Source organism: Neofelis nebulosa, chromosome X, assembly GCF_028018385.1.
Source record: "Neofelis nebulosa isolate mNeoNeb1 chromosome X, mNeoNeb1.pri, whole genome shotgun sequence".
NCBI lineage: Eukaryota > Metazoa > Chordata > Mammalia > Carnivora > Felidae > Neofelis > Neofelis nebulosa.
In genome coordinates this window covers 51,405,034-51,549,212 of record NC_080800.1, presented here as the reverse complement: position 1 = coordinate 51,549,212, position 144,179 = coordinate 51,405,034, and the positions used below count along the sequence as shown (strand labels likewise).

Sequence of the window (144,179 nt, the reverse complement as noted above, 5' to 3'; positions counted from 1 at the left end):
TATGCAAGATTATGCCCTCACTTTACAAAAGGGGAAATAGAGCTCTCTCCATGAGTGGAAAAATGAAGACTAGTTTGTCCTTCCTAATACGGTCGATTTCAATGTCTGTGTGGTTGGTCAAAATTTTCAGGAAGGGAAGGAGTTGGATTTCTTAACTGTTGGCAAAACCTTTTCTGTGGCTAGGGGAGCCTCCACAATCAGTATACCATTGACAATTATTATTTGTTTTAGCTGCGTTGGTAGAAGCAAATATAAGGCTTTCAGGCCCCTCTAAAGTGTCATGAATACTTCAGGGTCAGTAACTGTTTTAATTGATTTACATGTATTAATTGATTTAATTCTCGAAGGAACCACATGTGCTTATGCAAATAAGGAAACTGAGGTGTACTCCAAGCAGTGACACCCAGATATGAATCCATACAATCTGGCTCTAGGATAGATATTCTTTTTTTTATTATTTTTTTAACGTTTATTCATTTTTGAGAGTGAGAGAGACAGAGCATGAGCGGGGGAGGGGCAGAGAGAGGGAGACACAGAATCCGAAGCAGGCTCCAGGCTCCGAGCTGCCCGCATAGAGCCCGACGTGGGGCTCAAACTCACAAGCCATGAGATCATGACCTGAGCTGAAGTCAGATGCTCAACCGACTGAGCCCCCCAGGCGCCCCTCTAGGATAGATATTCTTAACCATTATAGTGTACTCCCTCTACGAAATGCAACAACAAATTCTGGAACCTTCAAAAGAAAGCAGCTGGAACTATGGGAAAATTGGGAAATACATTTCATTAGTTTCCTATCGCTGCTATAACAAATTAACACATATTTGGTGGCTTAAAAAAACATACATTTATTCTTTTACAGCTCTGTAATTCAGACGTCCAAAATCAATTTCACTGGGCCAAAATAAATCCAACAGTTTCACTCTGACACTGGGTAGAACCATTTTCCTTGACTTTTCCAGCTTCTAGAACTGCATTTCTTGTATTGCTTGACTTCTGGTCCCTTCCTCCACCTCCAAAACCAGCAGTGTAGCACCTTGCTTCATCATCACGTTGCCTTGTGCCTCTGCAGTCATATCTTCTGCCTCCCTCTTATAAGGACACTTGTGATCATATTTAGGATCTACATGGATAATCCAGTATAATCTTCTTAAGACAATAAATTACGTATAGTACCTTTTCTCATGTAAAGTAGCATTCACAAGTCTCAGTGATAAGGGTCCAGATATCTTTGGAGGCCATTATTTAGCCTAGCACATATGCTGCATGAAGGATACATGGTATGGTATCCTACATGGTACTATAGGATACATGGTATAGTTTGTGTGAGCTAGTAAGATGAACACTGGCAGATGAATTAGTGTGCTGTGAGCTATTTATTCCCGTGACCCTTAATGGTCAATGTTCTGCAATGAAGTCTCAATAGGTAATATACAAAAGGACATTTTGGGGTGCCTGGGTGGCTCAGTCAGTTAAGCATCTGACTTCAGCTCAGGTCATGATCTCACGGCTTGTGAGTTTGAGCCCTGTGTCAGGCTCTGATTTTCTAAGGACATTTTATTTTTATGTTTGTTTGTTTGGTTGGTTCAAGTTTTCATTGACATTGTAGTTGGTTAAGATATGGTGAAAAATTGGTTTCAGGAGTGGAATTTAGTCCTTAATCACTTACATATAACACCAGTGCCCAACACAAGAATTTCCTTCCTTAATACCCATTACCCTTTTAGCCGATCCCATGTCCACGAGCCATTCAGCAATCCTCAGTTTGTTCTCTATAGTAAAAGAATTTCTTATGGTTTGCCTTTTTCCCTTCCTTGATGTTCATGTCTTTTGTTTCTTAAATTCCACCTATGAGTGAAATCATATGGTATTTGTCTTTCTCTGACTTATTTCGCTTAGCATAATACACTCCAGCTCCATCCACGTCATTGCAAATAGCAAGATTTCATTCTTTGTTGTGGCTGAACAATACTCCATTGTAAATATATACCTCAAACTCTTTATCCATTCATCAGCTGATGGACATTTGGGCTATTTCCATAATTTGGCTATTGTTAATAATACTTCTATAAACATTGGGGTGCATGTGCCACACTCAAATCAGTATTTTTGTATCCCTTGGGTAAATACATGGTAGTGCAACTGCTGGGCCACAGTGTAGTTCTTTTTTTTAACTTTTTGAAGGATCTTCATACTGCTTTCCACAGTGATTCTACCAGTTTGCATTCCTCTCAATAGTGTAAGAGGGTTCCCCTTTCTCCCCATCCTTGCCAAAAACTGTTGTTTCCTGTGTTGTTAATTTTAGCCATTCTGACAGGTGTGAGGTGGTATCTCATCATGGTTTTGATTTGCATTTCCCTGATGATGGGTGTTGTTGAGCAACTTTTCTTTTTTTTAATTTTTTTAATGTTTATTTATTTTTGAGAGATTAGAGAGACAGAGCGCGAGTGAGGGAGGGCCAGAGAGAGAGGGAGACACAGAATTCAAAGCAGGCTCCAGGCTCTGAGCTGTCAGCACAGAGCCTGACGTGGGCTCGAACTCACGAACCGTGAGATGGTGCCAAACCATGCATGAGATCATGAGCTGAGCCTAAGTTGGATGCTTAACCGACTGAGCCACCCAGGCATCCTAGTTAAGCAACTTTTCATGTGTCTGTTAGCCATCTGGATTTCTTCTTTGGAAAAATGTCTATTCATGTTTTCTGCCCAGTTTTAAGATTGTATTATTTGTTTTTTTGGGGGGAGTTGAGTTCGTTAACTTCTTTACAGATTTTGGACACTAACCTTCTTTCAGAAATGTCATTTGCAAAATTCATCTTCCATTCTGTAGGTTCATTTTAGTTTCGTTGATTGTTTCCTTCACTGTGCAGAAGCTTTTAATCTTGATGAAGTCCCAATAGAACATTTTTACTTTTGTTTCCCTTGTCTCTGGAGGCGTGTCTAGCAAAAAGTTGCTGCAGCCGATGTCGAAGTGGTTGCTGCCTGTGTTCCCTACGATCTTGATGTTTTCCTGTCTCACATTTAGGTCTTTCATCCATTTTATTCATTTATTTTTAAATTTTTTTTAATATTGGGCGCCTGGGTGGCTCAGTTGGTTAAGCATCCAACTTTGGCTCAGGTCGTGATCTCATGGTTTATGAGTACGAGCTCTGCGTTGACAGTGTGGAGTCTGCCTACGATTCTCTCTCCCTCTCTCTGCCCCTCCCCTACTTGCTCGCTCTCTCTGTCTCTCTCTCTCTCTCACTCTCAAAATAAATAAACTTAAAAAATATATATAATTTGTTTAATATTTATTTATTTTTGAGAGAGAGAGCAGGGAAGTAGCAGAGAGAGAGGGAGACACAGAATCCGAAGCAAGCTCCAGGCTCTGAGCTGTTCAGCACAGAGCAGGAGGCAAGGCTCGAACCCACAAACTGTGAGATCATGATCTGAGCCAAAGTGGGCCGCTTAACCTACGGAGCCACCCGGGGGCCCCTAGGTCTTTCATCCACTTTAAATTCATTTTGTTTATGGTGTAAGAAAGTGGTTCAGTATCATTCTTCTGCATGTGGCTGTCCAGGTTTTGCCACATCATTTGTTGAAGAGATTGTTTTCCACCGGATATATTTTCCAGCTTTGTGGGAGACTAGTTGACCATATAGTTGTGGGTCCATTTCTGGGTTTTCTAGTCTGTTCTTTTTTTTTTCTAGTTTATTATCTATATCTAGGGAAAGAGAGAGGGAGAGAAAGGGACAGAGAGAGAATTCCAAGCAGGCTCCATGTTGTCAGCACAGAGCCAGATGCAGGGCTTGATTCCACAAACCATGAGATCATGACCTGAGCAAAACTCAAAACCAGCCACTCAACTGACTGAGCCACTGCGGTGCCCCCCTCCCCTTTCATTGGTCTATGTGTCTGGTTTTGTGCCAATACCATACTGTCTTGATGACTACGGCTTTGCAATATAGCTTGAAGTCTGGAATTGTGATGCTTTCAGCTTTCCTTTTTCAAAATTTCTTTGTCTACTCAGGGTCTTTCATGGCTTTATATATATTTTAGGATTGTTTATTATAGCTCTGTGAAAAATTTTCTGGTGGTATTGTGGCGTGGATTTTATTAAATGTGTAGATTGCTTTGGACAATATAGACATTTTAACAATATTTGTTCTTCTAATGCATGAGCATGAATGATTTACCATTTCTTTGTGTCATCTTCAATTTTGTGCATAAGTGTTTTATAGCTCTCACAGTACAGATCTTTTACCTCGTTGGTTAGGTTTATTCCTAGGTATCTTATTGTTTTTAGTGCAGTTGTAAATCGGATCGAATCATTGATTTTTCTTTCTGCTGCTTCATTATCGGTGTACAGAATTGCAACAGCTTTCTGCACTCTGATTTTATATCCTGCCACTTTTCTGAATTCATGTATTAGGTCAAAAATTAGCAAAATTTTGGTGGAGTCTTTTGTACATGTCATCTGTGAATACTGAAAGTGACTTTTTCTTTGCTGTCTTGGATGGCTTTTATTTGTTTCTGTTGTCTGGTTGCTGGGGCTAGGACTTCCAGTATTATATTAAATCACAGCGGTGAGTGTGGACATTCCTGTCTTGTTCCCTATCATAGAGGAAAGCTCTCAGTGTTTCCCCATTGAGGATGATACTACCTGTGGGTCTTTCATATATGGCCTTTATGATGTTGAGGTATGTTCCATCTATCTCTACTTGGGAGGCTGGGAGATTTTTTCAAGAATGGATTGCTGTACTTTGTCAAATGCTTTTTCTGCGTCTATTGAAATGGTCATATGGTTCTTATCCTTTCTATTGTTAATGTAGTGTATCACATTGATTGATTTGTGAATATTGAACCACCCTTGCAGTCGAGGAATAAATCCAATGTGATTGTGGTGAACGATTCTTTTAATGTACTGTTGGATTCAATTTGCTAGTATCTTAACGAGAAATTTTACATCCATGTTCATCAGGGATATTGGCCGATAATGCTCCTTTTTAGAGGGAGCATTTTTGCTCCAGTTTTGAATCAAGGTAATGCTGGTCTCATAGAATGAGTTTGGAAGATTTCCTTCCATATCCACTTTTAAAAAATAATTTGAAAAGAATATGTATGAACTCTTCTTCAAATGTTTGGTAGAGGGGCGCCTGGGTGGCTTGGTCAGTTAAGCGTCCGACTTCGGCTCAGGTCATGATCTCACGGTCCGTGAGTTCGAGCCCCGCGTCAGGCTCTGTGCTGACAGCTCAGAGCCTGGAGCCTGTTTCAGATTCTGTGTCTCCCTCTCACTCTGCCCCTCCCCTGTTCATGCTCTGTCTCTCTCTGTCTCAAAAATAAATAAACGTTAAAAAAAATTAAAAAAAATAATAAATGTTTGGTAGAATTTCCCTGGGAAGCCATCTAGTCCTGGAATTTTATTTTTTGGGAGATTTTTTTTATTATTACTGATTCTGTTTCTTTGTTGATTATTAGTCTGGGCAAGTTTTCTATTTCTTCCTATATCAGTTTTGGTACTTTATATGTTTATAGGAATTTACTCATTTCTTCCAGATTGCCCAAATTGTTTGCATTTAACTGTTCATAACATTCGCTTGTAATAGTATTACTGTGGTACTGGTTGTTATTTCTCCTCTTTCTTTCATGACTTTATTATTTATTTGGTTACCTACCATTTTCTTTTTGATAAGTCTGGCTAAGGCTTTATCAATTTTATTAATTTTTTCAAAGAATTAGCTCCTAGTTTTATCGATCTGTTCTACTGTTTGTTTGTTTGTTTGTTTGTTTCCATATCATTTATTTCTGCTCTAATCTTTATTATTTCCCTTCTGCTGGCTTCAGGTTTATGTCCTGTTCTTTTTCGAGCTCATTTAGGCATAAGGCTAGGTTCTGTATTTGAGACTTTTCTTGCTTCCTGAGGTAGGCCTGGCGTGCTATATACTTCCATCTTGCGACCATTTTTGCTGCATGCCAAAGATTTTGGACTGTCGTGTTTTCATTTTCATTTGCTTTTATGTATTTCTTTATTTCTTCCTTAATTTGATGGTTAACCCATTCATTCTATAGTAGGATGTTCTTTAACCTCCATATATTTGTGGTCTTTCCAATTTTTTTTTTCTTGTGGTTGATTTCAAGTTTCATGGCTTTGTGGTCTGAAAATATGCAAGGTATGACCTCAATCTATTTGTACTTCTTGAGGCCCGGTTTGTGATCTCTTCTGGAGAATGTTCTATGTGCATTTATTTTTTTTCTATTTTTTTTTTTTTAATATGGAATGCTTCACGAATTTGCGTGTCATCCTTGCACAGGGGCCATGCTAATCTTCTCTGTATCGTTCCAATTTTAGTATATGTGCTGCCGAAGCGAGCACTTTATGTGCATTTAAAAAGAATGTGTTGGGGCGCCTGGGTGGCGCAGTCGGTTAAGCGTCCGACTTCAGCCAGGTCACGATCTCGCGGTCCGTGAGTTCGAGCCCCACGTCAGGCTCTGGGCTGATGGCTCGGAGCCTGGAGCCTGTTTCCGATTCTGTGTCTCCCTCTCTCTCTGCCCCTCCCCCGTTCATGCTCTGTCTCTGTCCCAAAAATAAATAAAAAACGTTGAAAAAAAAAATTAAAAAAGAATGTGTATTGTGCTGCCTTCAGATGAAATGTTCTGCATATGTCTGTTAAGTGCATCCAGTCCAGTGTGTCATTCAAAACCATTGTTTCCTTGTTGATTTTCTGCTTAGATGATCTCTCCATTGCTGTCAGTGGGTGTTAAAGTCCCCTACTATTATTGTATTATTATCAATGAGGTTTTTTTTTTTTATGTTTGTTAGTAATTAATTTTTATATTTTGGAACTTCCAAGTTGGAGGCATAAATATTTATAATTGTTGGATCTTCTTTCTGGATAGACCCCGTAATTATGATATAATGCCCTTCTTGATCTCTTGTTACAGTCTTTAAAATTTAGCTTGTCTGATATAAGTATTGCTACTCTGTCCTTTCTTTTGAAGTCCATTAGCACGATAAATGGTTCTCCATCCCCTCACTTTCAATCTGTGTGTTTCTTTTTGTCTAAAATTATCCTCTTTCCGGCAGCATGTAGATTGGTCTTTTTTTTTTTTTTTAATCCATTCTGATACCCTATGTCCTTTGATTGGAGCATTTAGTCCACTTACATTCAGAGTGATTATTGATACATATGAATTTAGTGCTATTGGATTACATGTAAAGTTGGTGTTTCTCAAGATTTTCTCTGTTCCTTTCTGGTCTTTGTTGCTTTTGGTCTTTCTTTCCCACTCAAAGAGCCCCCTTTAATATTTCTTGCAGGGCAGGTTTAGTGGCCACAAGCTACTTTATTTTTTGTTTGTCTGGGAAACTCCTTATCTCTCCTTGTATTCGTAATGACAGCCTTGCTTGATAGAGTATTCTTGGCTGGATATTTTTCCCAATCTGCACGTTGTATGTATCATGCCACTCCCTTCTGGCTCGCCAAGTTTGTCTGGAGAGATGCACTGCCAAACTTATTTGTCTTCCTTTGTAAGTTAGGGATTTCTTTTCCACTGCTGCTTTCAGGATTCTTTCTTTATGTCGGTATTTTGCAAATTTTACTATGGTATGTCTTGGTGTTGGCATGCTTTTGTTGATTTTGATGGGAGTTCTTTGTGCCTCCTGGATTTGGATATCTGTTCCCTTCCCCCAGATTAGGGAAGTGCTCAGCTATAATTTTCTCAAATAAATCTGCTTCCCCTTTTTCCCTGTCTTATTCTTGGACTCTTATGATATGAAAGTTATTATGCTTTATTGAGTCACTGATTTCCAAAGGTCTGCATTCATGATCCAATATTTTTCTTTCCCTCTTCTTTTCAGCTTCATTTTTATTTATAATTGTATTTTCTACTTCAAATATTCTTTCATCTATACCTTCCAACCATGTGGTCATTACATCCAGTCAGTTTTGCATCTCAGTTATAGCATTAAAAAAAAATTGACATGACTAGTTTTTAGGTCTTTTGTCTCTGTGGTAAGAGACTCGCTGTTGTCTTCTATGCTTTTTTTTCCAACCCAGCTAGTGTCCTTATGATTGTTGTTTTAAATTCACGTTCTGGCATAAAGCTTATCTGTTTTTATTAGGTCCCTGGCCATGACCTCTTCTTGTTCTTTGTTTTGGGATGAACTCCTCCACCTTGGCATTTTGTCTATGTCGCTGTCTCCTGTATTAGGAAAACCTGTTATGTTTCCACTCCTGAGAGTAATGGCTATATTAAGAAGATGTCATATACTTACCAGGACCTAGTGCTTCAAGAAGTTTTTCTGTCATGGGCTGTCTGCACTCTGCTCCTGTGTTTTGGCTGCTCTTTCCCTCAGCCTAGTCCCTTGCAGAGTTTCTCCTTGCCTGCAGTAGGGAGTGCTCGGACCTTGTCCAGTATTTGGTGAGTTTTTACTGCATGTGTTTTGGTGTGCTTCATAAAAGAGGCTAGATACTATTTCCCCTAGATCTGAAGCTTTGCAGCACTCTATGGCCAGTAGATTTGGTGCGTGCAGGGGGTTTGTTTTTGGTCTTCTCGGGGAGGAGCCCACTGCTCTGGCTTTCAGGCACACTTGCCCTGGTAAAAAAGCATGTGCAGAGCACAGGGTTCAGGGTTTGGTGTAAGCAACTCAAGCCTCTACTGTAGACAATGTGCTGGTCACTGAGGTGCATCTGTACTGATGGACATGGGTAAAAATGGATTCAGCCAGCTCTCTCATCCCCAGTGAGGGGATTCCATGCCCACTGCTATTCAGGAAGCCCTCACAGAACAGCAAGCAATCTCTCTTCATTTGTCCCGGGCATCCCTCAGATGCCTGCCTTCACCCTGTCTGTGTCTGAGATGTGTGCTAACCCAGCAGTGTCATCCTTCTGTGTTTTACCTCGGGTATGCCAGCTGGGTTTCAAAACTCCAAATTTTAGGGACTCGGCACAGTGTGCACCCATGCTGATCTTCTGGGGGAGGGTTTCTGCATGCTGTGGCTGGTGCTGGTTTATCCCAGAAGGTCAGTTGCATGAACACACAGGAGCTTGGAGCCTATGGTAAAGGGCATAAAAAGAGCCAATGTCCAGGTTAGCTACCCTCAGCAGGTGCCTCTGTCCCTATGCTAATGAATGAGGCAGCTCAGTGGCGCCCCTTAATGGCTCAATGGCTCATTTGTCCCTGTAGAAACAGTGACCTTTTGTGACAAACAAAAGCAATGTAGAAGCATCTCTCCCAAATGCACTCCAAGGAGGGGAACTGTTTCTCCCAGTGTGACTCAGGGGATCCTCAGACCAAGCTGTCCACTACTGGGCTTCCCCTCCTTCTGCCCAGGAGCACTGCCACCTGCCCACTATACTCCAGAAAATGGTGCAGACTTACAAAAACTCAGAATTTCGGCTCCACTGTTCGCAAAAACTTGCAATATTTACCTCCTCACAATTCCCAAGTCAGTGGTTTTGAGGGAGTGCTTTTCTTGCACAATCTTGACTGCTGCTCTCTCTTCCCCCTCTCTTTCTCCTCTCTGTGAAAAGGGCTCCCACCTCTCTGTGGCACCATGGTTTTTCTCTCTTCCACGTCCCCACTCTGCACTGCATACCTGCCACATTATCTCCTTCAAATTATGCAAATCATTCTGTTAGTCTTCAGATCGAGTTCCTAGTTGTTTAAAAAATGATTAGATGTTGATATAGCTTGTTTGAGGGACAAGACTAGCCCAGGGACTCCCACTACACTGCCATCTTAACTCCTCCTGTCCATCATACATTTAATTTCCATGAGAAGGGCAATGCTGGCCACTCTTTCATTTCTGGTATTAGTAATTTGTGTCTTCTCCCTCTTTCTCTCCCTCTCTCCCTCTGTCTCTCTGTCTCTCTCTCTCTCTCTCTCTCTCTCCATACATATATCGATATAGATATTAGTTACCTGGTTAGAGGCTTATGAATTTTATTGATGTTTTTAAGAACGATTTGATTTCATTGATTTTCTCTAGTTATTTCCTGCTTTAAATTTCACTGATTTCTGCTATAATTATTATTATGTAAATTCTTCTGCTTACTTTGTATTTAGGTTGCCCTTTCTTCCCTAATTTGTTAAGGTGTAAATAACACCAGTACACATAGGTTAAATAATTAGCTATTAAATAGTGAATGGGTAAACCAAAAATATCAAAGAGGAAATCAGAAAATACATGAAGGCAAATGAAACTGAAAACATAATGGTCCAAAATTTGGGGGATGCAGCCAAAAAGGTTCCAAGATAGATACAGCAATACAGGCCTACATGAATAAGAATGAAAAAGTCAAATAAACAACCTAACCTTACACCTAAAGAAGCTAGAAAATGAACAAACAAAACTCAAAAGCAGTAGGAGGAAAGAAATAATAAAGACTAGAGGGGATGTAAACAAAATAAAAACTGAGAAACCAATAGAACAGATCAATGAAAGCAGGAGCTGGTTCTTTGAGAAGATCAAGAAAATGGAAAAAAATTATAGTCAGACTCATCGAAAGAGAGAGAGAGAGAGAGAGAGAGAGGACTCAAGTAACAAAACCATAAATGAAAAAGGAAAAAATAACAATGAACACCACAGAAATACAAAGGATTGTAAGAGAAAGGTATGAAAAACAATATGCCAGCAAACTGGAAACACAGAAGAAATGGATCAATTCCTAGAAACATATAAATGACTAAAATGGAACCAGTAAGAAATAGACAATTTGAACAGATGAATCATTAGCAATGTAACTGAATCAGCAATTAAAAGAATTCCAACAAACAAAAGTCTAAGAAAATGGCTTCACACATGGATTCTACCAAACACTTAAAGAAGAGTTAATAAACATTCTTCTCAAACTATTCCAAAAAATTGAAGTGGCAAGAACATTTTTGAATTCATTCTATCAGCATTACCCTGATACCAAAACCAGATTAAGACACCACTGAAAAAGACATCATCAGGTTAACATCTCTGATGAATCTAAATGCAAATATTCTTAACAAAATACTAGCAAACCGAATCCAACAATACATTTAAAAAAACCATTCACCATGATCAAGTATGGTTTATTCTGGGATTGAAAGGGTGGTTCAATATTCTCAAATCAATCAACGTGATACATCACATTTAAAAAGATAGAATAAATTCCAAAAAATCATTTTGATAGATTTGGAAAGAAGCGTTTGACAAAGTATAACATCAATTCATGATTAAAAACCCTCTACAATGTAGGTTTAGAGGGAACATACCTCATAATAATAAGAGCCGTCTATAAAAAACCCACAGCTAACATCATCCTCAATGGGGAAAACTGAGAGCTTTTCCTCTATGATCATGAACAAGACAGGGATGTCCACTCTCACCACTGTTCTTTAATATAGTACTGGAAGTCCAAGCCTCAGCAGAAAACAGACGGAAATAAAAGGGACCGAGATCAACAAGGAAGAAGTCAAATTTTCACTACTTGCAGATGACATGATACTCCACATAGAAAAACCAAAAGACTCCACCAAAAACTTGCTAAAATTGATACTCAGATTCAGTAAAGCCTCAGGATACAAAATCGATGCACAGAAATCTGTGGCATTTATATACACCAATTACAAAGCTGCAGAAAGAGAAATCCAGGAATCAATACTACTTATAGTTACACCAAAAATCATGAGAAACCTAGGAATAAACCTAACCAAACAGGTAAAACATTTGTACTCCGTGAACAATTGAAGATGACAGAAAAAAATGGAAATACATTTCATCCTCCTGGATTGGAAGAAAAAAATATTGCCCAAATGTCTATATTAGCCAAAGCAATCTATACATTTAATGAAATCCCTAAGGAAACACCACCAGCATTTTTCACAGAGCTAAAATAAACAATCCTAAAATTTGTCTGGAACCACAAAACACTCCGTGTAGCCAAAACAATCTTGAACAAGAAAAAGCAATGCTGGAAGCATCCCAATTCTGGACTTCATCTTATTTTATAAAGCTGTAGTAATAAAAAACTGTATGGTACTGGCACAAAAAGAGACACATAGATCAATGGAACAGAATAAGAAATCTAGAAACAAACCCACAAATATATGGTTAATTAATCTTTGACTGAGCAAGAAGGAATATCCAATGGGAAAAAGACAGTCTCTTCCACAAATGGTGCTGAGAAAACTGGACATCAACATGCAGAAGAATGCAGCTGGACCACTTTCTTACACCATACACACGAAAAAACTCAAAATTGAATAAAAACCTAAATGTGAGTCCTGAAATCATAAAAATCTAAAATGAGAACTGAGGAGGCAACCTCTTTGATATTGGCCATAGCAACTTCTTACCAGATGTGTTTCCTGAGGCAAGGGAAACAAAAGCAAATACAAACTATTGGGACTACATCAAAATAAAAACCTTCTGCACAGTGAAGAAAATCAACAAAACTGAAAGGCAACCTTCAGAATGTGAGGAGATATTTAAAAAGGACATATCTGATAAAAGGTTAGTATCCAAAGTATATAAAGAACTTATACAACTCAACACCCAAAAAGTGAACAACCCAATTAAAAACAGGACAGAAGATATGAACAGACATTTCTCCAAAGAATAAAGATTGCCAACAGACACGTGAACAGATGCTCAACAACACTGATCATCAGGGAAGTGCAAATTGAAAGTACAAGGAGAAATCGTCTTTCACCTGCCAAATAGCTAAAATCAACAACGGAAGAAACAGGTGTTTATGAGGGTTTGGATGAAGGGGAACCCTCTTGTAGGGACCCTTTTGGAGGTTCTTCAAAAAGTTAAAAAATAGAACTACTCTACAATCCAGTAATCATATTACAAGGTAATTGCCCCAAACATACAAAAATACTAATTCTGAGGGATACATGCACCCCAATGTTTATAGCAGCATTATCTACAATAGCCAAACTACAGAATGAGCCCAAAATTTCCATCAACTGATAAATGGATAAATGGAATATATATATACATATATATATATATGTATATATATATGCATATATATACATATGTATATATTTATGTATATGTATATATTATATATATTTACAAATGTATATAATATATTATCTATATCTATATCTATATCTATATCTATATCTATATATATATCTTGCTACCACCAAGAGAGTATTTCAAGCCAAAAGGTTATGTGTGTGTGTGTGTGTGTGTGTGTGTGTATTCATATATATGAATAATGCTCAGCTGACTAATGGAATATTACTCATATATTTAATGGAATATTACTCAGATATAAAAAAGAATGAGATCTTGAGGAGAGGAGCCAAGATGGCAGAACAGCATGGAAGTTTTTTGTGTGTCTCGCATCCATGAAATACAGCGAGACCAACAGTAAACCATCCTACACACCTAGAAAACTGATTGGAGGATTAACACAACAAACTGCACAACCTGAACCACAGAATTCAGTAGGTATGCAGAGCACAGAGGTGAATTTGGGCAGTGTGAAGCTGCAGAGGGTAGGGAACCACTTTGGCAGGCAGAGAGAGGACAGAGACTGGGGGGGGGAGAATAAGGGAAAAGCACCCCTCCCCAAAAGCAGATGGAGAGAAAGTGGAAAACTGGAAACAGCTACAGGGACTAAAGTAAAAAGGGAGAAAGGAGAAAGGAGAAAGGAGAGGGTTTAAATTTCATTCAGACTGTAAACAAGGGGAGCGCAAAGGCTGCAACTCCACAGCTCGATACCTGGCGGTGCTCTGGTGGGAAGGGCAAATCCCCAGGAACAGAGTGGGGTCTGGGAGGTTCTCGGGCCACACGGGAAAAAGCGAATCGACTCCTGGAAGGACATTTGGTAGAGACTGTTGAAGCCAGCTGTTCCCAGCAGACCCCGGAAGGCGGCCCCATTCACTGGTGCTGGGGCAAGATCGTTAAGGGTGAAGCCTGGTGCCAGATGTGTGTTGTGATTTTCCATAATCCCTGACACGCTGCTGCTACACTATCTCACGAACTTTTTCTTGGGTGGGCTGGCACCTGGCCGCAGTCTCAGGGCACTGGCAGCAGCAGGGTCCAGCAAGCGTTTCTGGGGGAGGCTGACATTCAGCCATTGCTCATTCGGCCATTGCTTGGTGAGACCCGCCCGCAGAGGGGAGGAACGGGTCAAAGCTGCAGTCCTTCAGAAGTAAGGGGCTGGGGAAAACAGTTGCATCTTAGACAAAACTCGGGAGAGAGGCACTGCCTGGGGCCTGGTCACGGAGAGTGAAAAAGCGGGGAGTGGACGAAAGCTGAAGACAGAGGATGGGTGCGTGATTGCTGATCCAGGAGAACAGACTGGGTAGCTGGGTGGTGCCATTTTCACCGCTCCCGTGCATGCGCATACGTACCTACCAGCACCTCAACAATCCACCCCAATAGGATAGCAGCGCCATCTAGTGGAGAGCAGAGCTGTTACACTTAGCCCCGCCCAATGGGGCTAACTTCGCTCTTCAAGAACACAAGTCTCACCGCCGGCTTAGTTTATGGACATAAAGGGCTACATAGACTGACTACTAGGGGAAAATGAAGTAATTTCAGTCCTACTTCAATCTGTTAGCAGGTTCATCTATTCAATTTTTTTTTCTTTTTCTCTTTTACACTTCTTTATTTTTTCTTGAATACAGAGAGAGAAAAATTCATTTTTATTTTCAATATTCGTGAAAAATATTTTTCTTTAATTTTTATTACTATATTTTTTACTTTTGTGAAATTTTTTTCAAATTCTATTTTACTTCCATCATTTTATTTTATCTACTTCACTGTATTCACCTTTTCAAATTTTCAGACAATTTCCTTTTTTTCTTTCCTTTTCTTTTTTCTCTTTTTCATTTCTTGTCTTTCTCTAGAATGAAGAAAGAGAAAAATTGCATTTAACATTAAGTTTCTATTAAAAATTTTTTTAACATTTTACTATATTTTTTGCTTTTATGTAAATTTTTTCAAATTCTATTTTACTTCCATCATTATATTTTAGTCTACTACAGTGTATTCACTTTTTCAAATTTTCAATTTCCTTTTTTCTTTTTTTTTTCTATTTTATTTATTTATTTATTTATTTTTTAATATATGAAATTTACTGTCAAATTGGTTTCCATACAACACCCAGTGCTCATCCCAAAAGGTGCCCTCCTCAATACCCATCACCCACCCCCCATCAACCCTCAGTTTGTTCTCAGTTTTTAACAGTCTCTTATGCTTTGGCTCTCTCCCACTCTAACCTCTTTTTTTTTTTTCCCTTCCCCTCCCTCATGGGTTTCTGTTACGTTTCTCAGGATCCACATAAGAGTGAAACCATATGGTATCTGTCTTTCTCTGTATGGCTTATTTCACTTAGCATCACACTCTCCAGTTCCATCCACGTTGCTACAAAAGGCCATATTTCATTCTTTCTCATTGCCATGTAGTATTCCATTGTGTATATAAACCACAATTTCTTTATCCATTCATCAGTTGATGGACATTTAGGCTCTTTCCATAATTTGGCTATTGTTGAGAGTGCTGCTATAAACATTGGGGTACAAGTGCCCCTATGCATCAGTACTCCTGTATCCCTTGGATAAATTCCTAGCAGTGCTATTGCTGGGTCATAGGGTAGGTCTATTTTTAATTTTCTGAGGAACCTCCACACTGCTTTCCAGAGCGGCTGCACCAATTTGCATTCCCACCAACAGTGCAAGAGGGTTCCCGTCTCTCCACATCCTCTCCAGCATCTATAGTCTCCTGATTTCTTCATTTTGGCCACTCTGACTGGCGTGAGGTGGTATCTGAGTGTGGTTTTGATTTGTATTTCCCTGATGAGGAGCGACGTTGAACATCTTTTCATGTGCCTGTTGGCCATCCGGATGTCTTCTTTAGAGAAGTGTCTATTCATGTTTTCTGCCCATTTCTTCACTGGGTTATTGGTTTTTCGGGTGTGGAGTTTGATGAGCTCTTTATAGATTTTGGATACTAGCCCTTTGTCCGATGTGTCATTTGCAAATATCTTTTCCCATTCCGTGGGTTGCCTTTTAGTTTTGTTGGTTGTTTCCTTTGCTGTGCAGAAGCTTTTTATCTTCATAAGGTCCCAGTAATTCACTTTTGCTTTTAATTCCCTTGCCTTTGGCGATGTGCCGAGTAAGAGATTGCTACGGCTGAGGTCAGAGAGGTCTTTTCCTGCTTTCTCCTCTAAGGTTTTGATGGTTTCCTGTCTCACATTCAGGTCCTTTATCCATTTTGAGTTTATTTTTGTGAATGGTGTGAGAAAGTGGTCTAGTTTCAACCTTCTGCATGTTGCTGTCCAGTTCTCCCAGCACCATTTGTTAAAGAGACTGTCTTTGTTCCATTGGATGTTCTTTCCTGCTTTGTCAAAAATGAGTTGGCCATACGTTTGTGGGTCTAGTTCTGGGGTTTCTATTCGATTCCATTGGTCTATGTGTCTGTTTTTATGCCAATACCATGCTGTCTTGATGATGACAGCTTTGTAGTAGAGGCTAAAGTCTGGGATTGTGATGCCTCCTGCTTTGGTCTTCTTCTTCAAAATTACTTTGGCTATTCGGGGCCTTTTGTGGTTCCATATGAATTTTAGGATTGCTTGTTCTAGTTTTAAGAAGAATGCTGGTGCAATTTTGATTGGGATTGCATTGAATGTGTAGATAGCTTTGGGTAGTATTGACATTTTGACAATATTTATTCTTCCAATCCATGAGCAGGGAATGTCTTTCCATTTCTTTATATCTTCTTCAATTACCTGCATAAGCTTTCTATATTTTTCAGCATACAGATCTTTTACATCTTTGGTTAGATTTATTCCTAGGTATTTTATGCTTCTTGGTGCAATTGTGAATGGGATCAGTTTCTTTATTTGTCTTTCTGTTGCTTCATTGTGAGTGTAGAAGAATGCAACTGATTTCTGTACATTGATTTTGTATCCTGCAACCTTGCTGAATTCATGTATCAGTTCTAGCAGACTTTTGGTGGAGTCTATCGGATTTTCCATGTATAATATGTCATCTGCAAAAAGCGAAACTTGACTTCATCTTTGCCAATTTTGATGCCTTTGATTTCCTTTTGTTGTCTGATTGCTGATGCTAGAACTTCCAGCACTATATTAAACAACAGCGGTGAGAGTGGGCATCCCTGTCGTGTTCCTGTTCTCAGGGAAAAAGCTCTCAGTTTTTCCCCATTGAGGATGATGTTAGCTGTGGGCTTTTCATAAATGGATTTTATGATCTTTAAGTATGTTCCTTCTATCCCGACTTTCTCAAGTGTTTTTATTAAGAAAGGGTGCTGGATTTGGTCAAAGGCCTTTTCTGCATCGATTGACAGGATCATATGGTTCTTCTCTTTTTTTTTGTTAATGTGATGTATCACGTTGATCGATTTGCGAATGTTGAACCAGCCCTGCATCCCAGGAATGAATCCCACTTGATCATGGTGAATAATTCTTTTTATATGCTGTTGAATTCGATTTGCTAGTATCTTATTGAGAATTTTTGCATCCATATTCATCAGGGATATTGGCCTGTAGTTCTCTTTTTTTACTGGGTCTCTGTCTGGTTTAGGAATCAAAGTAATACTGGCTTCCTAGAATGAGTCTGGAAGTTTTCGTTCCCTTTCTATTTCTTGGAATAGCTTGAGAAGGATAGGTATTATCTCTGCTTTAAACGTCTGGTAGAACTCCCCTGGGAAGCCATCTGGTCCTGGACTCTTATTTGTTGGGAGATTTTTGATAACCGATTCAATTTCTTCGCTGGTTATGGGTCTGTTCAAGCTTTCTATTTCCTCCTGATTGAGTTTTGGAAGCGTGTGGGTGTTTAGGAATTTGTCCATTTCTTCCAGGTTGTCCAATTTGTTGGCATATAATTTTTCATAGTATTCCCTGATAATTGTTTGTATCTCTGAGGGATTGGTTGTCATAATTCCATTTTCATTCATGATTTTATCTATTTGGGTCATCTCCCTTTTCTTTTTGAGAAGCCTGGCTAGAGGTTTGTCAATTTTGTTTATTTTTTCAAAAAAACAATTCTTGGTTTCGTTGATCTGCTCTACAGTTTTTTTAGATTCTATATTGTTTATTTCTGCTCTGATCTTTATGATTTCTCTTCTTCTGCTGGGTTTAGGCTGCCTTTGCTGTTCTGCTTCTATTTCCTTTAGGTGTGCTGTTAGATTTTGTATTTGGGATTTTTCTTGTTTCTTGAGATAGGCCTGGATTGCAATGTATTTTCCTCTCAGGACTGCCTTCGCTGCGTCCCAAAGCGTTTGGATTGTTGTATTTTCATTTTCATTTGTTTCCATATATTTTTTAATTTCTTCTCTAATTGCCTGGTTGACCCACTCATTCGTTAGTAGGGTGTTCTTTAACCTCCATGCTTTTGGAGGTTTTTCAGACTTTTTCCTGTGGTTGATTTCAAACTTCATAGCATTGTGGTCTGAAAGTATGCATGGTATAATTTCAATTCTTGTAAACTTATGAAGGGCTGTTTTGTGACCCAGTATATGATCTATCTTGGAGAATGTTCCATGTGCACTCGAGAAGAAAGTATATTCTGTTGCTTTGGGATGCAGAGTTCTAAATATATCTGTCAAGTCCATCTGATCCAATGTATCATTCAGGGCCCTTGTTTCTTTATTGACTGTGTGTCTAGATGATCTATCCATTTCTGTAAGTGGGGTGTTAAAGTACCCTGCAATGATCACATTCTTATCAATAAGGTTGCTTATGTTTATGAGTAACTGTTTTATATATCTGGGGGCTCCGGTATTTGGCGCATAGACATTTATAATTGTTAGCTCTTCCCAATGGATAGACCCTGTAATTATTATATAATGCCCTTCTTCATCTCTTGTTACAGCCTTTAATTTAAAGTCTAGTTTGTCTGATATAAGTATGGCTACTCCAGCTTTCTTTTGGCTTCCAGTAGCATGATAAATAGTTCTCCATCCCCTCACTCTCAATCTAAAGGTGTCCTCAGATCTAAAATGAGTCTCTTGTGGACAGCAAATAGATGGGTCTTGTTTTTTTATCCATTCTGATACCCTATGTCTTTTGGTTGGCGCATTTAATCCATTTACATTCAGTGTTATTATAGAAAGATACGGGTTTAGAGTCATTGTGATATCTGTATGTTTTATGCTTGTAGTGATGTCTCTGGTACTTTGTCTCACAGGATTCCCCTTAGGATCTCTTTTAGGGCTGGTTTCGTGGTGACAAATTCCTTCAGTTTTTGTTTGTTTGGGAAGACCTTTATCTCTCCTTCTATTCTAAATGACAGACTTGCTGGATAAAGGATTCTCGGCTGCATATTTTTTCTGTTTAGCACACTGAAGATATCGTGCCAAGCCTTTCTGGCCTGCCAAGTTTCAAAGGAGAGATCAGTCACGAGTCTTATAGGTCTCCCCTTATATGTGAGGGCACGTTTATCCCTTGCTGCTTTCAGAATTTTCTCTTTATCCTTGTATTTTGCCAGTTTCACTATGATATGTCGTGCAGAAGATCGATTCAAGTTACGTGTGAAGGGAGTTCTCTGTGCCTCTTGGATTTCAATGCCTTTTTCCTTCCCCAGTTCAGGGAAGTTCTCAGCTATAATTTCTTCAAGTACCCCTTCAGCACCTTTCCCTCTCTCTTCCTCCTCTGGGATACCAATTATGCGTATATTATTTCTTTTTAGTGTATCACTTAGTTCTCTAATTTTCCCCTCATACTCCTGGATTTTTTTTATCTCTCTTTCTTTCAGCTTCCTCTTTCTCGATAACTTTATCTTCTAGTTCACCTATTCTCTCCTCTGCCTCTTCAATCCGAGCCGTCGTGGTTTCCATTTTGTTTTGCATTTCGTTTAAAGCGCTTTTCAGCTCCTCGTGACTGTTCCTTAGTCCCTTGATCTCTGTAGCAAGAAATTCTCTGCTGTCCTGTATACTGTTTTCAAGCCCAGCGATTAATTTTATGACTATTATTCTAAATTCACTTTCTGTTATATTATTTAAATCCTTTTTGATCAGTTCATTAGCTGTTGTTATTTCCTGGAGATTCTTCTGAGGGGAATTCTTCCGTTTGGTCATTTTGGATAGTCCCTGGAGCGGTGAGGACCTGCAGGGCCCTTCCCCCGTGCTGTGGTGTCTAACTGGAGTTGGTGGGCGGGGCCGCAGTCCGACCTGAGGTCTGCCCCCAGCCCACCGCTGGGGCCACAGTCAGACTGGTGTGTGCCTTCTCTTCCCCTCTCCTAGGGACGAGATTCACTGTGGGGTGGCGTGGCTCGTCTTGGCTACTTGCACACTGCCAGGCTTGTGGTGCTGGGGATCTGGCGTATTAGCTGGGGTGGGTAGGCAAGGTGCACGGGGGCAGGAGGGGCAGGCTTAGCTCGCTTCTCCTTAGGTGATCCACTTCAGGAGGGGCCCTGTGGTAGCGGGAGGGAGTCAGATCCGCTGCCGGAGGTTTGGCTCCGCAGAAGCACAGAGTTGGGTGTTTGCGCGGAGCGAGCAAGTTCCCTGGCAGGAACTGGTTCTCTTTAGGATTTTGGCGGGGGGATGGGCGGGGGAGATGGCGCTGGCGAGCGCCTTTGTTCCCCGCCAAGCTGAGCTCTGCCGTCCGGGGGCTCAGCAGCTCTCCCTCCCTTTGTCCTCCAGCCTTCCCGCTTTCTGAGCAGAGCTGTTAACTTATGACCTCCCAGACGCTAAGTCGCGCTTGCTGTCAGAACACAGTCCGTCCGGCCCCTCCGCTTTTGCCAGCCCGACTCGGGGGCTCTGCTTGGCCGGCGAGCCGCCCCTCCGCCCCGGCTCCCTCCCGCCAGTCCGTGGAGCGCGCACCGCCTCGCCGCCCTTCCTACCCTCTTCCGTGGGCCTCTCGTCTGCGCTTGGCTCCGGAGACTCCGTTCTGCTAATCCTCTGGCGGTTTTCTGGGTTCTTTAGGCAGGTGTAGGTGGAATCTAAGTGATCAGCAGGACGCGCAGTGAGCCCAGCGTCCTCCTACGCCGCCATCTTCCCGGATTCATCTGCCCCTTTTTTCTTTTTTAATCTTTCTTCTCGTTATCATTTATTTTCTTTTTTCTTGAATACAGAAAAAGAAAAAATCATATTTATTTTTAATTTTTATTAAAAATATTTTCTTTAATTTTTTTCTACTATATTCTTTACTTTTGTGTATATTTTTCAAATTCTATTTTCCCCCCATGATCTTATTTTAGTCTACTTCAGTGTATTCATTTTTCCAATTTCTCAAATGATTTCCTTTTTCTTCCTCCCCCTGCCTCTTTCCTTTCCCTAATATGTCAAACCACTTTCTACACCAAGACCAAAACACACCTAGGATCTAGCATTATTTATTTGATTTGTTTGTGTGTGTGTGTGTTAAATTTTAATATTTTTTAATTTTATTTTTTTAATTTCCAATTTTCTACCTCATTAATTCCTTTTCTCTCTTCAAAAATGACAAAATGAAGGAATTCCCCCAAAAGAAAGAGCACAAAGAAATGAAAGCTGGGGATTTAACCAACACAGATACAAGCAAGATGTCTGAACCAGAATTTAGAATCATGATAATAAGAATACTAGCTGGAGTCAAAAATAGATTAGAATCCTTTCCTGCAGAGATAAAAGAGTAAAAAATAGCCAGAATGAAATTAAAAATGCTATAACTGAGCTGCAATCACGGATGGATGCGGCAACGGCAAGGATGGATGAAGCAGAACAAAGAATCAGTGATATAGAGGGCAAACTCATAGAGAAAAATGAAGCAGAAAAAAAGAGGGAGATTAAAGCAAAAGAGCACGATTTAAGAATTAGAGAAATCAGTGACTCATTAAAAAGGAACAACATCAGAATCATAGGGGTCGCAGAAGAATAAAAGAGAGAAATAGGGGTAGAAGGGTTATGTGAGCAAATCATAGTGGAAAACTTTCATCAACAAGGCATATTATAGGCAAATTCACAACATACTCAAGCAAGGAGAGAATCATGACAGCCATAAGGGAAAAAACGTCCTGAACATACAAAGGAAGACAGATCAGGTTTGCTGCAGACCTATCCACAGATCCTTGCCAGGCCAGAAATAAGGGGCAGGATATATTCAGCGTGCTGAATCAGAAAAATATGCAACCAAGAATTCTTTATCCAGCAAGGCTGTCATTCAAAATAGAAGGAGAGATAAAAAGTTTCCCAGACAAACAAAAATTAAAGGAGTTTGTGACCACTAAACCACCCCTGCAAGAAATTTTAAGGGGGACTCTCTGAGAGGAGAAATGATGAATATATATATATATATATATATATCCAAAGCAACAAAGATTAGAAAGGACCAAAGAACATCACCAGAAACTCCAACTTTACAAGCATCATAATGGCAATAAATTCATGTCTTTCAGTACTCACTCTAAACGTCAATGGACTCAATGCTCCAATCAAAAGACATAGGGTAACAGAATGGATAAGAAAAAAAAGATCCATCTATATGCTGTTTACAAGAGACCCACGTTAGGCCTAAAGACACTTTCAGATTGATAATAAGGGGATGGAGAACCATCTATCATGCTACTGGTCAACAAAAGAAAGCTGGAGTAGCCATACTTACATCAGACAATCTAGACTTTAAAATAAAGACTGTATCGAGAGATGCAGAAGGGCATTATATCATAATCAAGGGCATTATATCATAATCAATCCACCAAGAAGACCTAACATTTGTAAACATTTATGCGCCAAATGTGGGAGAACCCAAATATATAAATCAATTAATCACAAACATAAAGAAACTCATCAATAGTAATACTATAATAGTAGGAGACTTCAACACCCCACTGACAGCAATGGGAAGATCATCAATCAAAAACTCATCAAGGAAACAATGGCTTTGAATGACACACTGGGCCAGATGGACTTCACAGATCTATTCAGAACGTTTCATCCTAAAGCAGAAGAAGATACATTCTTCTTCAGTGCACATGGAATGTTCTCCAGAATAGACCATATACTGGGGCACAAATCAGCGCTCACTAAGTACAAAGAGATCGAGATCATACCGTGCATATTTTCAGGCCACAAGGCTATGAAACTTGAAATCAACCACAAGAAAAAAAATTGGAAAGGCAACAAATAGTGGAGACTAAAGAACATCCTACTAAAGAATGAATGGGCTAACCAAGCAGTTAAAGAGGAAATTAAAAAGTACATGGAAGCCAATGAAAATGATAATACCACAACCCAAAACCTCTGGGACACAGCAAAAGCAGTCATAAAAGGAAAGTATATAGCAATCCAAGCCTTCCTAAAGAAGGAAGAAAGATCTCAGATACACGACCTAACCTTACACCTTAAGCAGCTGGAAAAAGAATAGCAAATAAAGCCCCAAACCAGCAGAAGACAGGAAATAATAAAGATTAGGGCAGAAATTAATGCTATTGAAGCCAAAAAAAAAACCCGGTAAGACAGATCAATGAAATCAGAATCTGATTCCTTGAAAGACTTAACAAAATTGATAAACCACTAGCCACTTTGAGCAAGAAGAAAAAAGGAAATGACCCAAATAAATAAAATCAAGAATGAAAGAGAAGAGATCACAACCAACACAACAGAAATAAAAACAATAATAAGAGAATATTATGAGCAATTATATGCCAATAAAATGGGTAATCTGGAAGAAATGGACAAATTCCTAGAAACATATACACTAAAAACTGAAACAGTAAGAAATAGAAAATTTGAACAGATGGACAACCAGTAAGGAAATCAAATTAGTAATCAAATATCTGCCAAAAAAAAACAAAAAAAAAAAAAAAAAACAAAAAAAACGAAACAAAAAACAACAAGAGTCCAGGGCCAGATGGCTTTCCCGGGGAATTCTACCAAACATTTAAGGAAGAGTTAACACCTATCCTCTTGAAATTGTTCCAAAAAATAGAAACTAAAGGAAAACTTCCAAACTATTTCTATGAGTCCAGCATTACCTTGATTCCAAAACCAGACAGAGACCCCACTAAAAAAAACTATAGACCAATTTCCCTGATGAACATGGATGCAAAAATCCTCAACAAGATATTAGCCAACCAGCTCCAACAATACATTAAAAAAATATATTCACCACGACCAAGTGGGATTTATACCTGGGATGCAGGGCTGGTTCAATATCCACAAAACAATTAATGTGATTCATCACATGAACAAAGGAAGGAGAAGAACCATATGATCCTCTCAATAGATGCAGAGAAAGCATTTGACAAAATACAGCATCCTTTCTTGATAAAAACCCTCAAGAACATAGGGATAGAAGGAGCATACCTCGAGATCATAAAAGCCATATATGAATGACCCAATGCTAATATCATCCTCAATGGGGAAAAACTGACAGCTTTCCCCCTAAGGTCACGAATAAGACAGGGATGTCCACTCTCACCACTGTTATTCAACATAGTATTGGAAATCTTAGCCTCTCTAATCAGACAACACAAAGAAATAAAGGCATCCAAATCGGCCAGGAGGAGGTCAAACTCTTCGCAGATGACATGATACTCTATATGGAAAACCCAAAATATTCCACCAAAAAACTGCTAGAATGGATTCATTAATTCAGCAAAGTTGCAGGATATAAAATCAATGCACAGAAACCGGTTGCATTCGTATACACCAACAATGAAGTGACAGAAAGAGGAATCAAGGAATCGATCCCATTTACAGTTGCACAAAAAAAAAAAACCATAAAATGCCTAAGAATAAATCTAACCAAAGAGGTGAAAAATCTATACGCTGGAAACTACAGAAAGCTTATGAATCAAATTGAAGAAGACACAGAAATGGAAAAAGTTTCCATGCTCCTGGATAAGAAGAGCAAACATTGTTAAAATGTCGACACTACCCAACGCAACCTACATATTCAATGCAATCCCTATCAAATGACACCAGCATTCTTCACAGAGCTGGCACAAATAATCGTAAAGTTTGTATGGAACATGAAAACACCCCGAATAGCCAATGCGATCTTGAGAAAGAAAACCAAAGCAGGAGACATCACAATCCCGGACTTCAAGCTACACTACAAAGCTGTAACCATCAAGACAGTATGGTACTGGCACAAGAACAGACACTCAGATATATGGAACAGAATAGAAAACCCAGAAGTAGTCCCACAGACCTATGGCCAACTAATCTTTGACAAAGCAGGAAAGAATATCAAATGGAATAAAGACAGTCTCTTCAGCAAGTGGTGCTGGGAAAACTGGATAGCGACATGCAGAAGAATGAGCCTGGACCACTTTCTTACACCATACACAAAAATAAACTCAAAATGGCTGAAAGACCTCAATGCAAGACAGGAAGCCATCAAAATCCTCGAGGAGAAAGCAGGCAGAAACTTCTTTGGTCTTGGCCGCAGCAACTTCTTACCCAACACGTCTCCGGAGGCAAGGGAAACAAAAGCAAAACTGAACTACTGGAACCTCATCAAAATAAAAAGCTTCTGCACAGCAAAGAAAACAATCAGCACAACTAAAAGCCAACCGACAGAATGGGAGAAGGTATTTGCAAATGACATATCAGATAAAGGGTTAGTATCCAAAATTTATAAAGAACTTATCAAACTCAATACCCAAAAAACAAAGAATGCAGTGAAGAAATGGGCAAAAGACACTTCTCCAAAGAAGACATCCAGATGGCCAACTGACACATGAAACAATGCTCAACACCACTCATCATCAGGGAAATACAAATCAAAACCACAATGAGATATAACCTTTCACCTGTCAGAGTGGCTAACATTAACAACTCAGGCAACAACCGATGTTGGCGAGGATGGGGAGAAAGAGGATCTCTTTTGCATTGTTGGTGGGAATGCAAGCTGATGCAGCCACTCTGGACAACAGTATGGATGTTCCTCAAAAAACTAAAAATAGAACTACGCTGTGACTCAGCAATTGCACTACTAGGCATTTATCCACGGGATACAGGTGTGCTGTTTCGAAGGGACACATGCATCCCCATGTTTCTAGCAGCACTATCAACAATAGCCAAAGTATGGAAAGAGCCCAAATGTACATCGATGGATGAATGGATAACGAAGATGTGGTATATATATATATATATATATATATATATATATATGTGTGTGTGTGTTTAATGGAGTATTACTCGGCAATCAAAAAGAATGAAATCTTGCCATTTGCAACTACATGGATGGAACTGGAGAGTATTATGCTAAGTGAAATTAGTCAGTCAGAGAAAGATCAAAATCAGATGACTTTACTCATATGAGGACTTTAAGCGACAAAACAGATGAACATAATGGAAGGGAAACAAAAATAATATAAAAATAAGGAGGGGGACAAAACATAAGAGACTCATAAATATGGAGAACAAACTGAGGGTTACTGGAGGGGTTGTGGGGGGGGGATGGGCTAAATGGGTAAGGGGCACTAAGGAGTCTACTCCTGAAATCATTGTTGCACTATATGGTAACTAATTTGGACGTACATTTTAAAAAACAAAAATAAAATTAAAAAAATAAGATTGCTTACTCGGCACATCCCTAAAGGCAAGGGAATTAAAAGCAAAAGTGAATTACTGGGACCTTATGAAGATAAAAAGCTTCTGCACAGCAAAGGAAACAACCAACAAAACTAAAAGGCAACCAACGGAATGGGAAAAGATATTTGCAAATGACACATCGGACAAAGGGCTAGTATCCAAAATCTATAAAGAGCTCATCAAACTCCACACCCGAAAAACCAATAACCCAGTGAAGAAATGGGCAGAAAACATGAATAGACACTTCTCTAAAGAAGACATCCGGATGGCCAACAGGCACATGAAAAGATGTTCAACGTCGCTCCTCATCAGGGAAATACAAATCAAAACCACACTCAGATACCACCTCACGCCAGTCAGAGTGGCCAAAATGAAGAAATCAGGAGACTATAGATGCTGGAGAGGATGTGGAGAGACGGGAACCCTCTTGCACTGTTGGTGGGAATGCAAATTGGTGCAGCCGCTCTGGAAAGCAGTGTGGAGGTTCCTCAGAAAATTAAAAATAGACCTACCCTATGACCCAGCAATAGCACTGCTAGGAATTTATCCAAGGGATACAGGAGTACTGATGCATAGGGGCACTTGTACCCCAATGTTTATAGCAGCACTCTCAACAATAGCCAAATTATGGAAAGAGCCTAAATGTCCATCAACTGATGAATGGATAAAGAAATTGTGGTTTATATACACAATGGAATACTACGTGGCAATGAGAAAGAATGAAATATGGCCTTTTGTAGCAACGTGGATGGAACTGGAGAGTGTGATGCTAAGTGAAATAAGCCATACAGAGAAAGACAGATACCATATGGTTTCACTTATGTGGATCCTGAGAAACGTAACAGAAACCCATGGGGGAGGGGAAGGGAAAAAAAAAAAAAAGAGGTTAGAGTGGGAGAGAGCCAAAGCATAAGAGACTGTTAAAAACTGAGAACAAACTGAGGGTTGATGGGGGGTGGGAGGGAGGGCAGGGTGGGTGATGGGTATTGAGGAGGGCACCTTTTGGGATGAGCACTGGGTGTTGTATGGAAACCAATTTGACAGTAAATTTCATATATTAAAAAATAAAAAAAAATTAATAAACGTTAAAAAAATTAAAAAATAATGAAATTAGTCAGAGAAAGACAAATATATGACTTCATTTATATGAGGACTTTAAGAGGCAAAACAGATTAATGTAAGGGAAGGGAAACAAAAATAATATAAAAACAAGGAGGGGGACAAAACAGAAGAGACTCATGAATATGGAGAACAAACTGAGGGTTACTGGAGGGGGTGTGGGAGAGGGGATGGGCTAAATGGGTAAGGGGCACTAAGAAATCTACTCCTGAAATCATTGTTGCACTATGTGCTAACTAATTTGGATGTAAATTTAAAAAAATAAAATTATATAACAAAATTTTAAAGTAATACATTTTAAGAAAAGAAAAAAATAAAATAAATAAATAAATAAATAAAAAGAAAAAAAATAAAAAAATAAAAAAATAAAAAAATAAGAAAGAGTAAGAATTATATATTAATTGATATTATGCATATTGTTACATTTTACATTTTAATATTATTTTTGTGTAATCCCCGTAACTCTTGTATTTGTAGCAACAAAATTATTCATTTTTTATCCAAAAAAATGAAAAGAATGAGATCTTGCCATTTTCAGTGACATGGATGGAGCTAGAGAGTATTATGCTATGTGAAATAAGTCAGCCAAAAAAGACAAATACCATGATTTCACTCATGTGTGGAATTTAAGAAACAAATCAAACAAGCAAAAGGAAAAGAGAGAGAGAGAGAGAGAGAGAGAGGGAGAGAGAGAAAGAGAGGCAAATCAAGAATAAGACTCTTTACTCTAGAGAACAAATTGATGGTTACCAGAGGGGAGGAGGGTGGGGAAATGGGTTAGATAGGTGATAGGAATTATGTAGTGTACTTGTGATAAGCGCCAGGTGTTCTGCAGAAGTGTTGAATCACTGTATTGTACACCTGCAAATAATGTTACACTGTATGCTAGTTAACTGGAATTTGAATAAAATCTTAAAAAATAACACATCCCATTGAAATATAACTTCTGTTCATGGGTGACCTGAGAAAGCTAAGAATAAATGATGTGGGAATAACAAAAAAAACCATTTTTTTAAAATAGGTAACTCTTTAAGTTTTAAAATAGGCTGCAACTTGAAGAAAGAACATTATGGTGGGAAAAGCCTTCACAGATAAAAGCAAACATATAGTAAAGAGAGCAGTTTAATCATTTTTAAACTAATATGAAGGTAAAATACAAACTAGTAAAAAAAATATTTTGAAAAGAATTAGTCAAAAGAGACAAAATAAAAAGACATGAAATATGACATCGTATATACATACAGTTTGTAGGTGAGAGTAAAATTTGGTGGTTTTAGAATGTGTTTAAACTAAAGAAAATATCTACATAGATTGCTATACTCATGGAACGTTAGAAATGAACCTGATGGTAACCACAAATCAAACACCTATAACACATTTTTTTAAAAATCCACAGAAAGAAATCCAAGCATAACACTTAAGAAAGACATCAAACATAAAGGGAAGAAAACGAGAGAATAAGTAAGAAATAGAGAACTACAAAAACAACCAGAAAATAATTAACAAAATGGTAATACATACATACTTATCAATAATTATTTTAAATGTAAGTGGATTAAATGCTCCAATAAAAAGACATAGGGTGAATAAATGGATTTAAAAATAAAACAGGACCCACCTATATGCTACCAATGAGAGAGTACTTCAGGCCAAAAGACATACAGGCTGAACGTGAAGGGATGGGAAAAGATATTTCACACAAATGGAAGTGAAAAAATAAAGTCAACTTAATATCAGACAAGGTAGTATGATAAACGACTGTAGCAAGAGACAAAGAAGGGAATTGCATGGTGTTAAAAAGATCAATCTAACAAGAGCATATGACAATTATAAATATCTGTCCACCCAATATAGGAGCACCTAAATGCATAAAGCATGTATGAACAGACATAAAGGAAGAAATTTGCATTAATACATAATAGTAGGATGCTTTAACACCCACTTACACCGATGGATAGATTATCTAATCAGAAAATCAAAAAGGAAACAGTGGATTTAAATGATAAATTAGACCAGATGAACCTAAAAGATATATATAGAACATCTATCTATCTATCTATCTATCTATCTAAAGATATATAATATCCACATCAAAATAATAAAAAAAACTTATGTACAGCAAAGGAAATCATCAAGAAAACAAAAGGGCAACCCAGTAAATGGGAGATGTTTGCAAATGATATGCTTGATAGAGGGTTTATATCGAAAGCATATGAAGAACTTCTACAACTCAGGACACACACAAAAAAATGATCCAAACATAAAATGGGCAGAGCCCCTGAATAGGTATTTTTCCAATAATGGCATTCAAATGGCCAAAGACACATGAAAAGATGCTCAATATCACTAATTATCAGGAAAATACAAATTAAAGCCACAGTAAGGTTCCACTTTGCACCTGTCAGAATGGCTAAAATGAAAAATGCAAGACATATCAAGTGTTGGTTGAGGATGTGGAAGAAAGGGAATCATTGTACACTGTTGGTGGGAATGTAAATTTGTGCAACCACTGTGGAAAATGTATGGATGTTCCTCCAAAAATTAATGGTCCAGTAATTCCACTTTTGGGTATTTCCTCCCAAAATATGAAAACAGTAACTTGAAAAGAAAAGGGCAGGGGCGCCTGGGTGGCTCAGTCGGTTAAGCGTCCGACTTCGGCTCAGGTCACGATCTCGCGGTAGGTGAGTTCGAGCCACGCATCGGGCTCTGAGCTGACTGCTCAGAGCCTGGAGCCCGTTTCAGATTCTGTGTCTCCCTCTCTCTCTGACCCTCCCCCGTTCATGCTCTGTCTCTCTCTATCTCAAAAATAAATAAATGTTAAAAAAAAATTTTTTTTTAAAAAAAGAAAAAGAAAAGGGCACCCCTGTGGTTATTACAGCATTATCTCCAATAGCCAAGATATGAAAGCAACCTAAATGTCCAGATAGATGAATGGATAAGGATGTCACACACACATGCACACACACACACACACACACACACACACACCCTGGAATGTTACTTGGCAATAAAAATAAATACACTTTTGCCATTTGCAACCACATGGGTGGATCTTGAGGATATTACACTAGGTGAAATAAGTTCAGCAGAAAAAGGTAAATATCATATGATTTCACTTAATTGTGGAATATAAAAACCAAAGAAAGAGACTGCTAAATACAGAGAACAAACTGGTGGTTGCAAAGGAGAGGTGGTTGGGAGGATGGACAAAATAGGTGAAGGAGATTAAGGAGTACAAATTTTCAGTTATAAAATACATTGAAAGCACACCATAAGAAAAAAAGAAAGAAAGAAAGAAAGAAAGAAAGAAAGAAAGAAAGAAAGAAAGAAAGAGGTGCCTGGGTGGCTCAGTCAGTTGAGCGTCCAACTCTTGATTTCAGCTCAGGTCATGATCCCAGGATCCTGGGATCAAAAAAGTACACCATAGGAATAATAAATAATATTGAAATAACGTTGTATGGTGACATATTGTGACTACACTTACCTTTGTGAGCATTGAGTAATGTATAGAATTTTCAAATCAGCATTTTGTACTCCTGAAACTAATACATTATATGTCAATTATACTTTTGTAATAAATTTTAAAAGTAAAAAATATGCATACAGATAAGAAAAGTAGATGTAAATATTTATTTATGGGTAACATGATTGTCTAAATTAAAAAAAAATCTCAGGTAATTCACAGAAACACTGCTAGAACTAATAATTAAGTTAGTGAGGTTTCAATATACAAAGCTACCACACAAAAATTCAATCTTATTTCCATATCATAGCAATGAACAATGTATATACATATTCATACCATTTACAATTGTTCATGAAAAGAAAAGGTAGACAGACGTTGGTATAAATGTATCAAAATCTGTATAAGAGCTGATGTTTCAAAATGCAAAACGCTGATGAAAAATCACCGAGGAGCATAGTACATAAATTTTCTAGATTGGGAGACTCAAAGACTTCTATGTGAATATTCACTGTAGATCAATATCCTCAATCACCAGGGGAATGCAAATCAAAACTAAAATGGGACATCACCTCATATCTCTTAGGATGTCCACTATCAAAAAGACAAGAGAAAAATGCTGGTGAACATGTGGTGAAAAAAGAACTCCTATATACTACTGGTATTAATGTAAATTGGTATAGCCACTATGGAAAACGGTTTGGAAGTTCTACAAAAAGTTAAAAGTAGAACTATGACATCGTCCAGCAATCCAACTTCTGGGCATATATCTATAGGAAATGAAATCAGCAAGTTCATTGCAGCGTGTAACACAATAGCCAGGATATGTAAACAACTTACATGTCTATCAACAGAAGATTGGATAAAGATGATATGTATACAGTAGACCATTACTCAACCGTGAGAAAGAAAGATATCTTGCCATTTGTGATAACATGTATGGGCATTAAGGACATTTTGCTAAGTGAAGTAAGCCAGACAGAGAACAACAAGTGCTAAATGGTATCATTCGGATATGGAATATTAAAAAACAAAAACAAACAAGCAAACATGCAAACAAACAGACAAAAAACTCATAGAAACTGAGAATAGAATAATGGTTACCAGGGCTAAGGGGTGGAGGAAACATGAGATGAAGGCCAAAGGGTAGAAAATGTCAATTATAAGATTAATAAATTCTCAGTACCTAATGTACAGCATGGTGACCATAGTTAATAATACAGTTTTGTGTACTCGAAATTTGCTGGGAATAAATCGTGTTCTCACCATAACAACAGCAGCAGCAACAAAAATGTTAATAATGTGAGATGATGGATGCATTAAATAACTTGATTTTGGTAATCATTTTACGATGTACATATATATATCAAATTATGTTATATAATTTAAACATATGCAATTTTATTTGGCAATTATTCCTTAACAAAGCTGGAAGCATGGGAGGGAAGATGTCATCACGTTATGAGGACCCTAGGCTCATCTTGTCCCAGGAACACAACTAGATAACTATCAAGTCATCCTAATTACTTCACAAATCAACCTGAAGACTGACATAACAAACTCCACAACAGGAAGAGAAGAAGCCACATCAAAGAAGGTAGGAAGTGTGGAAATGTGGATTGGAGGAGCAATGGATCACAGGCATTGCAGAGGGGAGGGAACTGTGGTCACAGAGAAAGGGGAGGGAAAGAGGAACACAGAGGAGAATGCACAAGAACACTTCCCCAAAGCCATTGGCTGGGAAAATGAGAGACTGAATTTCGTGAGTTGTTGCAACCAGCAGGGCTTAAAGACTAGAGCTTTAAAGGCCAGTCAGCTTGGCTGGGATAGAGCCTTGAGGTTGCTGCCCTACTCCTGGAGAGAAGGAAGGCAAACAACCCAGTGCAGAAGGCATGGGAACAGCAATCTGAAGAATGCCTCAGGCACAGAAAAGGGGCATTATTCACTTTTCTATGATTTCCTCCCTGAGAGGCACACTTAACAGAGACAATTCTCTTCCATGAAAACAGTAGTTGTATGGCACCATTCTCCCCCTCACCCCTCAGCATAAACACAGCCACCTGTGGGAAACAGCACAGAACCCACAATGAATACCTGCCTTTCTTACACCAAGCCACACACCCCTGCATTCAAGAGGATTGCCTTTCTCAAGCCTGCCTCACTCCTGTATGATGGGTGCCTCCCCCATAAGACTGGCACAAACCCATGCCCACAACACTTCTCTCAGCCGGAGAGTTCCGCAGGGCCTCAGTTCTTGTGGAAGTAGGATCATGTCTTATTTCACAAGCAGACTGGAGCACGCTTAGTTAAACTCACTCTATTAAGGCAAAGGACCAAACGCTTTCCACAGCAGGCAAGGAAAAAGTTGCTGCATATGATAGGACTGAAGGATAGAGCAGCCAAAATACCACAGCAAAATACAAGTGAACACACAAGAAACATTCACTGAAGCATCAGACTCTGAACACTACATGACCTCTTCTTCATAAAGCCGTTACTATCAGGAGCAGGAAGCACAACAGGCTTCTGTAACATAGAGGAGAAGGCATAGATTTAGACAAAAGGCCAAACCAGAGGAATTTATCCCAAATGAAAGAACAAGGTAAGGCCATAGCCAGAGATTCAAGCAAAACAGATATGAATAACATGCCTGATGGAGAATTTAAAACAACAATCATAAGAATATGCATGGGGCTTGAGGAAAGAATAGAACACATCAGGGAGAACCTTATCACAGAGATAAAAGAGTTAAAAAAAAAATTAACCAGAGATGAAAATGCAATAAATGAGATTGGAAAGAGGTTTGATGCAATGAACAGCAGGCAGGAAGAAGTAGAGAAATGAATTAGTGACATACAAGTGAAAATAATGAAAAATAATAAAGCAGAACAAAAGAGACAAAGAAGAAATATGCAGCCCAAGAACAGACATAGGGAACTCAGTGAAACCATCAAACATAATGACATTTGTAATATAGGAGTCCCAGAAGAAGAGAGAGAAAATAGGGCAGAAAAAAATTTTTTTTGAAGAAATAATTGCTGAAAACTTCCCTAATCTGGGTAAGAACACAGACATCCAGATCCAGGGGGCACAGGAAACTCCCACCCAAATCAACAAAAGCAGGCCAACACCAAGACATATTGCAGTTACATTTGCAAAACATAGTGATAAAGAAAAAAAAATCTTATAAGCACCAAGAAAAATGAAGTCCTTAAGGTACAAGGAAAGACCCATACTGCTAGCTGGAGATTTCTCAACAGACACTTGGCAAGCCAGAAGGGACTGGCATGATACAATCAAAGTGCTAAATGGGTCAGGGTGCCTGGGTGGTTCAGGCGGTTGAGCGTCCAACTTTGGCTCATGTCATGATCTCGCAGTTTGTGAGTTTGAACCCCATGTTGGGCTCTGCACTGACAGCTCAGAGCCTGGAGCCTACTTCAGATTCTGTCTCCCCTTCTCTCTACCCCTTCCATGCTCATGCTCTGTCTCTCTCTGTTTCTCAATAATAAATAAACGTTAAAAATTTTTAATAAGTGCTAAATGGGAAAAATCCACAGCCAAGAATACTTTAACCAGCAAGGCTGTCATTCAGAATACAAGGAGAGATAAAGAGTTGCCCAGACAAAGAAAAACTAAAGGAGTTTGGGACCACTAAACCAGCCCTGCAATAAATACTAAGGGGAATCCTTGAGTGGAAAGGAGAGACTAAAAGTTACAAAGACAAGAAGTGATCAGAGAAAATCTCCAGAAACAGCAAAAACAAAATAAAATAAAATAAAATAAAATAAAATGGCACTAAATACATATCTATCGATAATTGCATTGAATGTAAATGGACTAAACACTCCAATCAAAACACATAGTGTGTCAGATAGATAAAAAAAAAAAAAAGCAAGAACCATCTATATGGTGCCTATAAGAAATGCATTATAGACCTGAAGACACCAGCAGATTGAAAGTGAGGGGATGGAAAAATATTTATCAAGCAAATGGATGTCAAAAGAAAGCTGGAGTAGCAATACTTATATCGGACAAACTAGACTTTAAAACAAAGACTGCAATAAAAGATAAAGAATGACAGTATATAATCATAAAGGGGACAATCCAATAAGAGGATCTAAAAATGATAAATATATATGCACCCAATATGAGAGCACCATAATATATAAAACAAGTAAAACAAACATAAAGGAACAAAATTGACACTAATAAAATAATAGTAGAGGACTTTAACACCCCACTCATATCAACGGACAGATCATCTAAATAGAAAATCATAAAGGAAACAATGGCTTTGAATGACATACTGGACCACATGGAGTTAACAGATATATTCGTAACATTCCATACTAAAATAGCAGAATACACATTATTTTCAAGTACACATGGGACCTTCTCTAGAATATATCACACGTTAGGTCACAAATGGGGCCTCAACAAAAACAAAATGGTTCAAATTATATCATACACTTTTTCTGACCATAACACTCTGAAAGCTAAAGTCAACCACAAGAAGAAATGTGGAAAGATCACAAATACATGCAGGTTAAACAACATGCTACTAAACAATGAATAGGTAAACCAGGAAATCCAAGAAGAAATAAAAAAATACATGGAAGCAAATGAAAGTGAAAACACAACTCTTCAAAACCATTGGGACACAACAAAATAGGTCCTAAGAGGGAAATATATAACAAGATAGGCCTACCTCAAGAAGCAAGAAAAATCTCAAATAAACTACCTAACTTTACACCTAAATTAACTAGAAAACACACATGCACACAACAAACGAAGCCCAGAGCCAGTAGAAGGAAGGAAATAATAAAGCTTAAGAAAAAAATTTTAATGTTTATTTATTTTTGAGACAATGAGAGAGACGGAGTGCAAGCAGCTGAGGGGCAGACAGAGGGAGACACAGAATCCAAAGTGGGCTCCAGGCTCCGAGTTGTCAGCCCAGAACCCGACGCAGGGCTCGAACTCACGAACCCTGAGATCATGACCTGAGCTGAAGTCAGACGCTCAACCAACTGAGCCACTCAGGCGCCCCTTAAAGTTTAAAACAGAAATGAATGACATAGAATCTTAAAAAAAAAATAGAACAAATAAAAGAAATCAGGAACTGGTTCTGTGGAAAAATTAATATAATTGATAAACTCTAGCCAGACATGTCAAAAAGAAAAAAAATTAAGGACCTGAATAAATAAATTCACAAATAAGAGTGGAGAAATAACAACCAACATCACAGGAATACAAACAAATATAAGATAATAATATATAATATATATTTTATATATATAAAATATGTCAGTGACCTGGACAACCTGGAATAACTAACTGGATAAATTCCTAGAAACATACAAACAGGAAGAAAGAGAAAACTTGAACAGACTGCAATCAGCAAAGAAATTGAATCAGTAAATAAAAACACCCAAAAATCAAAAGTCAAGGACCAGATGGTTTCACAGGCAAATTCTACCAGACATTTAAAGAAGAGCTAATAACCATTCTGCTCAAAGCATTCCAAAAAATAGAAAAGGAAGGAAAACTTCCAAATTTATTCCATGAGGCCAAGATTACCCTGATTCCAAAACCAGGCATGACTCTGTAAAAAAAGAATTACAGGCCAATATCCCTGAAGAACTTGGGTGGAAAAATTCTCAACAAAATACTAGCAAATGAAAACCATCAGTACATTAAAACAATCATTCACCACGGTCAGTAGTATTTATTCCTCAGCAGCAAGGGTGGTTCGATAATCGCAAATGAACCAACGAGATATACCACATTAATAAGAGAAAAAATAAGAACCATATAGCCCTCTCAATATATCAGAAAAAGGATTTGGCAATGTATAACATCCATTCTTGATAAAACCCTCAACAAAGTAGGGAGAGAGGCAACATACCTCAATACCGTAAAGGCCACATATGAAAAACCCACAGCTGATACCATCCTCAATGCGAAAAAACAAACAAACAAACAAACAAACAAACCCAAAATCTTTACTTCTACAGTCAGGAACAAGATAGTGATGTCCACTCTCACTACTGTTGTTTAACATAGTACTGGAAGTCCTAGCCTCAGCAATCATACAACAAAAAAGAAATAAATGGCACCCAAATCAGCAAGGAAGAAGTCAAACTTTCACCTTTTCTTAGTTGACATGATACTTTATATACAAAAAACCCTCAAAGAGTCCACCAAAAACTGGATAGAAGTGCTTCACAAATTCAGGAAATTGGTAGGAAACAAAATCAAAGTACAGAAATCTCTGGCATTTCTATATACTAATAATGAAGCAGCAGAAAGAGAAATCAAGAAATCGATCCCATTTATAATTGCACCAAAAATCGTAAGGTACCTAGGAATTAAACTTAACCAAGAAGGTAAAAGTTTTATACTCTGAAAACTATAGAACACTGAGGAAAGAAATCGAAGATGACACAAAGAAATGGAAAAACATTCCGTGCTCATGGATTGGAAGAACAAATATTGTTCAAATGTCTATACTATCCAAAGCAATCTATAACTTTAATGCAATCCCTATCAAAATACCACTAGCAATTTTCACAGAGCTAGTAACAAACAATCCTAAATTTTGTATGGAACCACAAAAGACCCCAAATAGCTAAAGCAACCTTGAAAAGGAAAAACAAAACTGGAAGCTTTGCAATTCCAGACTTCAAATTATATTACAAATCTGTAGTTATCAAGACAGTATGGAAATGCCACAAAAATAGACACTTAGATCAATAGAACGGAACAGAAATACAATAGATTGTTGTGTACTGGCCTTGAATTTTTCAACCTTGCTCAATTCACTTATTGTTTCTAGTAAGATTTTTTTTCCCATAGATACCTTGGGATTTTCAATAATGTCTTCTGCAAAATGAGATAATTTCAGTTATCCTTTCCTATATATGCCTTGATTTGTTTATTATTCTAAACTTACTGCACTGACTAGCGTCTCACTATGATGATGCATAGTACTGATGCGTACAGACTGGTGAGTACAGGCATCCTTGCCTTGATTGCAATCTTAGATTGAAACCATTCATTCCCTTTCCTTTAAGGGTGATATTAGCCGTAAGTTGTCTGTAAAAGTCCCTTATACAGCTAAGGCAATTTCCTTATATTCCTGATTTTCAAGAGTTCTTTTAATAATAAAGTGTTGCATACCATTATGACTTTTCTGGATCTATTCGGATTATTGTATGTTTTATCTTCTGTCGTATGTTCATATTGCAAATTACATTGGTTAGTTTTCAAATTACCCTTGAACTAGCTTTAAATTCCTGAAATAATCCCCACTTTGTCATGGTGTTCTATCAATTTTGTAGATTGCTGAAATCAACACGGTGATAGTTTGGCGATGATTTTTGCATCTATGTTGAAGGATATTGATTTTTAGTTTGAAACACTTGCAAAGTGCTTGTCTTGTTTTGATATTAGGATTAATGCTAGTCTCATAAAATGAGTTTGAAATTTTTCCCTTCACTCTTTAGAAGGGTTTAGGTAGAATAGGTATTGTTTCTTCCTTATGTGATTGGTAGACTATACCTGTGAAACCAACTGGGTCAGGATTTTTCCTTCAGGTTTTTAATTAAAAAGTAAATTTTAAAATAAATATTAGACAATATCATGTGTCTTTTTGAGAGAGTTTTGCTAGATGTTATCTTTAAGATTTTGTAACTTTCATTTAACTTCTCAAATTTATGGGCATGAATTTGTTAATAATCTTTCATTGGCTTCTTAATAATTTTTCTCAATAATTATTTCAGAGGAGAGAGGGAAGATGACGGCGTAGGAAGACACTGGGCTCACCGCGCGTCCTGCTGATCACTTAGATTCCACCTACACCTGCCTAAAGAACCCAGAAAACCGCCAGAGGATTAGCAGAACGGAGTCTCCAGAGCCAACGCAGACGAGAGGCCCACGGAAGAGGGTAGGAAGGGCGGCGAGGCAGTGCACGCTCCACGGACTTGCAGGAGGGAGCTGGGGCAGAGGGGCGGCTCGCCGGCCAAGCAGAGCCCCCGAGTCTGGCTGGCAAAAGCGGAGGGGCCTGACAGACTGTGTTCCGACAGCAAGCGCGACTTAGCGTCTGGGAGGTCATAAGTTAACAGCTCTGCTCAGAAAGTGGGAAGGCTGGAGGACAAAGGGAGGGAGAGCTGCGGAGCCCCCGGACTACAGAGCTCAGTTTGGTGGGGAACAAAGGCGCTCGCCAGCGCCATCTCCCTCGACCATCCCCCAGCCAAAATCCCAAAGGGAACCAGTTCCTGCCAGGGAACTTGCTCCCTCCACGCAAACACCCAACTCTGTGCTTCTGTGGAGCCAAACCTCCGGCAGTGGATCTGACTGCCTCCAGCTGCCACAGGGCCCCACCTGAAGTGGATCACCTAAGGAGAAGCGAGCTAAGCCTGCCCCTCCTGTCCCGTGCACCTTGCCTACCCACCCCAGCTAATACGCCAGATCCCCAGCACCACAAGCCTGGCAGTGTGCAAGTAGCCCAGATGGGCCACACCACCCCACAATGAATCCCGCCCCAAGGAGAGGGGAAGAGAAGGCACACACCAGTCTGACTGTGGCCCCAGCGGTGGGCTGGGGGCAGACCTCAGGTCGGACTGTGGACCCACCCACCAACTCCAGTTATACACCACAGAACAGGGGAAGTGCCCTGCAGGTCCTCACCACTGCAGGGACTATCCAAAATGACCAAACGGAAGAATTCCCCTCAGAAGAATCTACAGGAAATAACAACTGCTAATGCACTGATCAAAAAGGATTTAAATAATATAACAGAAAGTGAATTTAGAATAGTAGTCATAAAATTAATCGCTGGGCTTGAAAACAGTATACAAGATAGCAGAGAATCTCTTGCTACAGAGATCAAGGGACTAAGGAACAGTCACGAGGAGCTGAAAAACGCTTTAGACGAAATGCAAAACAAAATGGAAACGATGGCAGCTCGGATTGGAGAGGCAGAGGAGAGAATAGGTGAAGTAGAAGATAAAGTTATGGAAAAAGAGGAAGGTGAGAGAAAGAGAGATAAAAAAAATCCAGGAGTATGAGGGGAAAATTAGAGAACTAAGTGATACACTAAAAAGAAATAATATACGCATAATTGGTATCCCAGAGGAGGAAGAGAGAGGGAAAGGTGCTGAAGGGGTACTTGAAGAAGTTATAGCTGAGAACTTCCCTGAACTAGGGAAGGAAAAAGGCATTGAAATCCAAGAGGCACAGAGAACTCCCTTCACACGTAACTTGAATCGATCTTCTGCACGACATATCATAGTGAAACTGGCAAAATACAAGGATAAAGAGAAAATTCTGAAAGCAGCAAGGGATAAACGTGCCCTCACATATAAAGGGAGACCTATAAGACTCGTGACTGATCTCTCCTTTGAAACTTGGCAGGCCAGAAAGGCTTGGCACGATATCTTCAGTGTGCTAAACAGAAAAAATATGCAGCCGAGAATCCTTTATCCAGCAAGTCTGTCATTTAGAATAGAAGGAGAGATAAGGGTCTTCCCAAACAAACAAAAACTGAAGGAATTTGTCACCACGAAACCAGCCCTACAAGAGATCCTAAGGGGGATCCTGTGAGACAAAGTACCAGAGACATCACTACAAGCATAAAACATACAGACATCACAATGACTCTAAAGCTGTATCTTTCTATAATAACACTGAATGTAAATGGATTAAATGCACCAACCAAAAGACATAGGGTATCAGAATGGATGAAAAAACAAGACCCATCTATTTACTGTCTACAAGAGACTCATTTTAGATCTGAGGACACCTTTAGATTGAGAGTGAGGGGATGGAGGACTATTTATCATGCCACTGGAAGCCAAAAGAAAGCTGGAGTAGCCATGCTTATCTCAGACAAACTAGACTTTAAATTAAAGGCTGTAACAAGAGATGAAGAAGGGCATTCTATAATAATTACAGGGTCTATCCATCAGGAAGAGCTAACAATTATAAATGTCTATGTGCCAAACACTGGAGACCCAAATATATAAAACAATTACTCATAAACATAAGCAACCTTATTGATAAGAATGTGGTAATTGCAGGGGACGTTAACACCCCACTTACAGAAATGGATAGATCATCTAGACACAAGGTCAATAAAGAAAAAAGGGACCTGAATGATACATTGGATCAGATGGACTTGACAGATCTATTTAGAACTCTGCATACCAAAGCAACAGAATATACTTTCTTCTCGAGTGCACATGGAACATTCTCCAAGATAGATCATATACTGGGTCACAAAACAGCCCTTCATAAGTTTACAAGAATTGAAATTATACCATGCATACTTTCAGACCACAATGCTATGAAGCTTGAAATCAACCACAGGAAAAAGTCTGGAAAACCTCCAAAAGCATGGAGGTTAAAGAACACCCTGCGAACGAATGAGTGGGTCAAGCAGGCAATTAGAGAAGAAATTTAAAAATATATGGAAACAAACGAAAATGAAAATACAACAATCCAAACGCTTTGGGACGCAGTGAAGGCAGTCCTGAGAGGAAAATACATTGCAATCCAGGCCTATCTCAAGGAACAAGAAAAATTCCAAATACAAAATCTAACAGCACACCTAAAGGAAATAGAAGCAGAACAGCAAAGGCAGCCTAAACCCAGCAGAAGAAGAGAAATAATAAATATCAGAGCAGAAATAAACAATATAGAATCTAAAAAACTGTAGAGCAGAACAAAGACACCAAGAGTTGTTTTTTTTTTTTTTTTTTTTTTTTTAAATTTTTTTTTCAACGTTTTTTATTTATTTTTTTTTGGGACAGAGAGAGACAGAGCATGAGCGGGGGAGGGTCAGAGAGAGGGAGACACAGAATCAGAAACAGGCTCCGAGCCATCAGCCCAGAGCCCGACGCGGGGCTCGAACTCACAGACCGCAAGATCGTGACCTGGCTGAAGTCGGACGCTTAACCGACTGCGCCACCCAGGCGCCCCCCAAGAGTTGTTTTTTTGAAAAAATAAACAAAATTGACAAACCTCTAGCCAGGCTTCTCAAAAAGAAAAGGGAGATGACCCAAATAGATAAAATCATGACTGAAAATGGAATGATTACAACCAATCCCTCAGAGATACAAACAATCATCAGGGAATGCTATGAAAAATTATATGCCAACAAATTGGACAACCTGGAAGAAATGGACAAATTCCTAAACACCCACACTCTTCCAAAACTCAATCAGGATGAAGTAGAAAGCTTGAACAGACCCATAACCAGCGAAGAAATTGAATCCGTTATCAAAAATCTCCCAACAAATAAGAGTCCAGGACCAGATGGCTTCCCAGGGGAGTTCTACCAGACATTTAAAGCAGAGATAATACCTATCCTTCTCAAGTTATTCCAAGATATAGAAAGGGAAGGAAAACTTCCAGACTCATTCTATGAAGCCAGTATTCCTTTGATTCCTAAACCAGACAGAGACCCAGTAAAAAAAGAGAACTACAGGCCAATATCCCTGATAAATAAGGATGCAAAAATTCTCAATAAGATAATAGCAAATCGAATTCAACTGCATATAAAAAGAATTATTCACCATGATCAAGTGGGATTGATTCCTGGGATGCAGGGCTGGGCTGGTTCAACATTCGCAAATGAATCAACGTGATACATCACATTAACAAAAAAAAGAGAAGAACCATATGATCCTGTCAATCGATGCAGAAAAGGCCTTTGACCAAATCCAGCACCCTTTCTTAATAAAAACCCTTGAGAAAGTCGGGATAGAAGGAACATACTTAAAGATCATAAAAGCCATTTATGAAAAGCCCACAGCTATCATCATCCTCAATGGGGAAAAACTGAGAGCTTTTTCCCTGACATCAGGAACACAACAGGGATGCCCACTCACCGCTGTTGTTTAACATAGTGTTGGAAGTTCTAGCATCAGCAATCAGACAACAAAAGGAAATCAAAGGCATCCAAATTGGCAAAGATGAAGTCACGCTTTCGCTTTTTCCAGATGACATGATATTATACATGGAAAATCCGATAGACTCCACCAAAAGTCTGCTAGAACTGATACATGAATTCAGCAAAGTTGCAGGATACAAAATCAATGTACAGAAATCCGTTGCATTCTTATACACTCACAATGAAGCAACAGAAAGACAAATAAAGAAACTGATCCCATTCACAATTGCACCAAGAAGCATAAAATACCTAGGAATAAATCTAACCAAAGATGTAAAAGATCTGTATGCTGAAAACTATAGAAAGCTTATGAAGGTAATTGAAGAAGATATAAAGAAATGGAAAGACATTCCCTGCTCATGGATTGGAAGAATAGATATTGTCAAAATGTCAATACTACCCAAAGCTATCTACACATTCAATGCAATCCCAATCAAAATTGCACCAGCATTCTTCTCGAAACTAGGACAAGCAATCCTAAAATTCATATGGAACCACAAAAGGCCCCGAATTGCCAAAGTAATTTTGAAGAAGAAGACCAAAGCAGGAGGCATCACAATCCCAGACTTTAGCCTCTACTACAAAGCTGTCATCATCAAGACAGCATGGTATTGGCACAAAAACAGACACATAGACCAATGGAATAGAATAGAAACCCCAGAACTAGACCCACAAACGTATGGCCAACTCATTTTTGACAAAGCAGGAAAGAACATCCAATGGAAAAAAGACAGTCTCTTTAACAAATGGTGCTGGGAGAACTGGACAGCAACATGCAGAAGGTTGAAACTAGACCACTTTCTCACACCATCCACAAAAATAAACTCAAAATGGATAAAGGACCTGAATGTGAGACAGGAAACCATCCAAACCTTAGAGGAGAAAGCAGGAAAAGACCTCTCTGACCTCAGCCGTAGCAATCTCTTACTTGGCACATCCCCAAAGACAAGGGAATTAAAAGCAAAAGTGATTTACTGGGACCTTATGAAGATAGAAAGCTTCTGCACAGCAAAGCAAACAACCAACAAAACTAAAAGGCAACCAATGGAATGGGAAAAGATATTTGCAAATGACATATCAGACAAAGGGTTAGTATCCAAAATCTATAAAGAGCTCACCAAACTCCACACCCGAAAAACTAATAACCCAGTGAAGAAATGGGCAGAAAACATGAATAGACACTTCTCTAAAGAAGACATCCGGATGGCCAACAGGCACATGAAAAGATGTTCAACGTCGCTCCTTATCAGGGAAATACAAATCAAAACCACACTCAGATATCACCTCACGCCAGTCAGAGTGGCCAAAATGAACAAATCAGGAGACTATAGATGCTGGAGAGGATGTGGAGAAATGCGAACCCTCTTGCACTGTTGGTGGGAATGCAAATTGGTGCAGCTGCTCTGGAAAGCAATGTGGAGGTTCCTCAGAAAATTAAAAATAGACCTACCCTATGACCCAGCAATAGCACTGCTAGGAATTTATCCAAGGGATACAGGAGTACTGATGCATAGGGACACTTGTACCCCAATGTTTATAGCAGCACTCTCAACAATAGCCAAATTATGGAAAGAGCCTAAATGTCCATCAACTGATGAATGGATAAAGAAATTGTGGTTTATATACACAATGGAATACTATGTGGCAATAAGAAAGAATGAAATATGGCCTTTTGTAACAACGTGGATGGAATGGAGAGTGTGATGCTAAGTGAAAGAAGCCATACAGAGAAAGACAGATACCATATGGTTTCACTCTTATGTGGATCCTGAGAAACTTAACAGAAACCCATGGGGGAGGGGAAGGAAAAAAAAAACAGGTTATAGTGGGAGAGAGCCAAAGCATAAGAGAGTGTTAAAAAACTGAGAACAAACTGAGGGTTGATGGGGGGTGGGAGGTAGGGGAGGGTGGGTGATGGGTATTGAGGAGGGCACCTTTTGGGATGAGCACTGGGTGTTGTATGGAAACCAGTTTGACAATAAATTTCATATATTAAAATAAATAAATAAACATTAAAAAAAGAAAAAAATAATTATTTCAAAAATTTTGCCAATAATTATATTTTTGAAGACCCATCTTTTGTTTGTGTAGATTTTCCTATTGTTTTTTTTTTCTTATTGTGTTTCATTGATTTCTATTTTTGTGCTCTTTTTTCTTTCATCTGCTTGATTTTCATGTAATTTTCCCCCTAAATTTTAAGGTGGATCATTGCTTTGGTATTTAAACAAAATTGTAATCTTAAAATGAAGGCTATACATATCCTTTTGAGCAAGCTTTATCTGTGTCTCACAAGATTAGTTATGCTATACTCTCATTTTCATTCAACACAAACCATTTTTTAACTTCTCTTGTGATTTCCTCTTTAATTCATGTGTTGCTTTAAAATGTGCTGTTTAATTTCCCAATAATTGGAGAGTTTTCAAATACTTACCTGTTATGGATAGCTTTTTAAATTCCAAAATAAGATGATAAGATAAGATAAGATAAGATAAGATAATTTCACTATGCTCTTAGAATATACTGGGAAATATTTAACTTTTTAAAAGTTAATGTTTGTTTTGTTGTACAGAAGATATTCTATCTTTGAGCATAATCTAGGTGTAGTTGCAAATAATTGCAGTTTTAAGAGGAGCATTCTATAATTTTGTCAGTTTCCAAATTTTTGTCAGTTGACAAATTTGTTTAGTTGACAATACTTTTCAAGAATTCCATGTTTTCACTGATATCCTATTGATTCTATATATTAGTGTCAGAGGCTCTTCCAGTCCACAACTCTAATTCTGGATTCATCTCTTTCTGCTTTTTGAGCTATATCATTTTTGCATGTAATTTGAAATGTCATTGTTAGGCTTATGCACATTTAGAGTTATGTCTTCTTGGAGAATTTATTCATTTATCATTATGTAATACTTACCTTTATTCTGATAATATTGTTTGTTTTGAAGTCTGTACCTCTATCTCTTATTTGTATGGTATTTTCCTGATCATTTTACTCTCAGATTTTTTTTTTTTTGGTCATTGGACTTAAAATGAGTTTCTTTTAAAGAGAATGTACTTGGAACTTTTTAAAAATCTGAACTGAAGGGGCACCTGGGTGGCTTAGTCGGTTAAGCGGCCGACTTTGGCTCAGGTCATGATCTCACGGTCCATGAGTTTGAGCCCTGCGTTGGGCTCTGTGCTGACAGCTTAGAGCCTGGAGCCTGTTTCAGATTCTGTGTCTCCCTCTCTCTCTGCCCCTCCCCTGTTCGTGCTCTGTCTCTCTCTGTCTCAAAAAAAAGAAATAAGTGTTAAAAAAATTTAAAAAAAATCTGAATGAAAATCTTTACTTTTGATTTGTTTGATATGTTTAAATAATTTATATTTAATATACTTTGGAGATGTGCTTGAATTTTGGGTCTCCCCTTTCATTAAGATTTTTCCAATTTTGTTTCTCTGTTTTTTCTACCTGAAATCTTTTGGAGTACTTGATTTTTCTTTCTTTTTCTTACTTCTTTTTTTTTGTATCCCGTTTTAATTTACCTATTGGCTTTTTGGTTGCATCTCGTTGATTTACTCAGGTCAGTATTACAATTCCAGAATCCCATAGTGAATATATCATCTATGAGCCCCAGTTCTATAATAAAAATATATATCTTGGTTTACAAAGCAAATCAGAACCATATCAGTTTTACAAAAATCAAGTTTCTATAGGAAATACACATTACAAAAATGTGGAGAAAACTGTACAAATAAAGGCATGAAACACAGAGATTTGGAAGTTCAAGATCCACTAAGCTTTCTATTATTATTAGACAGATTGTAGCTTTGAGAGAAATTCTGGAGGCAAGTAGATCTGTTTGCCAAACTGGGACTGCAAAGTAACAGTGCATGTGGATGTCTATGGAAACCACCACCTCTGTGGAACCTTCGACTTAAGTGCAACTGATGTCTCACTTTGTTTCCAGCCATGCTCCTGATCATGGGCTTGGAAGTCACTTTTGGTCTTCAGGGCCAGTTTTTGGAAGGACAGCTGAAGTCAAAGGAGAAGGGAAATAGGAAAAATTGGAGTAAGACTTATACTGGGGTAAAATATTTATAATGTGTGTATCTAACAAATTATGTGTACAAGAGTATAAGGTATAAGAGTCACTTACATCTTAATTACTTGGAGAATAGCACTCCAAAAAATAAAAGTTTAAATATTTGAAAATACACTTCACACACACACACACACAAACACACACACACAAATCTACTAAAAGTTTCCAACAGCAACATCATCAGAAAAAGGCAAATTAAAACAACAATTAAATAATTATACATATATATTTGGATTGACGAAACTAAATATTTTAGTGTATGCACACAATGAAACACTATTCAGGAATAAAAAGAAATAAAATATGTATTCATATAAGAAAATGAATAAATTACAAAATAATCATATGAAAGGAGCCAGACAAAATGAGAACATATTTTATGATTACCTTTATAAACTTCCTGGTAATGAAAATTAATCAATAGTGAAAAATTACATCTGTATTTCTTGAAGCCAGGGTCAGGGGTAAAGATGGATTGTGAAGGGGCATGATGATGCTTTCGGCATTGTGGAAATGTTCTGTACCTTAATCGTGATACTGGTGTACAACTGCCAAAATTCATCTAATTATACACTCTTCCTGGCTGCTTATAGTAAAACATGAGAAAAGAGAAATGACTTAAAGATGGAATTTTTAAGCAAGAAGGAAGGAGAACTTAAGGATTTAGAACATTCTCAGCCTATCCATATTTAAAAAGAGAGAGAGAGAGAGAGAGAGAGAGAGAGAGAGAGAGAGAGAGAAAACTAAGGGTTTGGCCATGTGACAATTTGAGAAGGAGATTAAGGTGGGCCTTGGAGCAATTATGCTAAATGAAATTAGACAGAAAAGGCAAATACTGCGTGATCTCACTTATATGTGAAATCTAAACACTAACAAACTCATAGAAACGGAAAACAGATTGGTTTTTGCCAAAGGTGGGCGTTGGCAAAAATGGGTGAAAGTGGTCAAAGGGTACAAATTTCCAGTTATAAGATGAATGCGTTCTGGGGGTATAATGTGAGCATGGTGACCATAGTTAACCATACTATATTGTATATTCAAATGTTGCTAAGAAAGTAGTTTTTAAAAGTTCTCACCAAATAACCAAAACAAAGCTATGTCAGGTGATGGATCTGTTAATGAATATTATTTGGTATCATTTTACAATATATACATATATAAATTTGCTGTATTGTACTCTTTAAACTTACACAGTGTCATATGTCGGTTATCCCTCACAAAAGCTAAAAAGAGAAAAAGGAAAATTAATTTCTAGGATAAATGGAGTAAAAGTACTCTTTCAACACACAAACACAGAGTTCAGAATTGTGTATATTGAGAAGTGAAAGACATGTCTTGTTCATCGCTATCCACAATTCCAGTACTTTTGAAGGAGAGTGATTGTTTTGTGAGATCTTGCATTGTGGCTATATTATTTGCAAAGACATGAGTGGCCTTGATTTATATTTTGTGTATCTGTGAAGCAAGAAATTCGCAAAGTTCTTATCCCTGAAAGGGTCAACCTTGAATAAGGAACTGTTGTTATCATTGGCTGGACTAGACAACCAGACCTTTGGATATGGCCCAAGTGTCTGTCTAAAATGTACAAATGGAGAAGGAGGAGCTAAGATGGTGACATAGTAGGAGGACCCTAGGCTCCTCTTGCCCCTCAAACACAACTAGATAACAATAAAATCATCCTGAATACCCACAAAGTCCACCTGAGAAATGACAGAATAAACTCCACGACTAGAGGGAAAGAGAAGAGGCCACACTGAGGAAAGTAGGAAACACAGAAGTGTGGTCTGGGGGAGAAATGGATTGTGGGTGCTGTGGAGGGGAGGGACCCCTGCTCATGGAGAAAGGTGAGACAGAGAGGAACACACAGAGAAATTCACAAGGAAAACACTTCCCCAAAGCCAGTGGCTACAAAATGAGTGGGGCTGATTTTCATGAGTTTTTGCAACCAGTGGGGTACAAAGACTGGAGTTTTAAAGGTAGGTGGACTTGGTTGGGATAGAGCCCTGAGCGCACTGCCCTACTCCTGGAGAGAAGGCAGGAAAGCAACCCAGGGGCAGAGTGTGTGATCTGAGGAGCACCTAAGACTCACAGGGGAGACATTGTTCTCTCTTCTTGGAGCATATCTGTGAGAGGTACTCTTCACAGAAATGCATCTCCAGGGACAAAAGAGCCTACGTATGTCATTTCCTTCCCCCACCCCTCAGCATAGGGAACAGAGCCACGTGCGATAAACAGCACAGTGCTGACACTGGCTGCCTAACCTGCTTACACCCAGTCCCACTGCCCTGTGTTCTGGGGTCCTGCCCTTCTGGGGCAAGTGTTCCTCAGTCTCAGCACAGCAGGCCTGTACCCCAGAAGACCAACAGATACCCCCGCCCACACCACGTCCCCTGAACAGAGAGTTCTGCAAGGCTTCAGTTCTAGTAGAAGTAGCATCAGGTCTCATTTAACAAGCAGACCATGCCACATCTACTTAAAACTCACCACACTCTGTTCAAGGTCCAGGCACTGCCCACTAGGCAAGGAGAGCCTCTGCAGATGACTGGCCTGAGGTATAAGGCAGCCAAAAGACAGTAGCAGAGTGCATGCACAAGACACCAGAGACACTCCTTGAAGAGCCTGGCCCTGGACACTATATTACCTCGTTTTAATAAAGCCATTACTCTCAAGAGTAGGAAACTTAGCAAGCTTTTCTAAAACACAAAAGAAGGAAGATACTTAGATGGGATGCAAAGATGGAGGAATTTGTCCCAAGTGAAACAACCAGAAAAGATGATGACAAGAGGCCTAATTGAAACAGATATAAGTAATACGCCTGATGGATATTTTAAAGCAAAGTCATAACAATCCTCGCTGGGCTTGAGAAAAGAATGGAAGACTTCAGGGAGGCCCTTACCACAGAGATAAAAGAGTTAAAAATCAATCAATCAGAAACAAAAACTGCACTAATGGTGATTCAAAACAGACTGAATGTAATGAACACAAGGGTGAAAGAAGCAGAGGAATGAATAAGCAGTATAGAAGATAGAATTATGGAAAATAACAAAACTGAAAAATGGAGGTAAACAAAAATTTTATTTCAGGAAATTATTCTTAGGGAATTCAGTGACTCCATCAAACATAATAACATTTATATAATAGGAGTCCCAGCAAATAAAAAAAAAGGGGGGTCATAAAGTATACTTAAGGAAATTACAGCTGAAAACTTACCTAATCTGGGGAAGGAAACAGACAACCAAATCCGGGAGGCACAGAGAACTCCCATCAAAATCAACAAAAGCAGGTCAGCATCAAGACATAATGTAATTACATTTGCAAAATATAGTGATAAAAAAATACTAAAAACAGCAAAACAAAAGAAGTCCTTAAATTACAACGGAAGACCAATAAGGCTAGTTGCATATTTCCCCATAGAAACATGGCAGGCCAGGAGCGAGTGGCATGATATATACAATGTGCTGCATGGGAAAAATCTGCAGCCAAGAATAGTTTATCTGCCAAGGCTATCATTCAAAACAGAAAGAAAGAGAAAAGAGTTTCTCAGACAAACAAAACCTAAAAGAGTTAGTGACCTCTGAACCAGCCATTCAAGAAATATTAAAGGGAGCACACCGAGTGGAAAGACAAAAAGTGAAAAAAAGACAAGAAAGGAAAAGAGAAGGTCTCCAGAAACAACAACAAAACAAGTAACAAAAAGGCACTAAATATGTATGTATCAATAATTGCTTTGAGGCATCTGGGTGCCTCAGTAGGTTAGGCATCAGACTCCTAATTTCAGCTCAGGTCATGATCTCTCAGTTCATGAGATCAAGCCCTGTGTTGGGCTCCACGCTAACAGCATGGAGCCTGCTTGGGATTCTGTCTCTCTCTCACTCTGTCTGTCTCTCTGTCTCTCTGAGTCTCTGTCTCTCTTTTTCTCCCTCTCAAAATAAATACACTTTTTTATTAATTTTTATTTTATTCTCTTTCCAATATATGAAATTTATTGTCAAATTGGTTTCCATACAACACCCAGTGCTCATCCCAAAAGATGCCCTCCTCAATACACATCCTCCCCTCCCTCCCACCCCCCATCAACCCTCAGTTTGTTCTCAGTTTTAACAGTCTCTTATGCTTTGGCTCTCTCTCACTCTCACCTCTTTTTTTTTTTCCTTCCCCTCCCTCATGGGTTTCTGTTAAGTTTCTCAGGATCCACATAAGAGTAAAACCATATGGTATCTGTCTTTCTCTGTATGGCTTCTTTCACTTAGCATCACACTCTCCGGTTCCATCCACGTTTCTACAAAGGGCCATATTTTCTTCTTTCTCATTGCCGTGTAGTACTCCATTGTGTATATAAACCACAATTTCTTTATTCATTCATCAGTTGGTGGACATTTAGGCTCTTTGCATAATTTGGCTATTGTTGAGAGTGCTGCTATAAACATTGGGGTACAAGTGCCCCTATGCATCAGTACTCCTGTATCCCTTGGATAAATTCCTAGCAGTGCTATTGCTGGGTCGTAGGGTAGGTCTATTTTTAATTTTCTGAGGAACCTCCACATTGCTTTCCAGAGCAGCTGCACCAATTTGCATTCCCACCAACAGTGCAAGAGGGTTCGCATTTCTCCACATCCTCTCCAGCATCTATAGTCTCCTGATTTGTTCATTTTGGCCACTCTGACTGGCGTGAGGTGATATCTGAGTGTGGTTTTGATTTGTATTTCCCTGATAAGGAGCGACGTTGAACATCTTTTCATGTGCCTGTTGGCCATCCGGATGTCTTCTTTACAGAAGTGTCTATTCATGTTTTCTGCCCATTTCTTCACTGGGTTATTAGTTTTTCGGGTGTGGAGTTTGGCGAGCTCTTTATAGATTTTGGATACTAACCCTTTGTACGATATGTCATTTGCAAATATCTTTTCCCATTCCGTTGGTTGCCTTTTAGTTTTGTTGGTTGTTTCCTTTGCTGTGCAGAAGCTTTTTATCTTCATAAGGTCCCAGTAATTCACTTTTGCTTTTAATTCCCTTGCCTTTGGGGATGTGCCGAGTAAGAGATTGCTACGGCTGAGGTCAGAGAGGTCTTTTCCTGCTTTCTCCTCTAAGGATTTGATGGATTCCTGTCTCACACTGAGGTCCTTTATCCATTTTGAGTTTATTTTTGTGAATGGTGTGAGAAAGTGGTCTAGTTTCAACCTTCTGCATGTTGCTGTCCAGTTCTCCCAGCACCATTTGTTAAAGAGACTGTCTTTTTTCCATTGGATGTTCTTTCCTGCTTTGTCAAAGATGAGTTGGCCATACGTTTGTGGGTCTAGTTCTGGGGTTTCTATTCTATTCCATTGGTCTGTGTGTCTGTTTTTGTGCCAATACCATGCTCTCTTGATGATGACAGCTTTGTAGTAGAGGCTAAAGTCTGGGATTGTGATGCCTCCTGCTTTGGTCTTCTTCTTCAAAATTACTTTGGCTATTCGGGGCCTTTTGTGGTTCCATATGAATTTTAGGATTGCTTGTTGTAGTTTCGAGAAGAATGCTGGTGCAATTTTGATTGGGATTGCATTGAATGTGTAGATAGCTTTGGGTAGTATTGACATTTTGACAATATCTATTCTTCCAATCCATGAGCAGGGAATGTCTTTCCATTTCTTTATATCTTCTTCAATTACCTTCATAAGCTTTCTATAGTTTTCAGCATACAGATCTTTTACATCTTTGGTTAGATTTATTCCTAGGTATTTTATGCTTCTTGGTGCAATTGTGAATGAGATCAGTTTCTTTATTTGTCTTTCTGTTGCTTCATTGTGAGTGTATAAGAATGCAACGGATTTCTGTACATTGATTTTGTATCCTGCAACTTTGCTGAATTCATGTATCAGTTCTAGCAGACTTTTGGTGGAGTCTATCGGATTTTCCATGTATAATATCATGTCATCTGCAAAAAGCAAAAGCTTGACTTCATCTTTGCCAATTTTGATGCCTTTGATTTCCTTTTGTTGTCTGATTGCTGATGCTAGAACTTCCAACAATATGTTAAACAACAGCGGTGGGAGTGGGCATCCCTGTTGTGTTCCTGATGTCAGGGAAAAAGCTCTCAGTTTTTCCCCATTGAGGATGATGATAGCTGTGGGATTTTCATAAATGGCTTTTATGATCTTTAAGTATGTTCCTTCTATCCCGACTTTCTCAAGGGTTTTTATTAAGAAAGGGTGCTGGATTTGGTCAAAGGCCTTTTCTGCATCGATTGACAGGATCATATGGTTCTTCTCTTTTTTTTGTTAATGTGATGTATCACGTTGATTCATTTGCGAATGTTGAACCAGCCCAGCCCTGCATCCCAGGAATGAATCCCACTTGATCATGGTGAATAATTCTTTTTATATGCCGTTGAATTCGATTTGCTAGTATCTTATTGAGAATTTTTGCATCCTTATTCATCAGGGATATTGGCCTGTAGTTCTCTTTTTTTACTGGGTTTCTGTCTGGTTTAGGAATCAAAGGAATACTGGCTTCATAGAATGAGTCTGGAAGTTTTCCTTCCCTTTCTATATCTTGGAATAACTTGAGAAGGATAGGTATTATCTCTGCTTTAAATGTCTGGTAGAACTCCCCTGGGAAGCCATCTGGTCCTGGACTCTTATTTGTTGGGAGATTTTTGATAACGGATTCAATTTCTTCGCTGGTTATGGGTCTGTTCAAGCTTTCTACTTCATCCTGATTGAGTTTTGGAAGAGTGTGGGTGTTTAGGAATTTGTCCATTTCTTCCAGGTTGTCCAATTTGTTGGCATATAATTTTTCATAGCATTCCCTGATAATTGTTTGTATCTCTGAGGGATTGGTTGTAATCATTCCATTTTCAGTCATGATTTTATCTATTTGGGTCATCTCCTTTTTCTTTTTGAGAAGCCTGGCTAGAGGTTTGTCAATTTTGTTTATTTTTTCAAAAAAACAACTCTTGGTGTCTTTGTTCTGCTCTACAGTTTTTTAGATTCTATATTGTTTATTTCTGCTCTGATATTTATTATTTCTCTTCTTCTGCTGGGTTTAGGCTGCCTTTGCTGTTCTGCTTCCATTTCCTTTAGGTGTGCTGTTAGATTTTGTATTTGGGATTTTTCTTGTTCCTTGAGATAGGCCTGGAATGCAATGTATTTTCCTCTCAGGACTGCCTTCACTGCGTCCCAAAGCGTTTGGATTGTTGTATTTTCATTTTCGTTTGTTTCCATATATTTTTTAATTACTCCTCTAAATGCCTGGTTGACCCACTCATTCTTTAGTAGGGTGTTCTTTAACCTACACGCTTTTGGAGGTTTTTCAGACTTTTTCCTGTGGTTGATTTCAAGCTTCATAGCATTGTGGTCTGAACGTATGCATGGTATAATTTCAATTCTTGTAAACTTATGAAGGGCTGTTTTGTGATCCAGTATATGACCTATCTTGGAGAATGTTCCATGTGCACTCGAGAAGAAAGTATATTCTGTTGCTTTGGGATGCAGAGTTCTAAATATATCTGTCAAGTCCATCTGATCCAATGTATCATTCAGGGCCCTTGTTTCTTTATTGACCGTGTGTCTAGATGGTCTATCCATTGTTGTAAGTGGAGTGTTAAAGTCCCCTGCAATTACCACATTCTTATCAATAAGGTTGCTTATGTTTATGAGTAATTGTTTTATATATTTGGGGGCTCCGGTATTCGGCGCATAGACATTTATAATTGTTAGCTCTTCCTGATAGATAGACCCTGTAATTATTATAGAATGCCCTTCTTCATGTCTTGTTACAGCCTTTAATTTAACGTCTAGTTTGTCTGATATAAGTATGGCTACTCCAGCTTTCTTTTGGCTTCCAGTGGCATGATAAATAGTTCTCCATCCCCTCACTCTCAATCTAAAGGTGTCCTCAGGTCTAAAATGAGTCTCTTGTAGACAGCAAATAGATGGGTCTTGTTTTTTCATCCATTCTGATACCCTATGTCTTTTGGTTGGTGTATTTAGTCCATTTACATTCAGTGTTATTATAGAAAGATACGGGTTTAGAGTCATTGTGATGTCTGTATGTTTTATGCTTGTAGTGATGTCTCTGGTACTTTGTCTCACAGGATCCCCCTTAGGATCTCTTGTAGGGCTGGTTTCGTGGTGACAAATTCCTTCAGTTTTTGTTTGTTTGGGAAGACCTTTATGTCTCCTTCTATTGTAAATGACAGACTTGCTAGATAAAGGATTCTCGGCTGCATATTTTTTCTGTTTAGCACACTGAAGATATCGTGCCAAGCCTTTCTGGCCTGCCATGTTTCAAAAGAGAGATCAGTCACGAGTCTTATAGGTCTCCCTTTATATGTGAGGGCACGTTTATCCCTTGCTGCTTTCAGAATTTTCTCTTTATCCTTTTATTTTGCCAGTTTCACTATGCTATGTCGTGCAGAAGATCGATTCAAGTTACGTGTGAAGGGAGTTCTCTGTGCCTCTTGGATTTCAATGCCTTTTTCCTTCCCCAGTTCAGGGAAGTTCTCAGCTATAATTTCTTCAAGTACCCCTTCAGCACCTTTCCCTCTCTCTTCCTCCTCTGGGATACCAATTATGCGTAGATTATTTCTTTTTAGTGTATCACTTAGTTCTCTAATTTTCCCCTCATACTCCTGGATTTTTTTATCTCTCTTTTTCTCAGCTTCCTATTTTTCCATAACTTTATCTTCTAGTGCACCTATTCTCTCCTCTGTCTCTTCAATCCAGGCCGTCGTCGTTTCCATTTTGTTTTGCATTTCGTTTAAAGCGTTTTTCAGCTCCTCGTGACTGTTCCTTAGTCCCTTCATCTCTGTAGCAAGGGATTCTCTGCTGTCCTCTATACTGTTTTCAAGCCCAGCGATTAATTTTATGACTATTATTCTAAATTCACTTTCTGTTATATTATTTAAATCCTTTTTGATCAGTGCATTAGCAGTTGTTATTTCCTGGAGATTCTTCTGAGGGGAATTCTTCCGTTTGGTCATTTTGGATAGTCCCTGCAGTGGTGAGGACCTGCAGGGCACTTCCCCTGTTCTGTGGTGTATAACTGGAGTTGGTGGGTGGGGCGGCAGTCCGACCTGAGGTCTGCCCCCAGCCCACCGCTGGGGCCACAATTAGACTGGTGTGTGCCTTCTCTTCCCCTCTCTTAGGGGCGGGATTCACTTTCAGGCCTGTCTGGGCTACTTGCACAGTGCCAGGCTTGTGGTGCTGGGGATCTGGCATATTAGCTGGGGTGGGTAGACAAGGTGCACAGGAGCAGGAGGGCCAAGCTTAGCTCACTTCTCCTTAGGTGATCCACTTCAGGAGGGGCCCTGTGGCAGCTGGAGAGAGTCAGATCCCCTGCCGGAGGTTTGGCTCCGCAGAAGCACAGCGTTGGGTGTTTGGGCGGAGCGAGCAAGTTCCCTGGCAGGAACTGGTTCCCTTTGGGATTTTGGCTGGGGGATGCTCGAGGGAGATGGCGCTGGCGAGCGCCTTTGTTCCCCACCAAACTGAGCTCTGTAGTCCGGGGGCTCAGCAGCTCTCCCTCCTTTTGTCCTCCAGCCTTCCCGCTTTCTGAGCAGAGCTGTTAACTTATGACCTCCCAGATGCTATGTCGCGCTTGCTGTCAGCACACACTCCATCAGGCCCCTCCGCTTTTGCCAGCCAGACTCGGGGTCTCTGCTTGGCCGGCAGGCTGTCCCTCCACGGCTCCCTCCCACCAGTCCGTGGAGCATGCACCACCTCGCCGCCTCCCTTCCTACCCTCTTCCATGGGTCTCTCATCTGCGCTTGGCACCAGAGACTCCGTTCTGCTCATCCTCTGGTGGTTTTCTGGGTTATTTAGGCAGGTGTAGGTGGAATCTAAGTGATCAGCAGGATGCGCGGTGAGCCCAGCGTCCCTCTATGCAGACATCTTCCGCATCCAATCAAAATAAATACACTTTAAAAGAAATAGTTGCATTGAATGTAAATGGACTCAATGCTCCAATCAAAAGACATATGGAATCAGAATGGATAAAAAAAAGACATGATCCATCTATATGCTGCCTACAAAAGACTCATTTTGGACCTAAAGTCACCTGCAGCTTGAAAAAGAGGTGATGGAGAAACATTAATCATAGAAATGGCATCAAAAGAAAGCCCAAGTAGCAATACTTATATCAGACAAACTAAATTTTAAGCCAAAGATGGTAACAAGAGATAAAGAAGAACACTATATCATAATAAAGGGGATGATCCAACAAGATTAACTAAAAATTATAAATATTTGCCCCAACTTGGAGGCACCCAAATATATAAAACAATTAATAACACACATAACGGAAGTCATTCACAATAATACAATAATAGTAGGGAATTTTAACACCCCACTCACAGAAATGGACATATCATCTATGTAGGAAAGTAACAAGGAAACAATGGTTTTGAATGACACACTTGACCAGATGGACTTTACAGATATATTCAGAACACTTCATCCTAAAGCATCAGAGTGCACATTCTTTTCAAGTGCACATGGGAAGAGGTCACATACCAGCTCACAAATCAGGACTCAACAAGTACAAAAAGATTGAGATCATACTAACGATACTCTCTGATCACGACGCTATGAAACTTGAAGCTAACTGCAAGAAAACATTTGGAAAACTGACCAAAATATGGAGGTTAAAGAAGATGAAACTAAACAATGAATGGGTCAACCAGGAAATCGAAGAAGAAATGAAAAAGTACAAAGAAGGAAATGAAAATGAAAACACAAGGATCCAAAACCTTTAGGATGCAGCAAAACCAGTTATAAGAGGGAAGTATAGAGCAATAGAGGTCTACCTCAAGAAGCAAGAACAATCTCAAATAAACAACCTAACCTTACAGCCGAAGGAGCTAGAAAAGGGGCAACAAATGAAGCCTAAAGCCAGCAGCAGAACAAAAAATAATAAAGATTAGAGCAGAAATAAATGATATAGAAAATAAAGGGGAAAAAAGAGATCAACAAAACCAGAACTTGATTCTATGAAAAAAATTAATAAAATTGATTAACTCTTAGCCAGACTTATCAAAAAGAAAAGAGAAAGGACTCAAAGAGATAAAATCACAAATGAGAAAAGAGAAATGACAACTAACACCACAAAATGCAAAGAATTATAAGAGAATATTATGAAAAGCTATATGCCAACAAATTGGACCACCTGGAAGAAATGGATAAATTCCTAGAAACATAAAAACTATCAAAAGTGAAACAGGAAGAAATAAAAAAAAAATTGAACAGGCCAATAACCAGCAAAGAAATTGAATTGATAATAAAAAATCCCCCAAAAAACAAAAGTCCAGGGCCAGATGGCTTCACAGAAAAATTCAACAAACATTTAAAGGAGAGAGAATACCTGTTTTTCTCATGCAATTACAAAAAATAGAAATGGAAGAAAACCTTCCAAATCAATTATATGAGGCCAACATTGCCTTGAAACCAGAAAGAGACTCCACTAGAAAACTACAGGACAATGTACTCCTGATGAACATGGATGTAAAAATTCTCAACAAAATACTAGGAAATTGAATGCATCACTATCTTAAAAGAATCATTCACCCAGGGATTATCCCTGGGCAGCCACCAAGGGTGGTTCAGTATTTGTAAATCAATCAATGTGATACACCACATTAATAAAAGAAAGCATAAGAAACCTATAATCTCCTCAGTAGATGCAGAAAAAAAAAAACATTTGACAAAGTACAACATCCATTCAAGATAAAAACCCTCAAGAAAGTATGAACAGAGGGAACATACCTCAACATGATAAAGGTCATATACAAAAAATACAAAAAGTTAATATCATCCTCAATGAGGAAAAACGTAGTGCTTTTCCTCTGTGGTCAGGAACAAGACAGGGATGTCCACTGTCAACACTGTTATTTACCACAGTGCTGGAAGTCCTAGCCACAGCTCTCATACAACACCAAGAAATAAAAGCATCCAAATCAGCAAGGAAGACATCAAACTTTCAGTATTTGCAGATGACATTATACTCTACATAGAAAACCCAAAATAACAACAACAACTAAAAGAAAGAAAACCTAATAGATTCCATCCAAAAGTTGCTAGAACTGACACACCAGTTCAGTAAAGTCACAGGGCACAAAATCAATGTACAGATATCTGTTGCATTTCTATACACCAAAAATGAAGCAGCAGAAACAGAAATCCAGAATCAATCCCATTTACAATTGCATCAAAAACCGTAAGATACCTAGGAATAAACCTAACCAAAGAGAAAGAACATCCCTACTCTGAAAACGATAAAATACTGATGAAAGAAACTGAAGATGACACAAAGAAATGGAAAAACTTTCCATGCTCATAGATTGAAAGAACAGATATAAATTAAAAATGGATGAAAGACATAAATGTGAGACAGGAAACCATCAAAATCCTAGAGGAGAACACAGGCAATAACCTCTTTGACACCAGCTGTGGCAACTTCTTACTAGATATGTCTCCTGAGGCAACAGAAACAAAAGCAAAAATAAATCATTGGGACTTGATCAAGATAAAAAGCTTCTGCACAACAAAGGAAACAGCCAACAAAACGAAAGGTCAATCTACTGAATATGAGAAGGTATTTGCAAATGACAAATCTGCAAATGACATAACTGATAAAGGGTTAGTATCCAAAATATATAAAGAACTTACAAAGAAGAACACCCCAAAAACAAATAATCCAGTCATAAAAATGGGCAGAAGACAGGAACAGACTTTTTTCTAAAGGAGTCATACAGATGGCTAGCAGATATATGAAAAGATGCTCAACATCACTCGTCATCAGTGTAATACAAGTAAAAACTACAATGCAATATCAACTCACAACTGTCAGAATGGCTAAGATCAACAACACAAGAAATAACAGGTGTTCATGAGGATGTGGCAAACGGGAACCCCTCTTGCACTGTTGGGGGGAATGCAAACCGGTATGGCCCCTCTGGAATATGGAGGAGTATGGAGGCTCCTCAGAAAGTTTAAAATAGAACTACCCCATGATCCAGCAATTGCACTACGAAGGATTTACCGAAAGAATATAAAATTCTAATTTGAAGAGTTACGTGCACCCCAATGTTTATTGCAGCATTATCACCAATAGTGAAATTATGGAAAGAGTCCAAATGTCCACTGAGGAACGGATACAGAAGATGTGTTATAGGTAGATAGATAGATAGATAGATCTATATAGAGAGACAATGGAATACTAGGAAAAAGAAAAAAAAAGAATTAAATCTTGACATTTGCAATGACATGGATGGAGCTAGAGAGTATTGTATTATGGTAAGCGAAATAAGTCAGTCAGAGGAAGACAAATACCATATGACGTCACTCATATATGGGATTTAAGAATCAAAACAAATGAACATAGGGGGAGAAAAAAAGAGATTCAAACCAAGAAACAGACTCTTTACTATAGAAAACAAACTGAGGGTTACTGGAGGGGAGGTGGGTGGAGGTGGGTTAAATGGGTGATGTTACTTAAGGAGCGCACTTGTTGTGATGAGCACCGGGTGTTTTATGTAGTGATGAATCACTAAATTCTACACCTGAAACTACTATTACATGGTATGGTAACTAACTATACTTTACACAATAACTTGGAGAGAAAAATAAATAAATATAATGTGTGAAGGGCGTTTATTAGTGGCTAGGTACAAGAAGTCCCACCTTATCTGCAGACAATACATTCCCAAACCTCCAGTAGATGCCTGAAACCACAGTTAATACAAATATCTATATATCTATATGTATATATATATAGATATAGATATATAGATGTATATATATATATATAGATATATAGATGTATATATATGTATAGATATATATAGATATATAGATATATATGTATGTATATACATATATATATGTGTATATCTATATCTATCTATATATATACATATATATATATATACATGATTTGGCACCAGAGCTCCAAGATTCTACTGTAACTCTCTAGTACTAAGATGACTGCATGAAGTTCTGCTAATTGTACCGATGCTTGAGTACTGTCCTTACCAAGAGAAATTCCGATTAAGGGATAGACAGCAGCAGCTCTCCAACAGTCTCTATTACATGAGACGGTGATTCTGCCATCCATAAAGTATATAAACTACCTTTTGTAATCGCTCAGTTGATCCCAAGAGACTCCCCAGGTGGCCAATCAGTCTGGAACAGAGGCGACCTCCAGTACCGATGCGTTTGGCAAGGAAAAGAAAACAGGGAAAATATTTTCTCTTCTGGTGCCCCTACAGATGTTCAGGTTTGGCCTTATCCTATAAGTACCATTTTCATTTCTATAAGGAGTCTTCTGTGGTGGGGTCAAGCCTACATAGTGCTTTGTTCCCAACCTAAGGCACATTGGAGAAGGGCCTGTGAGAGCGTCCATCTCCAGAAGGACACAGTATGCAAGCAGCAACTGCCACTCTAATATAATGTATACTGTAGGGCATGATTTGGCACCAGAGCTCCAAGAGCAAATTATGGTTATCATTATTGGTCCAGAAAATCAAAGATGCATAAGAAGGCGTTTCTAAGGTCTCTACAGTAAAGGAATCTTTGAGAGGAACTAATGGAAGTACCTGTTGTCTTGCAATTTAGAGAGATTCTAGAGTCACTTGCCTCTGAGGGGCTTTATTCAAGTTGGGACGATTTGAAACATAACAGCATAAATGGGTGTAAGCAAAATTTGGAATTAAGAAATATGTTGCCCTCAGAACCCCAAAAGGCCCAAGACATATTGTGTTTCTTTTAATATTGTGAATACAGAGATCAACAATTATTTCTTGACAGTGTCAGCAATGGGACATACCTCAAATGCCCAAATAAAACCCAGGTATTTTATTGGCATAACAGAGTCATCCAATATGTGTGGGGAAATGTCCCATGCGTTCTTTGTAAGTTGCACTGTCAATATTTGGATGGCTTGAATGAGTATGTCAAATTAATACTCTTACTGGAGAAAGTTGGATGCTGTAAAGATCTTGCCTCCAAATATTTTGTGCAATGGCAGTGCTATTGAGATATCTCATGTGCAGCCAGGTAAAGAAGCATGTGTCCCTTTGAAGGTGAAGAGAAATTGCTGCTAAAAGGTTTTTGAAATAGGTCCTGCATGGAGCACATTAGCTGAATCTCTAATAGCAAATTTTTTTCTTTTATGTTTCAAGTTTTCATTTAAATTCTGGTCTGTTTATATGTATAGTAAAATTGGTTTAGGGTGTACAATTTAGTGATTCATCACTTACATGTGACATCCAGGGCTCATCACAACAAGTGCCTTCCCTATTATTCATCAGTCCATTTAGCCCATCCCTGCACACCTCCTTCCATCAACCCACAGTTTGTTATCTATAGTTAAGAGTCCCTTATGGTTTGCATCCCTCTCTCTTTTCTTTTCCCTTCCCACACGTTCATCTGTTTCTTTCATGAATTCCACATATGAGTGAAATCATAAGGTATTTTTTATTTCACTTAGCAAAATATGATCTAGCTCCATTCATGTTATTGCAAATGGCAAGACTTCATTCTTTTTGATAGCCAAGTAATATTCCATGGTGTGTGTGTGTGTGTGTGTGTGTGTGTGTGTGTGTGTATCAGCTGATGGGAATTTGGGCTCTTTCAATACTTTGGCCACTGCTGGTAAGGCTGCTCTAGACATTGGGGTGCATGTACCCCTTCAATCAGTATTCATAGGGTCATTCCATTTTTAACTTTTTCAGGAACCTCCATACTCTTTTCCAGAGTGGCTGCACCAGTTTGCATTCTCACAAACACTGTAAGAGGGTTGCCCTTTCTCCCCATCCTGGCCAACATCTGTTGTTTCCTGTGTTGTTAATTTTAACTATTCTGACAGATGTGAGGTAGTATCTTATTGTGGTTTTACTTTGTATTTCCATGATGAATGATGTTGAGCATCTTTTCATGTGTCTGTTCGTCATCTGCATGGTTTCTTTGGAAAAAAATCTTTCTGCCCATTTTTTGACTGGCTTATTTGTTTTCAGGTTGTGGAGTTTAATAAGTTATTAATAGATTTTGGATACTAAACCTTTATCACGTATGGCATTTGCAAATATCTTCTCGCATTTTTTAGGCTGACTTTTAGTTTGTTGAATTGTTTCCTTCTCTTTGCAGAAGCTTTTATCTTGATGAAGTCCTAATAGTTCACTTTTGCTTTAGTTTCCCTTGCCTCTGGCAGTGTGTTTAGAAAGAAGCTGCTACAGCTGAGGTCAAAGAAGTTGCTGCCTATGTTCTCCTCTAGTGTTTTGATGGTTTCCTGCATCACATTTAGGTCTTTCATTTATTTTGAATTTAGTTTTGTGTATAGTGTAAGAAAATGGTCCAGTTTCAGTTTTTTTGCATGTTGATGTCCAGTTTTCCCAACCCTCTTTGTTGTAGAGATTGTCTTTCTTCATTGGATAGTCTTTCCTGCTTTGTTGAAGATTACTTGGCCATAGAGTTGTGGGTATTTTTCTTGGTTCTCTATTCTTTTCCATTGATCTGCGTCTGTTTTTGTGCCAGTACCATAATGTTTTTATGACTACAACATTGTAACATAGCTTGAAATCCGGAGGTGTGATGCCACCAGCTTTGCTTTTATTTTTCAAGATTGCTTTGGCTATTAGAGGTCTTCTGAGGTTCCATAAAAAATTTAGGATGGTTTGTCTGGCCCTGAAAAATGCTTGTGGTATTTCTATAGGGATTGCATTAAACGTGCAAATTGCTTTGGGTAGTATAGATATTTTAACAATGTCTGTTCTTCCAATCCATGAACATGGAGTGTTTTTCATATCCTTGTGTCCTTTTCAATTTCTTTCATAAGTATTCTGTAGTTTTCAGAGTACAGATCTTTTACAACTTTGGTTAGGTTTATTCCTAGGTATCTTATTGTTTTTTATGCAATTGCAGATGGGATTAATTCTTTGATTTCTTTTCCTGCTGTTCATAATTGGCGTATAGAAGTGAAACAGATTTCTGCACATTGATTCTATATCCTGCAACTTTGGTGAATTCATGTATGAGTACTGGTAATTTTTTGGTAGAATCTTTCAGGTTTTCTATATAGGGTATCATGTCGTCTGCAAATAGTAAATGTTTGACTTTTTCCTCATCAGTCTGGATGCCTTTTATTTCTTTCTGTTGCCTGATTATTGAGGCTAAGACTTCCAGTACTATGTTAAATAACAGTGGTGCAAGTGGACATCCCTGTCTTCTTCCTGACCATAGAGGAAAGGCTCTCAATTTTTCCACATCAAGGATGATATTAGCTGTGGGTCTTTTGTATATGGCAGATTTTGATGTTGAGATTTTTTCATCTATCCCTACTGTTTTGAAGGTTTTGTTTTTCTTTCCCCAAAAATGGATGCAGTCTTTTTTTTTTTCAAATGCTTTTTCTACATCTACTGAGGGGATCATATGGTTCAAATCTTTGTTGTTGTTGTTGTTGTTGTTGTTGTTGTTAATGTGGTGTGTCACGTTGATTGATTTGTGGATGTTGAACCATCCCTGCATCCCAGGAATAAATCCCACTTGATTGTACTGAACAATTCTTTGCTAGTATCTTGTTGAGAATATTTGCATCCATGTTCATCAGGGATATTGGCCTGCAATTCTCCTTTTTAGTGGGGTCTTTGGTTTAGGAATCAAGGCAATGCGGCTCTTGTAAAAGGAGTTTGGAAATTTTCTTTTCATTTCTATTTTTTGGAACATTTTGAGAAGAATAGGTATTAATACTTCTTCAAATATCTGGTAGAATTCCCCATGGGAAGCCATCTGGCCCTGGACTTTTTTTTGTTGTTGGGGTATTTTTGATTACAGATTAAATTTCCTTCTTTCCTGGTTATGGATCTGTCACTATTTGCAGATGACCTTATACTCTGTATAGAAACCGAAATATTATTAAGATGTCTGTACTACCCAAAGCAGTTGACACATTTAATGAAATCCCTACCAAAATACCAATGGTGGTTTTCACAGAAATAGAATGAACAATACTAAAATTTGTGTGGGACCACAAAAGACCTCAAATAGCCAAAGCAGTCTTCAAAAGGAAAAGAAAAGCAGAAAGTATCAAAATTCCAGACTTCAAGTTATATTACAAACCTGTATTGATCAATACATTATGATACCAGCACAGCAACAGACACATAGATCAATGGAACAGAATAGAAAACTCACAAATGGAGCCACAACTATATGGTCAACTAATCTTCGTCAAAGCAGGAAAGAATATCTAATGGAAAAAAAAAAAACAGTCTCTTCCACAAATGCTGATGGGAAACCTGGACAGTAACATGTAAAAGAATGGAACTGGACCACTTTTTACATCATACACAGATATAAATTCAAAATGGATGAAAGACCTAAATGTGAGGCAGGACAGCATTACAACCCTACAGGAGAACACAATCAATAGCCTGTTTGACATCAGCCGTAGCAACTTCTTACTAGATATGTCTTCTGTGTCAAGGGAAACAAAAGCAAAAATAAACCATTGGGACTTCATCAAGGTAAAAAGCTGTTGCACGATGAAGGAAACAATTAGTAAAACTAAAAGGCAACTTTCAGAATATAAGATATTTACAAATGACATATCTGATAATGGATTAGTATCCAAAATCTGTAAAGAACTTATCAAACTCAACACCCAAAATTCAAATAATCCAGTTAGGAAATGGACAGAAGACATGAAAAGACATTTTTCCAAAGGGTCCAGATGGCCAACAGACACATGAAAAGATGGCCAACACCCCTGATCATAGGGAAATACAAATGAAAACTACAATGGGATATCATCTGACACCAGCCGGAATGGCTAAAATTAACAACCCAGGAAATGGCAGGTGTTGGCAAGGATGAGGAGAAGGGTTAACTATCTTACACTCTTGGTGGGAATGCAGACTGGTGCAGCCACTCTGGAAAACTTTATGGAGGTTCCTCAAAATGTTAAAAATAGAACTATCCTATGACTCATCAATTGCTCTATTACATATTTACCCAATGAATACAAAAATACTCTTTCAAAGGCATGCATGCACCCTGATGTTTATAGCAACATTATCAAAAATAGCCAAATTATGGAAGGAACCTTAATGTCCATTCACTGATGAATGGATAAAGAAGATGTGGTATATATATATAGAATATTACTCAGTCATAAAAATGAGTGAAATTTTGCAATGACGTGGGTGGAGCTGGAGAGTATTTTACTAAGTGAAATTTGTCAGTCAGAGAAAGAAAAATATCATATGATTTCACTTGTATGTGGACTTTAAGAAAGAAAACAGATGAACATAGGAAAAGAGAAACAGAGGGAAACCAGAAAACAGACTCTAAACTATAGAGAACAAACTGAGGGATAGTGGAGGGGAGAGGGGGGAGGAGATGTATTAAATGGGTGATGGCTATTAAGGAGGGCACTTGTGATGAGCGCTCAGGGTTCTATGTAATTGAGGAATCACTAGATCCTACACCTGCAGCTATTATTACACTGCATGTTAACTAACTGGAATTTAAATAAAAACCTGAAATTTTTTTTAGCAAACCATATACAAAAATATATTAAATATATCATTTGCTGTGATTAAGTGATTATTTGGGATTATGCAAGGATGGTTCAATATTTGCAAATCAATCAATGTGATGCACGACATCAACAAAGCAAAGGATTAAAAAACATATGATCATCTCAATGGATGCAAAAAAAAAATCTTTTGGGAAAATTTAACATCTATTCCTGGTAAAAATTCTCAACATAATGGGTTTAGAGGGAGCATACCTCACCATAATAAAGTAATACAGGCCATATGTGAAAAACCCATAGCTAACAGCATAATCAATAATGAAATACTTTTCATTTAAGATCAGAAGAAAAAGAAGGATGTCCACACTCATTAATTTTATTCAACATAGTATGGGAAGTCCTAACCACAACAATCATACAAGAAAAAGAAATAAAAGGCATCCTTATTGATAAAGAAGTAAAACTGTCACTATCTGCAAACAGTATGACAGTATACATAGAAAACCCTAACGTTTCCACAAAAAAACTATTAGAAATAATAAACGAATTCAATAAATTAGTAGGACACAAAATTAATATGTAGAAATTGGCATCATTATTTTTTTTTATTTTATTTTATTTTATTTTATTTTATTTTATAATTTTATATTCCAGTATAGTTAACATAGTGTTATATTAGTTTCAGGTGTACAATATAGTGATTCAATAATCCCATACATCACTTAGTGCTCATCACAAGAAGTACACTCCTTAATCCTCATGGCTTATTTCATGCATCCCCCTACCCATCTTCTCTCTGCTAACCATCAGTTTGTTCTAAATATTTAAGAGTCTGGTTTTTGGCTTGTATCTCTCTCTGTCTGTCTCTCTCTCTCTCTCTCTCTCTTCCCCTAGCTCGTTTGTTTGTTTCTTAAATTCTACATATAAGTAAACTTATATAGTATTTCTCTTTCTCTGGCTGACTTATTTCATTTAGCATTAGACTCTCTAGCTTCACCCATGTCATTGAAAATGGCAAGATTTCATTTTTTTTTGCTGAATAACATCCCATTATATGTATAAATATACTACATCTTCTTTATACATTACTATACATGATTAATGGAATGAGCAAAAAGAGAAATTCTAAAACAACACCATTAATAATTGCATCAAAAAGACCAAAATGACTAGGGATGAACTTATTCAAAGAGGTGAAAGATCTGTGCTCTGAAAACTATAAAATATTGATGAAAGTAATTGAAGATGACACAAATAAAAAGATATTCTATGCTCATAAATTGCAAGAATTAATATTGTTAAAATGTCCATATAACCCAATGTAATCTACAAATTCAATGCAATCCTTATCAAATACCATTGGAATTTTGTTACAGAACTAGAACAAATAATTTAAAAAATTGTATGGAATCATAACAGTCCCTGAATAGCCAAAGCAATTTTGAGAAGAAGAAAGCCGGAGGTAACACAATTCTATATTCCAAGATATACTACAAAGCTAAAGTAATCTAAATTGTGGTAGTACAAAGAAATAGACACAAAATTCAGTGGAACACAATAGAAACCCCAGAAACAAACCCTAATTTGTATGGTCAACCAATCTATGACAAAGAAAGCAAGAATGTACAGTGGAGACAAGATAGTCTTGTCAACAAATAGTACTGGGAAAACTTGACAGCTACATGTAAAAGAATGGAACAGGACGATCTTTTAACAACATACACAAAAATAAATTCAAAATGTCTAAAGACCCAAATGTGAGACCTGAAACTATATAAATCTTGGAAGGTAACACAAGCAGTAATCTCTTTGACATTGGCCCTAGCAACATCTTTGTAGATAAATCACCTGAGGTAAAGGAAACAAAAGCAAAAATAACCGTTGGGACTACATCAAAATAAAAAAGCTTTTGCAAAACAAAGGAAACAGTCAACAACAACACAAAAAGACAACCTACTTAATGGGAGAAGATATTTGCAAATGATACATCCAATAAGCTGTTAGTGGTCAAAATTTATAAAGAAGGTATACAACTCAACACCAAAATAATAAACAATCTGATCAATAAATGTGTGGAGAACATGAATGGACACTTTTCTAAAGAAGACATACAGATAGCAAACGGACACATGATAAGATGCTCAACACCTCTAATCATTAGGGAAATGTGAATCAAAACCACAATGAGATATCACCTTACACCTGTAAGAATGGCACGCTTATATAGACAAGAAACATAAAGTGTTGGAGAGGATGTGGAGAAAATGGAACCGTCATACATTGTTGTTGAGAATGTATGTTGATACAGCCACTGAGGACAACAATATGAATTCTCCTCAAAAACATAGAAAATAGAATTCCCGTATGATTCAAAAATTCCTATTAGGTATTTATGCAAAGGAAATGAAAACACTAATCTGAAAAGATACATGTGCCCCTGTGTTTGTTGCAACACTACTACAACAGCCAAGATATGGAAGCAACCTAAGTGTTCATCAACAGGCAAATCAAAAAAGAAGATTTTATGTGTGTGTGTGTGTGTGTGTGTGTGTGTGTGTGTGTATTGCAAAATTCAAGTGCAATATTTATTTGTGTTAAAATTTTCATATCAGTTAGGTTAAGAACTAGGAATTCTTATGAGGTATCTGTGCTTAGTTTTGGAAAATACAGCCAAAGATTATATATATGTGACATGGATCACACATCTATGACACACATATATACACCTTATATATATACACCTTATACATAGTGGAATATTACACAGCCTTAGATAGGACGAGATCATGCCATTTGAGACAACATGGGTGGACCTGGAGGGTATTATGCTAAGTAAAACCAGTCAGACTAAGAAAGACAAATATCATATGATTTCTCTCATGAGAGGAATCTTAAAAAAAAAAAAAAGGAATAAACAAACACAGTGCAAAATCAGACCGACAACTAAAAAGAACAAATTGATGGTTTCCAGAGGGGAGTAGAGTAGGGACTGGGCAAAATGGGTAAAGGGGAGAGGAAGGTAAAGGTTTCCAGTTATGAAATAAGTAAGTCATGGGGATAAAAGTCATTGGAATAAAAGTCATGGGAATAAAATATAAAGAATATAGTCATTGATATTTAATAATGATGTATGGGGCCATATGGTAGCTACACTTGTGGTGAAAATAGCACAATGCATAAAATTGTTGAATCACAATGTTGTACATCTGAAACCAATGTAACATTGTATGTCAACCATACTCAAAAAAAATAAAATAAAAATAAGGTTATCCTCTGAAATATCACTGTAAAGAGAATAAAAAGGCAAGCCACAGACCTGAAGAAAACAATTGTAAAACTCTATATTAAAGCATTGTCTACCCCAAATATACAAAAACTCCTAAAACTCAACAATTTAAGAGAGAACTATTAAAATTTTGGCAATATATCTGAGCAGACACTTCTCCAAAGCTTATAATCACATGGCATATAAGTATGTAAATATATGCAAGGTAGTTGCCTTTAGGAAGTTTGAAATTTAAAAATACTTAAATACCTATATATACCTGTTGGAATGGCTAAATCCTAAACAATAGGTATTGTGAAAAGATAGCTAGATGTGGAGCAACAGGAATTTTAATTGCTGCTGGTGGGAATACAAAACAGTATAGTCACATTCACAAAAACCTTTGTCTTTTCCAAACGTAAGCACAGATATCTCATAAGGATTCCTAGTTTTTAAAATACTTGATACGAAAATTTGAATCCAAATAAAATTTGCACTTGAATGTCTATATCAACTTTATTTATAGTCACCAAATACGAGAAACCATCATGAACTGAATCAATTTGTGAATTGACTGTGGTTATTCTATATAATGAAATATTATTTATGATAAAAAGAAATGAGCTAACAAGCCACACACACACACACACACACACACACACACACACTTGGATAAATCTTAAACGCATATTTTTAAGTGAAAGAAACCAGTTTGAGATATATTCCACCATGATAGATCACAATCTGGGTCATAAAATAATTTTTAATAATGTTTAAACTTTTGAAATGTTTATTTATTTTTGAGAGAGACAGAGACAGAATGCAAGTGTGTCAGGGGCAGGGAAAGAAGGAGACACAGAATCCGAAGCAGGTTCCAGGCTACCAGCTGTCAGCACAGAGCCCAACACGGGGCTTGAGTCTAGGAGCTATGAGATCATGACCTGAGCTGAAGTCGGACGCTCAACTGACTGAGCCATCCAGGCGCCCCAAATAATGTTAAAGAATGAAAAACATTGTCATGTTCCTCACCTTAGCGAGAAAGCTCTCAGTTATTCCCCACTGAGGATGATATTAGCTGTGGGTCTTTCATATATGGCCTTTATGATCTTGAAGTATGTTCTTTCCATCTATCCCTACTTTCTTAAGGGTTTTTATGAATAAAGGTTGCTGTATTTTGTCAAATGCTTTTTCTGCACAATGTCTGTTTCAAACCAAAATATTAAAGTAGAGGTACATGCTAGATAAATAGCTGGAAAAAAAACCTTCTGAATTAAGCAAAAGACTTCTAAATAAAACACCAACAAAGAAGAAATATTGAGAAGTTTTAAAATTTTCTTTCACATTTTAATTTAAATTCTCATTAGGTAATGTGTAGTGTAATATTGGTTTCAGGAGTAGAATTTAATGATTCATCATTTACGTATAACACACAATGCTCAGCATAACAAGTACCCTCCTTAATACCCAACCCCCATTTAACCCATCCCTCACCCACATCCCTCCATCAACCTTCAGTTTATTCCCCATAGTTAAGGGTCTCTTAAGGTTTGCTTCATTCTCTCTTTTTTTCTTCCCATATGTTCATCTGTTTTGTTTCTTAAATTCCATATGTGAGTGAAATCATATGGAATTTGTCTTTCTGTGAATGACTTATTTCACTTAGCATAATACACTCTAAGCTCCATCCACGTCATTGCAAATGGCAAGATTTCATTATTCTTTATAGCTGAGTAATGTCGCATTGATTATATATACCACTTCTTTATCCATTCATCAATTGGTGGGCATTTGGGCTCTTTCTATAGTTTTAGCTATTGTTGGTAATGCTGCTATAAACATCCGGGTGCACGTACCCCTTTGAATCTGTATTTTTGTAGCCCTTGGGTAAATACCTAGCAGTGCAATTGCTGGGTTGTAGGGTAGTTCTATTTTTAACTTTTTGAGGAACCTCCATAAAGTTTTCCAGAGCGGATGCACCAGTTTGCATTTCCAAAAACAGTGCAACAGGGTTCTCCTTTCTCCACACCCTCCACCATCTGTTGTTTCTTTTGGTGTTAATGTTAACCATTCTGACAGGTGTAAGATGGTATCTCAGTGTGGTTTTGATTTGGATTTCCCTGATGATGAGTGATGTTGAGCATCTTTTCATGTGTCTGTTAGCCATCTGGATGTCTTCTTTGAAAAATGTCTATTCATGTCTTCTGCCCATTTCTTAACTGGATTGTTTGGTTTTGGATGTGGAGTTTGATACGTTCTTTCTAGATTTTGGATACTAATCCTCTATTAGATATGTCATTTGCAAATATCGTCTCACATTCTGTAGGCTGCCTTTTAATTTTGTTGATTGTTTCCTTTGCCGTGCAAAGGCTTTTTAACTTGATGAAGTCCTAACAGTTCATTTTTGCTTTTGTTTCCCTTGCCCACGGAGACATATCTAGTAAGAAGTTGCTACAGCCAAGGTCAAAGAGGTTGCTGTCTGTGTTCTCCTCTAGGATTTGGTGGGTTCCTGTCTCCCATTTAAGTCTTTCATCCATTTTGAATATATTTTGTGTATGGTGCAGAAAAGTGGTCGAGTTTCTTTCTTCTGCACGTTACTGTCCAGTTTTCCCAACAGAATTTGTTGAACAGAGTGTCTTTTTTTCCATTGGATATACTCTCTTGCTTTGTTGAAGATTAGTTGAGCATATAGTTGTGGATCCATTTCTGGGTTTTCTATTCTGTTACACTGATATATGTGTCTGTTTTGATGCCAGCACTACACAGTCTTGATGACTAGAGCTTTGTAATGTAGCTTGAAGTCCAGCACCTGTCGCCTTTAGCTTTGTTTTTCTTTTTCAGGATTGCTTTGACTATTCGCGGTCTTTTGTGGTTCCATTCAAATTTTAGGATCATTTGTTCTACCTCTGTGAAAAATGCTGGTTGACTATTGATAGGGATTGCATTGAATGTGTAGATTGCTTCGGGTACTATAGTCGTTTGGAATGTGTAGATTGCTTTGGGTAGTATAGTCATTTTAACAATGTTTCTTCTTTGAATCTGTGAGCATGGAATTTTTTTTTTCTATTTCTTGTGTCCTCTTCAATTTATTTCATAAGTCTTCTATATTTTTCAGACAACAGGATTTTTCACCTCCTTGGTTAAGTTTATTCCTAGGTATCCTATTTTTTTTCCCATGGAATTGCAAATGGGATCGAATCCTTGATTTCTTTTTTTGCCGCTTCATTCTTGGTGTATACAAATGCAATATATTTCTGTAGGTTGATTTTATATCCTGCAACTTTAAGGGAATTCATGTATTAGTTCTAACAATGTTTTGGGGAAATCTTTCAGGTTTTCTACATAGAGTGTCAAGTGACAATTTGAATTCTTCGTGGCTGATTTGTTTTTTTTTTTTTTAATTTCTTTTTGTTGTCCAATTGCTAGGGTAAGATGTCCAGTACTATGTTAAATAGTGGTCGTCCCTGTTTTGTTCCTGACTGTGGAGGAAAGACACTCAGTTTTTCCCCATTGATGATGACATTAGATATGGGTCTTCCATATATGGCCTTTATGATGTTGAGGTATGTTCCATCTACTCCTACTTTGCTGGGAGTTTTTATCAAGAATGGATGCTGCACTTTGTCAAATGTTTTTTTCTTCATCTATTGAGAGGACCATACGTTTCTTACCCTTTCATGTCTACTTTTTGGAACATTTTGGGAAACATAGGTATTAACTCTCCCTTATCTCTCTGGTAGAATTCCCCTGGCAAGCCATCTGGCCCTGGACTTTTAATTGTTGGAAGATTTTTTTTATTACTGATTCAATTTCTTTACTGGTTATGGGTCTAGACAACTTTTCTATTTTTTTCCATGTCAGTTTTGGTCATTTTCATATTTCTAGGAATTTGCCCATTTTTTCCAGATCCCTCAGGTTGTTGACAGATAATTTTTCATATATTCCCTTATAATTTTTCCCCTGTGGTGTTGATTGTGATCTCTCCTCTTTCGTTCATGACTTTATTTATTTGGGTCCTTTCTCTTATCTTTTTGATACGTCTGGCTAGGGCCTTATCGATTTTATTAATTCCTTCAAAGAACCACCTTTCCCTTTCATCGATCTCTTCTACTGTTTTTGTTTCTTTGTTTCTATATCGTTTATATCATCTCTAATCTTTATTATTTACCATCTTCTTCTGGATTTAGGTGTTATGTTAGGCTGTATATATAAGACTTTTCTTGCTTATTGAGGTAGGCCTACATTGCCGTATACTTCCCTCTTAGGACCACCCTTGCTGCATCCCAAAGGTTTTAGACTGTCGTGTTTTCATTTTCAGTTGCTCCCTTGCATTTCCTTATTTCCTCCTTAATTTCCTGGTTAACCCATTAATTTTTCAGTAGATTTTTTTTTAACTTTTATGTATTTACGATCTTTCCAAGTTTTTCCTTATGGTTGACTTCAAGTTTCATAGCGGTGTGGTCTGAAAATATGCATGGTATAATCTCAGTCTCTATTTGTTGAGGCCTGATTTGTGACCCAATGTGTGTTCTATTCTGGGGAATGTTCCATGTGCTTTCTAAAAGAATGTGTATTCTGCTGCTTTAGGATGAAGTGTTTTGAATATATCTGTTATGTCCATCTAGTCCAGTGTGTCATTCATAGCCATTGTTTCCCTATTAATTTTCTGCTTAGATGATCTTTCCATTGTGTAAGTGGGCTGTTAAAGTCCCCTGTTATTATTGTATACTCATCAATGAGTTTCTTTATGTTTCTTACTAACTTATTTACATATTTGGCTGCTTCGACTTTGGGGCCATAAATATTTTTAATTGTTAAATATTCTTTTTGGATAGACACCTTAATCATGATGAAGTGCCCTTCTTTATCTCCTGTTACAGTATTTGCTTTAAAATCTAATTTGTGTCATGTAAGTATGACTACTCCAGCTTTCTTTTGACCTCCATTAGCATGGTAGACGGTTCTCCATCCCCCCACTTTCAATCTGCAGGTGTCTTTCTGTCTAAAATGAGTCTCACGAAGGGAACATATAGATGGGTCTTGATTTTATACATTCTAATACCGTATGTCTTTTTTTTTTTAGAGAGAGAGTGGAAGAACATGGGAGCAGAGGAGGGACAGAGGGAGATGGAGAGAGAGAATCTTAGGCAGGCTCCACACTCAGCATGCAGCCTGACAACCCAGTGACCCTGGGATCATGACCTGAGCTGAAATCAAGGGTTGGACATGCAACTGAATGAGCCACTTAGGCACCCCCTATGTCTTTTGAGTGGGGCATTTATCCTATTTACATTCAGAGTGATTATTGATATATATGAATTTAGTGCCATTGTGTTATCTGTAAATTTGGTGTTTCTGGTGATGTTCTCTGTTTCTTTCTAGCCTTTGCTGCTTTTGGTCTCTTTTTCACTTCACATAGAATCCCCTTTAATACTTTATGCAGGGCTGGTTTAGTGGTCTTGAACGCCTTCAGTTTTTTTTTTTTTCTCTAGGAAATTCTTTCTCTCCTTCTATTCTGAACGACAGCCTCACTGAATAAGGAAGTCTTGGCTGCATATTTTTCCCACTTGGCACATTGAATATATCATGCCATTCCCCTTGGCCTGCCAAGTTTCTGTGGACAGAACTGCTGTGAACCTGATCTGTCTTCCTTTGTAGGTTAAGGACTTTTTTTCCCTTGCTGATGTTAGGATTCTTTCCTCATCTGTGAATTTTGTGAATTTGACTATGATAAGTCTTGGTGATGGCTGGCTTTAGTTGAATTAATGGGAGCTTTTTGTGCTTCTTGTATTTCAATGTCTGTTTCCTCACCCAGTTTAGGGACATTTTCAGCTATAATTTCTTGTAATAAAACTTCTGTGCCCTTTTCTTCTTCTTCTTCTTCTTCTTCTTCTTCTTCTTCTTCTTCTTCTGGGACTCCTGTGATACAAATGTTGTTATGTGTTAAGGGGTCACTGAGTTGCCTAAGTCTACAATTGTGACACAATACCTTTCTTTCCCTCTTCTTTTCAGCTTCATTACTTTTCCATAATTTTATCTTCTATATCACTGATTCATTCCTCTGCTTTGTCCTTTTTCATTTCATTGCATCCAATTGGTTTTGCATCTCAGTTGTAACATTTTTTTAAATTTCTGACTGACTAGTTTTTTGTTCTTTTATCTCTGCAGTAAAGGATTCACTAGTGTGTTCTATGCTTTCGTCAAACCCAGCTTGTATCTTTATGATTATTGTTTTAAATTCTGGTTCAGGCATTAAATCTATTTTGATTAATTCCCTGGCTGTTCTTTCTTTTGGGGTGAATTCCTCCATCTTGTCATTTTATCTAAGTCACGTGTGTGTGTGTGTGTGTGTGTGTGCCTCTGTGATAGAGAGAGACAGAGACAGAGACAGAAAGAGAGAGAAGTTTTGGAAAGCCTGTTATAATCCTGCTCTTGTGATTAATGGCTATTTTAAAAGAGGACTTATACTATGTTGGTCCCGGTGCTTCAGGAGTTGTTTCAGAGTGTGCACTCTGCTGTTGTGTTTTGCCTGTTCCTTCCCTGAGTTCAGTCTTCAGCAGAGTTTCTCCTTGCCTGCATTGGGGTGTGTTTGGACCTTGCGCAATGTGTGGCAAGTTGTAACTAAGTGTCTTTTGGTCTTCTTGCTAAAAGAATCTAGATCCTTATTTCCCCTAGAGCTGAAGCTTTGCAGCATTCTCTGAATAGTAGGCTTGCTGAGTGTGAGGGTTTTGTGTTGGTCCTTTCAGGGAGGGGCCTGCTGCACTGATTCTCAGGCTGACTTGCCCTAGTGAAGATGCACCTGCAGGATGCAGGGGGTAGGGTTTGGTGTACACAGCTCCAGCCTACATTGGGGGCACTCAGTGTCTTGTTCAGTGAGGTTGGTCAGCACTGATGGGTGGGGGGAAAATGGCATTTCCCCACTCTCTCATCCCAAGAGTGGGAATTTTGTTCCTGCCACTCTTCAGGAATCCCTCACAGAAGAGAAAACAATGCCTCGTCTTGTGTTCTTGGATTCTGTAAGATCCCTGCCTTCATCCTGTCTATGTCTGTGCTGTCTGCTTTCCAGGCAGCACAGTACTCCTGTGTTTTATCTCAGGTGCATGGCAGGGTTTCAAAACTCCAAATTTTAGTGACCCAGCACAGCATGGACCAGTGCTGGTCCTCTGGGGAGAGGGTCTCCCCGTGCTGTAGCTGGTGCCAGTTTGTCCAAGAAAAACAGTCACATGACCGTGCAAGGGTTCATATTTCATGTTTGAGTGCAGCAAAAAGCTGGCAACAAGGGTTGCTGCCCTCAGCAGGTGTCTCTGTTCCTATTGTAAGGGTTAAATTGTAGTGTAGGGCTAATGCTTAGCTTGAAAGATAACAACTTTGTTCTGACACTGAAGGTCAAAAGATAACAACCTTGATTTTACTCTTGTAAATCATACTTCATACTCTTGTGAATCAGGCTTTACCAATGAAGGAAACAAAACCTCAAAAAGAGCATCAGAGACAAGGTCAAGGAGATCCACTGGTTGCAACTTAGCAGCAGAAAGTCTAAAATAATTACCTCATTCGATAACTGTTTCTAACTCATCTGGGAACTGTTTATCTGTTCTGTTCCCAGATAATGATAAAACGATGTGATCGGCTTTAAAAACTCTGTACCCCGGCTGTTCGAGGCCGCACTCTTATCAAGAGTGTTGGTCCCGATCGGTCAGCCTTGCCTCTCGTTGTAATAAACTTTGTTGTGACTGTCACTGGTGCCCGTAGCATTCTGTTTCAGGAGTCGTGTGGATGCAACACTATGCTAGTAAACAAAGCAGCATGCTGGTGCTGCCAGCTATTATGTCCCCAGAGAGGCCTTGCCACCACTGCCAAATTCACTCAAAGAAGGGGAACTCTTTCTTCCCCCCTCTGACCCAGGGGATCCTTTGACCAGGCTGCCTGTTCCTATTCCTCTGCCCTTCTTCCATACAGGAGCACCGCTAAGCCCACAAGTCAAGACCCTGGTGATGGTGCAGTCCTCCAAACTTTAGGCTTTGAGCTCTGTAACTTATAAAAACTTGCAGTACTCATCCCCTCTCTTTTTCCCAGTGAATGGTTTTCGGGAAGAAGTTTTCTTGTACAATCCTATGAACGCTTCTCTCTCTCTCTCTCTCTCTCTCTCTCTCTCTCTCTCTCTCCCTCCTTTGTCTCCTCACTGCTTTCAAATCAATGGTCTCACTTTAACAATAAAGTCACTGCAAGGCTCGGAATTCAATTCATGTTGTAATTCAACCACTCACATGATGAAATCATGAGTATACTTCTCACTTATCTCAGCCTGTGGATACAGGAAATAAGGGACTCTTTCAGGGAGAACATGGAAGTTTTTATTGAGCTGGGAATTGGAATCCCTGACCTAATCCTTCTCTTGCCCTTTCTTGTCCAGTGACATTGGGGGCAACCAGTCAATCTTACTAGACACATTCGTTTGACATAAATGGTCAAGAGAATCATATACATGGTCACCCAGATTCATGACTCTTATAATTATTTAACTAGGATTATCCAATGGTGATATCTTGTATATCTCTATAGCCACATCATGCCATGAACTATCAGTTCTCCTTTTACTATTGCAAATGAAGTCATTAGCATCCTTAAATATGACCACTTTAGAGAATATATTGCAGAAACCCCGAAGCCAATTCATTTTTAGTACTCCGTTTTCCTAGTCACACTCCTAATTTGAAATCTGTATTATTCATAATTCTTCAGAGAATCAGAATTCACAGGTCCATAGGATATATACATATACTTATATTTGAATATACATATACATAGAGAGAGAGAGAGAGAGGCAGGAAGATGGAAAAAACAAAGATGGGGGGCTGAAAGAGTGTTAGAGGAAAAAAGACAACAAGAGTGACAGGAAGAAAAAGAGAGTAAAGAAACACAGAAGCAGAGAGAGGTTTTAAGGTATTAGGTCATGCTTTTGTGGACTGTAACTTTGTAACTAGTCCAAAATCTAATTGGGTAAGCCAGCAGGCTGGAGGCTCAGGAGAGAATTTCAAGCTGAGTCCAAAAGCTGGCTGCTGGCAATATTCCTTCTTGCTAGAGTAAGGTCAGTCTTTGTTCTATTAAGGCCTTCAAATAATTGGATGAGACCTGCCCACGTCATGGAAGGAAATCCGCCTTATTCAATGTCCAATTATTTAAATACTTATCTAATATGGAAAACAGCCTCACAAAACTATCCAAAATAATGTTTGGCCAAATACCTGGGCACTGTGCCCCAGCCAGATTGACACATAAAATTAAATATCACACCTTGTGATTTTCTTTTGTTTTCTAAATGTATGAGCTACAGTTTCCATTACAATTTTGAATCCAAATAGAGAGGGGAGATATCTTGACATGTTCATGATCTTAGGGGAAAAGCATTTAGTTCTAGCTATTATATCAGCTGTAGATGTTCTTAATCAATGAAACATGCTTTCCTCTGTTTCTAGTTTGCTGAGAGTTTTAATCACAAATTGGTATTGGATTTTGTCAAATGATTTTAATGCGTTGATACAATCCTATGATTTTTCTTCTTTAGCCTGTTGATACAATAGAACTTAATTGATTTTGGAATGTTGTTTCAATCTTGCAAACCTGGAAAAAAATCCTACTTGGTGACTTTATTAGTCAGCTCAGACTACCATAATAAAATACCATAAACTTGGTTGCTTAAACAACAGAAATTTATTTTTCATAGTTCTTTTTTCATAGATATTTTTCATAGCTAGGAATTCCAAAATAAAGATGCCAGCTGATTAGATGCCTGCTGGGAACTCTTTTCCTGGTTTGCCAGACAGATGGCTTCTTTGTCTTCAAAGTGGAAAGAGAGAGTTCTGTGTCTCTCTCTGTTTGTTTTTTTTTTATTTGTAAATGTTTATTTATTTCTGAGAGAGACAGAATTGGAGCAGAGGAGGGGCAGAGAGAGAGAGGGAGATACAGAATCCCAAGTAGGCTCCAGGCTGTGAGCTGTCTTCACAGAGCCCAATGTGGGACTCGAGCACACGAACCATGAGATCAGAACTGAGCCAAAGTCGGACGCTTAACCCACTGAGCCACCCAGGCGCCCGTCTTCTTCTCTATATAACCAGCCATATTGGATTACAGCCCCACCCTTATGACCTCATTTAACCTTGATCAACTCCTCACAGGACTGATCTCCAAATTCAGTCACATTGGTAGTTAGGGCTTCAACATATGAATCGTCAGGACACATATGTTCATTCAGTCCATAACATTCCAACCTTGGCCCACCAAAATGTTTATCTTTCTCACACAAAAATTCATTCCTTCCATACCATCAGCCTTAAAAATCCTAACTTATTTAAATATCAAGCTTATGTTCTAAATTCCAAAGTATCATGTAAATATCATTTAAGTCAGATATGGGTGAGACTTGAGGCATGATTCATTCTTAGGAAAAAAAAATCCTCTCTATGTCTTTTTTTTTATTTTTATTTTTAAATTTTTAATGTTTATTTATTTTTGAGAGAGAGGAGGAGACAGAGCGTAAATGGGGGAGGGGGAGAGAAAGAGGGAGACACAGAATCCTTGGCAGGGTCCATGATCTGAGCTGCCAGCACAGAGCCCAATGTGGGGTTCAAACTCACAAACTGTGAGATCATGACATGAGCCGAAGTTGGACGCCCAACCGACTGAGCCACCCAGGCACCACCTTCTCTATTTCTAATCTCGTGAAACCATACAAGTTATGTGCTTCCAAAATGCAATGGTGGGACAGGCATAAGGTAGGCACCCTCATTCCAAAAGTGAAAAATAGGAAATAAAGAAAGAAGTTATTGGTCACAAGGAAGTCCAAAACTTGGCAAGGCAAATTTGGCTGGATCATATTCCTTGAGAATAATTACCTTTGACTTCAAGCCCCACCTGCCATACCCAATGGAGTGGTGATTCTGCCCTTGCATCTAAGCTAAGCAGGATTCTCACACCCAAGTATCTACTGAGTGGCATCCCTGTCTCCAAGACTCTTCTGGGTTATGTAAGGCACTCTCTTAAGCTTCAGTCAGAGGCCATCTGGCCTGTTGAAACTGAGGCAAGGGCCACATGCTTTGAAATCAAGCGGACAGGCCTAATGACCACTGAATCACCTTCAGGATCATTCTTTTCTTTTCTTGAAAAATAATGCATGTTCACAGACAAATAGCACAGTGATTCCATCCTGTATAATATAAGAAGTCTGACATTTAATTTATTTACTTTCTCACAGTTCCAGAGGCTGGAGTTCTGATATCAGGATGCCAGAGTCATTGCTTTCTGGAGAAGGGCCTCTTCTTGGCCTGCAGATGACCACCTTGTAGCTATATCATCACATGGCCTTTCCTCAGTGTATGCTGGTGGGGATAGAACAGAGTGAGCTCTCTGGTGTCTCTTATTGTAAAGACACTAGTACTATTAGATCAAGGTCCCACCATTATGGCTTCATCTACTGTTTATCACCTCTTCAGAGACCCTATCTCCAAATACAGTTATATTAGTGGTTAAAACCTTCAAAAAATGAATTTTGGGTAGAAATATTCTGTCCATAATGACAGTTTATAATTCTTTTGATACATTGTTGAATTTTTTTGCTGTTTCTTTTCAGATAATTTTCACATCTATATTCATGAGAGATATTAGCCTGTAGTTTTCTTTTCTGGTAATGTCTTTATCTTCTTTGGGTATTATGGCAATTGTATTTCTGTACTTTTAACCTACCTGTGTCTTTACATATTAAAAGGGGGTTCCTTTAATTTTTTTTTTAATGTTTACTTATTTTGAGAGAGAGAAAGAGTGTGAGCGGGGTAGGGGCAGAGAGAGAGGGAGACACAGAATCTGAAGCAGGCTCCAGGCTCTGAGCTGTCAGCAGCATAGAGTCTGATGCAGAACTCATAATCATGGACCACGAGATCATGACCTGAGCTGAGGTCAGATGCTCAACCGACTGAGTCACCCAGGCGCCCCTACAAGGGGGTTCTTATACACAACATGGAGTTGGGTCCTTTTTTTATTTTCTCTGACAGTCTCTGTCTTTCAGTTTGTATTCAACTCATTCACATGTAAGTTAATTATTGGTATTGTTGGATAATATACTCTATGTTTGTAATCATTTTACATCCATTGTGCTCATATCTGTTTTGTGTTGGTCTCACCCCCCCTTCCTATCTTCTCTGGATTAATTCTTCATTTTATATTATTCTAATCTTTCTCCCCTCTTAGCATACCAATATTCTTTTTTTATGTGATTTTTAGTGCTTGCCCGTGAGTTCACAATATATATTTACAACTAATCTGAGTCCATTTTAAAATAACGCTATACCACTTCACAGGTAGTACACGTAACTTAGAGTATTTCCAATTTATCCTTGTCACTTCTTATTTCATGTCTATGATTCTTTTTACTTGTCTGTACTATAATTACCTAATATATTGTTGCTTTTCTTACTTTGCACAAACAGGTATCTATTTATTTAATAGCTCAAATAGAAACAAGAAAAGTAATACTTTATTTATACCTTTTCTGATACTATTCTTTTATATAGATTTATTTTTTGACCTTTATCAATTTCTTCCTCTCTGAGGAACTTCTTTTAACCTTTATTACAGGGAAGGTTTACTTGTAACATTTTTTTTTCAATTTTCTTTTTTTTTTTTTAAATCTGAGGAAGTACTTATTTCTCTTTCATTTTGTAAGGAGTATTTTTGCAGATAAAAAAGTTATAAAGTGGCGTTTTTAAACTTGTGTGTGTAAGCACCAGGGAAAAATCGTGTCTTTAGCTGCTTGAATTTGCATTGTACTTAAAATGTCCTTCAAGGGGCGCCTGGGTGGCTCAGTCGGTTAAGCGTCTGACTTTGGCTCAGGTCATGATCTCACAGTTTGTGAGTTCGAGCCTGTGTCAGGCTCTGTGCTGACAGCTCAGAGCCTGGAGCCTGCTTCGGATTCTGTGTCTCCTCCTCTCTCTGCACCTCCCATGCTCATGCTCTATCTCTCTCTGTCTCTCAATAATAAATAAACGTTAGAAAATTTTTGTTTAAATGTCCTTCAAGTAACTTCTGAATTTCATTAAGTTAGGAGTGTTTCTTTTTCTCCAAAATTTTATTTAAATTCCAGTTAGTTAACATAAAGTGTAATACTTATTTTATGTGTAGAATTTAGTGATCCATCACTTACATACCACACCTGGTGCTCATCGCAACAAGTGCCCTCCTTAAAACCCGTCCCCTGTTTAACCCATCCCCTTGCTGACATCCCAACCAGTAACCATCAGGTTTGTCTCTATAGTTAAGAATCTGCTCATTTCTTGGCTTGAATCTGTTTTTTTCCCCACTATGTTCATTTGTCTTGTTTCTAAAATACCACATATAAATTAAAGCATATATTTGTCTTTCTCTGACTTATTTAGCTTAGCATAATACTCTCTAGCTCCATCCACATCATTGCAAATGGTGAGACTTCATTATTTCTTATGGCAGATTACTATTTCATATATATATATATATATATATATATATATATATATCTCACTCTTTTATCACTCTATTGCATATGTACATTCATTTAAAAATACTTATCAATCACTGAAACTAAGGTATTACATGAGGGATGCTTTAAGCACAGTGTAGTTTCAAGGAGTTAAATACTTGAATATTCCCCTGCACTTATAGATATAATTTATAACTTATATATTTATAACTTATATATTTGTAACTTATAATTTATAACTTATATATTTATAACATATATATATATATATATATATATATATATATATCAACTCTTCTTTATCCATTCATCAGTCAATGGCCATTTGGGCCTTTTCCATAATTTGGCTATTGTTGATAATGCTGCTATAAACATCACTTTGAATTGGTAATTTTGTATCCTTTGGGTAAATACCTAGAAGTGCATTTGGTGCATCATAGGGTAGTTCTATTTTTTAATTCTTTGTGGTACCCCCATAGTGTTTTCCAGAGTGCCTGCAGCAGGAGACATTTCCACCAACAGTGTGAGAGGGCTCCCCTTTCTCCACATCCTCACCAACACCTGGTGTTTCTCGCCTTGTTAATTTTATCCATTCTGACTGGTGTGAAGTGATATCTCTTGTAGTTGTGGGTTGAATTTACCTGATGATGAGTGATGTTAAGCATGTTTTCATGTGTCTGCCATCTGTACGTCTTCTTTGGATAAATGTCTATTCATGTCTTCTGCCCATATTGTTAACTCTCTCTCTCTCTCTCTCTCCCCCTCCTGCCCTCCCCTGCTCATGCTCTGTCTCTCTCTCTCCCAAAAATAGCCATTAAATTTTTCTAAAAAAATAAACAGTTACATTTGTGATTTCAGGAAACTGAGATGTAACTTGAAGTATGTTAAAAGCACAGTGTAATTTCAAGGAGTTAACCACATGACTTTTCTCTATTGCATATGTGCATTCATTTAAAAATACTTATCAATCACTGAAACTAAGGTATTACATGAGGGATGCTTTAAGCACAGTGTAGTTTCAAGGAGTTAAATACTTGAATATTCCCCTGCACTTATAGATATAATTTAAAAACACATATATCTTGATGAATGGAAGATGTTACTTGAAGGTGGTTTTGGTACAGTGTAGATTCCAGGAGTTAAGCATGGGACTTTACATACGGTTTATACACATGTTTTAAAAAGGGTTATAAGTTAATGAAACTAAGATGTTAACTGAAGGACTCCTTTTTTACATTTTTAAAATGTTTATTTATTTTTTACGTGAGAGAGAGACAGAGAGCAAGTGGAGTAGAGGCAGAGAGAGAGGGAGACACAGAATCTGAAGCAGGCTCCAGGCTCTGAGCTGTTAGCACAGAGCCTGACGCAGGGCTCGAACTCACAGACTGCGAGATCGTGACCTGAGCAGAAGTCAGATGCCTAACCAACTGAGCCCAGCCACCCTGGTGCCCCCAAAGACTCTTTTATCACACTATAATTTCAAGTAGTTAAGCACACTACTCTTTGGTTGTGCATATACACATAACTTTAAAAATACTTGTAACTTATTGAAACAGATGTTACTTGTAGCCCACTTTAAACACAGCATAATTTTAAGGAGGTAAGCACATGGCTTTTCCCTTGGGCTTATACACACGGTTTTGAAAACATTTTTATTTGATTTGTCGGGGATAAGCTTAGGAATCCCCTGGGCTTACACCGATGAGTTACCCAGGCATAAAGAAATACAAAGCCATAAAATGCTTACACCCGAGTTTGGGTAAACCAGATTGACACCCCAAGAACAGGGAGTGCAGAGCACCCCAAGAATAGGGGGTGCAAAGGTGCCAGGACAGGGAGGTGCAAAGTCACCCCAAAATAGAGAGGGGGCGCAGAGCCTCCAGAATAGAGAGGAAGGGGCAAACCCAAAATAGGAATGGGCACAAAGGTGTCCAATACACAGGTATATGAAATAAACAAGATTAGATATTCAGGGTAGAAGCACCCCCAATTTAGTACTATAGCAGAAAAGCTGCTTTCACGGGGGATAGGGCCAAGTTAGGTAAATTGGTGAATTGGACTATGGACCACTGCACTGCAGACAAAGCCCCCAAAGCAGAGATGGTTAACAAAAGAAAAGGTGCCTTATTAACCCTGAGGTTATTTCCCCTATCTGCCTCATCCCCTAGGCCAACTAAGATAAACAGAGTTGGTGCCTCATGTTCACTGTAAACAACCTTCCTACTGAGTGCCTGGCACCCGGATTTTGTTTTGTATTAACCCAAACCCCTAACCCCGAATATCTTCAAGACCCCTTTTCCCTCACGTCCACAAGTTAATGTTCACAGATTCATTGTCTTTTTGTGCACATCCATCACCATGTTTGTAAGCTTTCTGATCCTAATAAAAAACAGGGCAAGGACCTTTATTCAGGGTTCTTGTCTTTTCCCAGACATTAGCCATCTCTCACTTTCAATCCTGCATCCCGCTCTTGCTAGACAAGAGAGAACTTTAGACCCAGAGTCTATGATATTGATTAAAGGAAGACATTACTTGAAGGCCTGTTTAAGCACTGTGAAGTTTCAAGGAGTTAAGCACATGGCCATTCCCTTGTGCATGTGTGTATATATATATATATATATATATACACAAACACACACACATATACACATACACACATTATATATATACACATATACATACACACATTATATATATATATATATATATATATACATATATATATATGTAAATACTATTTGCTTAATGAAACTAAGATACTACTTGAAAAAGACTTTAGGCACAGTAGAGTTTAAAAAGTTAAGGGGCGCCTGGGTGGCTCAGTCGGTTGAGTGTCCGACTTCGGCTCAGGTCACGATCTCACGGTCTGTGAGTTCGAGCCCCACGTCGGGCTCTGTGCTGACAGCTCAGAGCCTGGAGCCTGCTTCAGATTCTGTGTCTCCCTCTTTCTCTGCCCCTTCCCTGCTCATACTCTCTCTCTGTCTTTCAAAAATGAATAAATATTAAAAAAATTAAAAAAAAAGTTAAGTACACAGATTTTCCCCTGTGATTATACACATATTTTGAAAACCCTTATAACTTCATGAAACTAGGATATTAATTGAAGGATGGTTTACACACAGTGTAGACTCAACAAATTAAGCACTTAGCTTTTCACTAGTGCTTGTACACAAAAGTTTAATAACACTTATATCTAAATGAAACATCAATGTTACTTGAAGGATGGTCTAAGCACAGTGTGGTTTCAAGGAGTTAAGCATGTGGCTTTTCCCTAGAGCTCATACACATACATTTAAAAATTTTTATAATTTAATGAAAGTAAGATGTTACTAGAAATATGCCTGTAGCACAGTGTAATCTCTTTTTTTTAGCATAGTTTCAAGGACTTAAAACACATCGCGTTTCCCTAGTTCTTATATGTTTAAAAACAATTCTACATTTATGACACTAAGATGTTACTTGAAAGCCTCATTAAGCACCAAGGGGTAAGAACATCAATTTTCCCTAGGTCTTATACAGCAAGTTTAAACACATATATATCATAATTAAATTACATTGTTACTAAAGGAAGCTTTAAACACATTGTAATTTTAGGGAATATGCACATGGCTCTTCCCTAATGATCATACACATAAGTTCAAAGACCCTCATATCCTAAAAGACATATGTTACTTGAAGGCCACATTAAGCACAAGGTAGTTTCAAGCAGAAGCACATAGCTTTTCCCTTGTGCTTATACATATAATTTTAAAGGCATAACTTAATGAAACTGAGATGCTACTTAAAGGTGGCTTTATGCACAGTGTAGTTTCAAGGACTAATGCACATTGCCTATTTTTCTAGTTCTTATACATGTAAGTTTATACACGCATATCTTAATGAAAATAAAATGTTTCTTGAAGGATGATTTAAGTACAGTGAAGTTTCAAGGATTTAAGCACATGGCTTTTCCCTTGTGCTTATACATGTAAGTTCATAAATACTTTTAACATAATGGAACAAAGATGTTACTTGATGGTCGTTTTGAGCACAGTGTATTTTAAGGCGTTAAGCACAAGGCTTTTTTGTGCTTATACACATAATTTTGAAAGCAAATAATGTGATGAAACTAGGATGTTACTTGAAGTTTGCTTTAAGCACAGTGTAGAGTGTGTGATTTTATATGTGTGGTGTGTTTGCAGTGAATATGTAATATGTGTGTTGTATATGTGTTTTGTGTGTGCTACATTTGTGGGGTGTGTGTGTTGTGTATGTGTTGGTTTTGTGATGTATGTGTGGTGTGTTATTCATGCATGTGTGGGTTGTGTGAAGCTTTGTATGTGGTGTGTGTGTGTGTGCTGCATGTGTTGCGTGATTAGTGTATGTTTGCTCTGTGACTATGTGGTATATGTATGTTTTTTATGTGGTGTTTGTGTGGAGTATGTGTGATATGTATGGTATATGTGTTGTGTTTGGTATATGTGTGGTTTAAATTGGTATGGCTTTGGTGTATGCATTGCATTTATGGTGTGTGTATATGGTATATGTGTGGTGTTTATGTCATGGGTGTGTGGTGTGTGCATGGTGTATGTTTTCTGTGTTTGATACATGTGTGGTGTGTGTGAGGTGAATGTCATGTGTGTGGTTTATATACAGTGTGTGGGTAACGTATATGGGTGTGTGGTATATGTGTGGTGTGTGATTCATGTGAAGTATTTGCATGCTGTTTGTGTGTTTTCTGTGTGGTGTATATGTGCTGCCTGTGTTTGTGTTATGTGTTATTTGTGAGATATGTGTTGTGTGTATGTGGTGTATTTGTGGTGTGTCTGTGTGTGAGTTTGGTGTATGTGTGGTGTTCATGTGGTATATGAGTGGAGAGAGCGTGTGTGGAATAGTGTGCTGACTGTGTGGAGTGCAAGTTCCAGGTATATATGTGCTGTGTGTTGTGTGTTTTCTGTGTGTGTGTGTGTGTGTGTGTGCACGCACGCAGGCATGCCATGTCTCACTGTGTGGTAAATGTGTGGTGCATGTGTAGAATATGTCCGGTGTTTCTGTCATGGATGTGAGGTATGTGTGGTGATTGTGTGGTGCATGTGAATTCTGTCTGTGGTATGTGTGTGTGTGTGTGGTGCATGTATTGGTTTTGAGTGGTGTTTGTGGTGTCTCTGTGATGTATATGTGATGTGTTTCTGTGAGGTATTTGTGTGGTGTTTGTGTGATGTGTGTCCTTGTGGTATATTAGTTATGTGTGCTGGTGTGTGCGGGGTTTCACTATGGTGTTTGTGTGGTGTGTGTGTTTTTTGTTGTGTGGTTTGTGAGTGTGGTATATGTGTTGTGTGCAGTGTATTGTGTTGTGTTTGGTTTATGTGTCATGCGTGGTATATGTTTTGTGTGTGCACAGTGTATGTGTGTTGGGTATGTGTATGTGCTCTGTGTGAGTGGTATATGTTTGGTGTGTGTGTCCTGTATGAGTGGTTTCTGTGTATGTGGTGCATGTTACGTGTGTTGTTTAAGTGTGGTGTGTGTTTGGTGTATGTTGGTGTGTGTGTTCTATGCATCGTGTGTGTGGTGTGTGTGAGGTGCATGTGTTTTGTATGTACGATATGTCTGTGTTTGTGATGTATGTGTGGAACATCTGTGGTGTTTGAGTGTGTGTGATTGCATGTGTATCGTGTGTTTTGTGTGTTTTGTGTGTGCTGATTGTATGGCTTGTGTGGTGTATATGTGGTGTGTGTGTGTTTTGCGTGTGGTGTGCGTGGTATATGTGGAATATGTGGTGTATGTGTGGGGTGTTGTGTGTGTGGTGTTTGTTTGGTATATATGCAGTCTGTGTGTGTGCTGTATGTCTGCTGTGTTTGTTGGAGATGTATCATGTGAATGTGATGTATATGGTGTATATGTGGTTTGTTTTTCTGTGTGGTCTATGTGTTGTGTATATGTGGTGTATGTGTGGTGTCTGTACATGAGTGGTATATGTGTGAGGTGTGTGTGTGCGTGTGTGCGTGTGTGTGTGTGTGTGATGTATGAGTGAAGTGTGTGAAGGGTATTCCTGTGATGTGTGTGTTGTTTCTGTGGTGTTTGAGTTTTGTGTATGATTTTTGTGTGTGGTGTACGTGTGCTTTATATGTGTTTGTGGTATAGATGTTTTGTGTATGGTACATGTGCAGTGCATACGTGGTGTGTCTGTGTGTGTGGTATATGTGTGGTGTATATGTGCTATATGAGTGGAGTATGTGTGTTATATGTGTGTGGAGTGTATGTGTGGTGTGTGTCATTTGTGCATGTGTGATGGGTTTGTCGCATTGTGTGGTATTTGTGTGTGGCATAAGTGTGCTATGCACTTGGTGCTTTAGTGTTGTGTGTGGGGTGTGTATTTTATGTGATGTGACTGTGTGTGTGGTATATATGTGGTGTGTGCATTGTGTATGTGCCCTGTGTGTGTTATAAGTGTATTGTGTATGTTGGGTATGCATGGTCTGTTTGTGGATTGCATGTGGTATGTGATTTGTGTGTGTGTGTATGTGTGTGTTCTGTGCAGTGTATGTATCTGTGGTGTACGTGTAATGTGGTGTGTGTGTGTGTGTGTGTGTGTGTATGGATATGTGTGGTATGGATGTGATGTGTTGTGATTTGTGTCTGGGGTGGGTTTAGTAGATGTGTTCTGTGTGTGGTGTTTGTGCTTATTGTATGTGTCACTTGTGTTGTATATATGTAGAGTGTGTGTATATGAGTGATGTATGTGGTGAATGTGTTGTGCGTCTGTGGTATATGTGTGGTATGTGTGGTGATGTGTCGTGTGTGCATTTTAAATGTGTTATATGAGAAATGTGTGCTGTATTTGTCAGGTATGGTTTGTGTGTGGTGCATGTGTATGTGTTTTATATGTGTGTCGTGTGTATGGTGAGTGGTGTGTGTGTGCAGTATATGGGTGGAGTGGGGGGGCAAGTGTGATGTGCGTTTTGTGTGTGTGTTCTATGTATGGTGTGTGTTGGGTATAATGTTGTGTGTGTGGTATATGTGTGTTGTGTGTGGTGTATGTGTCGCCTGTATTCACTATGTGTACTGTGTCTATGTGGTGTTTGGCTGTGGTATATGTTTGGAATGTTTGTTTTGTAGTATATGTGTGATGTGTTTAGCATGCCTGTGTTGTGTTTATGGTTTGTATGTGCATTGTGTGTTTGTAAGTTATATGTGTGGTGCCTTTGTCGTGTAAGTGTGTGTGTGTGTGTGTGTGTGTGTGTGTGGTGTGAGTGGTGAATTTGTAGTATTTGTATTTGCATGTGTGGTATATTTGTGGTTTTTGTGCTGTGCATGTGTCATATGAGTGTGAAATGTTTGTTTTGAATGCGTGATGTATGTGTGGTGTGTGCACTGTATGTGTTGTGTGTGTGGTGTGTGTGTTATATGTGTGTTGCATGTGTCATGTGTGTAGTTTAGGTATGGTAATTGTGTGTGTATTTGTGGTGTATGGAGTGTGCGATATGTCTGGTATGTGCATGTGGGAGGGTGTTAATTCTGAGATATGTGTTTGGTGTGTTTGGTGCGTGTATGGTGTATGTGTGATGTGTTTGTTATATGTGCTGTGTACTTCAGTTTTGTGTTGTGTGTGTGATATATGTGATGTGTGCATGCTGTACGTGTGCTGTGAGTGTGTGTTTTTTTGTGTTGTGTATGTGGTGTATGAGAAAAGTTTGTAGTGTGTTTGTGCTGCGTGTATGTGTGCAATGTGTGTGGGGAGTGTGCTTTGTGAGCTATCTTTGTGTTTTATATGTATTGTGTGTGTCTGCTTGTGTGGTGTGTGTAGTGTGTGTCACATAAGTTTGCTCCCTATGGTGTGTTTTTGAGTCACCTATTTGTTATATGTGTGGCATACATATGCTCTGTGTGACATGTGTGCTGTGTGTGCTCCATGTGTGTAGGGTGTGTGGTGTATGTGTCGCATGTGTGACGTGTTTGTGCTGTGTGTGTTGTATATGTGCATAGTGTGTGTTGTTTGTGTATGGTGAGCGTCTTGTATATGAGATGTGTTTGTGTGTTTGGAATTTGTATTGTGTGTGTGTTATGCATGTGGTATGTATGTGCTGCATGTGTGCTGTGTGTGTGTGTGTGGTAGAAGTCCAGTGTGTGTGGCATATTTATAGTCGTGTGTGGTATATATATGGTGTGCATGTGTAATGTATCTGTGGTGAGTGTATGGTATATTTGCTGTGTGTGGTGCATTTGTCTTGTATGTCTATTATGTGGGTGTGGTGTGTTTGTGGTATACATGTTGTGTGTGTATGATGTACACGTGGTGTTTTTGTGTGCCATAGATGTGGTGTGTATGTGGTGTTTGTGTGCTCTTGGTGATGTATGTGTGGTGTGTATAGTATACATGTTGTGTGTGTGGATGAGTGCAAACTATGTGTGGTTTCTTGCAGCATGTGTGTCCAGGGTGGGTGTGGTAGATATGTTCTGTGTGTGTGGTATATGTGTTGTGACCATGTTTGGTGTATGTGGTATTTATGTAGTGTATATGTGGTGTGTGTAGTATATAAGCAATGTATGTGGTGTATGTGTCATGTGTACAGTTTATGTGAGGTGTTGTGTGGTATAAGTGTATGGCATATATGTGGTAGCGATGTATGTGTCGTGTGTTTGTTTTGTATTTGCTTTATGAGCAATGTGAGTGTTGTATGTGTTGTGTGTGCGATTTGTTTGTGGCATTTGTGTTTTATATGTGTGTCATATGTGGTGTTTTGTGTTGTGCATATTGTGTGTGTGGTATATGTGTGAAGTGCATGTGGGGAAAGTGTAGTGTATGGTGTGTTTGGGTTGGTACATGTGGTTTGTGTGTGAAGTATTTGTGGTGTGTGTTGTACATGTGTGTTGTATGTGTCATGCATGTGTGGTCTATGTGTGGAGTGTGTGGTATGGTTGGTGTGCATGTGCTGTGTAATTGTGTATTCAGTATGGTTTCTATGTGATACATGTTTGGGGTGTGTGTGTGTGTGTGTGTTTGTGTGGTTTATGTGTAGTGTGTTTGGGTGATGTCTGTGTGTTTTGTTTTTGTTTATGGTGTGTGTAGGGTATATGTGTGGTGTGTGTATTGTGTCTGGTGTATTTGTGCTGTGCATGTGTATTATGAATGTTCTGTGTGTGGTGTATATTTAGTGTGTGTGATACATGTGAGGTATGTGTATGGTGTACGTGTGGTGTGTGTGCACTATATTAAGAGTGTGCTTTTGTTATGTTTGTGGTGTGTGTTATATAAAAATATGTGTGATGTATGGGCTGTGTGTTTCTTGCATGACTGGTGGTTTTGCAGTGTGTGTGTGGTGTATGTGTTGTATGTATGATGTTTCTCTGGTATGTTTTCTGCCTGTGTGGTGTATGTGTGTTGTGCATATGTTGTAAATATGAGGTATTTGGTGTATGGGTGATATGTGTGATGTATGTGTAGCACCTACTTTATATGAGAACTGTGTGTGTGGTGTGGGCTTAGTGTGTGTGTGGTATATGTGTGGTATGTATGTGTATGTGTTGTAAGTGGCATATGTGTTGTGATTGTGTCGTATGTGTTTTGTGTGTTTTTTGTGTGTGATGTATGTATGTCTAGTTTACATGCAGTGTGTGTGGTGTTTGTGGTGTATGTGTGCAGCGTTTGTTGGTGTGTGTGTGTGTGTGTGTGGTATGTGTGTGGTTTTTGGGAGGTGTAATTTTGATGTCTGTGTGTGGTGTCTGTGTGTTGTGTGTGTGAAAAATATGTGTGGTGTGTGTGGTATATTGTAGTGTGTATGGGGTAAGTGTGGTGTTTCTGTGTGGTGAATGTGGTGTATGTGTATTATGTCTTTTATAGGTGTGTTCTGTGTGTTGTCCATGTGTGTTGTGCATGTGTGATGTGTGTGGGTGTGTGTAGGTGTTGTATATGTGTAGTATGCATGTGATGTGAGTTGTGGAATCTGTGTGGTCTCTGTGTGATATGTTCTTTGTGAAATTTATGCACGGTGTGCTTATGCGATGTTTGTGCGTGGTTCATTTATTATAACATGTGCGGTATAAATGTGTGTGTTGTGTCTGTGGTGTATGTGAGCTGTGTATGTGTGTGTTATATGTGTGCTGTGTATGGAATATATTTAGTGTGTGTGGAATATACATGGATTTGTGTGTTGTATGTGTCGTGTTTGTGTGGTATATATTGTATGTGAGCAGGGTGACTATGGTGTGTTTTTGTGGTATATGTGTCATCTGTTCTATATGTGGTGTGTAATTAGGGTGTGTTTGTGTTTGGTATATGGGTGGTGGGTGTGTACTTCATATGTGGTGTATTTTTGGTGTATGGGAGATGTGCAGATGGTTTATGTATGGTGTTTGTGACATATGTGTGGTGTGTGTATGTTTGTTATATGTGAAGTGTGTGTATTGTATGTGGTGTGTGAGATAAATATGTTTATTGTGTATGTGATGTGTGTGTGGTGTGTGTGGTGATATGTGTGATGTGTTGTGTGTGTGTGAGTAATGTGTGTGGTGTGCTTGTGGTATCTATGTGCTGTATGTTCTGTGTGGTTTATGTGATGTGTATGGGTGTGTGTGGTATACCTGTGGTGTGTGTGTGTGAAGTATGTGTGGCACATATTTAGTGTGTGCAGTGTCCATGTGTGTGGAATATGTCGTGTTTGTGTGTGATATGGATGGTGTGTGTTGTGTAGTATATTTATGCTAAGTTTGGTGTTTACATGCTGTGCTTATGGTTTATGTGTGCTGTGTTTGTATTGTGTGAATTTGTGGCATGCGTGTGGTGTGTGTGGTGGGCTAGTAGTATACATGTTTTTCTGTGTGTTATCTGTACGCTTTGCATGTTTGTTGTGTGTCTTATATGTTAGTTATTGTGTGGTGGATGTGTTGTGTGTGTGTTATATGTGTTGTGTGTGTGTGGATAGGAGTGTAGTGTGTGGTATAGTGTATTTTTTATGTGGTGTATGTATGGTGTTTTCATAATGTGTGTGTGGTGTGGGTCTGATGGGTGTGTGTGTGTGTGCTATTGGTGTGCTGTGTGTGGTGTACATGAGGTGTGTGTGTAGTACATGTGTGTGGTTTTTGTTTTGTGTTCTGTAACTGTGGTGTGTGTATGTTGTATATGTGTGATGTGTGTGTGGTTTGTTTTTGGTTTGTTTGCATTATGTGTGTGATATATGTGTGATTTGTTTATGGTGCAAGTGTGGTCTATGTGTGCTATATCTGGTGTGCATATGCAATATATGTGTGGTGTGTTTGTTGTGTTTGCATTGTGTTTGTGGTGTCTGTGTGGTGCATGTATGTGGTAAAGCGTGGTAGTGTTTTCTATGTGTTGTGTGTTTGTGATATATGCAATGTGTGTTAGATATGTGTGTTATCTCTGTGGTTTATATGTGCTGCATGTGTGTTTATACTATATGTTTGATGTGTTTGTGTGGTATATGTGTTTGTATATATGATATATGTATGGTGTGTGCGGTGTATGTGTTGCATACTATTATATGAATTGTGTATGTGTGCTATACATATGGTGTTATGCATACGTGGTGTGTGTTATAAGTGTAGTTTGTGTGTATTGTACATGTGGGGTATGCGTGTGTGTTTGTGTTATGTGTGATGTGTATATGGGTTATATATTGTATGTGTGAGTTGTGTGTGCTGTGTGAGTTGCATGTGTGGTATATGAGTATTGTGTGCATGGTCTGTGTGTGGTGTGTGGGTTTGGTACAGTGTTGTGTGTGAGTATGAATAGTATTTGTGGTATGTGTTTATTTCCTACATGTGATGTACATGTGGTGCATGTATTGTGTGTGGTGTGTATGCAGGGTGTGTGATACATGTGTGGGGTATGGCTGGTGCATGTTTGGTATGTAGGGTGTGTTTGTGGTATTTGTGTGGGTATGCATGTGGTATATGTGTAGTGTAGGAGTACTGTGCATTTGGTATATATGTTTTTATTATATGTGTGGTGCATATTGTGTGTGTGGTGTGTGGTTGTGTGTGGTATATGTGAGGTGCATGTGTGGTGTGTATATGTATGGTAAGTTTGTGGTGTATGTGTGCTGTGTAATTTATGTGTAATGTATGTGTTTGTGGTATGTATGGTTATTGTGTGTAGTATATGCATGGTGTATATGTGTGATGTTTGAGTGGTATATTTATGTAGTGCATGTATGGTTTGTGAAGAGTTTGTGTGTGACATTTGTTTTGTGTTGTATGTGTGTTGTGTGTGGTATGTGCCTGGTATGTGTCTGGTTTTTGTGGTGTGTGTGCAAGGTAGGTTTGGTATGTGTCTGGTGTACGTGTCATGTGCATTTTAAATATGTGTGGTGTGTGGTTTATATGTGTTATGTGTGTGGTATATGAGTCCTGTGTGTGATGTATATGTGCTGTTATGTGTATGTGGTGTGTTTGTAGTATATGTGTGGTTTGTGTGTGTATTGTATGAGTGGTGTGTATTGTACATCTGTGTTTTTATTGTGTATGTAGTATATATGTGATATGTTAAGGGGGTATTTTAGGTGTTGTGAGTTGTGTGTGTTATATGTATGTGTGTCATATGTAGGGTGTATGATTCATGTGGTGTGTGTGTGTGTGTGTGTGTGGTGTTTCTGTGTAATGTATATGTGTGGTATGTATATGGTTTATGTTTATTGTATGTGTGTTTTGTATGTAAATAGTGTGCATGTCATGTATATGTTTATATATGTTTTGTGTTTGTGGTATATGAGTGGTGTGGGGGGTATATGTGGTATGTGTGAAGCTTGTTTGGTATGTGTGGCTTGTGTTTATATGTGTGTATATGTGTGTCATATGTGGTGTTTTGTGTTGTGCATATTGTGTGTGTGGTATATGTGTGAAGTGCATGTGGGGAAAGTGTGTATGGTGTATTTGGGTTGGTACATGTGGTTTGTGTGTGAAGTATTTGTGGTGTGTGTTGTACATGTGTGTTGTATGTGTCATGCATGTGTGGTCTATGTGTGGAGTGTGTGGTATGATTGGTGTGCATGTGCTGTGTAGTTGTGTATTCAGTATGGTTTCTATGTGATACATGTTTGGGATGTGTGTGTGTGTGTGGTTTATGTGTAGTGTGTTTGGGTGATGCCTGTGTGTTTTGTTTTTGTTTATGGTGTGTGTAAAGTATATGTGTGGTGTTTGTATTGTGTCTGGTGTATGGGTATTGTGCATGTTTATTATGTGTGTTCTGTGTATGGTGTATATTTAGAGTGTGCTTGTGATATATGTGAAGTGCATGTGTTTGGTGGTGTATACTTGTATTTTTGTGTGTGGGACATATGTGATGTGCATGTGGGTTATATTTAGTATGTGTTTGTGGTGTACGTGGGGTGGACTTCTGCTGTATTGTGGTGTGTGTGCTGTGTTTCTGGTGTATGTGTTGTGTGTGGTACATAGGTGTGTGTGTGTGTGTGGTTGGGGTTTTCTGCCTATGTGTATGTTTTGTTTTAGTGTGGGGTGTGTGTGTGTGTGTGTGTTTTAGGTGTGCTGTGTATATTTGTGGATTATGTGTCATGTGTGGTATATGTGTGGTGTATATGTGATGTATGTGTTTTTTGTATTTCAGGAGTAAAGGTGCTCTGTGTGTGATTGATATGTGATGCCTGTGTGTATGTGCTGTTTTGCTGTGTGATGTGTTTGAGATGTATGATTGCTCTGTGTCTGTGGATTATGTGTAGCATGGATGTGGTATATGTGTGGAGTGTATGTAGTGATTGTGTGGTGTGTGTGTTTGTTATATGTAAGTGTATTTAGTGTATTGTGTGGTATGTGTCCGTTGTATATCTGTGTTTACATGTGATGAATATGTGGTGACATTTTCTGTGGTGTAATTGTTGTATAAGTGTGTTTGGGTTTGTGTGTGTAGGTGTTATATGTGAGGCATGTGTAAGTGGTGTAAGTATAGTGTATGTGTGTGTGGTATATGAGTTGTTGTCATTGATGTGTATGTGGTTCATGTTTGCTATGGGTGTTTGTGGTTATGTGTAGTGTTTCTGTGGTACCTGTAATGTATGTGCATTATATGTGTGCTGTGTGTAGTGTATTATGTGTGTGTTTGCGGTATATGTGTGGTGTGTGTGGTATGTTTGTTTTGTATGTGTGGTGTTTGTGTGAGGTATACAGTTGTGGGAGTGTGCAGGATATGTGTGATGTGGTTGTGGCATGTGTGCTGTGTGTGTACTATGTGTGTGGGGTATATATGCTATGTGTGTGTTGTATGTGTGTATGTTGTATATGTGTAGAATGTGTGGTGTTTCTGTGGTGTATTTGTGGTGTGTGTTTTGGTAGCATATGTGTGGTATTTTTATGTTTTATTTGTATATGTGTATTAAGTGTGTAGTGTGTGAATGTTGTAAATATTATATGTGTGTGTGGTATATGTGTTCTGTGTGCATAATGGATGTGTTGTATATGTGTGTTAATTATGTATATTATATTAGTGTTGTATGTGTGCAATGTGTGTGTGTGGTATATACAAAGTCTGTGAGTGCAGTGCATGTGTGGTGTGAGTGTGTGTTGGGTATGTGTGATTTATGTACATTGCATATGTGTTATATAAGTGGTTATATGGTATATGTGTTCTGGGGGTGTGTGGTGTATATGTGGCATGTGTGTGGGGTTAATGTGTGGTTTGTGTGTGTGGTGGATATGTGGTGTGTGTGTGTGTGTGTGTGGTTGATATGTTTTGTGTATGTGGTATATGTATGGTGTGTGATTTGTGTATGTATGTGGTTGTTTTATGGTGAGTTTCTTGTGTGTGTGTTATATATCTAGTGTGTGTTATGTAGGTTTGTGGTGTGTGTTTTGTGTGTGAGGTATGTGTGCTCTGTGTGTTTGTGCTATATGTGTAGAGTGTGGTGTATGTGTGGTATAAGTGTGGTGTGTATGCTATTAGTGTGCAGAGTTTTGTGTTGTGTGTTTCTGTGCGGTATGTGTAGTGTGTGTATGTGTGTGGTATATCTGTGATGTGTGGTGTGTAGTAAATGTACATTTGTTGTGTGGTGGCTGTTTCATATATGTGGTGTTTTTGTATTATGTGTTTGTGCTGTGTGTGTTTTGTGTTCAATGTGTGTGATATATGCATTGTATGTGTTGTACATGTTATGTTTGTGTGAACTATGTGTGTTGTGTGTGTGGTGTATATGTGATGTGTGTGGATTTGTAGGTTGTTTGTGTACAGTGTATTGTGGTGTGTATATATGACATTTGGGAAGTGTTTCTGTGGTGTATGTGTGGAGTATGTCTGATATATGTGTGTTGTGTGTATGGTGTATGTGTTGTGTGTGTATAGTGTGTGTGAAGGAAATGTGTAGAATGTATGTAAAATATACATAGAGCATTTTTGCTGTATTTGCAGTGTGTATGTGTTGTGAGTGCTGTGTGTATACTCTAGGTGCAGTTATTTGTGGTGTATGTGTTGTGGTTGTGCTGTGAGTGTAATGTATGTGTAGTGTGTGTCATGCCTGTTTGGTTTATGTGTGGTATACATGTGTTTGTATGGTATTTGTTTGGTGTGTTTGTGGTTTTATGTGTTGTGTGTGTATATGGTACATATGCAGACTGTGTTGGGTATGTGTGGTGTGTAATAAATCTGTGGTGTGTGTTCTGTGTGTGATGTGAGTGTGTGTGGTATATATGTGGTTTGTGTGTGGTATTGTGTTCTTTGTGTGTATAGTATATATTTGGTGTGTATGTTGTGTTTGTGATATCTGTATGCTGTGTGTGTTGAATTGTGCTTTGTGTGTTTGGTGTCTGTGTTGGTGTATATGTGATTGTGTGATATCTGTGCTATGTGTAGTCTGTGTTTAGTGTATATGTTTTGTGTGTGTGATATATGTGTGGTATATGTGTGCATGGATGGTGGTCAGTGTATGATCTCTTTGTGTTCTTTAGTGTATGTATAAAATAAGTGATGTGTTTCAGTGTTGATGGTATGCCATGTGTGTGTGATATACATATTGTGTGTGTTTGTGGTGTATGTGTGTTGTATGAGTGTTGTGTGTGCATATGTGGTATATGTGAGTGGGTGGGTTGTGTGTTTTGTGTGTGGAATATATGTTCTGTGTGTTTTAGTGGGTTGTATGTGCATGTATGGTGTATGTGTGCTGTGTGAAGTTCTTGTGTGCTGTTTGCTGTATATGTGTTGTGTTTTTGTTTGATGTGTCTTGTGTGTTACACATACCATATGTGTGTGATGTATGTGTAGTGTGCGGTGTTGGTAGTGTATGTGTGTTGTTTGTACATGTCAGTGCTATATGTGTGGTGCATTTGTGATGTATGTGAGGTATTCATGTCAGCTATATATGTGTTTCTGTGGTTTATATGTGGTGTGTGTGGTGTATAAGTATGTGTGTTGTATGTTAATTGTGTATGTGCAGTATATGATTAGTGTGTCTGGTGTGTCATGTATTATATACATGTTTTGAGTGTGTAGTTTATGTAGGGTGTATGTATATTGTGTGTGTTGTGTCTGTTTTGTGCTATCTGTATGTGTGTGGTTTACATGGTTGGTTGGTATACATGCTGTCTGTGTATGTTTGGTGTATTGATGTATTGTGTGTGCTGTGTGTGCATTTGTTCTATATTTGTGTAGTGTGGGTGGTGAATGTGTGCTATTTGTGTGTCTATGGTTTATGTGCAATACATGGGTGGTATACATGCTGTGTGTAGTATATGTTTGTACAGTTGTGGGTGTTGTGTTTGTGGGTGTATTTGGTGTATGGATTAGGTGTATGTTTTATGTATCTGTGTTTTTTCTGCATGTATTGAGTTTGTGTGTGGTATACGTGGTGTGTGTTTTGTGGTGTATGTGTGGTATCTGTGTGTTTTGTGTGTGTGAGTTTCATCTGCATGGTGTGCAGGTGTTGTGTATGTTGTGTGTATGGTATATGTGTGCTTTGGGTCTGGTGTATGTGGTGTATGCGTGTTGTGTGTGTGTTGTATATGTACATTGTGTAGTGTATTGTGGGGAATAAGCTTACAAATCCCCTGTGCTTACACCAATGGGGTAACAAGGCATAAAGTACAAAGCCATAGGATGCTCACACCCAAGTTTGGGTAAATAAGATTAGGACCCCAAGAGAGAGGGGCCGCAAAGGCACCCAGAATTGAGAATGGGTGGAAAGGCACCCAAAATAGAGATGGGGCTAAGGCCCCTGATACAAAGGTATATGAGGTAAGTAAGATTAGGCATTCAGGGTGAAAACGCCCCCCCCCCAATTTAATTCTATAGCAGGAAGCTGCTTTCACAGGAGGGAAGGACCAAGTTACATAAACAGGTAAATAGGGTTATAGACGACTGTGTTGCAGATGAAGCTGCCCAAAACAGAGATGATTAACAAAAGAAAGGTGCCTTGTTAACTCTGAGGTTATTTGTCCTACCTGTTTCATACCCTAGGCTAGCTAAGATAAACAGAGGTGGTGCCTCATTTCCACTGTAAACAACCTTCCACCAGACTGCCTGGCACCAGGATTTTGTTTTGTATTAACCCAAAGCCTTAACCCCGAATATCTTCAAGACCTCCTTTCCCTCATGTCCCCAAGTTAATGTTCACAGATTCATTGTCTCTTTGTGCATGTCCATCACCATGTTTGTAAGCCTTCTGATCCTAATGAAAATGGGGCAAGGACCCTTATTTGATGCTCTTGTCTTTTAGGCTCTAAGTCTTACTTAGAGTCTACAACAGTGTATGTATTATGTGTGTTGGATGTATGGGTATTTTGTGTGTGGTCTTGTGTGTGGCATTTGTATGTATTGTTTCTGTGTATACTGTATTTCTATGGGATATGTGTAGTATGTGTGTGGTCTATTTGTGATGTTTATATAGCATATGTGGTGTGTGTTATGTGTGTGTGTATATGATGTCAGTGTGAGGCATGTGTGATATATCTGTGTTTGTGTGTAGTGTGTGTGTCTAGTATATATGTAGCTTTGTGTGTTTTTATGTTATCTGTGTAGTATGTGTGATATATGTGTTTTGTGTTTGTGTGGGTGCTCAATGTGTGGTGTGAGGTTGGCACATTTGTTTTGTATGTGTGTTGTGTATTTGTGGTATATGTGTAGAGTTCGTGTGGTATATGTGAGGTGAGTTTGTTATATATGCAGGGGATGTGTGTTTGTGATTTATGTGTGGTTGGTGTGTGATGTATATACAGTGTGCATGTTTTTGTGGTATATGGATGGTATGTTTGTTGTGTGTTGTGTGTGTAGTATATATGTGGTATGTGTGGTTTGTGGTATGTATGTGCCCAATGTGTTGTGTGTGTAGTATATATATGGTGTGTAGGTATGGTCTGTGTGTGGACTTTACGACTTTGTGTATGTGCCATATATGTGGTTTCTGTGTATGGTATATATGAGGTGTTTGTGCATATGTGTGATATGTTTAGTGAGTACATGGATGTGGCATATGTATGGTATGTGTTTGTGTATGGTATATATGTGATGTGTATGTGATGTACATTTGGGGTGTGTGTGGTATATATGTGGTGAACTTCTGTATGCATGGTGTTTGTGTGTTTTATAGATGTGTTGTGTATATGTTGTTTGTGTTTGTTGAATGGGGGTTGTGTGTATGGTCAGGTGTGCGATCTGTGTGTGTTGTTTTTGTGTGTGGTGTGCTTGTTGTAAATGTGCTATGTGGGTCTGTGATTTATGTGTAGTATGTGTGTGGCATATGTGCGGTGTGTGTAGTGTATAGTGTGTGTGTAGTGTATGGTGTGTATGTGTTTTATGTATGTATATTTGGTGTATATGTGAGGTATGTGTTTTACATCTGTGTTTGTGCTATATTCATACTGTGAATGTGTGCTACAAGTGTGATGTGTAAATGTATTTTGTGGTGTATATGTGGGATATTGGCATTTTGTGCATGGGTATTTATGTGTGGTGTGTGGGTGCTGAATTGTGGTGTGTGTGTGTGTGTGTGTGTGTGGTATGTATGGTGTGTTTTTGCTATGTGTGGTATATATGTTCTGTGTGTGTTTGTGTTTTATATTTAGTGTTTGTGTGGTAAATGTGGGGCATGTGTGTTTTATTTGTGTGGTGTGATTTTGGTGTATATTTGGGTGTGTGTTTGTGGTATGTTTCATGCGTGTATGGTGTATATAATGTGTGTATGATATATATGTAATGTGTTTGTTGTGTATGTATGGTGTGTGTGTTTTATTTTTGTTGGCTATGCAGTTTATGTATGGAGAGTGTGTGTTGTGTGTATGGCTTATGTGTGGATGTTTAGTGTGTGTGAATACATGTATGTTGTATATGTTTTGTGTGTTTTTGATATATGTATGGTGTGTGTGTTTATGGTTTAGTGTTTTTTATATGTGGTATATGTGTAAGTTTTGTGTGGTGAGTGTGGTGTTTTTGAGTGGTATATAACTGCTGAATGTGTTGTTTGTGGTGTATGTGGTATGTGTGGTTTGTGTGTGTGTGGGGGGGCTTTGTTTGTTCTGTATTTGATGTTTGTATATGGTGTTTGTGTGCGTTATATGTGTGTATTGTGTGTATATTGAGTCAGTAGTCACTTTGTCATGTGTGTGTGTTGTGTGTTTTTGTGGTATATACGTGGGGTATATATTTTGTAGTGTTTGTGTTGCATACATGGGGTATATATTGTGCATTAACAGTGTAAGTGCAATATATACATGGTGTTTATGAGGTATGTGTGGTATGTGTGTTTCAGTAATACTACTGAATACTACTGTATTTGTGCGATACATATGCAGTTTTTGTGGTGTGTGTATGGTATATGTGTAATGTACATGGGGAGTGTGAGTTGTGTGTGTATTTGTGGTATATGTGTGGTGGGTGTATGTTGTATATGGAGACTGTGTTTGTGATATAAGGGTGGTGTGTGTTTCATATGTGTGGTGAGAGTGTGGTGTATGTGAATTGAGTTTGTGGGACATGTGTGGTGTGAGTTTGGAATATGTGTGGTGTGTATATGGTTTGAGTGTTGTTTGTGTGTGTATATTATGTTGTTCCTGTTTCTGTCATGTCTGTGTGTTGTTTGTGTATTTGGGGTATATGTTCATTATGTATGTGGAATTTATGAGGTGTGTGTATTGTATGTATAATGTATGATATATGCGTCGCATTTGTGAAGTTTATGTGTATATGTATATGTGTTTGTGTGTGGTATATGAGTGATGTGTATGTAGTGTATATTTAGTGTGTGTATGTTGTACATGTGCAGTGGACTTCTCTATTAGTGGTGTGTGTTGTAAATGTGTGATGTGCTTCTGGAGTATGTGTTGTTTGTGTTTGATGTATAAATGTGTGGTTGGAGTACTACTGCCTGTGTGTATGTTTTGTTTAGTGTGGGATGTGTTTGTACTGTAGGTGTGCAGTGTGTGTGTTTTGGGATTATGTGTAACATGTGTATGGCATATGTGTGGTGTGTATGTATCATATGTGTGGTGTGTATATTCTAGATGTGTGTATGTTATATCTGTGTTTGTGTGTGATGCATGTGTGGTGGGTGTTTGTATGTTTTGCTGTTTTATGTGCGGTATATGTGTATTGTGTTTTTTGGTGTATGTGGGTGTTATATGTGTGGTATGTAGGTTTTGTATGTGTAGTATGTCTGTGTGCTGTATATGTGTGCTGTGTGAGTAGTGTGCATGTAGTATATGTGTGAATTGTGCTGTATATGCGGTGTGTGTGTGTTTAATATGTATTTTGTTTATATGATTTATGTGCCATTTTGTGTGTCTATTATAAATGGGTTTTGTGTGTGGTTGATGTATGGTATGTGTACATTTTTTTTGTACATGTTGTTTTAATGTGTGGTGTGTTTGTCTTGGTTTGCATCTGCCTTTGTTGATTTTGTTGTGGGTTCTCTGTGACTCCTGGATCTGGCTATCTTTCCTTTCTCATATTAGGGAAGTTTTCCGCTATTGTTCCTTCAAATAAAATTTCTGCCCCCTGTTTTCTTTCTTCTTCTTCTAGGACTTTTATAATACTAATGCTGTTACATTGGAATGAGTCACTAAGTTCCCTGTTTTGGTTTTGCATAATTTCTTCCTCTCATTTGTTCAGCTTGAGTACTTTCTATTACTCTGTCTTCTAGGTCATTAATTTGTTCCCCTGTTTTTCCAACCTACTTTTCATTCCCTCAAACATGTTTCTCATTTCAGTTATTGAGCCCTTTATCTCTATTATGTTATTCCTTTGTTTGTACCCATATCTGTGTGTACCTATCTGAGGTGTGTGCATGGTATGTGGTATGTGTTTTGTGTATGTGTGATGTTTCTGTGTTGAGTGTGTGTAAGTTTTATATATTTGGTGTGCACTTGACTTGTTCATGATGTGTGTGGTTTGTGTGTGTTGTATGTGTGTTGTGTGTGTTTGTGGTATATGAGTAATGTATGTGTTGTACATGTGTTATAAATGTGTTTTGTGTGTTTTGTATGTAGTTTTATTGTGTTGTGTGTTAGTGTATAGTCTATGTGTGTGTCATGTATGTGAATTGTATGTGTTGTATATGTGTTCTGTGCATTGTGTTTGTGGTGTATGAGTGGTGTGGATGCATTGCATGTGTGGTGTATATTAGTATGGTGTATTTGTGGACATTGTGAATGTTGTGTGTGTCAGTTATTGATTTGTGTAAGTGTGCCTTATATGTGTGGTATGTGTGTATGGCATGTGTGGTATATGATGTGTGTGTATGTTTTATGACATTGTGTGGTGTGTGTGTCAGGTATATGTGTGTGTGTTGTATGTGTGGTGCGTGTGAGGAATGAATGGTGTGTGTATTATGTTTTTTGTGTGTGGTATATATGTAGGATGTGTGTGCTATACATTTTGTTTGTGTTTAGTAAATGTGTGGTGAGTGTGTATGGTGTCTGTGTGCTCTCCATGTGTGTGATATTTGTATATGTGTTTGGTATATATGTTGTGTGTGTTTGTGCATGTTTATGTGTAGTGTGTATGTGATGTATATTTCACATATTTGTGGCATGTGTGGCATGTGTGTTATGTGTGTCTCATATATGTGTGGTGTATATGTGTTTGCATGTGTTTAGTGTATATATGGTGCATATGTGGTTGGTGTGTGCAGTCTGTATGTATAGGGTTTGTGGTGTGTGTGTAGTGTATGTGTGCTGCATGTGGATTATTTGTGTATGCGTTTGGTTTATGTTTGGTGTGTGCATGGTATATATGTGTGAGTGTTTGTGATTTAAGTGTGAATGTGGGGGATATCTGCGTCATTTATGTGATTTCTGTGGTGAATGTGCTGTGTGCTTTGTGTGTAGGTGTTGTATGTGCATTGTGTGTGTGTGTTGCTTGTGTGGTATATGTGTGATGTGCATGGCATGTGTATGTTTTTGGTATCTGGTCTTCGGTATATGTGCTGTGTATGTGTGTTTGTGGTATATATGTAGTGTGTGTGGTATACAGGGGTTATGTGTGTGGTTTATGTGTGGTGTGAATGTGGTGTATGTGTACTGTTTGCAAGAGGTATGCATAGTGTGTGTGTGTGTTTTATATGTGCTTGTGTGTGCTTTATGTGTAGTGTGTGTGCAGTGTGTGTTTTATGTCTGTGAGTGGCATATGTATGGTGTGTATGTTATACATGTGGTATGTCTGTTTTGGGAACATATTTGCTGTGTGTGCAGTGTATATACAGGATGTGCATGTGTGGTGTATGTATGTTGAGTGTGGTGTATGTATACTGGTTGTGTGTTTTGTGTGTGGTGTGTGTATGGTGCATTTGTGGTGTGCGTGTGGTGTGTGTTATATATGTGGTGTGCCTGTGGTGTATGCATAGTGTTAGTGTGGTCAGTGTGGGTTATAAGTGTGTAGGTGTGTGGTCTATGTGCAGTCTGTGTGTTGTCTTTGTTATGTGTCTGTAATATACATGTTGTGCTTTTGTGTGGTGTACATGTGTGTGTCTAGTGTATGGTGTGTGTGACTTGAAGGCCTCTTTAAGCACAGTGTAGTATCAATAGCTTAAGCATATGGCTTTTCCCTTGTAGTATACACATACATTTAAAAGTTAGTGCAACTTGATGGAACTAACATGTTACTTAAAGGATGCTTTAAAGCACAGAGTAATTTAAAGAGGTAAGCCCATTGATTTTTTTCTAGTGCTTACATAAATAATTTTAAATCACTTGTAATGGAACTAAGATGTTACCTGAGGGATGCTTTAAGCATAGTGTAGCTTCAAGGCATTAAACTCATTGTACCTTTGTAATTATTATACATATAGTAGTAAATACTCTTTTAATGAATCTAAGAGGATATATAGTAACTTAGCACTAAAGAGTTAGGAATTGTTTTAAAGAGTTTTAAAGAGTTAGGAAGGCTTGGGGCGCCTGGGTGGCGCAGTCGGTTAAGTGTCCGACTTCAGCCAGGTCACGATCTCGCGGTCCGTGAGTTCGAGCCCCGCGTCAGGCTCTGGGCCGATGGCTCGGAGCCTGGAGCCTGTTTCCGATTCTGTGTCTCCCTCTCTCTCTGCCCCTCCCCCGTTCATGCTCTGTCTCTCTCTGTCCCAAAAATAAATAAAAAACGTTGGAAAAAGATTAAAAAAAAAAAAAGAGTTAGGAAGGCTTTTTTTCCTTCTCAGACACATAAGTTCAAAAATACATACATCTTATTGAAATTGAAAAGTTACTTGAATGTCATTAATCGCAAGATAGTTTCAAGAAGTTAAGCTCATGGTAGTACATAAGTTTAATAACACATATTACATAATGAAACTAAGATATAACTATAAAGACACTTTGAGCACAGTGTACTTTCAAGGAGGTAAGTAAAAAAATATATCTTTATGAAAAGTAGATGTTACATAAAGGAAGCATTAAACACAGTTTAGTGTCAAGGAGATAAGCACATGGCTTTTTGCTAGTGTTTATACATATTTGTTTATAAATTTATATCTTTTTTTTTTAACATTTATTTTATTTTTGAGACAGAGAGAGACAGAGCATGAACGGGGGAGGGGCAGAGAGAGAGGGAGACACAGAATCCGAAATGGGCTCCAGGCTCTGAGCAGTCAGCACAGAGCCCGACGCGGGGCTCGAACTCACGGACCGCGAGATCGTGACCTGAGCCGAAGTCGGACGCTTAACCGACTGAGCCACCCAGGCGCCCCTAAATTTATATCTTAATGAAAAATAGATGCTACTTGAAGGACAGTTTAAACACAGTATATACATCCAAGGCATTAATAAGCACATGGCTCTTCCCTGGTGTTTATACAGATATACTAAAAAATACATATATGTTAAAAAATCTAAGAGGTTACTTGAAGGCCACTGTAAGTACAGTGTAGTTTCAAAAAGTTAAGTACATAGATTTTCCCTTATGCTTGTACATATAACTTCAAAACAGTTATACTTTAATGAAAATAAGCTGTTACTTGAAGGTACCTATCAGGACAGTGTAGTTTCAAGGAGTTAACCACATAGTTTTTCCCTCATACTTAAGCACATAAGTTTAAAAACACTTGTATCCCAATGAAACTAAGATGGCACTTGAAGGATGCTTTAAGCAGAGTGTAGTTTGAAGGGGGTAAGCACATGGCTTTTATCTGGAGCTTATACATATAAGTTTTTTTTAAATCTAAATGATACTGAAATGCTACTTGAGGGACATTTTTAAAACAATGCATTTTCAAGGAGTTAGGCACATGGATTTAAACTAGTGCTTGTTGGAGCGCCTGGGTGGCTCAGTAGATTAAGCGTCCGACTTCAACTTAGGTCACGATCTCGCGGTCCGTGAGTTCAAGCCCCGCGTCGGGCTCTGGGCTGATGGCTCAGAGCCTGGAGCCTGCTTCCGATTCTGTGTTTCCCTCTCTCTCTGCCCCTCCCCCGTTCATGGTCTGTCTCTCTCTGTCTCAAAAATAAAAAAAAAAACGTTAAAAAAAATTAAACTAGTGCTTGTACAAATAAGTGTAAAGACATGTATTAATGAAAAGTAGATGTTACTTGAAGAACACATTAAGCACAGTTTAGTTTCAAGTAGATAATCATACAGCCTTATCCTAATGCTTAAACATTTATGTTTAAAGCACATATTAATGAAATAAAGATGCTTTTGGAAGGACACATTAAGATAAGTGTAACTTCTAGGAGAAAAGAACATGGTTTTCTCTTAGTGCTTATATACATAAATTTAAAAGCACTTATATCTTAGTTAAAGGAAGATCTTACTTGAAGGATGATTTAAACACAGTGTAATTTTAAGTATTTGAGCACATGGCTCTTCCTTAATGCTTATACATGTAAGTGTAAAAACACTTATAAGTCAATGAAATTACGATGATACTAGAAGGAAGTTTTAAGCACAGTTTAGTTTCAAGGAGTTAAGCACATGGATTTTCCCTAGTACTTATAGACATATATTTAAAAACATTTATATTGCAATGAGAGTAAGATGTTACTTGAAAGAAAGTGTAAGCACTGTGTAGTTTCAAGGGGTTAAGCACATGGGTTTTCCCTAGTGCTTATACACATAAGTTTAAAAATACTTATAACTCAGTGAAACTAAGATTTTACTTGAAGGATGGCTTTAAGCACAGTATATTTTCAAGGAGTTAAGCACATGGCCTTTCCATAGTGCTTATGTGTGTAATTAAAAAAAAAAACTTGTAACTTAATCAAAATGAGAAGTTACTGAAGATCATTTGAGCACAGTGTAGTTTTAAAGAGTTAATTACATGGATTTCTCTTGTGTTTATACAGATAAATTAACAAAAAAAACCACTTCTATATAAGTGACACTAAGATGTCACATGAAGGTTGCTTTAAGTATAATTTAGATTCAAGGAGTTAGGTAAATGGCTTTATATATATAAATATAAATATTTATACCCTAATGAAAGGAAGATGTTACTTGAAGAATGGTTTAGGCACAGTGTAGTTTCAAGTAGTAAAGAAAATGCTTTTCCCATTGTACTTATATACATAATTTTAAAAACACTTCTAATTCATAAAATAATATGTTACTTGAAGGTCGCTTTAATCACCATATAGGTTCAAAAAGTTAAGTACAGGGGCACCTGGGCAGCTCAGTCAATGAAGATTCTGACTCTTTATTTTGGGTCAGATAATGATCTCACGGTTTGTGAGTGTGAGCCCTGCACTGGACTCTTCACTGACAGTACGGAGCCTGCTTGGGATTCTCCCTCACTTCGTCTCTCCCTCTCTCTCTGTTCCTTCCCCCATTTTGTTCTCTCTCTCAAAATAAATAATCTTTAAAAAGTTAAGCATATTGCTCTTCCCTATTGCTTATACATATAAGTTTAAAAGCACTTCTATTTTTTTTTCCCTTCCCCTCCCCCATGGGTTTCTGTTACGTTTCTCAGGATCCACATAAGAGTGAAACCATATGGTAGTTGTCTTTCTCTGTATGGCTTATTTCACTTAGCATCACACTCTCCAGTTCCATCCACGCTGCTACAAAACGCCATATTTCATTTTTTCTCATTGCCACGTAGTATTCCATTGTGTATATAAACCACAATTTCTTTATCCATTCATCAGTTGGTGGACATTTAGGCTCTTTCCATAATTTGGCTATTGTTGAGAGTGCTGCTATAAACATTGGGGTACAAGTGCCCCTAAGCATCAGTACTCCTGTATCCCTTGGGTAAATTCCTAGCAGTGCTATTGCTGGGTCATAGGGTAGGTCTATTTTTAATTTTCTGAGGAACCTCCACACTGCTTTCCAGAGCGGCTGCACCAATTTGCATTCCCACCAACAGTGCAAGAGGGTTCCCGTCTCTCCACATCCTCTCCAGCATCTATAGTCTCCTGATTTCTTCATTTTGGCCACTCTGACTGGCGTGAGGTGGTATCTGAGTGTGGTTTTGATTTGTATTTCCCTGATGAGGAGCGACGTTGAACATCTTTTCATGTTCCTGTTGGCCATCCGGATGTCTTCTTTAGAGAAGTGTCTATTCATGTTTTCTGCCCATTTCTTCACTGGGTTATTTGTTTTTCGGGTGTGGAGTTTGATGAGCTCTTTATAGATTTTGGATACTAGCCCTTTGTCCGATGTGTCATTTGAAAATATCTTTTCCCATTCCGTTGGTTGCCTTTTAGTTTTGTTGGTTGTTTCCTTTGCTGTGCAGAAGCTTTTTATCTTCATAAGGTCCCAGTAATTCACTTTTGCTTTTAATTCCCTTGCCTTTGGGGATGTGCCGAGTAAGAGATTGCTACGGCTGAGGTCAGAGAGGTCTTTTCCTGCTTTCTCCTCTAAGGTTTTGATGGTTTCCTGTCTCACATTCAGGTCCTTTATCCATTTTGAGTTTATTTTTGTGAATGGTGTGAGAAAGTGGTCTAGTTTCAACCTTCTGCATGTTGCTGTCCAGTTCTCCCATTTATTTTAAGTTTCTATATCAGTTATTTCTGCTCTAATTTTATTATTTCCTCTCTTCTGGTGACTTTAGGCTTATTTTGTTGTTCTTTTTCTGGATCCTTTAGGTGTAAGGTTAGGCTGCTTATTTGAGATATCATTTACCTCTTGAAGTAGGCTTGTATTGTTATATACTTGCATATGAGAACCCCTTTTGCTACCTCCCTAAAGTTTTGGACTGAATTGTTTTCATTTTCATTTGTTTCCATGTACTTTTTTATTTCTTTTATTTCCTGGATTGCCCATTCATTGTTTATTAGAACGTTGTTTAACCTCCATGTATCTGTGATCTTTCCAGATTTTTCCTTGTTTGAGTTGTAGTGTATAGTATTGTGATCAGAAAAGATGCATGGTATGTCTTCAGTCTTACTGAATTTGTTGAGGCTTGGTTTGTGGGCTATTTATTATGTGATCTATTCTGGAAAATGTTCCATATGCACTTGGAAAGAATGTGTATTCTGCTCTTTTAGGATGGAATGTTCTGAATATGTCTTTTGAACCCACCTGTTCTGGTGTCTCATTCAAAGCCATTGTTTACTTTTTGATTTTATATTATAGTATTATTATTATTTATTTATAATCATTTTATTTGTAATAAATAAATATTATTCATTTATAATTATTTATTTAAAATTATATTAATTATTATATTATATTTTATATTAATTGTTTAATAATTTTATATATTTGGATGCTTCCATGTTGAGTGTAAATATTTGCAACTGTGTTATCTTCTGGTTGCATTGTCCCTTTTATTATTATATAGTGTCCTTTATTTTTTTAAACTCGTTGTTTCAAAGTCTAGTTTTTTGATATAAGTATTGCTACTCTGGCTTTTTTTGATAACCATTTGCATGATAAATGTTTCTCAATCCCCTTACCTTCAATCCACAAGTATATTTAGGTGTAAGATGAGTCTCTTATATGCAGCATATATTACATATCTATATATCTATATCTATATCTATATCTATCTATATCTATCTATATAGCTATATCTATATATCTATATCTATATCTATATCTATATCTATACACATTTTGCAGGGCCTGTTTAGTTGTCATGAACTCTTTTAGTTTTTGTTTGTCTGGGAAACTTTATGTCTCCTTCTATTCTGAATGGTAGTTTTGATGGATAAAGTATTCTTGGATGCAGATTCTGGCTTGCCATATTTCTGTTGAGAAATCTCAAGCTATCCGTATGGGTTTTCCCTTATAATTAAGGGCTTCTGTGTTGCTGGTTTTGTTTTTTTTTTTTTAGATTTTTTTTAATGTCTATTTATTTTTGTGAGAGAGGGTGACACAAAATATGAAGAAGGCTCCAGGATCTGAGCTGTCAGCACAGAGCCTAACATGGGGCTCAAACTCACAAACTGCAAGATCATGACCTGAGCTCAAGTCAGATGCTTGAAAGACTGAACCACCAGGCTCCCCTGTATTGCTGCTTTTAGGATTTTTCTTTACCACCATATTTTGCAAATTTAATTACAATATGTCTTGGTGTTCACATGCTTCTTTTAATTTCAATGGTTGTTCTCTACCTCCGAGATCAGGATGTCTGTTTCCTTCCCCAGATTAGGGAAGTTTGCAAGTGTTATTTCTTCAAATAAATTTTCTTCACCCTTTTATCTCTTTTTTCTTGGACTCCTATAATATTAATATTATTACATCTGATGGAGTCACTGAGTTCACTAAGATCATAACTATTCTTATGTTGTATAATTCTATCTCTCTTTTGTTCAGGTTCAGTACTTTCCATTACTCTGTCTTCAAGTTCACTAATTTATTCCTCTGCTTCTTCCACTCTGTTGTTCATTTCATCAAGCCTGTTTCTAATCTCATTTATTGCACTCTTAATCTCAGATTCATTCTTTTTTAAAACTTTTATCCCTGTGATAATAGGTCTTACTGATGTCTTTTATGATTTTATCAAGCCCACTGAGTATCCTTATGCTTTAAATTCTCCATCAGGCATGTTTCTTATATCTATTTCACTTAGATCTCTGGCCATTAACTTACTTTGTTCTTTCATTTTGGATAAATTCCTCTGTTTGGGTATTGTGTTCAATTCTGTGCATTTTTTCATGTGTTAGAATAGGTAGCTATGTCTCCTGCTCCTTAAAGTAATGGCAAGATGAAGATGAGGTCATGTAGTGGCCAGGCTCTTGCACTCCAGGGAATTACTCCAGTGTGAGATGCATTCTTTCATTCTGCTGTTGTGTCATGGCTGCTCTATTCTCTATTGTCTGCAGAGGCTCTCTTTGCCTGCTGTGGGCAGAGTTTGTTCCCTGGCCTGAATGTGGCAAGTTTTAACTAGGTGTGCTCTGGCTTTTCAAATGAGGCCTGTCATCACCTTCACCAGAACTTAGTCACTGAAGAAATTCTGGTCAGGAGATGTGGTGTGAGCAGGAGTTTGTGTTTGTCGTCTGTGGGAGGGATCTGTTGAGCTGGGACTGAGGGAAGCTTGACAGAAAGGCAGCCCTGCCAGCCACAGGGTGATGGGACTTGTTGGATGTAAGTTGGGCATCCAGTTCTGCACCACATAGTTTCCCACAGGTGGCTCTGTGTTTATGCTGAGGGATTGGAGAGGAAAATTGTACAGCCAGCTCCTTTTTCCGCCAGATGGGTGTCTCTTGTGAATGTTGCCTCTCAGGACATGCTCCAAGAAGATTGAATTGTCTCCCAACTTTGTGTCTCAGGAACTCCCCAAATCACTATTTTCATGCTGTCTGACCCCAGGTTGTTTGCCTGCCTTCTGTCCAGGAACAGTGCAGTGCCTTCCAGGCTCTATCCCAGCAAAGCCCTCTGACCTTAAAAACCTCAGGTTTTAAGCCTCACTAGTTGCAAGAACTCATGAAATCCAATTCCTCATTCTCCTTGTGCATTCCCCTGTGTGTTCCTTTCTCTCTCAGCCATCTCTGTGACCATGGTTCCCACATTTCCACAGCACCTGAAATGGATTTATAACCTAAACCACATCTTCACACTTCCTACCTACTTCATTGTGATCTCTTTTCTACCTTTAGTTTTGGAATTTGTTCTGTCTGCTTTCAGGTCATTTCCTGGGGTATTTTGAATGATTTTATATCCATCTAGCTGTGTTTTAGGGAGAAGGCAAGCCCAGGGTCCTCCTACTCAACCTGCATCTTCCTGCTCCTCCACAGTGTCTTTTTATTTTTATTTTTATTTATCATTTTACCCATTGAGCTTTATGTAGCACATTGTTTAATATCCAAATATATGTGTATTTTAGATTTCTTCTTGGATTGATTTAGAGTTTCATCTAAAGATATTTTGATTGGAAAACATCCTTGATTTCATTTCAAATTATCTTCAATTTATTAAGATTTGTTGGGTGGGCTAACATATAATTTATACTGGTGACCATTCCATGTATACTTGAAAAGAATGTACATTCTGTTGCTTTTGGGTAGAATGTTTGGTATATATCAGTTAAATCCATATTCTAACCTGTTATTTAAGGCTGATACTTCTTTACTGATTTTGTCTGAATTATCTATTTATCGATCAAAGTGGGGTATTAAAGTCCCTTACAATATTTTCCTTTTTTTATAACAGGAAGTTTGAACCTCTTAATCCCCTTTATCTATTTTACCTATCACCCCACCCAGCTACCCTCTGGCAACCACCAGTTTGTTCTCTGTATTTAAAAGCCTGTATTTTTGTTTGTTTGGTATTTTTTTTTATTTTGGGTTCTGCATATAAGCAAAATTATATATATATATATATAAATATATATATTTGTTTCTTTGTCTGCCTGACTTATCTCACTTAGGATATATCCTCTAGGGTCCATCCATGTTGTTGTGATTGTGAATGACAAGATTTCATTGCTTCTCATAGCTGAGTAATATTCCATTTTATGTGTGTATGTGTGTGAGTATTTATCACACTTTCTTCATTCATTCATGTATCAGTGGACACTTGTATTGCTTCCGTATCTTGGCTAATGTAATAATGGCACAATGAACATAAGAGTGCATATAAACTTTTCACATTAGTGTTTTTGTTTTCTTTGGATAAATCCCCAGTAGTGGAATTACTGGATCACATGGTATTTCTGTTTAGTGGCTGCACCAATTTACATTTTCACAAATAGTGTATGAGTGGTCCCTTTTCTCCACGTCTTCACCAATGAGTGTTATTTCTTATCTCTTTGGTATTTCCTCTTCTAACTAATGTGAGGTAATATCATGGTTTTGATTTTCATTTCCTAGATTATCAATGATGTCGAGCATATTTTAATGTATCTGTTGGTCATCTGTATATCTTCTGTGGAAAAACGTCTATTCAGATCCTCTTCCCATTTTTAAAAATTAGATTATTTGTGTTTTTGGTGTTGAGTTGTATAATTTCTGCACATATTTTGCATGTTAACTCCTTATTGTATATATCATTTGCAAATACCTCCTTTTTTGTTTTTTGATTGTGTTTTTATTGTTTGGTGTTTCTTTGGCTCTGCAGAAGTTTTTATTTTTCTGCACTCCCCATAGTTTTTTTTTTCTTTTTTGCTTTTATTTCCCTTTCCTGAGGTGACATATACATAAATATGTTGCTACATCTGATGTCTAAAAGACTACTGGAGCACCTGGATGGCTCAGTGGGTTAGGTATCTGACTTCGGCTCAGATCATGAGCTTATGGTTTGAGCCCCACATTGGGCTCACTGCTATTTGCACAGAGCCTGCTTCAGATCCTCTGTCTCCCTCTCCCTTAACTCTCTCCCGCTCATACGTGTGCTTTCCCTCACAAATAAATGTTTAAAATAACACTTCCCATTTTTTTTTCTCTTAGGATTTTATGGTTTCAAGTACCTTTAATTCATTTTCAGTTTATTTTTTGTGTACGGTGTAAGGTAGGGGTCTAGTTTTATTTGTTTGCATGTAGCTGTCCAGTTTTTCCAATGTGATTTATTGAATAGATTGTCTTTTCCCCATTGCATATTCTTGCTTCCTTTGTTGTAGTTTGAACATATAGGCAAATATTTATTTATGGGTTCTAAACTATGTTCCATTCCTCTATGTGTCCTTTCTTGTGCCAATTTCATATTGTTTTACTATAAACTTGTAATATATATTCAAATTGGGTTGTAGTAACTCCATCTGTGTTATGATTTCTCACGATTGCTGTGGCTATTTGATATCTTTGTGGTTTTGTACAAATATTATGATTATTCTAGGTCTTTGAAAATGCTACTGGTATTTTGATAGGGATTACACTGAATCTTTAGTTTGCTTTCAACAATATGAACACTTTATCAATGGTAATTTTTACCATTCTAGAGCATGGTGAATTTTTCCATTTATTTATTTTGTATTCAATTTCTCTCATCAATATCTGAGAGTTTTCAGATTATTGGACTTCTAACTCCTTGGTTACATTTATTCCTAGACATTGTATTCTTTTTGGTGCAGTTGAGAATGAGATTGCTTTCTTCATTTCTTTTTATTTTTTTTTTGCTACTTCATTATTCGTGTATAGAAATATAATAAATTTATGTATATTATTTTGTATCCTGCAACCAAACTGAATCATTTATCAGTTCTAATACTTTTTCAGTGCATTATTTAGGATGTTCTATAGTATCATGTCCTCTGCAAATAGAGACATTTTTACTTCTTTCTTACCAATTTGGATGCCTTTTATTTCTCTTTATAAACTTATCACTGAAGATGGGACTTCCAGTAGCATGTTAACTAAAGCTGTAAAAATGGAAATCATTGTCTTGCTCCTGGTCTTAGAGGAAAATCTTTCAGTTTCCCACCAGTAAGTATGATGATATATTATATATATATATATATATATATATATATATATATATAGTAAAGGCTATATATATATGATATATATATATATAGCCTTTACTATGCTGAGGTTTTTTTCTCTTCAAACCTACTTTGTTGAGAGTGTTTATCATGAATGGATGTTGTACTTTGTCAAATGCTTTTTCTTTGTGCCTTGAAATAATCATATGTTTCTTATTCTTCCTCTTAGTGATGTGATGCATGATGTTTATTTATTTGTGAATATTGAAACACCTTTGCAACACAGTAATAAATTCCACTTGAGTGTAGTGAAAAAGTTTTTAAATGTATTATTGGATGTTGTTTGCTAGTATTTTTGGAAGATTTTGGCATCTATGTTCATCAGAGATATTCGCCCACAGTTCGTTCTTTTTTTTTTTTTTTTTTTTTTGTCATGTCTTTATGTGGCTTTGGCATCAGAGGGATACACACCTCATAGAAAAAAATAGCAAGTTTTCCTTATTGAATTTTTTGGAATAGTTACAGTAGAATAGGTATTAACTTTTCTTTAAAAGTTTGGTAGAATTAGCCTGTGAAGCCACCTGGTACTGGACTTTGGTTTGTTGGGAGTTTTTGATTACTGATTCTATCTCCTTGCTGGTAATCGGTCTGTTCAAATTTTCTATTTCTCCCTGTTTCTCTTTTCATAATTGATATGTTTCCAGGAATTTATCCATTTCTTTAGGTTCCCTAACTTTTCAGCATCTAGCTTTTCATAATAATATCTCACAATTGTTTGTATTTCTCTGGTGTTGCAGTTATTTATCTTTCTCATTTGTGATTTTATTTATTTGGTTCTTTTTCTTTCTTTCTTTTTTTTCTTGTGAAGTCTGACTAGATATTTATCAATGTTGTTGATCATCTCAAAGAACACGCTCCTGGGTTCAGTGATCTGTTTTATTACTTTTCTAGTTTCTATATCAATTACCTCTGCTATAATCTTTATTATTTCCTACTTTCTGCTGGTTTTAGTTTTGCTTTTTATTCCTTTATAACTCCTTAAGGTGTAAGTTGAGGTTGTTTATTTGAGATTTTTCTTGCTTCTTGAGATGGACCTGTATTGCTATATACTTCCCTCTTAGAACCCCTTTTGCTACATCCCTAAGGTCTCGGACTGATGTGTTTTCATTTTCAATTGTTTCCATGTAGTTTTTTATATTTCTTCTTTTATTTCCTGGATAACTGTTCACTATTTAGTAGCATGTTGTTTAACCTCCATGTATTTGTGATCTTTCTTTGCGATTGAATTCTAGTGTAAAAGCATTTATATCAGAAAATATGCATGGTATTACTTCAGGCTTATTGCATTTGTTGAGGCTTGTTTTGTGATCTATTCTGGAGAATGTTCCATGTGAACACGTAAAGAATGTGTATTCTGCTCTTTTAGGATGGAATGTTCTGAATATGTCTCTTAAATCAATCTGGTATGGTGTGTCATTCAAAACCATTGTTTCATTGTTGATTTTCTGTTTTGGTGATCTGTCCAATGTAGTAAATGAGGTGTTAAAGCCCCCTACTATTGTTGTATTACTGTCAATCAGTTCCTTTATGTTTGGTATTTAATACTTTATGTCTTTGGGTGCTCCTTTGTTGGGTGCCTAAATATGTCCAATGCTTATATCTTCTTGGATTGCCCCCTTTATTATAACATAGTGGCCTTCTTTGTCTCTTGTTATAGTCTTTGTTTCAAAACCTATTTTGAATGATATAAGTATTACTATTCTGGTTTTCTGTTGTCATCCTTTTGCATGATAGATATTTCTCCATCCCCTCACTTTCAATCTGTAGGTCTTTAAATCTAAAATGAATCTCTTTTAGGCAGCATATAGACGGGTCCTGTTTTTCTTCTAATCCATGCTGTCTTGTTATATCTTTTGATTGGAGCATTTGGTCCAATTACATTCAGAGTAATTATTGATAGATATATATTTATTGTCATTTTATTACTGTCATGTGGTTATTTTTTAGGATTTTCTATTATTCTTTCTTATCTTTCTCTCTTTCATATTTTGTGCACTTCTTTAGTGATATATTTGGGTTTATTTCTCTTTTTTTGCATATTTATTGGTGATTTTAGATGTATGGTTACCAGTAGGTTTCTATATAACTTCTTCTGCATATAGCAATCTACACTAAGTTGCTGGTCATTTAATTTTTAACTAATTATTTAACTCTCCTTAACATTTTAAGTATATTTTGTCATATTTTACTTCCTTTTCTTATGTGTGTTTCCTGACTGAGATTTTTATTTTTTAATATATATAATATATATATATATATATATATATATATATATATATTTAATTTACACCCAAGTTAGTTAACATATAGTGCAATAATGATTTCAGGAGTAGAATCCAGTGATTCATACCCTACATATAACACCCAGTGCTCATCCCAAGTGTTGTCCTCAATGTCCCTAGCCCATTTAGGGAAGTCCCCCACCCAACATCCCTCCAGCAACCCTTAGTTTGTTCTCTATATTTAAAAGTCTCTTATGTTTTGTCACCCTTCTTGTTTTTATATTATTTTTCCTTCCCTTCCCTTATGTTCAACTGTTTTGTATCTTAACTTCCACATATGAGTGAAGCCATATGATATTTGTCATTCTCTGACTGACTAATTTAGTTTAGCATAATACACTCTAGTTCCATCCACGTTGTTGCAAATGGCAAGGTTTCATTCTTTCAGACTACCAAGTAATACTCCATTTATGCAAACATATGCAATGTGTATATATAGATCTTTATCCATTCATCTGTTGATGGACATTTGGGCTCTCTCCATATTTTGGCTAGTGTCAATAGTATTGCTATAAACATTGGGGTACATATTCCCCTTTGCAACAGTCCACCTGTATCCTTTGGATAGATGTCTAGTAGTGCAATTGCTGGGTCATAGGGTAGTTCTATGCACCAGTTTGCATTGCCACCAGCATTGCAAAAGGACTCCTCTTTCTTTGCATCCTCACCAAGTGTTTTTGTTGCCTGAGTTGTTAATTTTAGCCATTCTGACTGGTGTGAGGTGGTATGTCATTGTGGTTTTGATTTGTATTTCCCTGATGATAAGAGATGTTGAGCATTTTCATGTGTCTATTTGCCATATGGATGTCTTCTTTGGAAAAAATGTCTATTCATGTCTTTTGCACATTTTTCTATTTGATTGTTTTTTTGGGTGTTGAGTTTGATAAATTCTTTATAGATTTTAGAAAGTAACCCTTTACCTGATATGACTTTTGCAAATATCTTCTCCCATTATGTTGGTTGCTTTTTCGTTTTGCTGATTGTTTCCTTGGCCGTGCAGAAGCTTTTTATTTTGATGAAGTCCCAATAGTTAATTTTTGCTTTTGTTTCCCTTGTCTCCAGAGAAGTGTTGAATAAGAAGGTGCTGCAGCTGAGGTCAAAGAGGTTTTTGCCTCCTTTCTCCTCTAGGGTTTTGATGGTTTCCTGTCTTACATTTAAGTCTGTCATCCATTTTGAGTTTATTTTTGTGTAGGTGGAAGGAAGTGGTCCAGGTTCAATCTTAGGCATATTGCTGCCCAGTTTTCCTACCACCATTTGCTGAAAAGACTGTCTATATTCCAATGGACATTCTTTCCTGCTTTGTCAAAGATTAGTTGGCCATACACTTTTGGGTCCATTTCTGGGTTCTCTATTCTGTTACATTGACCTATGTGTCTGTTTTTATGCCAGTACTGTACTGTTTTGGTGGTTACAAGTTTGTAATGCATCTTTAATTCCAGAATGGCGATACCTCCAGCTTTGGTTTTCTTTTTCAGGATTGCTCTGGCTATTTGGCGTCTTTTCTGGTTCCCTAAAAATTTTATGATTATTTGTTCAAGCTCTGTGAAGAATGCTGGAGTTATCTTGACAGGAATTGCATTGAATATGTACATTGCTTTCGATAGTATCAACATTTTAACAATATTTGTTTTTTCTATCCATGAACATGGGATATTTTTCCAGTTTTTTTTTGAGTCTTCTTCAATTTCTTTCATAAGCTTTCTATACTTTTCAGTGTATATATTTTTCTCTTTGGTTACATTTATTCCTAGGTATTTTATGGTTTTTGGTGCAATTATAAATGGGATCTATTCCTAGATTTTTCTTTTGTTGCTTCATTATTGGTGTATGGGAATGCAACTGATTTCCGTGCATTGATTTTATAGCCTGCAACTTTGTTGAATTCATGGATTAGTTCTGGCAGTTTTTTGGTGGAATTTTTTGGGTTTTCCATATAGAGTATTATATCATCTGTGAAGAGTGAAAGTTTGAATTCCTCCTCTCCAATTTGCATGCCTATTTATTCCTTTTTGCTGTCTGATTGCTGAGGCTAAGACTTTGAATACTATGTTGAATAACAATGGCAAGAGTGGGCATCCGTGTCATGTTCATGACCTTAGAGCAGAAGCTCTCAGTTTTTCCCATTGAGGATATTAGCAGTGGGTCTTTCATATATGGCTTTTATTATCTTGAAGTATGATCCTTCTATCTGTACATCCTTGAGGGTTTTTATCAACAAAGGATACTGTATTTTGTCAAATGCTTTGTCTGCATCTATTGAGAGAATCGTGTGGTTCTTGTCCTTTTTATTATTATTATTAACGTGATGTATCACATTGATTGATTTGTGGATATTGAACCAGCCCTCCATCCCAGGAATAAATCCCACTTGATCGTGGTGAATAATTCTTTTAATGTATTGTTGGATCCGGTTGCCCAGCATCTTGTTGAGAATTTTTGATCCACGTTCATCTGGGAAATTGGTCTGTTGTTCTCCTTTTAGTGGAATCTTTGGTTTGGGAATCAAGGTAATGTTGGCTTCATAGAATGAGTTTGGACGTTTCCTTTCCATTTCTATCTTTTGTAGCAGTTTCAAAAGAATACTGTTAACTCTTCTTTAAATGTTTGATAGAATTCTGCTGAAAAGCCATCTGGCCCTGGACTCTTGTTTTTTGGGGAGATTTTTTATTACTAACTCAATTTATTTACTGGTTATGGGTCTGTTCAAATTTCCATTTCTTCCTGTTTCAGTATATGTTTCTAGGAATTTGTCTATTTCTTTCATATGGCCCAATTTATTGGCATATAATCGCTCATATTATTCCCTTACCATTGTTTCTATTTCTGCAGTGATGGTTGTGATCTCTCCTCTTTCATTCTTGATTTTATTTATTTGGGTCCTTTCCTTTTTCTTCTTGATCACACTGGCTACAGGTTTATCAATTTTGTTAATTCTTTCAAAGGACCAGCTCCTGGTTTTATTGATCTGTTCTACTGATTTTTTTGGGTTTTGATAGCATTGATTTCTTCTCTGCTCTTTATTATTTCCCATCTTCTGCTGGCTTGGGTTTTATTTGCTGATGTTTTTTCCAGCCCTTTAAGATGTAACATTTGGCTGTATATCTGAAACCTTTATTCCTTTTTAGGAAGGCCTGGATTGCTATATACTTCCCTCTTATGACCACCTTTGCTGCATCCCAGAGGTTTTGGGGGTGTTATCATTTACATTGGCTTTCAAGTACATTTTTATATTTCTCTTTAACTTCTTGATTAACGCATTCATTCCTTAGTAGGATATTCGTTAATCTCCAAGTATTTTTTGTCATTCCAAATTTTTTCTTGTGGTTGATTTTGAGTTTCATAGCATTGTGTTCTGAAAATATGCACGGTAGGATCTCAATCTTTTTGTACTTGTTGAGTGCTGATTTGTGTCCCGGTATGTGATCTATTCTGGAGAATGTTCCATGTGCACTCGAGAAGAATGTGTATTCTGGTGCTTTAGGATGAAATGTTCTGACTATGTCTGTTAAGTCCATCTGGTCCAGTGTGTCATTCAAAGCCAATGTTTCCTTGTTGATTTTCTGCTTATGTGATCTGTCCATTGTTGTAAGTGGGGTGTTGAAGTCCCTTACTATTATGGAATTCTTGTTAATGAGTTTCTTTATGTTTGTGGTTAACTGATTTATATATTTGGGAAATCATATTGGGGGCATAAATATTTATAATTGTTAGATCTTCTTGGTGGATAGATCCCTTAATTATGATATAATGCCCTTCTTCATCTCTTGTTACAGTCTTTGTTTTAAAGTCTAGATTGTCTGTTATAAGTATGGCTACTGCAGCTTTCTTTTGGTGACCACGAGCATGATACATGGTTCTCCATCCCTTTACTTTCTATCTGAAGGTGTCATTAGGCCTAAAATGGGTCTCTTGTAAACAGCATATAGATGGATGTTGTTCTCTTTTCCATTCTATTACCCTATGTCTTTTGATTGGAGATTTTAATTCATTGACGTTTAGAGAGAGTACTGAAAGACAGGAATTTATTGTCATTGTGTTGCCTGTAGAGTTGGAGTTTTTGGTGATGTTCTCTGGTCCTTTGTAGTCTTTATTGCTTTTGATCTTTTTTTTTTCTGTCTTTTCTTCCCTGAGAGGGGCCCCCTTAAAACTTCTTGCAGGGCTGATTTAGTGGTCATGAACTCCTTTAGTTTTGATTTGTCTGTTAAATCCTTTATTTCTCCTTCTATTTTGAATGACAGCTGGGTAAAATAATTTTTGGCTGTATCTTTTGCCAATTCAGCACATTGAATATATTCTGCCACTCCTTTATGGCCTATCAAGTTTATGTAGATAGGTCTGCTACAAACATGATGTGTCTTTCCTTATAGGTTAAGGACTTTTTTTCCTTGCTGCTTTAATAATTCTGTTCTTGTCTGTGTGTTTTGTGAATTTGAGTATGATATGCATTGTTGATGATCAGTTTTTGTTGAATCTAATGGGAGTTTTCTGTACTTCCTGGGTGTTGGTGTCAGTGACTTTTCCCATGTAAGGAAAATTTTCTGCTATGATTTGCTCACATAAACCTTCTACCCTTTTTCTCTCTCTTCATCTTCTGGGACTTCTATGATTCAGATTTCATACCTTAATTAGTCACTGAGTTCTCTCATTCTTATATCATGCTCTTTTGCCTTAGTCTTCCCCATTTTTTTCTTGCTTCTTTATTCTCCATAACTTTGTGTTCTATATCACTGAATTGCTGCTCTGCTTCATCCATCCTTGCTGCTGTGGCATTCATTCAACATTGCATCTTTGTTATAGCATTTTTAATTTCCTTCTGACTAGATTTCAATTCTTTTATCTCCACAGAAAAGGTTTCTATGTTTTTTTCAACCTTAGCTAGTATTTTTATTATCATGGTCCTAAATTTTAGTTCATACAGCTTGCTTATATCTGGGTTGTTTAAGTCTCTGGCTGTCATTTCTTCCTGTTCTTTCTTATGGGGTGAATTCCTTCTTTTCATCATTTTGGAGGAAGAAAAGAATTAATAAAATAAAAAGTAAAAAAAAAATAAAAACAACACAAAAAAATTAAATAAAGAAAGATCCTAGATTTATTTTGGTCTGGTTGTTTAAAGAAGCTTGATAGAATAGAGAAAAGGGGAAAGAAAAGGAAAGAAAAAAAGGAAAAAAAATAGGAAAACGTTAAAAAATTTAAAAAATGTATACAATAGAATAAAATGAAATGAATGAAGTAAAATAGAATAAAAATTTACAAAAATAAAAATTATAGTAAATTTTCTTTAAAAAATTATAAAAATGGAAAACAAAAATTATTTGTTTCTCTTTCTGTATCCATGAAGAAAACAAAGGAAAAAGAAAAACAATGAATATATGGACCAGGGGACAGAATGAAATATAAATGAAATTGCATCCAGTTTCCCCTAGGAGTCAAACTATGATGCATTTGATAGTCCATATACTAAACAGGCAGAGAGACTTGGGAATGTCTCCTAGGGTTTGGTTGGCACAGCTGGATGGGACTTGGTGTAATGGATCCATTCTCCACTTGGTGGCGCTTCTTAGCTTATTGGGGTGGATCTTTGTGGCACATGTGTGTGTGTATGCACAGGCATGGGAGTATTGAAAATGGCATGACCCATCTTTCCACTCTCTAGCATCAGAAATTTGTGCTTTCACTGACTGACCATTAGGCACCTCTCCTTTGTTTCTGGCTTCTGTCCACTCCCTGCTTCTACATTGTCCATGACCAACCTGTCAGCCTGCCAGGCAGCACCTCTCTCCTGAATTTTATCTCAGATGGGGCTGTGTTCCTAAACCCCTCACTTCTGAGAGCTCTGTGGCTTGGAATTCCTCTGACTCTCTGGGGTAGTTTCTTGCTGAGAAATCGCTGGGTGCCAGCTTGACCCTGGGAAAACTCATGTGATTGTGCCACTGCAGAGGCCCAGAGACTGCGTCTAGCTGCTAGCCCACCCAAGAAAAATTTAGTGACATCATGCAGCAGCAGAGGCTCAGAGATTATGGCAAATCATAGCACATAACTGGTGCCAGTGTTCACTGCACCCTAACATCCTTGTTCCAACACCAGCAAGTGTGGCTGTTTTCTGGGGTCCACTAGGACCTTTTCCCTATGGAAGACCACACAGCCTCTACCAAATGTCCTCCTAGCAAGGGAACCACCTCTCTCTGTGTGGCCTGAGGACCCCTCATACTTCACTGTCTGCTCCTGGGGATTCACCCTTCCCAGCAGAGCACCACCAGGGATCAAGCTGTGGAATTGCTGACTCTGCACGACCCTGTTTATAGATTCCTAATAGTATTCATTCCCTGTCCTTTCTCCTTTCTTCCTTTCTTGTTCAGACCCTTGTGGATGTTTCCACTCTTTCTCTTTCTCTCCAACTGCTTTTGGGGTGAGTGCTTTTCCTGTACTCTTTCCCATCTCTGTCCTCTTTCCACAAACAAAAACAGTTCCCTACCCTCTGCAGCTTTTCTCTCCCCCAGTTCACCTCTATGCACCATGTACCTGAAAAGTTCTGTGGCACAAGTTATGCAGATTGTTGTGTTAATCCTCAGATCAATGTTCTTGTTGTGCAAAATTATTTGTTGCTGATCTAGTTGCATTTCACATATGAGAGAAGCAGAGAACCTCTACCTGCTCTGCTATCTTGGACCCCTAGCTGACCGAGTTTCTATTTGGATATATCATGCCACTCGCTTTTGGGTTGGGAGGTTTCTGCTGAAAAATCTGCTGATAGCCTTATCAGATTTTCCTAGTATGTTACTGTCTTCTTTTGTTTTGCTGCTTTTCAGATTTTTCTTTATCACTATATTTTGCCAGTTGGATTACAATATGTCTTGGTGCTGGCCTGCATTTGCTGATTTTGTTGGGGGTTCTCTGTGTTCATCCATTATTATTCCTTCAAATAAACTTTCTGCACCCTTTTTTCTCCCTTCTTCTGGACTTTTGTAATAACGTTATTACGCTTAATGGAGTCCCTAAGTTCCCTAAGTGTATCCTCATTTTGCATAGTTCTTTTTTCTCTCTTTTGTTCAGCTTGATTAATTTCCGTTACTCTGTCTTCTAGGTCATTAATTTGTTCCCTTGTTTCTTCCAGCCTGCTGTTAATTCCATCAAGTGTGTTTCTTATTTTGTTTATTGAGCACTTTATCTATGCTATGTTATTCATTATCTCTGTGTTAAGTCTCAATCATGTCTTCCAGTTTTTTCTCAAGTCCAATATCCTTATGATCATTATTTTAAATCATCTATCAAGCATGTTACTTATATCTGTTTCTCTTAGGTCTCTGGCTGTGGCCTTGGGCTCTTCTTTCAAGGGGATAAATTTCTCTGTCTTCTCATTTTGGCTAAGTCTCTGTGCCTGTTTCTATGTGTCAGGAAAGTCAACTATGTTTCCTGCTCTTGAGGGTAATAGCCTTAATAATAAAAGGCCTTGTAAAGCCTTGCCATGTAGTGTCCTCTGTTCCCCAGGGCCTGGCACTTCTGGGAGTGTCTCCAAAGTATGCTGTGTGTTTTATGCTATCTTCTCCTGGCTGCTTTATCCTTCAGGCCAGTCATCTGGGTAGGCTCTCTTTGCCTGTTGTGAGCAGTGTTTGGTCCATGGCCTGGATGTACTGCATTTTAACTGAGTGTGTTCCCATCTGTTTGTGAAATGAGACCTGTCACCACATTTGGTGAACCAAGGATCAGCATAACATCCATGTCAGGGGACATGGTGTGAGCAGAGGTTTGGGCAGGTCTTTTGTGAGATCAGACCTGCCACACTAAGATTGAGGCAAGCATGACTGGGATGGGGTGTTCCACCAAAGTGCATGGGGGCAGGGCTTGTTGCAAACAAGTTAGGTAGTGAGTGTGGGAACTTAATTGGTTCCTGCAGGTGTCCCTGTGCATTGGCTGAAGGGAGGGGGAGGGACATGTAACCAGCTAGTTCCTTTGTTCCTTGAGGATTCTGAGAATGTTGTCTCTCTAGGATGCACTTCAAGATGAGTGAATGATCTCCCTACTATGTGGCCTAGGCATTTTCAGATCACTGTTTCCATACTGTATATCCGTGAAATGCTTGTCTGAATTCTCTGCAAGAGCACACAATACGCTTCAGGCTCTCCCTGATCCAAACCTTCTGAAATTTAGAACACCAGGCTTTAAGTTCAGCTCATTGCCAGAACTCACAAAATTTGGTCCCTCTCACTTTGCAAGCCAATTGCTATGGGTGTTCATTCCCTGTGTGTGCTCCACTGTGTGTTATGTATCTCTCACCCTTCTCTGGGACTGTAGCTCACTGCAGTGGCCATGATCCATTTCTTTCCATAACCATGTCTCCATTCTTCCTTCTTTGATATGGCATCTTCTCTACCTACATGTGGAGTCTGTTTTTCTAATTTTCAGGTCAATTTATGGGATTTTTAGAATGATTTGATGGTTACCCAGTAGTATTCCTGGGAAGAAGCACGTTAGGAGTCTCCTACTCTACTGACATCTTCCAACAAACCTCAATAAAGTGGATTGAGAGGGAACATTCCTCCACAAAATAAAAGCCATATGTGAAAACCTCACATTTCCTTAATAGTTTTGTTTGATTTTTGGTGTTGATTTATATAAGTTCTTTATATATTTTGGATACTATCTCTATATTGGATATGTCATTTGCAAATATATTATCCCATTCACAAAGTTGTCTTTTAGTTTTGTTAGTTGTTTCTTTTGCTGAACAGAAGCTTTTTATTTTGATGTTATCTCAATAGTTTATTTTTACATTTGTTTTCCTTGCCTCACGAGACACACTAGAAAGATGTTGTTATGGCCAATGTCAGTGAAATTACTGTCTGTATTCTCTTACACGACTTTTATGGGTTCAGGTCTCACACTTAAATCCTTAATCCATTTTGAATTTATTTTTGTGTATAGTGTAGGATGTGGTCCAATTTCATTCTTTTGTATGTAGCTGTCCAGTTTTCCCAACACCATTTGTTGAAGAGATTTTCTTTTTCCCATTGCATATTCTCACCTCCATTACCAAAGATTAATTGGCCATAGATTAATTATGGGCAATTAATCTGCATGCAATGGAATATTATTCTGCCATAATAAAAGAATAAAATCTTTCCATTTGCAACAACATTGATTGATCTAGGGAGTACAATGCTAAGCAAAATAAACCAGTCAGAAAAAGACAAATACCATATAACTTCACATATATGAGGAATTTATGAAACAAAAGAAATGAACAAAGGGGAAAAAAAGAACCAAAAACAAAAACAACAACAACAACAACAACAAAATACTGGACTGTTATTTAGAGAGAACAAATACATGGTTACCAGAGAGAAGCCCAGTAGATGGATGGGTGAAATAATTAAAAAGGATTGAGAATACACTTACCTTTATGAGCACTGAGTAATATACAGAATTGTTGAATCATTATATTACACATCTGAAGCTACTATAACTACATTGGGAATCAAATCAAATCAAATCAAACAAAAAGAAACCACATATATATCATCATACTCAATGGTGAAAACCTGAAAGATTTTCTTCTGAGATTAGGAACAACATAAGAATCTCCACTCTCAAAATTTATTTATATTCAGTATAGTACTGGTAATCCTAGTTGCAGCAATCAGACAAAAAGAAAAAAAGAAAAGTCATCCATATTGGTGAGGAAGAAGTTAAAATGTCACTATTTGGAGATGACATGATATTATACATAGAAAATCCTAGAGTCAACCAAAAAGAAAAACTATTAGAATAAGTGAATTCAGTAAATTTGCAAGGTACAAAATTAATACATAGTTGATTGCATTTCTATACACTAGTAACAAAGTTACAGAAAGACAAATTTTCATGTACAAAAAAAATGTACAAAAAACAAATTTCATGGACAATTTCAACAACAAAAAAATAAAATACCTAGGAATAAACTCAGCCAAGTAGGTGAACTATCTATCCTCTGAAATGTATAAGACCTTGATGAAAAATACTGTAGACAACACAAGCAAAGGAAAGGATATTCCATGCTAGTAGATTGGAAGAATTAATATTGTAAAAATGTATTTATTGGTTAAAGAAAGCTACAGATTTAATGTACAATGCAAAGATAGAAAATATCCACTACTAGATATACTATGAATCTGTGCTACAAAAAAAATATAGTACTGGCACAAAAACAGATGCATAGATCAGTGGAACAGAATAGAGAACATAGAAATAAACACACACTTACATGGCCAATTAATCTATGCAAAGGAGGCAAGAATATACAATGGGGAAAAGACAGTCTTTTCAATAAATTTTGCTGGGAAACCTGGTTAACTACATGCAAAAGAATTAAAGTGGAAAACTTTCTTACACAGTAGACAAAAACTCAAAATGGATTATGGTCTTTTTTAAAAATTTGTTTTCAGTTTGTTTTACTTAGGCTTATTTATTGATTGAAAGAGAGAGTGTGGAAGGGGCACAGAGAGGGAGAGAGAAAATCCCAAGCAGGATCTTCACTGTCAGCACATACTCTGATGTGGGGCTCAAGCTCATGAAATGTGAGACCATCACATGAGCCAAAATCAAGATTCAGTTGCTTAACCAACTGAGCCACCCAGGCACCCCTCAAAATGGATTCCAGTCTTAAATGTAAGACTTGAAAAGATAAAATTTCTAGATGTAAACATAGGCAGTATGTAACTTTTATGTTTTTTTAATAAACTTAATTTTGTTTTATTTTATATTACATTATGGTGAACATACAGTGTTATATTAGTTTCAGGTTTACAATATAGTGATTCAGCAATTCCTTTCATCACATAGGATTCATCAGAACACATGCATTCATTAAACTTCATTGCCATTTTTACCCATCCCCCACCCACCTTACCTCTAGTAACCATCAGTTTGTTCTCCACAGTCTGATTCTTGGTTTGTCTCCCACACTCTTTTTTCTTTGCTCCTTTTTTTTTTCTTGTTATTGGTGGTGGTTTGTTTTTTCAAATTCCACATGTGAGTGAAATCACATATTTGTTTCCTTTGAAATCATTTCACTCAGCGTTATACACTCAGGGTCCATCTATGTCACTGAAAATGGCACAATTGCATATTTTTTTGATAACTGAAAATATTCCATTGTATATAGACCATGTCTTTTTCTTCTTCCTCCTCTTTTTTAAATTTAGATTCAAGTTAGCTAACATATAGCATATCATTGGTTTCCAGACTAGAATTTAATGATTCATCACTTAAATATAATACCCAGGGCTCATTCCAACAAGTGCCCTCTTTAACGCCCATCACCCATTTAGCCCATCCCCACCCACCTCCCCTCCATCAACCCTCAGTTTGTTCTGTATATTAAAGAGTCTCTTATGGTTTGCCTCTCTCTCTGTTTTTATATTTTATTTTTCCTTCCCTTTCTCTGTGTTCATCTGTTTTGTTTAGTTCCACATATGAGTGAAATCATATGATATTTGTTTTTCTCTGACTTTTTCCGCTTAGCATAATATACTCTAAGTCCACCCACATGGTTGCAAATGGAAAGATTTCATTCTTTTATATCACTAATATTCCATTGTATGTATATGTATATATATGTGTGTGTGTGTTTATACACACCCATATGCGCACACACACACACCACAACTTTATACATTCATCAGTCGATGGACACTTGCACTGCTTCCGTAATTTCGCTATTGTAGTTGATGCTGCTATAAACTGAGAGGTGCATGTATCACTTTGAATTAGTGTTTTTGTATTTTGGGAGTAAATACCCAGTAATGCAATTGCTGGATCATAGGGTAGTTCTATTTTTAACTTTTTCAACAACCTCCATACTGTTTTCCAGGATGGCTGCACCAGTTTGCATTCCCACCCACAGTGAAACAGAGTCCCTTTTTGTCCACATCTTCACCAATACTTGTTGTTTCTTACGTTGTCGATTTTATTCATTCTGACAGGTGTGAGGTGATATCTCATTGTAGTTTTGATTTGTATTTCCCTGATGATGAGTGATGTTGGGCATCTTTTCATGTGTCTGTTGACCATCAGGATGCCTTGTTTGGAGAAATACATGTGTTCTGCTGACTTTTTAAATTGTTATTTGTTTTTTGGGTGTTGAGTTTTATAAGTTCTTTATATATTTTGGATACTAACATTATATATTATATGTCATTTGCAAATATCTTCTCCTTTTCAGTAGTTTGTGTTTTAGTTTTGTTGATTGTTTTCTTCAATGTAAAAAAAAAGCTTTTTATTTCTATGTAGTTCCAAATGGTTTATTTGCCTTTCTCCTTGACACAGGAGATACATTTAGAAAAAGTTGCTACAGTCAATGTCAGTGAAATTACTGCTTCTACTCTCTTCTAGGATTTTTATGGGTTCAGGTATCACATTTAGGTCTTTAATGCATTTGGGGTTTGTTTTTGTGTACCGTGTAAGAAAGTGGTCCAGTTTCATTCTTTTGCATGAAATTGTCCAATTTTCCCAAGATTTGTTGAACAGACTTTTTCTTTTTTCATATTCTTTCCTTCTGTGTGGAAAGTTAGTTAACCATATAATTGTGGGTTCATTCCTGGGTTTTCTATTCTGTTCCATTGATTTATGTGTCTATTTTTGTACCCGTACAATACTTTTTTGAGAATTAATACAGCTTTACAATATAACTTTGGTCTTCCAAATTGTGATACCTCCATCTTTGCTTTTCGTTTTCAAAATTGCATTGGCTATTTGGAATATTTGTGGTTCCATATAGATTTTAGGATTTTTTTGTCACAGTTTTGTGGAAAACTTTTTTGGTGTTTTGATAGGGGTTGCAATAAATCTGTAGATTACTTTGGATAGTGTATACACTTGAGCAATATTTGTTCTCCCAATCCATGAGCATTTCTCTTACATCTCTTTCCATTTCCCTGCATCATATTCAATTTCTTTCATTAATGTTTTATAGTTTTCAGAGTACAGGTCTTTCACCCCTTTGATGAGGTTTATTTCTAGCTATTTTATTATATTTCATGCTATTTCAAATGGGATTGTTTTTTAAATTTCTCCTTCTGCAGATTCATTATTAGTGTACAGAAATTCAACAGATTTCTGCACATTGACTTTGTATCCTGCAAATTTACTAAATTCATTTATCAGGTCTACTGATTTTTTTGGTGGCGTTGCTAGATTTTTCTCTGTATCATCTCATCTGAAAATAATGAAAGCTTTATTTCTTCTATACTGATTTGGATTCCTTTTGTTTCTTTTTGTTGTTTGATTTCTGCGTCTAGAACTTCCAGTACTATGTTGAATAAAAGTGGTGAGAGTGGACATTCTTTACCCCCACACTTAGGGGGAAAGCTCTCAGCTTTTCCCCATTGAGTATGAGGTTCGCTGTGGGTTTTTCATATATGGCCTTCATTATGTTGCTGTTTACTCTAAAGCTATTTTTCTTGGTGGTTTTTGTCATGAATGATTGTTATACTTTTTAAAATGCTTTTTCTGCATCTATTGAGATGATCATATCTTTTCTATCCTTTCTCTTATTAACGTGAGCATCACAGTGAATGCTTTGTGAATATTGAACCACCCTTGCATCTCAGGAGTAAATACCACTTGATAGTGATGAATTATCTGTTTAATATATTGCTGGATTCTGTTTACTGGTATTTGGTGGAGGATCTTTGCATCTATGTTCAAAGATATTGGCCTGCAGAGTGTGTGTGTGTGTGTGTGTGTGTGTGTGTGTGTGTGTTTGTATCTGTGTGGTGTCTTTATCTGGTTTAGGTTTTAAGGTGATACTTGCCTCATAGAATGAATTTGGAAGTTTTCCTTGTATTTGTTGGAAGAGGTTGAGTAGAATAGGTATAACTCTTCCTTAAATGTTTGGTGGTTTTGCCTGTGAAGCCATTTTGTCCTCAGCTTTTGTATTTTGGTAGTGTTTTGATTACTGATTCAATCTCCTTGCTGATAATCAGCCTGTTCAAATTTTCTATCTTCCTGCTGCGGTTTTGGTAGGTCATTCTATCTAGGAATTTATCCATTTCTTCTAGTCTGTCTAATTTCTTGATATGTACTTTTTCATAATATCATCTCATAATTGTGCATAATTCTGTGGGGTTCATTGTCCTTTCTCCTCCATTGGTGATTTTTTTTAGCCTTTTCTCTTTTTTGATTATCATGAATCTGGCTAGAAGTTTATCAATGTTGATCTTTTCAAAGAACCAATTCCTGGTTTCATTGATGTGTTCTATTTTTTTGTTTGTTTGTTTGTGTCTATATCATTGTTTTTCTGCTCTAATCTTTATTATTTCCTTTCTTCTGCTGGTTTTTGGTTTTCCTTCTGCTGTTGTTCCTTTTCTAGTTCTTTTAGACATAAGGCTAGGTTGTTTATTGGAGATATTTTGTTTGTTTGTTTCTTTGTTTCTTGAGATAGATCTTCATTGCTTTAAACTTCCTTCTGAATCCCCAAAATTTGGGACTCTTGTGGTTTCATTTTCATTTGATTTCATGTCAATTTTCATTGCTTCTTTGATTTCTTGATTGACCCATTTTTTGTTTAGTAGCACGTTATTTAATCTCCTTGTATTTGCTGTTTTTTTTCCCGATTTTTTCATGTTGTTGATTTCTAACTTCATAGTGTTATAGTCAGAATGGATACATGGTCTGGCTTCGATCATTTTGAATTTGTTGAATCTTTTTGGTTAGTGTCGTTTTGGCCTAATATGTGATCTATCTTGGAGAATGTTCTGTGTGCTCTTGAAAGGAACGTGTATTGTGGTGTTTTAGGATGGAATGTCCTGAGGAAATCTGTTGAATGCATCTGTTGAATGTTCTGCATATTGAGGTAAGTGGGGCGTTAAAAACCCCTAATATTACTCTATCAATATCAATTGGTTCTTTTATGTTTGTTATTAACAGTTTTATGTATTGGGGTGCTTCCATGTTGGCTATATATATATATATATATACACAATTGTTATATTTTCTTGTTGGGTTGCCCCCCTTTATTATCATATATGCTTCTTCTTTGTCTCTTATAGACGTTGTTTTTGAGTCTATTATGTCTGGTATATACATTGCGACTTCAGCTTTCTTTTGATGTCCATTTGCATGATAAATATTTCTCCATCCACTCACTTTCAATCTGCAGGTGTCTTTACGTCTTAAATGAGTCTCTTGTAAGCCGCATATAGATAGGTCTTGTGTATGGTTTTTGTTTCCCCACTCTCTCACCCCATGTCATTTCATTGGAATATCAAGCACATTTATATTCAAAGTGATTATTGATAAATAGGTATTTGTTGCCATTTTGTTACTTGTTTTCTGGCTGTTTATGTAGTTTTTCTCTGATCCTTTCTTCCCTTTCTCTCCTTCACAGATTGCTGGTTTTCTTTCAGTAATATACTTGGTTTTCTTACTCTTTATTTTTCGCATATATGCTACTGTTTTATTTCTTTGTCTTCTGCATACAACAGTGTATATTAAGGTGATAGTCACTTACATTTGAACTTATTGTTTACTATTCTCCCATCCACATTTCAGACACTTGTTGCATGTTATACATCCTTTTATTTTGTCATTTCCTGACTTTTTTCCACTTGCTCTTGGGATTCCTATATATATATATATATATATATATATATATATATATATTTTTAAATATACACCCAAATTAGTTAGCATATACTGCAACAATGATTTCAGGAGTAGATTCCTTACTTCCCCTTACCCATTTAGCCCATACCCCCTCCCAAAACCCCTCCTGTAACCCTCAGTTTGTTCTCCATATTTATGTGTCTCTTCTGTTTTGCCCCACTCCCTGTTTTTATATTATTCTTGTTTCCCTTCCCTTATGTTCATCTGTTTTGTCTCTTAAAGTCCTCATATGAGTAAAGTCATATGATTTTTGTCTTTCTCTGACTAATTTCACTTATCATAATACCTTCCAGTTCCATCCACGAAGTTGCAAATGGCAAGATTTCATTCTTTTTAATTGCTGAGTAATACTCCATTGGAAATGGAATACTCCATATATATACCACATAATCTTTATCCATTCATCCATCGGTGGACATTTGGGCTCTTTCCATACTTTGGCTATTGTTGATAGTGCTGCTATAAACATGGGGGTGCATGTGTCCCTTTGAAACAGCACACCTGTATCCCTTGGATAAATGCCTACTAGTGCAATTGCTGGGTCATAGGGTGGTTCTAGTTTTAGTTTTTCGAAGAACCCCCACACTGTTTTCCAGAGTGGCTGCACCAGCTTTCATTCCCACCAACAATGCAAAAGAGATCCTCTTTCTCCGCATCCTCGCCAACATCTGTTGTTGCCTGAGTTGTTAATGTTAGCCATTCTGACAGGTGTAGGTGATATCTCATGGTGGTTTTGATTTGTATTTCCCTGATGATGAGTGAAGTTGAGCATTTTTTCATGTGTCGGTTGGCCATCTGGATGTCTTCTTTGGAAAAGTGTCTGTTCATGTCTTTTGCCCATTTCTTCACTGGATTCTTTGTTTTTTGGGTGTTGGGTTTGATAAGTTCTTTATAGATTTTGGATACTAACCCTTTACCTGATACGTCGTGTACAAATATCTTCTCCCATTCTGTCAGTTGCCTTTTGGTTTTACTGATTGTTTCCTTTGCTGTGCAGAAGCTTTTTATTTTGATGAAGTCCCAGTAGTTCATTTTTGCTTTTGTTTCCCTTGCCTCCAGAGACGTGTTGAGTAAGAAGTTGCTCCGGCCAAGATCAAAGAGGTTTTTTCCTGCTTTCTCCTCGAGGATTTTGATGGCTTCCTGTCTTCCATTGAGGTCTTTCATCCATTTCGAGTTTATTTTTGTGTATGGTGTAAGAAAGTGGTCCAGTCTCATTCTTCTGCATGTTCCTGTCTAGTTTTCCCAGCACCACTTGCTGAAGTGACTGTCTTTATTCCATTGGATATTTTTTTCCTGCTTTGTCAAAGATTAGTTGGCCATACGTTTGTGGGTCCATTGCTGGGTTCTCTATTCTGTTCCATTGATCTGAGTGTCTGTTCCTGTGCCAGTACCATACTGTCCTGATGATTACAGCTTTGTAGTATAGCTTGAAGTCCGGGATTGTGATGCTTCCTGCTTTGGTTTTCTTTTTCAGGATTGCTTTGGCTATTCGGGGTCTTTTCTGGTTCCATACAAATTTTAGGATTATTTGTTCTAGCTCTGTGAAGAATGCTGGTATTACTTTGATAGGGATTGCATTGAATATGTATATTGCTTTGGACAGTATCAACATTTCAACAATATTTGTTCTTCCTATCCAGGAGTATGAATCTTTTTCCATTTTTTGGTTTCTTCTTGAATTTCGTTCATAAGCTGTCTATAGTTTCCAGCATATAGATTTTTCACCTCTGTGGTTAGTTTTATTCCTAAGTATTTTATGGTTTTTTGTGCAACTGTAAATGGGATCGATTTCTTAATTTTCTTTCTGTTGCTTCATTGTTGGTGTATAGGAATGCAACCAATTTCTGTGTGTTGATTTTATATCCTGCAACTTTGCTGAAGTCATGAATCAGTTCTAGAAGTTTTTTGGTGAAATCTTTTGGGTTTTCCATATAGAGTATCATGTCTTATGCAAAGAGTGAATGTTTGACCTCCTGCTGGCTGATTTAGGTGCCTTTTATTTCTTTGTGTTGTCTGATTGCAGAAGCTAAGATTTCCAGTACTATGTTGAACAACAGTGGTGAGAGTAGACATCCCTGTCTTGTTCCTGACCTTAGTGGGAAAGCTTTCAATTTTTCCCCATGAAGGATGACATTAGCCTTGGGTCATTCATTTATGGCTTTTATGATCTCAAAGTATGCTCCTTCTATCCCTACTTTCTTGAGGGTTTTATCAAGAAAGGGTGCTGGATTTTGTCAAATGCTTTCTCTACATCTATTGAGAGGATCATATGGTCCTTGTCCTTCCTTTGACTGATGTGATGAATCACGTTACTTGTTTTGCGTATATTGAACCAGCCCTGCATTCCAGGTATAAACCCCACTTGGTGGTGGTGGTGCATAATTTTTTTAATGTATTGTTGGAGCTGGTTGGCTAATAACTTGTTGAGGATTTTTGTATCCATGTTCATCAGGGAAATTGGTCTATAGTTTTCCTTTCTAGTGGGGTCTCTGCCTGGTTTTGGAATCAAGGTAATTCTGCCTTCATAGAAAGAGTTTGGAAGTTTTCCTTCCGTTTCTATTTTTTGGAACAGCTAGAAGAGAACAGGTGTCAACTCTTGCTTAAATGTTTGTTAGAATTCCCCTGGAAAGCCACCTGGCCCTGGACTCTTGTTTTTTGGGAGATTTTTAATTACTAATTCGATTTCCTTACTGGTTATGGGTCTGTTCAAATTTTCTATTTCTTCCTGTTTCAGTTTGGTAGTGTATATGTTTCTAGGAATTTGTCCATTTCTTCCAGATTGCCCATTTTATTGGCTTATAATTGCTATAATATTCTCTGATTATTGTTTTTATTTCTGTTGTGTTGGTTGTGATCTCTCCTCTTTCATTCCCTATTTTATTTTTTGGGTCCTTTCCTTTTTCATTTTGAGCAGAGTGGCTAGTGGTTCATGAGTTTTGTTATTTTTTCAAAGAAACAGCTTCTGGTTTCATTCATCTTGTCTACTTTTTTTTTTGGTTTTAATAGCATTAATTTCTTTTCGAATCTTTATTATTTCTTGTCTTCTGCTGGTTTTGGGTTTTATTTGCTCTTCTTTTTCTAGCTCCTTATGGCGTAAGGTTATGTTGTGTATCTGAGATCTTTCTTCCTTCTTTAGGAAGGCCTGGATTGCTATATACTTTCCTCTTATGACCGCCTTTGCTGCATCCCAGATATTTGGGGTTGTGGTGTTATCATTTTCATTGACTTCCATATACTTTTTAATTTCCTCTTTAACTGCTTGGTTAGCCCACTCATTTTTAGTAAGATGTCCTTCAGTTTCCAAGTATTTGTTCCTTTTCCACATTTTTTCTTGTGGTTGATTTCGAGTTTTATAGCGTTGTGGTCTGAAAATATGCATGGTATGATCTCGATCTCTTTGAACTTAGTGAGCACTGATTTGTGTCCCAGTAAATGGTATATTCTGGAGAACATTCCATGTGCACTGGAGAAGAATGTATATTCTGCTGCTCTAGGATGAAATGTTCTGAATATATCTGTTAAGTCCATCTGGTCCAGTGTGTCATTCAAAGCCAGTTTTTCCTTGTTGATTTTTTGATTAGATGATCTGTCCATTGTTGTGAGTGGGGTGTTGAAGTCTCCTACTATTATGGTATTATTATCAATGAGTTTCTTTATGTTTGTGATTAATTGATTTATAGATTTGTGTTGTCTCACATTTGGCACATAAATCTTTACAATTGTTAGATCTTCTTAGTGGATAGAACCCTTGATTATGATATAATGCCCTTCTGCATCCCTTGATACCGTGTTTATTTTATAGTCTAGATTGTCTTATATAAGTGTGGCTACTCTGGCTTTCTTCTGTTGACCATTAGCATGATAGATGTTTCGCCATCCCCTTATTTTCAGTCTGAAGTTGTCTTTAGGTCTAAAGTGGGTATCTTGTAAACAGCATATAGATGGATCTTGTTTTCTTATCCATTCTGTTACCCTATGTTTTTTTATTGGAGCAATGAGTCCATTGACATTTAGAATGAGTACTGAAAGATATGAATTTATTGCCATTATGATGTTTGTAGAGATGGAGTTCCTGGTGGTGTTCTCTGGTCCTTTCTACTCTTTGTTGCTTTATATATATTGTTTTCATCTTTCTTCCCCTCAGAGAGTCCCCCTTAAAATTTCTTGCAGGGCTGATTTTGTGGTCACAAACCCCCTTAATTTTTGTTTGTCTGGGAAACTTTTTACCTCTCCTTGTATTTTGAATGATAGCCTTGTTGGATAAAGAATTCTTGGCTGCATATTTTTTTGACTCAGAACCCTGAATATATCCTGCCAGTCTTTTCTGGCCTACCGAGTTTCTGTGGAGAGGTCTGCTACAAACCTGATCTTTCTTCCCTTGTAGGTTAGGGACTTTTTTTCCCCCTTGTTGCTTTCATGATTCTCTCCTTGTGTGAGTTTTTTGTGAATTTGACTATGATATGCCTGTCGATGGTCAGTTTTTGTTGAATCTAATGGGGGTCCTCTGTGCTTCCTGGATTTTGATGTCTGTGTCTTTCCCTAAGTTAGGAACGTTTTCCTCTATGATTTGCTCACATAACCCTTCTATCCCTATTTCTTTCTCTCCCTCTTCTGGGACCCCTATGATTTTGATGTTATTCTTTTTTAATGAGTAACTGATTTCTCTACTTCTTAGATGGTGCTATTTTGCCTTAATCTCCGTCTTTAATTCTGCTTCATTATTCTCTATAAATTTTTCCTCTATAGCGCGGATTCTCTGTTCTTCCTCATTCATGCTTGCTGACGCGGCATCCATCCATCATTGCAGCTCTGTTATAGCATTTTTAATTTCATTCTCACTGTGTTTTACTTCTTTTATCTCTGCAGAAAGGAACTCTAATCTATTTTCGACTCCTAGTATTCTTATCTTATTCTGGTTCAGTCATCTTGCTTGTATCTGTGTTGGCTAAATCCCTGTCGTTTCTTCATGCTCTTTCTTTTTTGGTGAATTCCTTCGTTTTCTCATTTTGAACAGAGAAAAGGAATTAATGAGGTAGAAACATTCAAATAAAAATTAAAATTAAAAAAATATTTAAATTAAAAATTAAACACACACACAAACAAATCGAATAAATGATGCTAGATCCTAGGTGTTTTGGTCTGGGTGTTGAAAGTGGTTTGACAGATTAGGAAAAAAAAGGTGGGGGAGAAATAAAAGGAAATCGCTTAAGAATTTGAAAAAAATGAATACACTAAAGTAGGCAAACAGTAGATGTTGGAGGTAAAATAGATTTTGAAAAAATTATACAGAATTAAAGAATATAGTGAAAAAAGTAAAGAAAATATTTGTGAAAAATTAAAAATAAAAAAGATTTTTTCTTTTTCTATATTCAAGAAAAATAAAAGAAATGAAAAGGGAAAAAAGAAAAAAAAGAAAAAATTTGAAAATTTGAAAAAGTGAATACATGGTAGTAGACTAAAATAAAATGGTGGAAGTCAAATAGAATTTGAAAAAAAATTACATAAAAATATAGTAATAAAAATTAAAAATATTTTTAATAGAAATTGAAGGTAAACATGAAGTTTTTCTCTTTCTGCATTCAAGAAAAAGAAAAGAAATAAAAAATAGAAAAAAAGGGGAAAGAAAACAAGAAAAAAGTTGATTGAAAATTTGAAAAGGTGAATACACTGAAGTAGACTAAAATAAAATGAGTGAAGTAAAATAGAATTTGAAAAAAATACACAAAAGTAAAAAAATATAGTAAAAATTAAAGAAAAATATTTTTAATAAAAATTGAAAATATAAATGAGTTTTTATCTGTTTCTGTATTCAAGAAAAAGATGTGTAAAGGAGAAAAAAAATAAAGAAAATTGAATAGATGGACCTGCTAACAGATTAAAGTAGGACTGAAATTACTTTGTTTTCCCCTAGAAGTCAGTCTATGTAGAGCTTTATAGCCCAAAAACTAAGCTGGTGGTGAGACTTGTGTTCTTGCCGAGCAAGGTTGGCCCAGGTGGGTAGAGCTCAGTGTAAGGGCTCCACTTTCCACTAGATGCGGTTGCTAGCCTACTGAGGTGGAGTGTTGTAGTGTCTGTAGGTGAGTATGCGCATGTGTGGGAGCAGTGAAAATGGAACCACCCACGTACCCAGTCTGTTCTCCCAGATCAGCAATCGCACACCTGTCCTCTGTCTTCAGCATTCATCCACTCCCCGCTTTTTCACTCTCCGTGACCAGGCCTCAGGCAGTACCTCTCTCCAAGTTTTGTCTAAGATGGGGCTGCTTCCCCTGGCCCCTTACTTCTGAAGGACTGCAGATTTGACCCATTCTGCTCCTCTGTGGGAGGGTCTCACCGAGCAATGGCCGAATGTCGGCTGCACCCAAAAATGCTTCCTGGACCCTGCTGCTGCTGGTGCCCGGAGACTGCGGCCAGGTGCCAGCCTGCCCAGAAAAAGTTTGCGAGATAGTGTAGCAGCAGCATTTCAGGGATTATGGAAGATCACAACACACATCTGGCACCAGGATTCACCCTTAATGACCTTGTTCCAGCACCAGCAAGTGTGGCCATTCTCTGGGGTCTGCTGGGACCAGGTGGCCTCAACAGTCTCTACCAAATTTCCCTCCAGCAGTGGAACCGCTTTTCTCTGTGTGGCCTAAGATCTTCCCGGACCCCACTCTGTTCCTGGGGATTCACCCTTCCCACTAGAGCACCACCAGGTATAGAGCTGTGGAGTTGCAGCCTTTGTGCTCCCCTTGTTTACAGTCTTAAAGGAATTTAAATCCTTTCCTTTCTCCTTTCTCCCTTTTTATTTTAGTTCCTGTGGCTGTTTCCAATTTTCCACTTTCTATCCAGCTGCTTTTGGGGAGGGGTGCTTTTCCCATATTCTCCCCCCACTCAGTCTCTTTCCTCTCTCTGCTCACAAAAGTACCTCCCTTCCTGCACCTCTCGCTCCCGAAGTTCACTTCTCCATGCTAACTGCTGAATTCTGTGGTTCAGGTTGTGCAGATTGTTGTGTTAATCCTCCAATCAGTTTTCTAGGTGTATAGGATGGTTTACTGTTGGTCTGGCTGTATTTCATGGATGCAAAACACACAAAAAACTTCCATGCTGTTCTACCATCTTGGTTCCTCCCTTCTAAAGAGTCTTCCTATTTTTCTTTTACTTATGGCTTTTGTTTTCCACTCACAGAATCCCTGTTAAAAATCCTTGTGGCACTTGTTCAATTGTCATGAGTTCTATTAAGGTTTGTTTTTACAGGGAACTGGTTTTTTTTAATGTTTATTTATTTTTGAGAGACAGAGCACTAGTGGAGGTGGAGCAGAGAGAGAGAGGGAGACACAGAATCTGAAGCAGGTTCCACGCTCTGATCTGTCAGCACAGAGCCCAATGTAGGGCTTGAACTCACAAGCAGTGAGATCATGACCTGAGCCCAAGTCAAATGCTTAACTGACTGAGCCACCGATGCACCCCTGTTTGGGAATTCTTTATTCATTCTCCTATTCTGAATGATAGCCTTTCTGGATAAAGTATTCTTGGCTGCAGAGTTTTGCTTTTGACACTTTGAGTACATTTTTCCACTCCTTTCTGGCCTACAAAGTTTCTGCTGAAGAATCATCAGATAGCATTGCTTACAGGGTTTCCTTTGTATGTAACTGTGTTCTTTTCTCTTGCAACTTTAAAGTTCTTTATCACTGTCTTTGTCATTTTAATTACTATGTATCTTGGGATTTGGTTGAATTTGTTAGGAGATCTCTGTGCCTCATCAATCTGTTTCCCTTCCCAGATTTGGAAGTTTTCTGCTATTCTTTCTTGAAATATATTTTCCTCCTTCCTTTCTCTCTCTTCTCTTTCTGGGATCCTTATAATGTGAATGCTATTATGCTTCATGGAGTTGCTGATTTCTCTAAGTCTATTCTCATTATGCAGCTTCAACTCTTACCTGTTCAGCTCAATTTCTTTACATTATTCTGATAAGCTCCTCTGCTTCCTATAACTTATTATTTAATCCATCTGTTGTATTTATTAATTCCACTTGAGTTCTTCATTTCTGATATGTTATTTTTTATCTCTTTGCTAAGGGTCTTACTGATGCTCTCTACCCTTTTCTGAGGTCCAGTGAGTATCATTGTGATCATTACTTGAAATTCTGTATCAGGCTTACTACTTATTTCTCCTTTGCTTAGATATCTTGTTGTGATTTTGTTTTGTTCTTTTATTTGGGATGCATTTCTCTGTCTCCTCCTTTTGTCTACCTCTCTGTGACTGTTTCTGTGTGTTAGGAAGGTCAGCTATGTCCTCTGCTCTTGAAAGTAGTGGCTTTATGAAGAAGAGTTCCTGTAGTGCCCTGCCATACAGAATCCCCTGCTCACCTGAACCTGGGACTTCAGTGGAATCTCCTATGTGTGCTGTTTGCATCCTGCTATTGTGTCTGAGTTGCTTTTCCTTTCAGTCCAGATGTCTGCATGAACTCTTTCCTGATTGTTATCTGTGCTTGCTGTCTGTGATGTTAGTAAGATGCAGGCGGGCTCGTTCTGAGGGGGCATGACTACAGAGGGGCTTGGGGGCAGAGTAATGGTGTTAGCAAAATTTGAACAGAGCTACTAGATTAGGCCAGACCTCTCACATCTGGGTGGCAGTTGGGGCATGGCATGAAGCAGAGGGGAGTGGCAGCTTGGGGTGCATGGCATCTGTGTGCACAGCAATTGGGTGGGGTAATTGTGACATTAACAAAATAAAATATCTGCATTTAGTTGTGGAGTTTGTTCTGACAGCCTTTGGAGTAATATCTAGTTGTAAATGTGGGACAAGGTGAGCTTAGTTTCCTCCTACTCTGCCATCTTCCCAAGGTTCTGGCAGTAATTACTTTGACATAGGCAGTCTCAACATTTTCTTAAGATATTGCTACTCAGGCAAGAGAAGCAAGAACAAAAACAAATTATTGGAACTACATGAAAATAAGTTTTTGAATGAAACCACCAACAAAATTCAAAGGCAATCTACTGAGTGGGAGAAGATATTTGCAAACAATATATCCATTAAGGGGATAATATAAAATATATAAATATCTTTAAAAACAAAACACCAAAAAATGGGCATAGGGCTTGAAAAGACATTATTTCCTAAAAAAATACAGAGGGCCAGCAGACAAATAACTGCTTAACATCACTAATCATTATACACACGAAAATCAAAACACAATATCACCTGACACCTGTCAGAATGACTATAATCAAAAGGACCAAAAATAAACGGGTTGGTGGGGATTTGGAGAAAAAAGACCCCTTCTGCACTATTGGTGATTGGTGCATCCACTGCATAAAACATCATAAAGGTTCCTCAAAAAGTAAAAGTAGAAATAGCAAATGATATAGTCATTCCACTACTGGGTATTTACTTAAAGAAAATGAAAATGCCAATTCAAAAAGATATCCTGCATTTCTATGTTTACTGCTGCATTGTTTACAATAGCCAAGATATGAAAGCAACCTGTGTCTATTGATAGATGAATGGATGAAGAAGATAACTACATACAATGGAACACTGGTCATCCATAATAATAATAATGGGATCTTGCCATTTGTGACTCCATGGATGGACCAAGAGGTTATTATGCTAGGTAAAATAAGTTAGAGAAAGACAAATACCATATGATTTCACTTATATATTGAATTTTAAAAATGAATAATCAGACAGATGAAAAGCATTAACAGGCCCATAAATTCAGAGAACAATAATGGTTGCC

General features: G+C 37.8%; 1 non-coding gene across 1 annotated transcript; it reads right to left on the bottom strand.

The window, feature by feature from the left end:
• Positions 1–6,241: 6,241 nt before the first annotated feature.
• On the bottom strand, positions 6,242–6,348 carry LOC131503253 (U6 spliceosomal RNA). Its single transcript, XR_009257358.1, has one exon. It is a non-coding gene; the product is annotated as a U6 spliceosomal RNA (small nuclear RNA).
• Positions 6,349–144,179: the final 137,831 nt, after the last annotated feature.